The 144,179-nt window shown below is 42.6% G+C and overlaps 2 protein-coding genes across 4 annotated transcripts in view; both read left to right on the top strand.

The window, feature by feature from the left end:
* The window catches only part of LOC149446179 (uncharacterized), a 20,212-nt gene extending 10,661 nt beyond the window's left edge, over nt 1-9,551 (top strand). Inside the window, exon 4 of the mRNA XM_089652800.1 lies at nt 3,872-9,551. Within this exon, the coding sequence (XP_089508926.1) occupies nt 3,872-4,137 (266 nt within the window). The 3' untranslated portion in view covers nt 4,138-9,551. The remainder of the gene's footprint in view (nt 1-3,871) is intronic.
* A 54,696-nt stretch (nt 9,552-64,247) lies between these two features.
* Nucleotides 64,248-129,824, top strand: LOC149446178 (zinc finger translocation-associated protein-like). Of its 3 annotated transcripts, none has more exons than XM_089652798.1 (6): nt 64,248-64,884; nt 104,797-105,246; nt 105,786-107,117; nt 107,228-107,776; nt 123,030-123,161; nt 128,416-129,824. In XM_089652798.1, exons 1-6 carry the CDS (start codon nt 64,707-64,709, stop codon nt 128,850-128,852), a joined length of 3,078 nt encoding a protein of 1,025 aa, XP_089508924.1. In that variant the 5' UTR covers nt 64,248-64,706; the 3' UTR covers nt 128,853-129,824. The 3 variants fall into 3 exon arrangements, with proteins under 3 accessions (XP_089508924.1, XP_089508923.1, XP_089508925.1); XM_089652797.1 differs by having other exon boundaries at nt 123,030-123,455; XM_089652799.1 differs by lacking the exon at nt 104,797-105,246 and having other exon boundaries at nt 64,249-64,884; nt 123,030-123,455.
* Nucleotides 129,825-144,179: the final 14,355 nt, after the last annotated feature.

The raw sequence follows: 144,179 nt of genomic DNA, 5'->3' as shown, positions 1-144,179 counted from the left end.
AATCAGCTTCCAGGTTTTATTGCCAAAGCTTCATTGAACAAGCTGAAGTTAGAAGGTGATTGGCTACCATGCACAGCTGCACCAGATTCTGAGTTCTCTAGTTTTAGTAAATCTACCCCTGTTTCTGCTTATTCTTTATATACTATTTAAAGGGATACATGGGGCTGCCATAGCTGACCTCCTCATAAAAATGCTTGTTGACTGGCTGATATAAGTTAAAGTGTTACTAATCCCAGGACCCTGCATTCACTATATCTGATCTCCCACAGTACACACAGCACGGAAATGCAATTATTTTAGTAAATATAAACTGCTAAATACCTTTTCTCATCAGCAATATATAGCAGTCTTGTGAGTTCTATCAGTGGCCAGCTGAGCACTTGTTAATCTTATAGGAGGAGTTTTCATTCTCCTACCACTATCCTATGAGGCTGCAGGACCCCTGTCCCTCTGTCTGGACAGTGCTGATTGGCACTGTGCTAATCACATCCACCCTCACAAAGAAAAAAAAACTCCCTAGCAATACCAACTAAACTGAGCATGTGCAGAGTGACTCCTAGAGCTCTGTACCATCAGCAGATGGATTGGGGACAGTAGAGGAAGGGGAGGGTCAAGGAAGGCAGGATCAAACAGCCTTTTTACACAGTGCAGAGCATCAACCCTTTAGGTTAAACAATTAGTATAACAAGCATGTTTTACTGTATATACAGACTGATTTTACTGTGGTGGGTTTAGTAACACGTGAATGCTCCCTGAGTCACTTGCAGTATCTAAAACAAGTTTGTAGATTAGGAAAGTCAGAGCAAAAGTCGGAAGTCCTTATCTGCATACTTGTTCTGAATTAGTAGCTCATGTTATGGAAGCCTAAGAGCCAGGAAACTAGAATTTCCAGAATAGGAAGTATCAGAAAAGCTTTCCTTTTAAATGCAGCCTTTGCCCAGACAGCCTTTGCTCTTTGAACATACATCTTTGCTTCATCCATCTCAAGCAATCGCTTTATAGTCTTGATGTTTCGGTATTGTAATGAGGTTGCAGTTGATGAAGGGAAGGTTGCAGTTGCAGTGCCTCTAAAGTCCGCAATTGGCCTTTTTCATTTTTCTTTGGTTCATTTGATCAATTATTATGGGACGTGGCACATAGGAGCCTGTTATTTGCCCTTACAGTTTGGCACTCTGTGTTGGGTATCTTTCTCTGTCACTTCTCTTTTGAACAGCCTTTTTGCCTTTTTTAAATTAACTCCAATACATTAGTCTTCTCACCCAGCATTTTTTCTCACCCATTATTTGTTTCTTGCTATAGGACAGGGGTCTCCAAACTTTCTAAACAAAGAGCCAATTTACTGTCCTTTAGACTTTTGTATGGCCGGACTGTGGCCAGTGGGAGTAGAAAAGGTCCTGATGTCAGTGGGAAAAAATAATGCCCTATTGTTTGTGTCAGTAGGAGGAATTGTGCACCATCATTGGTGTTATTGGGAGGAATTGTGCCCCATCATTGGTGTTATTGGGAGGAATTGTGCCCCATCATTGGTGTTATTGGGAGGAATTGTGGCCCATCATTGGCATTATTGAGAGGAATTGTGCTCCATCATTGGTGTTATTGGGAGGAATTGTGCCCCATCATTGGTGTTATTGGGAGGAATTGTGCCCCATCACTGGAGTCATTGGAAGGCATAATTCCCCTCCTCCTTCAAGAGGAGGGGAATTATGCCCGATTGTTGGTATCAGTGTATAAAATAGTGCCCCACGGGCCAGATAAAGGCAAGCAAAGGGCCGCATCTGGCCCCCGGGCCATGGTTTGGAGACCATTGCTATAGGAAAACAGATAATTGGAATCCCAGTACCTGACACTTATATAAAAACTTTCTTCCTGTACTTCCCTTTCCACTCCATTGTGAGTGAAAGAATAGATGTATCACAGAAAAGAAGATGCTTAATTTTAAACAGATTTATTTTATTTAGCCAGCACAAGTACAATGCTTAGCAGAATCACTACAGCATACTGTCATAATACTATGGCACATCAGCAATTATTTCATTGTACATAAAGAAATGTATGTGTATTCCAGAGTAATACTAAATATCCTCCAATGATCAGACTTGGGCTGACACGCATCCCCCTGCACAGCCATTGACTGGGAAAACTAGTGTACTGCTGTTTTCCCTCCCCCAGCTCTTTATGCAGCTGGGATCAGAGGGTATGTGATCACTTATATGAAAGGGAAAAAAGGTTTTTATAATGTTTTTATATGTATAAATATATATTTTGCCTTTAAAGTGGTTGTAAAGGCTCAAGGTTTTTTTTTACGTTCATGCATTCTATGCATGAAGGCAAAAAAATCTTCTGTATGCAGCATCACTCCCAGCTCCCCCCTTATACTCACCTAAGCCCCCTCTTGATTCAGCGATGTGCACTGAAGTTTCAGCTATCCCGAGACTACTTCTTCTCATTGGCTGAGACAGAAGTGAGAGTCATTGGCTCAACTGCTGTCAATTACAGCCAATGAGTCAAAGAGAAGAGAGAGGGGGCAGGGCCGAGTCGCAGCTCCATGTGTGAATGGGCACATGGAGCAGCAGGTGCCTCCATAGCAAGCTGCTGACAGTGGGGGCACCTGACAGGAGGGAGGGGCAAGGAGAGCCTGCGGGGGACCCGAGAAGAGGAGGATCCAGGCTGCTCTGTGCAAAACCACTGCACACAGCAGGTAAGCATAGACATCTTTGTTATTTTTCTTAAAGAAAAATAAGTCTTTAGAATCACTTCTCCTGGATATGCTATTGTATTCTGACAGCAGGGATTGTCAGAAAACACTGATCAGCCCTGTAGCCATCGGCTGCATGCACTGATCAAGTGAAATTTTCCAGTAGTCCCAGTCGAGAGAAGTCTATCATTTTGTCGACTTCTCTGGAGCCGGAACAGCCATAGATGGATCGAACGTCTTCTGGTTCCTGTTGAACCAGAAAATGTTCAATCCATTGATGGCCAGCTTTACACTAAAGCTTTTTATGCTTTTATTTTTTCCTTAAATCGTAAAGTGTTACTAAACTCATGACTGTAAAATCAGTCTGTAAATGCAGTAAAGCATGCATGTTATACTCACTGTGGAACCTAAGGGGTTAATCCTCCACACTGCATAAAAAGGCTGTTTGATCTTGTCTTGTCTGATCCTCCCCTTCTTCTACTGTCACCAATCCATCTGCTGATAGAACAGAGCCTTGGCTGCAAGTTACACATGCTCAGTTTGGTGTGTATTGCTAGAGAGTTTTTTTTTCTTGGGAGAGTGCATGTGATCGGCACAGGGCCAATCAGAGCTCCCTCCAGACAGAGGGTCAGGGGTTATGCAGCCTCATAGAACAATCAGGGGAGAATGAAAACTCCTCCTACAAGCTTTAGCCAGTGCTCTGCTGGACACTGATAGAAGTCACAAAACTGCTCTAACTGCTGATGAGAAAAGGTATTTAGAAGTTTAAATTTACTTAAATAATTGCATTTCCATGTTCTGTGTACTGTGGGAGACCAGATATAGTGAATGCAGGGTCTGGGGTTTAGTAACATTTTACCTGTAGGCAAACAACCAAATACACCATTAAAATGAATTTATGGATGCTGTTTCATCTGCAAAAGAATTTGTCCGTATGTCTGTCTGTCCAGTCCTAAGGTTTACATATCTGTTGCACATAACTCAGCCAATCTGTTGACCTGAATTTTCATTGCTGCAGGTTAAACAACATAGCTAGCCTATGACTGGCCAGTATAGGAGCAGCGACAGACTAATGAGGTCATCTCTCTGCTCTTTCTTCCTTTCCTGTCAGTATTTTCAGCACATGAAGATATATTCTGTAGATGTTTTTCAATCATCTCTTGTTATCTCTTGTAGAAGAGGCTCAGCAGGAAGGCAAAGGAGTGCTGATCCACTGCCAGGCTGGGGTCTCTCGATCTGCAACTGTGGTCATCGCCTACTTAATGAAGCACACTCTGATGACTGTGGGAGATGCATACAAGTTTGTGAAGGGGAAGCGCCCAATCATATCTCCTAACCTAAATTTTATGGGGCAGCTTTTGGAGTTTGAATCTGATCTGAATGCTGGAATTACCCCAAGAATTCTGGTCCCCAGGCTACGTGGTGTTGAGAGCGATGTGTGATGAACAGAAAAGAAGAAAAGAGAGACTTTTGTATGGAATGGGGGAAAGGATGGAGAGAAAAAAAAAAATGAGCCATGATTAAACAAGAAGCAAAATCTACAAAAAGCAACATATCATTGACAGCCTGCAGCCCAATTAGAAAAGCAGAGTCAGTTCCCAGTGGACGCACAGTCTCTGTGTCTGCAGAAAATCCAGCTTCACACCCCAGCAGTCTATCAGCCCGTTCACAGTAAAATCCTACAGCAGCAGTCTGAAGTCCCAGAGGAGCCTCACAATCTCACATCTCAATTCCCACAGACTTGGTATTATCGGAAGAATATGTGTGCCGACAACATGATCACATAATGTGATTCGGATGCAAATTTATATGTCACAGTTTTCTAATTGCTTTTGCAAAAAATGACACATCCTGCAGTTTTAGGTTTCAGAGATTTCAATGCTTTATAATAATAATTTTTGTTCTTTTTTTTTTTGTTCAGCAAGGAACTTGGGTGACCTGTGAAAAGCGCTGAACATCATTTGTCTAGTTGGCCACAAATGCCCCAGAGGACTGCGATATTACATATCGTGCAAGAGTGGCATTTTGGGCTTTGGCTGTAGTGGAGATTACCTGGATGCCCTCAGATTACTTTAGGTTAACTAAGGTATGTTTCAGTGTTTACTCACTGGCCATAGCCATACTTAACCTAGTTTGGATGTCTGCATTTCCACTCCAGATTACTACTGCCTACTTCTAATCTAGCCAGATCATTTAGTCATTGCCAGGCCACATCTGCCCTTGCACACAGGTAGCGGCTAACGTTCCTGCTCTGTCCTGCGGTAACATGACCTAGATATGTGCAACACATTCGAAAATTAAATGCTGATATGCATACACACTGCTGAATGGAAACTGCTGGTTTCCCTTACTTAAAGCAGAGTTCCACCTGAAAAAAATAAATAAAAGTCAGCAGCTACAAAAACTGTAGCTGCTGACTTTTAAAATACAGCCACTTACTTGTCTCTTGGTCCAGTGGTTTCCTCATCACTGCTGGTTTCACCGGCCGTCTTCTCTCCCTGACGCTGGCATCTTCAGTGTGGGCACCTGGCTGTGACAGCTTGCGGCTTCACAGCTGGGTGCCCACTGCGCATGTGCGAGATGTGCTGCGCTTTGTGAATGGACCTGTAGTTTTCTGGGACCTGTCACGTGTCCCAGAAGACTACAGGGAGGGAGGGGAGGAGGACAACTTCCATTTCCAATCGCCTAGGCGATCGCAGCAGAAGTGGGAGCGGGTACCTGTCAAATTCGGGCACCCGCTTTCCCCCCCCCCCATTCCCCAAAGGTGCCAATCCTTAATGGGGATTGGTCTTCTGAGACCTGTCACCTGTTCCAGAAGACTACAGGGAGGGGGGAGGACAACTTCCGCTTCCGATCGCCTAGGCGACCACAGCGGAAGTGGGAGCGGGTAGCTGTCAAATTCGGGCATCCGCTCCCCCCCCCCCATTCCCCAAAGGTACCAATCCTTAATGGGGAGCAGGGGACAAAGGCTTAAAGTGGAACTTCCCCTTTTGGGTGGAGCTCCACTTTAAGAAGCCAGCACCTGCACCCGAAGCTGATTGAAGAATTGGTTCGGGTGATAATTCACCTTCATGTCCAGCACAGGCAAAATTATGCACTGGAGACATATATGTATATTTTTATACATGTCCAGCAATGAAAACCTGAAAGCTTGTGTGTCTTGTCAACCAGCAATGGGGTAGATTTACTAGAATTGGAGAGTGCAAAATCTGGTGCAGTTGCACATGGTAGCCAATCAGCTTCTAACTTCAGCTTGTTCCAGTAAAGCGGAACTTCACCCAAAAGGGGAAGTTCTGCTTGTTTGTATCCTCCCCCCTCCACTGCCACCTTTGGCACTTTTTGGCACTTTTTGGGGGGTTTTGACATGTACCCACTTCTGAGTCAGATCACTGTAATGATCTGAGCCAGAAGTTCTACCGCCCTATTTTTCCCATCGCAGCCTGCTGGGACACATCACAGGTCCTAAAAGACTGTGGGACAATTCAAAAAGTGACTGCCGAGAAACTTCACTGTCTGTTTCCCTTACTAAACCCCTGGTTCACATCTGTGTGGGTGGTGCTGCTGCGGTACCCGTACAAATACCTGCAGCCGCACCACCCACATAGAGGAGTGCAGGATCCACAGGTGGGTACCATTAATTCTGATGGCTCGCCACCCGCACTGGAAATCACAACCATACTGGGAACCTCAGTTCCCGTGCGGACTATGATTTCCCTGGTAGTGCAGGGACTTCTTCCCTGCATGTCCCGGGGCACAGGAGTCCATTCAAATGAATGGGCTCTCTTGCCAGCGCAAATCGCAGCCCACACGACTGCACAAATGTTATCCAGGGCATATGGTGCTGGCACCTGCACCTGAAGCTAATTGAAGAAGGACAGGTAAGAGTCCTTATATTAAAAGTCAGCAGCTACAGTGTTCGTTTGTAGCTGCTGACTTTTATTTTTTTTTTGGGGGTCGGAGCCTGGAGCACCGCTTTAAGCTTTGGCAAAAAAAAACCTGGAAGCTGATTGGTTGCTATGCAGAGCTGCACCAGATTTTGCACTTTTGCTATTTTAGTACATCAACCTCATTATTCCAGAATGCACTAACTGCCCATGTGAGCAGTAAATGCTTATGATGGCAGTCTAAATGGGCAGTATCAACTGAATGGACGACTGTGCTGATTTAGGGCTGATTTGTTCTGAAAGCTGATCTCAGATAGATTAAAAAGCCATAGGTATCATTTATAAAAACTGGAGAGTGCAAAATCAGCTTTCAGGTTTTATTACCAAAGCTTCATTGAACAAGCTGAAGTTAGAAGCTGATTTGCTACCAGTAACAGCTGCACCAGATTTTGAGTGCACCAGTTTTAGTAAATCTTTCCCACGGATATTATTTACTAAAACTTGGAGAGTGCAAAATCTGGTGCAGCTCTGCATAGTAACCAATCAGCTTCCAGGTTTTATTGCCAACGCTTAATTGCAAAAGGTGAATTTAGAAGCTGATTAGCTTACCATCCACAGATGCATTGGATGCTGAGTGCATCAGTTTTAATAAATCTTCCCCATAGGTTTTATCTACTAAAACTGGTGAGTGCAAAATCTGGTGCAGCTCAGCATAGAAACCAATCAGCTTCCAGTTTTTATTGCCGAAGCCTAATCGAACAAGCTGAAGCTAGAAGCTGATTGGCTACCATGGACAGCTACACCAGATTCTGAGTGCTCCTGTTTTTTCTAGTAAACCCTCCCCATGCGTTGTAGCTGTATATTCTTTAAAGAGGTAACAAACCCAAAACCAAAAATGTAATATATTGTCGTTTATCAAACATTAGATGTGGTGGCTGCATTTGTTTTCTTTTAGGCTTTTTTCTTTCTGTTTTCAGCGGGTGATCTGGCCAGCAACACACTGCCTGTATGAGGCTCCGTTACCAACAATGCATTTTTTGGTGCTTTTTTACAGACACGCAGTACAATCCATTTATCATGGTTTCATATGGAATATGTTCACAGCTATGCTTTTTTGAGCTGCTACATTTTTGGAACGGGTCACAGAGTTTTTTAAAAGCAAAAAGCAGCATTTTTGCTACAAAAAAGTTAAATGGAGAAGCTGCTGAAATGCATGGTAGTGCGTTTTTGCTGCATTTTGCATTTTTATTCTACCCAGCAACAAAAACAATTCCACTTTATAAAAAAAAAAAATAGCTGAACAAAACTCAAAACGTGGTAAAAACACATCAAAAACATGGAAAAAAAAGGTGTGAAGAAAAATGCAAAACAAACTGCAAAAAGCACTGGAGAAAGCATCAAACGCAAAATGCATAAATGTGAACCAAGCCTTAGAGTGCCTACACTCTATGATGAAGGAACAAATGGGCACCTTTGGACAGCAATATTGTTAATCTGGGGGAGGGGAGTGTTAGATGGACTAGCAGATTTAGATACACTAAACAAATTGAAGCCAAACTCCAACTAACACTTTTTAAGCAGTTGCAGCAATGGTTTTGTTCCTTTTGGGATAAAGGATTTGCATAAAAGAATAAAAGCTGACCATTATAAGCACCCCTGTCAGAGTTAAATGTGGCTGATGCATCTGCAGGGCAGTTTGTTCTGTAGAAAAACAACAGACTTACTGGCTGGATCACCAGGTGAAAGTAAAAGAAAGAAAATCCAAAAAATAAAACAAACGCAGCCATCACAGCTATGAACTGGTAAGCTGCAATATAATAAATATTCACTTTTGGGTTTACTACCTCTTTAAGTACATAATTAAATGTATTTTACATATCACTAGTATAAGTACCCGAATCTGCCTTGATATCAGCCTCTGTCTTCCCCTGCACAGCAAACTAGGAGAGGGAGGAGTAGAACTTAGAGCCAATAAAGTACTATGCATGCACATGTGTTGAGAGGGAACATGGTACAAATAAAGAGAGAGCAGATTTAATGACTTACCTGCACCTACTTTTTAAATAGGTTGTAAAAAGGAAAGTGACACCACTGTGAAATTGGTGTCAGCCTCCTGACTTTGCTATTTGTTAGCGGTGTATGAATTACAAACATGCCTAGACAGAATGAAGAAATTCGCTTTACATATTTGCATTTTTAACTGTGTATTTAGCGGTTTGTTTGGAGTCCAGCTTTAAAGGGGATCGGTGGAGACTTTGCATACCGTTTGACTAAATATATATATACTAATAATATGCAAAGGCTGCATACTAATTCACATCGTTTTTTATGCCTTTTGCATTTTCTTCATCAAACTGTTACATCACATAAAACTTCATTAAACAAGTACAACAGAGGTTTACATGGAACCAGAAGAGATTACACAACATTAATCTGCAGGATGACAGAGGTAATCCCTTTTTAACCACGCTGCATGGAGCGATAAATGGGAAGAAGAACAATAAAGTATACCAGGGTTTTTTACTTGCAAAAAGAAAAAAGAAAAAAAAAATGGACATCGAACAATATTTTTTTAAAACATTTTGCAACATAATAATCATGTGCAATAAGGACATGACAGACTTGTGTTTATCTTTCTTTTTTTTTTTTTTTTATATTCCATTGTAAAACTAATTAGAAATTTGCCAGAAACGTAGCAACCTTTGCCCATTCCTGTCCAAAACCAGGGGTGTTTTCAATGCCAACGTCTGCCCAAACACCCGTTTTGTGTGTCTTAAATCTTCCTTGCTGGAGACTGAATTACCTCGGGCGTTAAATCCCCTAATTACACTGTGAAACTGGGCATCCTCCAAAGACGGAGGAGGTAGCAATCCCTATGTTTTCCTCATTGCTCCCTAAATTTTATCTGGGGAACATATGGTCTTTATTTATTAATCTGAGCTATTTATTAAAATAAAGTCTTTTTACAAAAAGTGCTTTGTAACGTGTTTATGTCATGATAATTGCCCATATGGAAGAAAAATATATTTGAAATATATTTTAAAAATATTCCTCCCAGATATATTGCCATATATTTGAAATACTACAATTTTGGGCATATTCAATATATTTCAAAATATATTTCAATAAATATATATATATATATATATATATATATATATACTGCATGTTGAAATGCGTTTTTATTACAAAATGTATGAAAAATATTTTTAAAAATACATTTCAAATATACTGTATGTCTTTAAAAATACAATTCTACATTTTTGGAATGCATTTACAAATATATGTAAAAATATATGTTAAAATGACTTTTTTAGATGTAAAAAAAAATCTGAAGAATATATTTAAAAAATATATATATTTTTAAAAATATATATTTTTAAAATATTTTTTAAAAACTAATGGCACAGTTTTATACCTGTTGAGAATTTACAGCCCTGCAGTATAATGTTTAGAGCGGTGTCCTTCTGTATGCCAGGTCAGTAACCTATGTATGATAGTATCTTGGGAACATTGTCTGCATGGCAATAGAGTTATGACAGGGCTCTGCATGTGAAGGAAAGTAGGAAGGTTGATTGTTAAACATAGGAAATTGAATGAAAAGTACTTTTAGTAAATTATTATAAAAAGCAGATTGTCAGTAAAAGCTCATTCATACTTGCAGCTGGGGAGGGAGGGTGGGGCGTAAAAATAGGCACTTCAATATAACTGAAGAACTGGAGAAAGTGCAGAGAAGGGCAACCAAACTGATAAGAGGCATGGAGGAGCTCAGCTATGAGGAAAGATTAGAGGAACTGAATTTATTCTCTCTTGAGAAGAGGAGATTAAGGGGGGATATGATTTCCATGTATAAATACATCAGTGGTTCATATAGTGAACTCAGGGTAGAGCTATTCACCGTGAGGTCATCACAGAGGACAAGGGGGCACTCTTTACGTCTGGAGGAAAAGAAAATTAATTTCCAACGCGAAAAGGTTTCTTCACAGTAAGAGCCGTTTATGTCCGTTCCAGGTCTTTTTGCGGAAGAAAAATAGGGTTTTCTTCCGTTCAAAAAAACGGATGTTAAAGGATGTGGACATTAACGGATGTAAAAAGATGTTCATCCGTTTACTCCCGCAAGTCCATAGAAATACATGGGAGTCCGTTTTTCATCCGTAAATGGACAGATGAAAAACAGACATACGGAACAACCTTGTGAAAGGGGCCTTAATATGTAACTATGTAACTATAACCCCCCGGTTCACATCTATGCGGGCTGCGTTTTGCACAGGCACGAGAGCACATTCATTTGAATGGACTCCCGTGCCCGTGACACGCAGGGAAAGAAGCCCCTGCACTTCTTTGGAAAACGCAGCCCGCACGGGAACCTCAGTTCTCAGTACGGTTGCATTTTCCAGTGCGGGCGGCGTGCCATTAGAACTAATGGCACTCGCCAGCGGGTTTGCATTTCTCTGTGTGGGTGGTGCGGCTGCACAGATTTTCGTGCGGATCCACAGCAGCATCACCCAGACAGATGTGAACCTAGGGTAACAGTTTATTCTGATGAATGTGGCAGGTAATACATGTAATAATAGTATTCACAATATAAATTTCATTTTTGATGAATTTATATTTTTTGTATCTGTTTACACATAGAACGTGCTGTCCAGCAAAGGCGTATGCTTAACAAGGAGATTCAGTGACACTTTAGGGAGTCAGAAGGGGACACACTAATAGAAATATAGAAATCGTGTGGAAATGGTCCTTCAAAAAACAGTAGTCCATGGTACAATTCATGAATCAAAGTCTGAATACAAGTCCATAAGAGCTGTAGACCAGATAGCTGCCAGCTGTTAGAGATGAAGCTCCTCTGTGGAAAGGTATATAAATGGAGACACAGCAGCGATTATCTGAGTGTAGTATTAAAATGAACAGTTTAATAAATGTAGTGAAAACAACTCAAGAAATATGTAAAGGGTCACATGTCACATAATGTAGGCTCCTCCAAGCTCAACCTGCTCTGGGTCTCGTGTATGGCACTGTGGCCATCGTTACCCGTGGACCACTCAGTGACCGGTCCCCACCTTTCCACTTCTGATGATGTCTTCGGATCCCTCAGCGTCCTTGGAGCCCTGGACATCACCAGTGTGGCCGAGTGGACCGCAGGTAACAATATCCACAGTGCCATACACGAGACCCGGAGCAGATTGAGCTTGGAGGAGCCTACATTATGTGACATGCGAGCCTTTACATATTTCTTGTGAGTTGTTTTCACCATATTTATTAAACCGTTCATTTTAATACTACACTCAGATAAGCGTTGCCATGTCTCCATTTATATATTTTTAGGTGTACAAGAAGAAAACACATGAATTATGGAAGAAACTCTATTACATAATATAAATTGATTGATTTTACATTTATGGACTTAGTATGGACGCTTTATTCATTCTATTATGTCACTTTTCATTTTTTTGTAGCCATTATATAGCAGCTCTACATCACTTATTTATTTTTTATTTGCTCTATTATTGTGGGAACACAATTTGATGTTAGCAGCAGCCACATTTATTACAATTTTTATTTTATTTTCTGCTTGCGTGTTTTTCTTCTTTTTTTTTTTTTCTCTCTCATTATTGAGGTAGCACAAGGGTTTCACTCCTATATTCAACTAGGTGTATGCCTGACTGCGTGAACTATTGCAGCAACAGTTTTTTTTTAAGCTTTAAACCAAGGGAAAAGTACTTGATTAGAAACTTGTGGTGCATTATTGTGCAGTAAAATGCATGGTTTTACCACCCATTTCTGCCATCTCTTTTAAAGAGGAAAAGCAGGACACCACAATTCAAATGACGTGCTGCTGGACATTACAAACAGGATAAAAATCCAAGGTTTCATGCATCAGGGTGCACTGCAAGCCCATTCAACATGAAAAGGCTGCCTTAACTCAGTGCAATGTACTGCAGGGTAGTATGAAGGGTCTCTAAAAGGTGAACATTGTTAACACCCATGCCAAAGGAACAATTTGGCCCAAGTCATGTCGTTGTTTTTGTGAACTGCTTGGCTGGCATGCACGTGTGATAAAAATACAAATAAAGGCAAATGAGAACAGCAAATGTACAACTATACAGTACAATATATTTTATCAATAACTAATAACTGTCCTTTATTGGCAAGAATGTGCTGACGATCCCGTTTTGAACCCAGGCTCCAGGCTGGGCATTAGCCCATTAAATCATACTTACAGGAGTATATTGATAATAAATGAGAGCAACAAATCCACAAAACTGAAAGCGGAATTTCAGCCATTTTTGTGTTTAGTAAAAGTCAGCAGCTACAAAAACTGTAGCTGCTGACTTTTAATAAACACACACTTACCTGTCTCAGAGTGCAGCGATGTTCTCACCCGTGCAGTCCCTTCTCACCTTCTGTTCTTCACGGTGCCAGCATCTCAGCTGTGGGCACCAGGCTGTGACAGCTTGCAGCTTCACTGCCTGGTACCCACTGCGCATGCACGAGTCGTGCTGCACATCCTGATTGGTCCGGCAGTCTTCTGGGACCTGTGAAAGTTCCCAGGAGACTGTGGGAGGGAGGAGGGGGTCAAACTTCCACCTCACTTCACCACAGCGAACTGAGCTGGAAGTGGGAGAAGGTACCTGTCAAAAATAGGTATCCGCTCCCCCCCAAAAGGTGCCAAATATGGCAGTGGAGGGGGGTGAGCAGGCAAATAAGCGGAGCTTCCACTTTTGAGTGGAACTCCACTTTAATTATGCCGTCCTACTAATGGTTAGCCGACAGCTAGCTATAACAAAACTGACAGAAGCAGCCTTGTGTTTCATTCCAAACTGAATTTACTTCTGTGAATAGCAAAATTTCAATGCAATCACATAAAATGAAATTACAATATGTTTTACACCCTGTTCCAAATTATTATGCAAATTCTATTTAAGTGTCACAAAGATTAAATATTTTGTTTTTCAGTTTAACTCATGGATGGCATTGTGTGTCAGGGTTCTTTTGATCACTGAACACAATCTCGGACACCTGTGATAATTAGATTGGCAGGTGAGCCCAATTTAAGGAAAAACTACTAAAGGAGGGTGTTCCAAATTATTAAGCAGAGCACTATTTTCAAGCAATATGGGGAAGAAAAAGGATCTCTCTGCTGCTGAAAAGAGTGAAATAGTTCAACGCCTTGGACGAGGTATGAAAACATTAGATATTTCACGAAAACGTAAGCGCGATCATCGCACTATTAAGAGATTTGTGGCTGATTCAGAGCACAGACGGGTTCGTGCAGATAAAGGCACATTGAGGAAGATTCCTGCCAGATCCATGCATCAGATAAAGAGAGCAGCTGCTAAAATACCATTACATAGCAGCAAACAGATATTTGAAGCTGCTGGTGCCTCTGAAGTCCCACGGACATCAAGGTGTAGAGTCCTCCAGAGTCTTGCAACTGTGCATAAACCTTCTATTCGGCCACCACTAACCAATGCTCACAAGCAGAAATGGCTGCATTGGGCAGAAAAATACATGAAGACTAATTTTCAAACAGTCCTGTTCACTGATGAGTGCCGTGCAACCCTGGATGGTCCAGATGGATGGAGTAGTGGATGGTTGGTGGATGGCTACCCTGTTCCAACAAGGCTGCGACGTCAGTAAGGCGGTGGTGGAGTCATGTTTTGGGCCGGAATCATGGGAACAGAGCTGGTCGGCCCCTTTAGGGTCCCTGAAGGTGTAAAGATGACCTCTGCAAAGTATGTGGAGTTTGTGACTGACCACTTTCTTCCCTGGTACAGAAGGAAAAACTATGCTTTTCGTAATAAAATCATCTTCATGCATGACAATGCACCATCTCATGCTGCAAAGAATACCTCTGCATCAATGGCTGCTATGGGGATAAAAGGAGAGAAAGTCATGGTGTGGCCTCCATCCTTCCCTGACCTCAATCGTATTGAGAACCTTTGGAGCATCCTCAAGCAAAAGATCTATGAGGGTGGGAGGCAGTTTACATCCAAACAGCAGCTCTGGGAGGCTATTCTGACATCTTACAAACAAATTCAAGCAGAAACTGTCCAAAAACTCAGAAGTTCAATGGATGCAAGACTTGTGAAGCTGCTATCAAATAAGTGGTCCTATGTTAAAATGTAACGTGACCTGTTAAAATGTTTAAAAAGTTAAAATGTTGTTATAAGTTTGATTGAAATAGCTTTTGATTTCAGTAAATATGCTGCAAACACAACAAATGACAATTTTCAGTTCTTCACAACCTATATAGTGTTTTGAAACTTTCTGTGCGTAATAATTTGGAACAGTGCATTGGAAGTGTTTTATGTTTAAAAAAAATACTGTTATCATTAGGAGGTTTGTTCAATAAAATTTGAATTGTACTCTTAATAGTTGATAACATGAGAATTATGCTGACTGTTATTTACCGTATTTGCCGGCGTATAAGACGACTGGGCGTATAAGACGACCCCCTACTTTTCCTGTTAAAATATAGGGTTTGAGCTATACTCGCCGTATAAGACTACCCCTCTTCCAACGCACACCAAATAAAAATGAAAAAACATCAGATTTGATTTCAATATGGTATGGTATTTCAGTATGGTATTTTAATGATGGGGCACTATTCCTCCCACTGATACCAATGATGGGGCGCTATTCCTCCCACTGATACCAATGATGGTGCCCCATCATTAGTGTCAGTGTGTGAGGAATAGTGTCCCATCATTAGTGTCAGTGGGAGGAATAGTGCCCGATCATTGGTGTCAGTGGGAAGAATCGTGCCCCATCATTGGTGTCAGTGGGAGGAATAGTGCCCCATCATTGGTGTCAGTGGGAGGAATAGTGCCCCATCATTGATATCAGTGGGAGGAATAGTGCCTTATCATTGGTATCAGTGGGAGGAATAGTGCCCCATCATTGGTATCAGTGGGAGGAATAGTGCCCCATCATTGGTGTCAGTGGGAAGAATAGTGCCCCATCATTGGTGTCAGTGGGAGGAATAGCGCCCCATCATTGGTATCAGTGGAAGGAATAGTGCCCCATCATTGGTGTCAGTGGGGAGAATAGTGCCCCATCATTAGTATCAGTGGGGAGAAAAGTGCCCCATCATTGGTGTCAGTGGGGGAGGAATAGTGCCCCATGGTTGGTGTCAGTGGGGAGGAGGAATAGTGCCCCATCATTGGTATCAGTGGGGAGAATAGTGCCCCATCATTGGTATCAGTGGGGAGAAAAGTGCCCCATCGTTGGTGTCAGTGGGGAGGAGGAATAGTGCCCCATCGTTGGTGTCAGTGGGGGAGGAACAGTGCCCCATCGTTGGTGTCAGTGGGGGAGGAACAGTGCCCCATCATTGGTGTCAGTGTGGAGGAGGAATAGTGCCCCATCGTTAGTGTCAGTGGGGGAGAGGAGCGGCGGCTCCTTCTTTCAGTTCGGCCGCTTGATTTTCGCGGGGCCGTTCGGCTCCACCTCCTCGCCGGTGATTGGTCGCCTGTGTGCCTTTCCAGTGCTGGCGCCCAATCACCGGTGAGGAGGCGGAGTCGAGCAGGCGGCGGGACCATCGAGCTGCCGAACTGAAAGAAGGAGCAGCCGCGCTTCCTGGACCGGATCGTCGTTGGACCGGGACCGGAGCCAGGTAAGGTACAGCAGCCCCTCTGCCCACCCCTGTACTTGGTGTCCGTTGGAGGAGGAGGGGGGGTGGCGACCGTATACCGGCTCGCCGTATACCGGCGTATAAGACGACCCCCGACTTTTCAAAAGATTTTCACGGGTTGAAAAGTCGTCTTATACGCCGGCAAATACGGTACATCAATTATTGAGGTAAATGAGAAAAATATCATTTGCATAATAATTTGGAACAGATTGTAGACAACATGTCTATTACAAATGCATACAAATAACATATTTCTTGCAAACAGCTACCTACAAATCACCATGAAAACATTTAAAAGCTATCTGGCTATATGTGTGACTTTAATAAACACGATGAGATAACTTACAGGCATATGTGTATCAAAGGGAGAATGGAGGACCTCAGTGGTGTTCTTCAGGAAGTTAAATGGCTTTGCAGTGGCAGATAGGTAATCTTTATTTTAACAAACAGATACACTTCCTTTATTAATAAGGGTGCAGTTGCAGTGAATGCCCAATTGATGGCTCCCTACTCAAAACAATGATGATATACACTATACAGAACATAAATCTTAAGTAGAAGTATGGCCAAAACCTTTTTGGCCATACTTCTATTGTGGGTCACACTGCTTTCAGCTCTGAGTGGACTGAGAATTTAGAGCTGGCAGCAGGCAGCTGCCGCATCACTCTGATGCTGCAGAAGGGCGATGGGTATGTGTTTACCTGTTTGTTTTTTTTTACATTTCCGCACTTCCCTTTTAAAACAGAATTAAACTCTGTAAATCAAGATGAACTATTTTTAGTCCTTATGCCTCAAGCCGTAGTAACTAATTAGGAAAGTATATTATATTTACCTGTTTTACATATTTTTTTTTAATTTCTTTAGTTGCTTTCTAGTTTGTGGTCTAGGCTAAAATGATGTCATACATCCCAGAAGTCTTTATGGACATTTTTTTTTCTGGAGTAGGGGAGGAGGTGTTTCCTCCGCTAAACACACCTTCCTGCCTGTGTGACTGAGATAAGGGCAGATGGATTCTATGAAGTAAATACTATATAAATCATATTCCCTTACTTAAAATGGCAGTAGCTAGATATACTATGGGAGTGTTTTTCAAAGCGATTTGCCAACAAAATAAAGCATTAAGACATTGATAAATGGGCGAGTTTGCTTTGAATATGAACAATTAATTAAATAGCATTTCTTTTGGGATATACCCAGATGCCCACCTGTCCTGGCCAGCAGCTTGATAAAACTATCAACCTAAAACAGTTGTTCCAGCACTCTCTCCATCCCAGTGTTCCAGGGAGAACCAGGGACTGACAGTGTGTCAGGAGTGGGCTGTGTATCCCTGTGCCCAGTCTCCTCCTTCAGCCATCCATTGTGTACAGTCGAAAAGGGATAGCTGCATGTGCACCACCTTACAGATGGGTCCCAATGATAGCTGGCTACTACTCTTAAAGAAGTAGTAAACCGCATAAAAAATAAAAATCCCCTGCAAGGTAAAGACATAATGTACTAGCATGCATTGCATATATTATGAAGGACTTACTTTGAAATGAAACCCTCCAGTGGTGCGCTCTCAGGGCTCCCCAGGGCTTCCATATTTACCCGGTCTTCCTTTCGGGTTCACAAGCTCTAGACAGCTGACTGGCCGAGCCGTGATGATGTCACTGTGCATGTGCACGAGAGTCCTGAGCCACGGCACAGTGCTCTGAAGGAATGGCATGGGCCGAATATCAAAAAGGGCTAATGTCTCCTAAACAGTTCACATTTAGGAGATATTAATTTTAGGTAAAATTATTAAAGAAGAGTTTACTACCACTTTAAATGGGCTCCAGGTACTTTATAGCCATCTACAGGGATACTCCTTTACAGGAACGCATACACCCACCCACTAAAAGGGCTGTATGCACAGAGTGCACTCAAGGACACTTTTAGTGGTAACATCATTTATATCAGTTACAGTTTGGTTAGCCTGGTTGCAGTATAGTTCATTGCCAATATTATAGGCCAATGTGCACCTTATTTAGTTCAGTATCTTTAAACATGTTCTGTTGTCGCTAATACATTGAGTATATCTTGCCTTGCCATAATACATCTGTTTTAACTACCATTCAGTTGCTTGTGGCCTTTTTTCTGTGTACTATTATACAGTGGCAGCATACTAACGCTTAAAGCGATACTTCAAGCGGAGCTCCACCCAAAAGGGGAAGTTCCGCTTTAAGGACTGCTCCCTTGCTCCCCATTAAGCATTAGCACCTTTGGGGGGCGGGGGGGAGTGGGTACCCAAGTTTGACAGGTACCCGCTCCCATCTCCGGTCCGATCGCCTAGGCAATTGGAAGCGGAAGGTGTCCTCCCTCCCTATTGTCTTTTGGGACACGTGAGAGGTCCCAGAAGACTACAGGACCATTTATGAAGCGCAGCGCTACTCACGCATGCGCAGTGGGTACCTGGCTGTGAAGCCACAAGCTATCACAGCCGGGTGCGCACACTGAAGATGACGGTCTCCTGGAATCCAGGACGGCCGGTGAAACAGGCTGCGGGGGACACACCACTGGACCAAGGGACAGGTAAGTGGATGTTTTTTAAAAGTCAGCAGCTACAGTTTTTGTAGCTGCTGACTTTTATTTTTGAGAGGGTGAGTGGAACTCCGCTTTAAGGTTTGTTTTTTTCTTTTAAAAACAACAAACATGTCATACGTACCTGCTCAGTGTAGTGATATTGCATAGAGCAGCCCCAATAATCTTCTTCTTGGGTCTCCCACCAGCACTTCTGACTCCTCCCCCTTGAGAAGGCCCCCATAGCAAACGGCTTGCTATGGGGCACAATCTTAGGCTGGCCATAGAGTAAACAGTTTTTGTGTCCAACATTATGAAGATTTGACAAACCTACTGTACACAATCATTTTATGAACGTTATGACTGAGCACCATAGTGTAAAATGTGTTAAAGGATAACTAAATTCAAGAACAAAAATGCAATATATTGCAGCTTAGTCCTTACAAGTGATGGCTGCATTCATTTTCTCATTTCTCAAGCTAAGAACATTTTTGGCACATAAAGAAAATACTGTTGATCTTGGGATAAATGCCCTGTCCTTGTCATTTCTTTTGAGCTTCAGTGAAAAATATCTTCCTTCTTGGCTACCTTCTGAAAACACCAATCGCTCTGTCTGTCATGTAAAGAAATGAAGACATATATAATCCATATCAGGAGAGCAGAGCCTAGGGTGACAACCACAGCTCAGCTTCTTCCATAGATTAGTGGAGGAGTGACGTAACCACCCGAGGACAGGAAGTATGATGCTTGCAGGATTACCAGGTGAAAATAAAGCAAAATAAGGTTGAAAAAAAAAGAAAACAAATGCAGCCAACACACCAGGGACCAGTAAGCTGCACTATATTATGTTTTTGCTATGGGGTTTAGGTACACTTTAACCACTTGCCCTCCTGAGGATTTGGCCCCCTTAATGACCAGGCCTCTTTTTGCTACTCGGCGCTGCACTAATTCAACTGATAATTGTGCGGGCATGTAATGCTGCATCCAAATGAAATTTACGTCATTTTTTTCACACAAATAGAGCTTTCTTACAGTGGTATTTGATCACCTGTGCACTTTTTATTTTTCACGCTATAAACAAAAAAAGACCAAACATTTTGAAGAAAAACGATATTTTTTACTTTCAGCTAAAAAAAAAATATAGTAAACTCAAAGTTGGTTATAAATTTAGGCCAAAATGTATTCTGCTACATGTTTTTGGTAAAACAAAATCCCAATAAGTGTATATTGATTGCTTTGTGTGGCAGGTATAACGTCTACAAACTATGGTATAGATACTGCAATTTACACCATTTTTTTTGCTATATAGTGGTGCGCTAGTTTAATGGACAATTGCATGGTCATGCAATACGGTACATAAATGAAATTTACATCCTTTTTTTCCCACAAATTGAGCTTTCTTTCGGTGGTATTTGATCGCCTGTGCGTTTTTTATTTTTTGCGCTATAAAAAAAAAAGTCTGACAATTTTGAGGAAAAAAACAATATTTTGGACTGTTTGCTATAAAACATGTCCAGTAAAAAAAATGTAAAAAGCAAATTTAGTCATAAATTTCTGTCAAAATGCATTCTGCGACATGTCTTTGCTAAAAAAAACCCAATACGTGTAAATTAATTGGTTTACATGAAAGTTATAGCGTTTACAAATGTCGGGAAAGATACTGGGATTTTTAAATTTTTTTTATACTAATAATGGCGGCGATCAGCGACTTATGGCGGCGATCAGTGATTTATGGCGGTGATCAGCGACTTATGGCGGGACTGCGGGACTGCGGCGGACATTCTGACACTGGGGGGGAACTGACTTAGGGTCACTGACATCCCCAGTGACACCAATACAGTGATCAGTGCAAAAAAAAACACTGACACTGTACTAATGGCACTGGGGAGGAAGGGGTTAACTTTATTATGCAGTGAAAGGGTTAACTGTGTGAGGGGAGTATTTTACTAGGGGGCGGGGGTGTGTACTGCACAGGGAAACAGATAAACTCTTCTCTCCCGATCAGCCTGTCAGGAGCTGTCAGGGAACTGACAGAGAGCAGAGCTACTGCAGCCCTGCTCTCTGTCAGTGATTGCCGCTAATCTCTGGGACACAGCTGGTAACGAATGACTATGACCCGGCGACTGACATCTGCGGCCGTGATTGGCGGGACAGGTAGGGCAGTGGTGTGCCTCGCGAGCGCCCCCTACCTGTTTTGAAAACACACGTTTTAAAACGTAGTTTTGCCCAGCTGTGCCGCCCTGCCAACGTATTCTACAGTGGTTGGGCGGCATGTGGTTAAAGAGGAATTCCTGGTATGGATATTTTATACATAGTTAGAATGGTCTAGCATGAACCAATATAACTATGCATATAACCTACCTGGCCAATGCCCCTGAAGGCTGAAAATCGCTCAGACACTGCTACTCCAGTGATTTCCACTAGCTTCCAGGTCCCTTGCTGAGCAGTTGGCCTGAATGAATGCAAAGCACTCTCTGCCAGGACCAAATGGAAAAACTTAGAGGTGACGTCACACTCTCTATCTCTTCCAATTAGAGAATTCTTTGCATTCATTCAGCAAATGCAAAGTATTCTCTGATTGGTGCCTATGCCTAGCAGCTGACCTCCTGTGTTTAGAATGCATCAGCCAGCCACTCAGCACAGAACCCAGAAGCAAGTGGAGATCGCTGGAGCAACGGTGTCTACAGTCAGTGATCTCCAACTTCCAGAGGCATCGGCCTGATATTTATTATTTATTATTATTATAGGTACTTGTATAGTGCCATCAATTTATGTAGCACTTTACATATATATTGTACATTCACATCAGTCCTTAACCCTCAAGGAACATATAAGGTTTCTAACTCAAATTCATACATACATATACTAGGGCCAATTTAGATAGGAGCCAATGAACCTACCAGCATGTCTTTGGAGTGTGGGAGAAAACCAGAGTAAACCCATGCAGGCACAGGGAGAACATGCAAACTCCAGGCAGGTGGTGCTGTGGTTGAGATTCAAACCAACGACCCTAGTACTGCCAGGCGGAAATGCTAACCATTTAGCCACTGTGCTGCCCATTGGTATGGTATATACATACTGTATATATACATACTGTAGTTGTACATTGGTACAAGCTGGACCAATGTAACTAAAGAGTGAACACCAGTTGGCTGCCATATAAATTCCTCTGGTGGGAGTGACCTGTCTACTTGGGGGGGGGGGGGGTTAATCAATCAGCACCGAAGTAAATGTGGCTCAAACACATCAGGCAAGGCCCAAGGAACCAATGACAAACCATCTAGGTATTAATATCATATTAATTGAGAGGACAACGTGCTCCACAATCACCAGCTATAGATAAAAGCAAGAAGAAGTAGCCAAGTTGGGCTCAAGAGCTGTGCCTGCACCCTAGGTGGGAAGTAGTTAATTAAACGTAGGCTTTAGAGATGTATTGGTTCAATGAATGTTGTCAAACTCATCTACCTAGAAGGGGTTCAGATGGAATAACACTGATGCTCTATAATATTTAAGAATTAGGATAACGACACTTGGACAATGTAGGCCACATTTTTATATCAACTGTGTGGATTGAGCAAATCTATATTCTAGTCTCATATTCCCCTTTTATGGGTCACTATAAACTTGCAATCATTTTTCTGCATTTACATATTTTTCTTCTCCTTGTCACTAATTCTACAGTGAGTATGATCTCAGAACGCAATATTGTTTCCAGTTTTTCCGGACAGCACATTACTCTATAAATCAACTGGCTACAAAGAAAAAAATGATTGTGCAATAATTTAATAAATGGCATGAAGAAAATATGGGCAACAGCTTAAGGTTACGTCATACATAAAATGTGTCCCTGTGCTGTATTATGTAAGTAATGAAGAAACTATGTCTTAATATTTTTTGTTTTCAGGGAGATTAAATGTAATCCCTTGTACCCTTCAAACTGGAGCAGGTTCGTATAAGGACAGATACAACTATGCTACATCCTGCTGTTGCAACAGTGTTTGTAATTACCTTCAAATAAATAACTCTGTTACTAAGTATATGGTAAAAGGCTTGCTTCACAAGAATTGAAAATCATATTTTTTATTTCAAGTATTTTTTTTTTTCTTTTAAAAAAAAATGTATTGCGAAGCATTTTTTACATTACAGCCAGAATTACAAAACAGTAAAGTGAGCTGTATGCTACATGTACAATAATTACTTCCAGCATTTTTAATAAAATGTCACTAAACCCACTACAGTAAAATCAGTCTGTATATGCAGTAAAGCACGCTTGTTATACTCACTGTGGAACTTAAGGGGTTAATCCTCTGCATTCTGTAATAATGCTGTTTGATCCTGACTTCTCTGATCCTCCGCTTCTTTTGAGTGTCCCCCTCTTATCTCCTGATTAGACATATCGTGTGGAGTCACTCTGCACATGCTCAATTTGGTGTGTATTGCTAGAGAGGCTAGAGAGGCACAGGGCCAATCAGCTCTGTCCAAATAGAGGTCAGGGGTTCTGCATCCTCCTCACAAGACTGCTCTGACTGCTGATGAAAAAAAGGTATTTAGCAGTTTATATTTACTGACATAATTGCATTTCCATGTTCTGTGTACTGTGGGAGACCGGATATAGTGAATGCAGGGTCCTGGGTTTAGCAACACTTTAATGAAACTCTGTGCGGGGGGAGGACAAGGATAATCAAGTGCATATATAAGGTGGGGGGTGGGGGGGGGGCTTATCTAGCAGAGTTGGGAGCATATCTTTACAGATCCATCTCATTTACTGAAAGGTTTGTTATAACCCCTGTCCCTGCAATCCTAGATAGCTTGCTGCAACAGTTTTGCACACACTAAGAGCCAGTTCACGCTATAAAAACGCACTCTGGATACAGTCCGGATGCATTTTTGTTTACAGTTCCCACCCCATGCAGTTCCGGTGTAGTTTTGATGCAGTTTGCCATGTTCCAGTATGGCTCTGTGCAGAAAAAATGCAGCATGTTCTACTTTTTTTTCTGCACCGGAAACTGACTGGAACTGACTACACTGGTGTGAACTAGGGCCATTGGAATACATGGAAAACACTGTGCATGCATTTTTTATGCAGAAAAAAAGTGCACGGAACTGCATCTAGTGTGAACTAGCCCTAATGCACCTTTTGGGGGACAGGGATTACTTGGTTTTGACAGGTACCCGCTCCCACTTCACAGGTCCTAGGAGACTGCCGGGCCAATCAGGAGGCATGGCGCGACTCACGCATGCGCAGTACCAGGCTGTGAAGCCGCAAGCAGACAGTAGAGATGCCGGCACCTTTGAGGACAGAAGGAGAGAAGGGACGGCATGGGTGAGTACATCACTGGACCCAGGGACAGGTAAGTCTGTGTTTATTAAAAGTCAGCAGCTACAGTTTTTGTAGTTGCTGACTTTTAAAAAACACAAAAAGTTGCTTTAAACTGTAACTCTAGCTAGTTCAGGTTCAAAGTTATTTTTTTTGTTGTATCTTTACAACCCAATTTCAAGTCCCTGGGAAATCTGGAAGACGTGACCAGTAAGTGGTCTCTGAAGACAAGTCTGATACAGGGGCGGACTGACCATTTGGAAACTCAGGCACTGCTCGAGAGCTCGGGGTCAGTAGGGGGCCCCATGAGATGCCCCTGGTACCTTTTTCATAGGATTTTTTGAGTTTGGGCAAGGACACAGGGGCCCCATGATCCCCTATTGCCCGGGGGCCCCATGAGCTGTCAGTCGGCCCCTGGTCTGATAACACATTATAAGACTTCACATAGACATAAGACAGTCCTTATAAGTCTTGTTGCTGATTCCTCAGAATGTTCTATAAATAGTAAGAAACTCTCTTTTAAAAGTTAGTTTAAAAATATGATACCCTGACATTTCATATTCCAGATATTTGCCTGTTGTACCTGGAACTTGTGTTAAGAAGTATCCTGTTCTCTTTGTATTGTTTCCTTTGAGTGAAGTTTCTGGTGTTCCTGCCAGTCCCACTGGTTTCCTGTTTCAAACTGAGAACGCTAGGACATAAGATAATATCTATTGTATCTCAGCGTAGTCATTTTTCTGACTTTGCTGGGAGAACAGCCTACCTGTCCTCTAGTGATCAGACTTGTGCTACCACACCCACCTGCACATCTATTCACTGGGTTGATCAGTGTCCTGCTGTTTCTCCAACCCCACCTCTCCAAGCCCCTTTTGCAGCTGAGAACAGAGATGATGTGATCCCTTGGGTTATAAAAAAAGAAGAAAAAAATGTTCTCTATAATTTTTTTTATATTTTTGCGTTGTCTTTCTTTTTTATTTTAAACTAAATGGACTGGGTAAGGGTTCACATATACTTTAATATGTTTATTAAAGTATAACTTCACCTTTTGAAAAAAATATAAATGCACTTTTTTTTCACCGTTAAAAAAATGTGCATTTATTATTTTTTTCTAAGGAGCTTGCAAAGCATTGCACATGCAATCAGAAGATGCAACCCAAGGTTTCTGTAGGCTCTCAGCATAGCTGTCTACTGCAAACTCATATGGGCAGGTAGCTACCTGGGAGCGGAAAGATCAATTAACTATACCGTAAGAGGACTCACCAGTGCCCTAGTAATTCATTGAGAACTACAAGGTCTAAGCTGCAATGGCTGACAGTACTTGTAGGCATTCATTCACAGGAAACTGTGAAGGAATCATGCGGCTGTATGGGTAGAGCCCTGCACAGCCACATTATTTTCAAATTGTGACATCTGGTGCAGGGAGTGGATCCCCTGCCCAGTGTCATAGGAAGGGGAGATCAGGGTGGTAGAGGCAGCAGATCCTGGAACATGTTACATGTTCCACCCTAAAAACTAGTGGAATATGTAGCATGTTCCCAAGGTAAACTTATCCTTTAAGCCAAAAATGTGTTTTTTTAAATTTTTTAATAGGATGGGGAAAGATTAGAATTGCTGTCAAGTTTTACTGTTTTATAGGGCTCCATTAAAGAGATTTAACTTTGAAAAAATTAGGTAACTCCCTTTAAGGCCTCGTTCACACAACCAGCCAGGGAGTGGTAAAAGTAGGTGGTTGATCCACATTTTTACCATCCCCTACAAACGGTCACGGTCAGGTGTGTATACATTGGTGTGTACACATTGCTGGAGAAATTTTAATTCTACAGCAGAGTTTGATTCCTGTCAAAGTCTCCCATGTAAGTGAACAGGGCCAAGCCACGCCACTCCATGCCACGTGAACTTTTAGCTCGTAGTTGCAGTTTATTCCCACAATGCAAAATTGCCATTCTGCCAGCAGATATTAGGAGAGGGTACTGGGACACCCCATCTTAGAAGATCACTGGGAGAAACCTTTTTTTGATCTTCAAATTGAGTATAGCCATTCTAACACTAGAAATAAATTCTAAATACTAACTACATGCTATAGATGCCCCACCATGTTGCACAGTTTCCATTGATATTTGACCATTGTTGGAGATGTGAGAGGGAGGGTGGCACTATGCTCCATGCCTGGTGGTCCTGTCCTCTTATCAGATCCTTTTGGAGATCTATCTTTCAATTATGCCACCAAATCACAGGAATTGCTTGACCGGACACCCCAGTCGTTGCTTTACTATTCAACATATTTGGTCAGAAAGGGCCTTCTCCCATTGCTCCTATCTGCTGATTGAGCTTTGATTCCTAAGCATTGGAATGTGACCACAACTCCTAGCATAGAGGAATGGGTTGATGGACTCAACCATAACATGTGGATGGAGGAACTAACATCAAGCCTACAAAAGTGTTAGTCGAAGTTTATGGATGTCTGGTACACTTGGATCCAGGAGCGGACTGACAAATCATAGGGCCCCCAGGCAATAGGGGATCATGGGGCCCCTGTGTCCTTGCCCAAACTCAAAAAGCCTATTGAAAAGGTACCAGGGGCATCTCATGGGGCCCCCTACTGACCTCGGGCCCTCGGGCAGTGCCCGAGTTTCCAAATGGTCAGTCCGCCCCTGCTTGGATCAACTTCTACAGTGCAGCCAAACTTCAGTCCTTCCGATGAACTTTAAACAGTGATTTATAGCTAATTAAGGAAACCAGTGGACAGGCTCCAGACCAGGTACCTTCCCTCCTCTACTCTCATTATCTTCTTTCATTTTCTCTTCCCCTCTCAATGTCTACTTTTTCTTCCTTAAGCCAGCCATATGCGGATCGCAATTTAGCAAATTCAGCAGGGACCAACTGAACTTTGATCCATTTATATGCAGGGTGGTTGTGCCTGCAAACCTCCTTTCACCACCCTATGAAAAGCAATCCACCACTGAGGTGGGGTGGGACAGTAAACACTACTGCTAATATGAAACTGGATACTAACATTTATAGGTAAAGTTGATCCAGGGAATATCCGATTGCCTCTCGGGGGATCAGGAAGGAATTTTTTCCCAGCGGGAGCAATCTGGATCATGCTTTACTGGGTTATTTTGGCTTCCTCCGGATCAACTGTGGGTGTAGGATTATTCCATTTTTGTTTTTTTTATGGTTGAACTGGATGGACTTTTTTATTTTTTTCAAGTAGACTAACTATGTAATAACTATGTAATGAAAAGGGCCCTACAGACCCCTGGATAGCAGCAAAAACCTTACAAAGGTCCTAACCCTCCCCAGTCCATCCAAAACTAGAAAAAAATAATTGTTGATTTACATATACTGTACTTTAATTAGCAAAATAAATAAATAAATAAATAAAAATGCATCAATGCCAGATAATACCTAAAGTATGCTTTTGGATAAAGGTATAACATATGATTATCTTAAATAAATAAAAAGGACATTAAAAAATATATTTTGGTCAATAGGAAACAAAATTCTTGCTCTGTAGATTAGTTTTCTGGTGATGTTTGTTGACGAATGATCATTCATACCAATGGTCTCTGTCAACATCACCTGTTTCTTCATTCAGCTATCTTATCTCTCTCTAAAGAATAGTTATTTTTTTTCCGTCTCTTGTCAGTTTAGTTATTCTTGGTTTATGCCTTATATTATAAATGTAGATTATGGGTGTTGAACTAGAAAGGCAGTATATAATTCTGCATACAGAATAGGCAATTGATAACTTACAGTGACCCTATAAAGTGGCTGCACTAAATTAAAAAAGGATTTTAGATTATGATACTGGAGGTAATTAAGACCTTTTATTATTATTATTATTATTATACAGGATTTATATAGCACCAACAGTTTGCTCAGCGCTTTACAATATAACGGGAGACAATACAACAACAATACAGTTCAATACAAGAGGGAAAGGAGGCCCTGCTCCTTGGAGCTTACAATCTAGGAGGGAGGGGCTAGTGGTACAAAAGGTAGTAACTGTGGGGGATGGACTGGTTGGAAGAGTAGAAGACTCCAGTATTAGCTGAGGGCAGGATAGGCTTCCCCTGAAGAGATAGGTTTTCAGAGATCACCTAAAAGTGAGCAGAGTAGGCGATAGTCTGATAAATTGGGGTAGAGAGTTCCAGAGGATGGGGGAAGCTCTGGAGAATTCCTGGAGGCGAGCATGGGAGGAGGAGACAAGGGAGCTAGAGATTAGGAGGTCTTGCGAGGAGCAGAGAGTACAAGACCTAATATAACATGGTGTACAGAGACAGGCAGAATGCCTATCTCTGAATGATGTTAAGCAGAATGGCATGTTCGCCACCCCACTGCTACCCCCTCCCCTCCCCACTTGTCATTGGTTGTCAAGAATGCTGTCTGCTTCACATCTGACAGGCTTTTAGCAACCAGCGACACTGAAAGTGGGCAAAGACTGATGGGGGAGCTGAGGGAATAGTTTGCCATCACGTCTGCTCTCCCCTTCTGATTGATTGCAGGCAGTGGGCGGAATCTATAGCCAATAGCACGTTGTCTATTGCCTATAGAATATGCCCACTACCCGCTGTAAATTACAACTGGAGCAGAACTGATGGGAAACTAGTGTTCCCCACCCTATGGACACTCTGGTCTCAGTGCGCCTCCATATGCAGAGCTTGCCCCAAATCCATGTACCTGTTTCCAGCAGCTACATGCATCTGACACCTGTACCAACATTTGTCGTGCAGAGGCATGATGGAATTCTTAAATTGGAACTAAACCCACCTATCCTTTTCAGCCATGGAAGCAGCCATCTTAGCCTTTGTTTGATCTGCAACTGCCTTGGTATTGCACGCATGATCAGTTATGATACTAACAATTTGATGGTTTGACAGTTTGGTTGAGATCACAAGCTAATATGACAGTTAGCTTTCCTGGAGTACTGGGAATGTAACAGTTTTTTTAACCTGTAAAATCGATGGGTTTAGTTCCGCTTTAAGTTCTTAAGAATGCTTTATGAAGTCTTCTCTATATGTTTTAGGCCTAGAGGTTTGTTTTTGAGGGATCATTTATACTGACATGTAACCTAGTTCATTTACTTTCAAAACAAAGGTGTTGGTTGAAGGATGAGAACTGGATCACATTATGTAAGAGATAGGAATAAGATAACGGGGTCGATTCCCTTTTCTTGTTAGCCTTAATGATGATACTTCGGTAAAGAACAGACAAACACAATGACGTTTCTGATGTCCACAAAGGTCAGGAAAAACATAAAATGGTACACAACAGTCAAAACTGATAATGACGCCTTGAAATGCAGGCCATAGCTTCCCTGCTCAAGATTTTAGTTGTATCTAGTTATGACTATAGGTCACTGGCAGGGGCGGACTGACCCTTTGGAAACTCGGGCACTGCCCGAGGGCCCGGGGTCAGTAGGGGGCCCCATGAAATGCCCCTGGTACCTGTTTCATAGGCTTTTTTGAGTTTGGGCCAGGACACAGGGGCCCCATGATCCCCTATTGCCCGGGGGCCCCATGAGTTGTCAGTCCGCCCCTGGTCACTGGTCCACTATACTTTATTTTGTGAGTAATCTAGGACCTGATTGCAATGCAGGAGAACTTTATTGACTCATCAGAAGTTGGACCTTCAAGATACAGGTGTATTTATATTAGAATCACTTGAAACTCCTTGATTAAACATACAGTAGGTGATTTCTATATACAGTACTGTAACCAATTGCTAAAAAGTGATATTATGGAAAAGAACTGTCTGTACCAGTGATGATTAGGTGTGTCATACTCAAGGGGGTGTTTACTTATGCACTAAATTAGTTTTCACTTTGCAATTAAAGAGTCTAGTGCTGTTGATCAGTGTAAAACCGTCAACCATAGTAGTGACAGCATCATATTATAGGTAAAGAAAAAAAGAAAGAAAACTACAGATAAATCCTATAAAAAATCCAGATGCAAGAAACCTGGCCCTTGAGAGAAGCTTTGTCCTCCAATAAGACCACAATCCATTCCATAAAATAAAAACTGCATAGTAATGGCTTAAAAACAACAGTGTTATGCCTTGAAATGGCCAAGTCACAGCCCGGATCTCAATAGAGAATTTCTGGATGGGTTTGAAGAAGGCCATTCATTCATGATCAGGGGCGGACTGACAACTCATGGGGCCCCCGGGCAATAGGGGATCATGGGGCCCCTGTGTCCTTGCCCAGACTCAAAAAAGCCTATGAAAAAGGTACCAGGGGCATCTCATGGGGCCCCCTACTGACCCCGGGCCCTCGGGAAGTGCCTGAGTTTCCAAATGGTCAGTCCGCCCCTGTTCATGATCCCCATTTAACCTGACGGAGCTCAAACAGTTTTGCAGAGGAATAGAGAAGAGTTGCAGTGTCCACATATGCAAACTGGAGAGAGATGGCCATACATTATACAATTTTCTCATTCAATTTCCTTTAGATTTACCTTCAACTGTATAGTTCAAGGGCTTGTCAGATTGCATACAAATTGAAAGTGTTTATGTTGGACCTCATATTATATGGTTTTAGTAAATCTAAAAACAAAATTACAAGAAAATTGTATAATGTATGACCAGTGTAACTCCACAGATTTAAGGCTGAAATTGCTGCCAAAGGTGAATCCAAAAAATACTGATTAAAATGGGGGTGTACACTTATGCAGCTAGTTATTTGGTAATGTACAGCGCTGAGCGAACTATTGGCGCTTTATAAATACTGTATAATAATAATAATAATAATAATTTGGGGAATTTTTATTTTACTGAATTTAAAACATTGTACAGAGATCTGTTTTCACTTTGACATTAAAGAAAAGCTTCAGTCTGAGCAAAACTAAAAGTCAACAGCTACAAATACTATAGCTGTTGACTTTTAATAAAAGGACACTTACATGTCCAGGGAGCCACAAAGAATCCCAGCTGGGTTCCCACAGTAAACATGCCAGAACCGGGGACCCAAAGACTGGTAAAGAACTGAATTGGTTGAGCACAATGCTCAGCTCACTGTGCTCAACCAATTCAGTTCTTCACCAGTCTTTGGGTCCCCGGTTCTGGCATGTTTACTGTGGGAACCCAGCTGGGATTTCTTGTGGCTTCAAAGCTGGATTCCCACTGAACATGTGTGAGCTGCGCATTGTGAATGGTTCCTCAGCCTTCTGAGACCTATAACATGTTCTAGAAGGTTGTGGACAGGGGCGGACTGACCATTTGGAAACTCGGGCACTGCCCGAGGGCCCAGGGTCAGTAGAGGACCCCATGAGATGCCCCTGGTACCTTTTTCATAGGCTTTTTGAGTTTTGGCAAGGACACAGGGGCCCCATGATCCCCTATTGCCCGGGGGCCCCATGAGTTGTCAGTCCGCCCCTGGTTGTGGACATGGAGTAGGGGGGAGAAGAACTTTTGGTGGAGTTGCTGTGCAAATCCTACCGAAAGAAGGAGAGAGTACTTGTCAAAACTCGGTACCTGCTCCCCCCCCAAAAAAAGGTGCCAAAAGTAGAAGAGGAGGGGGGGAAGGGTATAAAGCAAACAACCAGACAGGATGAACTGGATTGACTTGTGTCTCCATTCAACCTCACCAACTATGTAGCAATGTAATTAAGGGCTCATTCGCACTGTCGCTCAGCCCCGTACAAAGTGACAACACCTCTTTTTACATTTCTGTTCTAGCAATGAGCTACGTGCAGACAGCCCATATCAGTGTTTAGACTTACCCGCAAAGTCAAGTGGCAAGTATTCAGGGACAGGTGCACAGGCTCTGTGTTGCAGTCCATGCACCCATCCTTGCGTAGCTGGAAAACTCGGCTATGTGGGTGAGTCTCAACAGCCAATGCATGTCTGTTCAAAAGGTAAGTAAACAGAGGGATCTTCATGCTGTACGGGGCTGAGTGCTCATGTGAATGACTCCTTAAGGCTGGCCATACACTATACAATTTTCTTACAATTTTCTGTCCAATTTCCTTTAGATTTACCTTCAACTCTGTAGTGTAAGGGCCTGCCTGATTGCATACAAGTGAAAATGTTGTTCAGGTTTGACCTCCTATTATATGGTTTGTGGTAAATCTAAAGCAAAATTCTCAAGAAAATTGTATAATGTATGGCCAGCCTAATAGTATATTTCTGTAGATCAGTGTAAAAAAAATAATAAAACAAACTTATTGTGATTCAATGGGGTTGATTTACTAAAACTGGAGAGTGCACAATCTGGTGCAGTTGTATATGGTAGCCTATCAGCTTCTAAATTCAGCTTGTTCAATTAGGCTTTGACAAAAAAACCCGGAAACTTGATTAGTTTCTATGTAGAGTTGCACCAGATTTTACACTCGCCAGTTTTAGTAAATCAGCCCCATACAATTTTGTCGTCACTGTAACCACAAAAATCAGATGATGTTCACTGAGTGCCTTTGTCAACTTAAAGTGGTTGTAAAGGCTCAAGGTTTTTTACCGTCATACATTCTATACGCCCCCCTCAATACTTACCTGAGCCCCATCATGATCCAGCAATGTGCACAAGAGCTTCAGGTCTCTGGGGACTCTGGCTCCTCATTGGCTGAGACAGCAGCGGGAATCACAGCCAGTAAGCCAATGAGGAGAGAGAGATGGAGGGGCCGAGCCGTGGCTCAGTGTGAATGGACACGCAGAGCAGCGGCTCAAGAGTCAGCCTGCTTAGGTGCTCCCATAGCAAGCTGCTTGCTCTGGAGGCACTTGACAGGAGGGAGGGGCCAGGAGCACCCGAGAAGAGGCCTGCTGCACATAGCTCATACGTATGACATATTTGTAATCTTTTTTTTTTTAATTGCCTCCAAACTCAATCAGGACACATCCAAAGTCTCGAGTGTTACCTTGGACCACTCTGCAGCCAAGTTACCAAACATTTTCTATATTTTGTGTATCAACAATTTGGGGGACTGTTTAATGTTACCAAATCCCCATATGTTTGAAGGAACAACTTCACTAGTGTGCCATATTGCACATCAAGTACCTGCATACGTGATAATGAACAGTGCATTTTGTAGAATACTAGTAAGAAAATATATTCATGTTGAAACTAAAAAAAATGATAATGATAGATAGCCCAAGAAAGAGGGTGCCCAGCACCCTTTCAAGCCCAAATTCTGTCAAAATTAAAAAAAATAAAAGTCAGCAGCTACAAAACATGTAGCTGCTGACTTTTAAAAAACAGACACTTACCTGTCCCTCGATCCTGTGGTGTGCTCACATTGGCCGAATTAGCTGGCATCTTCAGTGTGGGCACTCAGCCGTGACAGCTTGCGGCTTCACAGCCGGGTGCCCAATGCGCATGAGCGAGTAGTGCTGTGCTTTGTGAATGGTCCCGTAGTCTGCTGGAACTTGTCACGTATCTCAGAAGACTACAAGGAGAGGGAGGGAGGACAATTTCCGCTTCCAATTGCCTAGGCGATCGCAGTGGAAGTGGGTACCTGTCAAATTTGGGTACCCGCTCTCCAAAGGTGACAATCCTTAAAGCGCAGCTCCACCCAAAAGGGGAAGTTACGCTTTAAGGACTGCTCCCCCGCTCCCCATTAAGGATTGGCACCTTTGGGGGGTGCGGGTACCCATTCCCACTTCCGGCGATCAGAAACGGAAGGTGTCTTTCCTCCCTCCGTCCCTGTAGTCTTTTGGGACACGTGACAGGTCCTAGAAGACTACAGGACCATTCATGAAGCACAGCGCTACTCGTGCATGCGCAGTGGGTACCCGGCTGTGAAGCCGCGAGCTGTCACAGCCGGGTGCCCACATTAAAGTGCCGACCTCCTGGAATACAGGACGGCCGGTGAATTGGGCTGCGGAGGACACACCGCGGGACCGAGGGACAGGTAAGTGGCTGTTTTTTAAAAGTCAGCAGCTACAGTTTTTGTAGCTGCTGGCTTTTATTTTTTGACAGGGTCAGTGGAACTCCGCTGTATAAAGCCATTTATAGCTCTGCCCCAAATTACATCAACGATCTTGTCTCTAAATATCACCCAAACCGTACTCTCCGCTCCTCGCAAGACCTCCTGCTCTCTAGCTCCCTTGTCTTCTTCTCCCATGCTCGTCTCCAAGACTTCTCCAGAGCTTCCCCCATCCTCTGGAACTCTCTACCGCAATTTATCAGACTATCGCCTACTCTGCTCACTTTTAGGCGATCTCTGAAAACCTATCTCTTCAGGGAAGCCTATCCTGCCCTCAGCTAATAATGGAATCTTCTACTCTTCCAACCAGTCCATCCCCCACAGTTACTATCTTTTGTACCACTAGCCCAGGGGTGGGCAAACTTTTTGACTTGAGGGCCGCAATGGGTTCATATATTGGACCCGGGGGCTGGACCAAGAGTAGATGAATGATGTGTATGTGTCATCCATGGTAAGTATAGTAATATTCCCCCATAGTAAGCATAGTAATTAATCCCCCATATAGTAATTCATCCCCCATAGTAATTCATCCCCCATATAGTAATTCATCCCCCATAGTAATTCATCCCCCATATAGTAATTCATCCCCCATATAGTAATTCATCCCCCATAGAGTAATTCATCCCCCATATAGTAATTCATCCCCCATAGTAATTCATCCCCCATATAGTAATTCATCCCCCATAGTAAATCATCCCTCATATAGTAATTCATCCCCCATAGTAATTCATTACCCATATAGTAATTCATCCCCCATATAGTAATTCATCCCCCCTATAGTAATTCATCCCCCATAGTAATTCATCCCCCATATAGTAATTCATCCCCCCTATAGTAATTCCCCCCATAGTAATTCATGCCCCATATAGTAATTCATCCCCCATAGTAATTCATCCCCCATATAGTAATTCATCCCCCATATAGTAATTCATCCCCCCTATAGTAATTCATCCCCCATAGTAATTCATCCCCCATATAGTAATTCATCCCCCATATAGTAATTCATCCCCTATAGTAATTCATCCCCCATATAGTAATTCATCCCCCATAGTAATTCATTCCCCATATAGTAATTCATCCCCCATATAGTAATTCATCCCCCATAGTAATTCATCCCCCATAGTAATTCATCCCCCATATAGTAATTCATCCCCCATAGTAATTCATCCCCCATATAGTAATTCATCCCCCATAGTAATTAATCCCCCATATAGTAATTAATCCCCCATAGTAATTAATCCCCCATAGTAATTCATCCCCCATATAGTAATTCATCCCCCATAGTAATTCATCCCCCCTATAGTAATTCATCCCCCATAGTAATTCATCCCCCATATAGTAATTCATCCCCCATATTAATTCATCCCCCATATTAAGTCCCCAAGTCCCCCCTGTGTCAATTCACTTACCTTTGCTCCGCGCGTTCCTCTTGCCGTGTTCCCGCGCCGTTCCGGTGTAGCATGAAAATCTGTCTCCTACGAGGATCTGCCCCCCTCGACGCATCTGCGCATGTGCCAGTTTCAGGCATTAGCAGCCGATCGGCGATCTCCGGCACATGCGCAGATACGTCGAGGGGGACAGATCCTCATAGGAGACAGATTTTCATGCTACACCGGTCTTCAGGGCGGACTGTGAGAGGAGCCTAGCGGGAGCCTAGCTCCGCGGGCCGGATTAAAAGGTCCGCCGGGCCGTATACGGCCCGCGGGCCGTAGTTTGCCCATTGCTGCACTAGCCCCTCCCTCCTAGATTGTAAGCTCCAAGGAGCAGGGCCCTCCTATCCCTCTTGTATTGAACTGTATTGTTGCTGTATTGTCTCCCGTTATATTGTAAAGCGCTGAGCAAACTGTTGGCGCTATATAAATCCTGTATAATAATAATATTAAGCAGGAAGCAGGGGATGGAATTTTAAAGTGGAACTTCCCCCTTTGGGTGGAGCTCCGCTTTAACTTGGTTTGCTACCTAGTAGGTCATTGACCTTGGATAAGCAAGCAGTCAATGAGGTTTAAAAATTCTGTCTTATTTGTTGCACTTGGGTGACTTACTAGCTAGTCAAGCCAGGTTAAGGATGACAACCTTGGAGCCTGCACCTATCAGCAAATGCAGCTGCCACATTTCTGTACTCACAGGTCAGAAATATAGACTGCATGACCTCACCCTTGCCCAGACCTCTCATCACAGTTCTTCTAAAATGAAGTATGTGTCAGTATTCACTCTTTATCTAGGTAAGATTCGTGATTTGTCAATATTTGTCATTGTCTGTCAATCGATTTAAATGTGGTGATCTCACAAATTATACATATACCTGGGTGAGATCACCGGACAGAACAAAGTGTTTCCTATCAACATGAGCTTGATGGCAGATTTTGTATCTCAGACTTCAATGACTACAGGCAAAAGGAAATATTCAATAATAAATAAGCTATAAGAATAGCCTATCTGTGACAGCATTTTGCTATCGGATGTGCTGTGTGGCAGACAAACTAACGATCCACATCCAATTTCAGACTACTCTGCTTCCAACACAAATACATCTATTTATGTTCTATTTATAGTCAGGACTATGTTCGTCATTACAGATTGATGAATGTAGCACTGAGTCAAAAGAAGACCCACACCAATTCAACAGTGGCGGTCAATAACCCAGCTGGCGAACTGAGGGTGCTGCAGTTTGAAATCTTTAATAAAAACAATGGATATACGAGCGCTGGGTAACATAGAGCAAATATATAAAATCAGCCGCCAGCAGAAAAAGGAGGAAATACCTGAATCCTCTAATGGAATGTACAATAATCAATAAAATGCAGCGCTTGATATTGCAGATAAAAATGACATAAATAAATGGATAAGTAAAAGTCTTAAAGAGTGCAACGTGACAATCGTGGTTCTTTAGGTGGCTGTTAAATTATCGTGACTTCCGTGGTTCCTGAGAAGTGAGTATACAATGCACTAACCAGATAGCACAAAGTTTTGTGCGTTGGAGTAAATAAGACCTACTCCAAAGGTACTCTGGGAACCGGAACAGGTGAAGTCGTCAGGTGGGGTTGAGTCACCAGATGTCATCAGACCAGCGCAGATTTCCTCATTCCAGTATAATGTGTGATCATCACATTGGATACATCATGCAGTATAGATTTCAGCCACCGGGGGGATCATGTACTTTAGTGTAAGTCTCCTGATCGCTCAGTGCGCACAAGCTACCTTTGAAATCTTTGTACAGGCACTTTTAGCATTCACATTTAGGGCTCTATCACATGGGAGGAAAAAATGCTGTGTGTATGGTTATGTACCACTATAGTAATCAATGAGCCCATACACACAGCTGCACCTATCTGCAAAAATGTGCACTGTATAGAAAAAGTTTATTGCAGCACACTGTACAGAATTGCATGGCACAAGACTGAATGAAATATACTTTTGTACACTTCAAATAAAGTTTATACAAAAATAAAAAAGGGAGCTGTGTGTGATGCGCTGAATTGCACACCACACTTCCCCTTACCACAGTCAGGAATCGACAGCTTCTAGAGAGGTAAAGAGAGTTGTGAACCCACAACAAGCTTTGCTCTAAGAACGCAGCAAAGCTTTTTCTTTCTAGTGCTCAATTTAATTTGCTTGACAGAGAAAATCTTATAGTGTGTGCAAATTCGCCAACCATATTGCCCCTGTTGTTCTTACCTGGGTCACAACGCTTGATGAAAACTGATCTCCATCCTATTACTTGACCCTTTAAAGTCACTCATTCCACTTTAAGCATTAAGGAGAGGGAATCTGTGCTGACCTTTGTTCCAAGATTCCCATGAAGCATTGCAAGTTTCCTTTGAGTAAAGAATGGTGGCAACGTTGTGCATGCCTTTCGAAAGTGCAGCTTCTGAGACAGCGCATGTGCAATTCACACACTAGACACACAGCTTTGTCTGCCTTCCAATCATAGTCTACCAAGTATTTCTGTCACCATTGGTCTTGGAAATAATTAATTTGTCTTTGTTTTTAGCTTGGAGTTTTTTTTTTTTGGGGGGGTATGTTATTCACATTACTCTGAATAGTTTTGATGGGTATTCAATTCCCTCTTCTCATTATTATCTGCTACATGATGTACAGTGAAATTCTTAGTCTGACTGCATAACCTACTGTCATTAATTGTGTTCTTTATTTCCTGGACGTGTGATCAGTTCTCCAGTTTCTAGTGTGCATTTTGCTGCATACTCACAGAGACTGATGTCATTTTATTCTGGTCATTCTGTAAAGTTGGCATTTAACGCTTCTCTGTACATTTTGCCTGCAGCTTCTGTAATTTGTGCAGCCCTGTAAAAAATATAGACTTAATAATGAAGCAGCCCTATCACCATACAGTATAACCAACACTTAACACAGATAAAACATCTCTGAATTGCCTTTGACTACCATTTGGGACACATTTCTATAGTCTCAAATGGTGGACAGGATGATAAGAGCTGAAAGACTGACTTGCTCCTTTTAAATGAATTACAGAAGCATGTTGAGGAAACAAATAGCCTGATTTACAAAGGGATAGATTGACTAAAACTGGAGCAGTCAGAATCTGATGGTAGTTAATCAGCTTCTAACTTCAGCTTGTTCAATTAAGCTTTGACATAAAAACTGGAAGCTAATTGGTTTCTATGCAGAGATGCACCAGATTTTTCACTCTCCAGTTGTAGTAAATCAACCCCTATGTGTTCGTTAAAAAAAAAGTCTGAGTTGTTCAAACCTTCAAATCAAATTCCGAAGTGGGGAATAACTACACAGGACCCCATGGTAAAATATTGATTGGTCCCCCCACCATGATTGTGGCCCTTTAGGGACCTCTCTCTGTGGCATCCAGCCTATTTTGCACACCTGATATTAGTCTCAGTTGAGTTCCTCCATGCTTCCTTGCCGCTGGGACACAGGACCAAGATATTATAGCAGGGCATTGCACCCAAGGATTGGACAACAGTAGCTTAGTGAAACTGGAACCATTTATTGAATAGAAATACAGGTTTTACACACGTCAGAATTAGGGGCAGTCCCCACATGAACAATAAAAACAAATAGTACACACTGAGATAAACATTCCACACTGACTAGGTAATGGTTTCAAGTTAACACAAGACTAATCCCATCATGTTGGAACCTCCAGGAGGACTAGCCAACAGACAGAAACATTGAGTGACTCAATTAGCTAAATTGAAATGGGACAAAGACACAACGGTAACACATCACACCTTAATAAACAGATTGCAACAAGAGACTTCAGTGTCACATTGTTTTGAGTTAAATATATTAACATCTGCTTAGAGTCTCTGAGCCTAAGAGGGGGAGGTTGAAGCAGTCAATGCTGGTTTGAGCACAGAGACCCCAAATCTGTATCCTGGTCTTCCAGTTATCAGAGTCTGAGTGTTTTGGGGAGACATGGACTTGAATCTAAAGTAAAACTTCTCCAAAGGTCCCCCAAGGCACACATCTCCCAAAGAATAGAGCCCCCTTGGATGCCAGGGCCCATGGTCAGTAGCCAAGAGGCTAGCATGCAGTCTCCTCGAAAAGACCCTGTCCCGGTCGGGTCTGTTACATCACCTTTTACAAAAAAAATAATAAATGCACATCTTTTTACAGGTAAAAAATGTTAATGTATTATTGTTTTACTCTGCAGCCTGTAAGACATTGCACCCATGGTCAGCATTGTGGGTGCAATGCCAGGATCCTGCAGACTCTCAGGGCAGCTGTCTGCCTGTACATGCAGACATTTGCTGAATGGCAGGAAGAACCTTTGTGCACCTGGCCCCATTTATTTCCACAGGTGTTCACATGCTTTGGGCAATATATTTGCATAAGTTAAAGCAGACATCACAGCTAAGATTTTAAATTTTATGGGAAATGATTTTCCCTTACACAACAGAATTACTGTCCCCAAATATTGTATGACTATGCTTTTTAAGCTACAACCTCTTAGAGTTTGTTGTCTGTATGTTGACAGGTTCACAATTTTCTTTTGAAGGCAGTGCTGTGACATACAAGGTTCTTGGACAAGACAATGCTGAGAGTCTACAAGAAAAGAAGTGGATTGAAATTAGCAAAGTGTCTGTGCCAATTAGAAGGATATTTGCCTTGTTTGAGCTCTGTGATCAGTCTCTGAAAGTGATCACTCTGTTGTATATGGGGCAGCCTTTCTCTGAAATAGTCCACAATATGAACCTGGAGCCAAGTAGTGTTCATCACATCTTACACGTGTGGTGTACTGAGAAAAATGGCTAGCATGCCACAAATCAGGCCAGAGTAAAATGAAGGGTAAAGTAAGAACATAGGACAGACAGGTACCAACCTTATTGAAGTGGAGGTTTTTGGAGGCAGTTGGCAAAAACACTACCTTGCAGTGCATGGTATGTAACAATGGACTAAACTCTGCCAAGATGAACAATATTGTCTGTCACATCAGCAACTGGCACCCTTAATTGGCTGAATTGCCTCACCATGTGAGATGTGTGATACATCAAGCCTGGAAGAGAAGACAAGGTTTGTTTTAAAAAAACAAAAAAACAAACATGTCTTCTTCTTGGCTCCCCTGTGGGTGCTCCTAGTGCCTCCCCCTTGACCAGTGCCTCCAATAGCAAGTCACTTGCTATGTGGGCACTCGTCCATGCTCGCTTCCGAGCCCAGCTCTATGCGTCCATAAGACACATGGAGCACCGGCTCTATCCCATCCACAGCAGTGGGATCCAATGGAAACACAGGGATTTGGGGCCTTGTGGATCAACTTCTTAAATTTTAGGGTTTTTCGCCTTAGTCCTTTTTTTTTTTAATTTAAATATTTGATTGTTTTCAAATCACCATATTAAATGTACAAAAGCTAATAAAACAGACAGTATACATTACACATTTCTGTAATAACACTCCCCAGAAATAACCTTAATCTCGGTGACCTTTTACCCCTCCCCTTACCTATTCCCCCTCCCCCCCACCCTTTGATTATGCATTTTTAACTTCATTCTAGAAATCCTGAACCTTAGCTATTACTGGTATTATACTGTACTATATTTATCCCCTTCCCCTTCTTTTCCTTATTTCACATATTCTAGGTATACCTCTGGATTTTTAAACTGTACCCACTTTTCCCAACTTGTACGAAATACCTCCATTTTATCTTCCTCCATATGGTAAAGTTCCTCCATTCTATATATCTTCTCCACTCTACCCAATCCTTTATTTTAGGTGCCTGTTGTTTCTTCCAAAACTTGGGTATCAGTCCGTTCGCTACATTTAAATAATACAATAAACCAGTTTTTTTATATTTTTTAACCGAAAACTCGGTACCAAAAAGGAGGCAAGTCTCAGGGTCCTTAGGAATATTTACCTCTGTTATTTTCTGAATTATATTCACTATGCCCTCTCAGTATTCTTGAATTTTGTGACACTCCCATCATAAGTGTATCATTGTACCTCTCTCTCCACATCTCCGCCAACATGAAGGTGAATTGTCTCCACTTATTCTATGCGCTACATTCGGTGTAATATACCATCTTACTAAACACTTATAATTCATTTCCGTTTCCTTCATATTTACATTCCTGTGAATTAAACTATATATTTAACTGTTCTTGCATGGCAAGACCACTTACTGTTATCGCACATATATATTCTTATTATTATAGCCAAATTTACCACCCTAACTCCTCCCACAGTTTTTACACTACATAGACAGTAATATACCGTAACGTACGGATTGTTCCCGATTGGTGTGCCATTACTTTGTAAAACCCTTTCGCCGAATGGGTCACAAAATATCGGCATTTTTGTGGTGAAATTGGTCCCATAGGAATGAATGGCGGAATGTTCAAAACTAGAGTGGGAGCTGACAAAAGACTACTGGTGGAGGCAAGAATACTTCCCACAATTTCCCCAGAAATTGTAGCTTTTCTAGTTTCTTTTGTTTTCCCTCATCAATTATTACTTCTAAATCCCTTTCCCACTTCTCTATAAACAGTGGCCTTGTAGCCGTGAATAAACCTGTAAGAATTTTATATATTTTAGTGATCCCGTGCTTCCCATCTCCTCTTATATCTAATAAGTGCTCAAAGGGATTCCAATCCTCTCTTTTTCTTAATGGCACTGGGAGACTACCTACAAAATGTTTTAGTTGACCATACCGCCATTCATCCATTCTCGCAAATATATCCCTCCTACTTTCCAGTTCACTAAGTGGACACAACTCTTCTCCCACCATTATATATTCATTATTCCTGATGGTAGCCAAAAGAGATTCCAAAGACAGTACATATAACAATGGGGACAAAGGGCATCCCTGTCTTGTTCTATTCTGCATCCCAATGTACTTGGATAATTCCCCATTTACCATTATTGCTGCCGAGGGTTGGCTATATAAATTCCTAATCCATTCTCTCATTCTAGGTCCCATGCCTATTACTTCTAAGGTGTCTAACATATAACCCCAATTTAATCTATCAAATGCTTTTTCAGCATCAATCGCAAGTGCCAACACCGGAGTTCTTACTTTCCTACTTTTTTATATAAGGAACAAAAGATCTTAAACCGTTGTCTCTGCCCTCTCTCCCTGGAACAAACCCCACTTGATCTATATGAATCAAACTCGGCATTATGTCCTTCAATCTACTTGCCAGTACTTTTAAATATAGTTTAGTATCTATATTTAATAAGGAAATTGGTCTATAGCTTGAGCAGTGAGTATTATCTTTACCTTCCTTTTGTATGAGAACCACATGAGCTTACAGGGATTCCCTCCTAATCTCCATCTCTCCTCCCAGAGCATTCATATATATTCTCAGCTTAGGTAATAGAATCTCTTCATATTTTTTATAATATCTCACTGTATACCCATTGGGTCCTGGACTTTTCCCGGCTACTGTACTTTTTAATGCAAGATGTATTTCTTCCTGCGTTATAGCAGTTTCTAGGGATTCTAATTGTTCTTTATTTCATATCGGTAATCCTGCCTTTTTTAAATATGCCAGTCTTCTCTCTTTATCTCTGACTTCATCTTCTCCTATGGTACCATGAGCCTTAATATTATATAACTTATTGTAATATTCTTTAAACACTTTTACTATATGTTTGGTTGAATGAACCAATTCTCCTTATTAGCTCTTATATTCTCAATATAATTTCTAGATTTTGTTTTCCTCTGAGCCCTCATTAAATACTTTCCTGGTCTATCCCCCCATCTATATCTCTCACTTATCATTTTATTAAACACGCTCCTCTTCTCTTCTTCCAAAATGTTATTTAATTCTTCTCTTTTATATATTATCTTCTGCATGACCTCTTTTGTTACTCTATTTTTATGTGTCTGCTCTAATTCAGAGTTTCCTTAGGAGTGTATTTACTTTTTCTCTTCTTTCCCTCTTCTTTTTTGCTCCTATCGCTATTAAAATACCTCTAATATAGACCTTATGTGCCTCCCACACCGTAGCTACTGACACTTCCTCAGAGTCATTTTCTTCGAAGAATCGCCCTAGTCCTTGGTACTACATGGACTACACTTTATTATGGACTTTTTTTTTATATTTCTCTTTTTTTGGCACATTTTATTTTCTTTGGTGGCAGTTTTTATGTATATATTTTTTTATTTACATATTTATATACCTATATATTTATATATTGATTTAATTTTAATTATTTTTTATTTTTTAAGGGTATATATAGTTTGAGAGTGCTGTTTATGGTATTTCCATTTATTTATACATAATTCCAGCCATGGCTGGATGACTGGGTGTCAGCAAAGCAACAGTTGTAGAAGCAATGGTCCTCAGCGATTGCTATGGGTAACAGCGAGGCACAGAATGCACCCCCCACTGAACATTGCTGTAAAAAGAGTGTAACTAGGCTCAACTGATGCAGAGCAGCTGAGTATTTGTAATCCACTGGGTTGTAGGCAATTTCATTTGCTCCAGGCAATGACAAGCACAAACACGTGGAAGACGCTGACTATAGCAGGCAGGAACATTGTCATTAGAACGTAGGCCTCAGCCTCAGATAGTTGACTAGTTGCCTCAGGTTCGTCCTTATGCCACAACCCTCCCCGGTTGCTGCAGGCAACGATGAGTGGTATAGAAACAGAGCACACTTCATTGTAATTTGCAGGTATTTGCAAAATATAGACTTTTGTAAAAGCCACCAGTGGAGCAGCGAAAAGACTTATAGGCATTGAAGAGCCGCCCTGGTTGCTTCGGGCAACAGCATGTAGCCAGCATACAGTATACATAGTTTCTTATAGGAGCCACCTGTTAAGCAGCAAAAGGAAATATGTAAATTGATGAGCTGCTTCAGTTGCTCTGGGCAACGGCATCCAGGACAGTAATGGAGATGGACACCATATGGTTGTTAGCAGACACATACAGTGCATAGTCTTTGGTAAAGGCCACCTGTAAAGCAGCGTAAAGACTTTTAAATAGGCCCAGCATGGTTGCTAATAGCGACAGCAATCACAATTACAGCGGCACAGCTTTCCCGCCAATTCTCTGACACCTTTCTTCTACTGTAGTGCTCTTTTGGCTCGTTGGTTGCCGGTTGCTAGGTGCAATGGCCATACAGATTGCTATAGAAGATGCTGGAATAGCGAGCCCCCACTTGTAACACTACCCCCTTAGGAGTTGCTGAAGTTTTGGGTATCCCTATAGTCCTGCACAGCCAGGCCACAAGCATTTTCACATCCATATACATCCAGGAGTCAGTAACCAGTCCTTTGATGTTTTATTAGGGGATTTTAGAACTTGGATGGGGTAAGGGGTGTACAAGATTCCCAAAAGAACTGAAGAACTGAGGACAACTTCCTGAACTTTGTACAAATGGAGAGCTAGCCAGCATCTTCTGTAGTACCACCCCAGACCCCAGATGCTCCTCTATCTGGCTACCTGGAGGAATACCTGAGCAGAGGATCCAGTGCCTGTCAAGAAATAGGTCAGTCCCGTGTGGTGGCTAATTTGGTTTCCCACCAGTGTGCTCCTTCCCCTATTTTACCCAAGTGGTGCAGGTCTTTCTCCTGTGGTCCTTCTCCTTCCCTGAATCACAGGTGGTCCTCTCTCAGGGTTCGGTGAAGTCCCAAGTTTTCCTCCTTCCAAGGTCCTCTGCCTGTAGGTGAGACCTTCTCCATCTGGGCCCCCTCACAGGCTCATGCCTTTCAGCCTCACATCCTTCTCTCCTCTCCTGCTCCCACACTTCAACTATCCTGCAGCTGAGCAGGCTCAGTTACTCTTAAAAGGTTGTCCTAGCCCCTTGCCAACCCTCCTGTTGAGGATTGGCCAGGGTCCTCTAAGAGAACAGACAAATCACTCCTCAAATCCACTGATTCTAGACCTTTCTAGAAAAGTTCTAGAACAAGGGGAAATTCCAGGGGGCTGGACTGCAGAGCCTCTCAGCTGTGCCCCAAATTTGACCCTGCTAGCTATCACATCCAGGATGTTACTCAGCCCTCCTAGCTAGTAGCTGAACTAGAGCTCCCCCTAGCTAACTATAAGGGTGCTGTACTTCTAAATGAAATGTAGTAACTGACTGATTGCCATGCATAGTTGCCCCAGACTCTGCCTGCTCCCATCTTAGTGCTCTTTCACAGTGGCGGCAATGCTGAGCAGTAGTATAGCAGTGACTGGCAGGCATTCAGGTGGCTGTTTCCTAATGCCTATTTTTTCTTTTTATTTGTCAAACAGCAATTTTACATTGCAGGACTGGGCTGCAACTGTAAGCCAAGTGTTTGATTGGTGCCGCCTGTCAAACTCTGCAGCCCTGTCAGGCTGTAATGTTAATATTCAAGTGGACGTCCCTGGAGGAGGGGGGTAAAACTGTGGCCCAGCCATATGTTTTTACAGTCATAGTCGCCTGTGTAAAAGAGCCCTTGGTAAATTCCCCCCCCCCCCATGGTTTGATGAGATTGGTGTGGAAGAATGAGATTAGTCTGTACAGACCCCTGACCTGAACTTTATTCAACACTGTGATGTGATTCTGATTAACTAGAACATAGACTTCAAAACCTGGAAAGTGTTGTTATATATACTGTATATTTGTTAGGGATGCAACGATACCGATACCAGTATCGGTGCTGATACTGAGTATTTTTTAAAAAACTTGTACTCGTGAAAATGCTCCCGATACCTGATATTTTGCGGTGTGATTTGCGTTCGATTGCATTTTGCGATTTGCATAGATCCCATGCTGAGCAGAGAGCGGGCGTGTAGGGATGTACGCCTGATGGCGGATGCTCCATATTCTTATCTGTAGGAGAGGAGAGAAAGCCGCGGGGATTTCAAATCTCTCCTCTCCTTGCAGGGATGAAAGTCATGGCTAGATGGGATTTGATTGGTCAGCCCCATCACATGGACGGAATCAAAATCCGTCTAGACTGTACCAGGAGAGGAGAGAAAGAGGCGGGGATTTCAAATCCCCAGACCTGTGAAGCAACTTTCTCTTCTCTCCTTGCAGGGATGACAGTACAAGCTAGGCAGCTTCTGATTGGTCAGCACCATCCATGTGAAGATGCTGACCAATCAAAAGCTCTCTAGCCTGAACTGTCATCGCTGCAAGGAGAGAAGAAAAAGTTTTGACTTCTCTGATCCTCCCCTTCTTCCAGTGTCTCCCTCTTATCTCCTGATAAGACATATGTGTGGAGACACTCAGCACATGCTCAGTTTGGTGTGTATTGCTAGAGAGGTTGTTTTTCTTTCCTTGGGAGAGTGCATGTGACTTCACTGATCCTCCCCTTCTTCCAGTGCCTCCCTCTTATCTCCTGATAAGACATGTGTGGAGACACTCAGCACATGCTCAGTTTGGTGTGTATTGCTAGAGAGGTTTTCTTTTTTCCCTTGGGAGAGTGCATGTGATCAGCACAAGGCCAATCAGCACTGTCCAGGCAGAGGTGAAGGCTTCTGCATCCTCCTAAAGCAGAAAGAAAACTCCTCCCACAAGCTGTATTCAGTGCTCTTCTGATCACTGTTAGAAGTCACAAGATTGCTCTAACTGCTGATGAGACAATTGTGTAGATAGAATCACTCAGTTTATATTGAAAGTGGACTCTCCATACATGACTACAATTTCTCCTATATGAAAATGTTTCTATCGATATCTATCGGTTTCCCAGCCATACACTTAATCACCATGTGTGTGTGTTCACCATATCATATGCCCACCTAGTCAGAGGATTCTAGTGATCATAATAAAGAAATTATTTGCATCTACTATTGATGTTTTTTGATTACTCTGCATTGGATTTAAAATACCGTTCTATTTTGCAGTTTACTCTAGTCAACTGCTAACTTTTTCCAATCAGCACTGTCCAGGCAGAGGTGAAGGGTTCTGCATCCTAGAGCAGAAAGCTTTATCCAGTGCTCTGCTGAACACTGATAGAAGTCACAAGACTGCTCTAACTGCTGATGAGAAAAGGTATGTAGCAGTTTATATTTACTAAAATAACTGCATTTCCATGTTCTGTGTACTGTGGGAGACCAGATATAGTGAATTCAGGGTCCTGGGTTTAGTAACACTTTAATTAAAAACAGTTCAGTGCTACTCTATATATAAATAGGATGTAAAAACGAAACCAAACAACATAAAAATATGTGCATTAACAAACAGTGCAATTCTGTATATTTTTGTATAGTCTATTAAAAAAATGTTTCACATCAAACACAGTTGCTTTGTGTTTCTTATCTAGGTGTGTTTCTTATCTAGGTTTATCTCTTCCCAGTATACCGCATTGCACACCAGTGTTATAGTGTGAACGGGGCACATAGAAAACAAATGTTTTCCATGTGCCCTATTGGTGACCTGCTTATATTTCCTGCAAAAAAAATGTGGGTCAAGGCAGAGACTGTGAACAAGCCCTTAGATTTTGAACACCTTTAGTTTGGTGCAATAAGGAATGTATTTAGCTGATTTAGGCCCCTTGCACACAGGTGTCATAATTTACTGATGTTTACTAAGGAACTTGTGAAGCCCATGTGCAAGGGGACAAAAACGGTATAGAAAGACCTGAGTAGTGTTCAGTGTAGACAAGTAAATGTGAGTAAGTGTATAGACACATACAATTGTTCTTCATTGCCAGTATTATACTCATTTATACTCGCAGAAACTAGTAAACCTATGAGTAAATTACTGCACTCAGATGAAAAATATTCTATTTTTGTTTTACTGCTCTGTACTCAACTCTGTATTACTGATCTTTACTCGGCTGTGTGTATTATCCCATAGACAACAATGCATCTCATTTCAAATCAGTAAATAACTCGTTTTTTACTCCCATGTGCAATTGGCCTTAAACTGAAAGTTCAGTTGGGCTTTAAAATACTCCTGGTAGTCTGGACAGTAATTCTGTTATCAACATCTTTTAACAAACAAATCTGTCCAACAACAATTATTAGGCTCCATGTACACGGGACGTTTGGAAAACACTTCTGAACGATGGAAACTGACTGCTGGAAAACTTGGTTAAAAAACGTCTGTTTAGCCACGTTTGCATATCGCTTTTATGCGCATTTATGAGTGTTTGCGTTTACAAGCGTTTTTTAAAGATAACCTCAGGAGACCTTCCAAAATGCCCAGAATGCACTGAAAAACAGTAAAAAATTAACTATTTCAGACATGTTGACAGAAATAGAGAGCAGAAGCAGAGAGAGCAGTATTTATTGAGATTAGCTGTCTTTTTTTTTTTGTGGTGTTTGGATGTGTTCCAGCTCATTTCTGTGCAGAAATTATTGCAGCGGTGTCTAATATATTTTCTTTCATGCAAAACCTCAAAGTATGGTGTGCCAGGTACATTTCAGTATCGGGAAAACTCTTTGCATGCATTTTTCATGATGAAAAAAGGCTCTGGACAGCATCTGGAAATGGAAGAGTATTTCTTAGACTATAGAGATGATTGGCACCATTCCAGTCTCCAATCAGCTCTATGGTCAGCTGGCAGAAACACCGGCTGCTTGTAGAAGCCACTAGGATTGCTTTTAAATGAAAGCCGATCACCGGCTGAAAAAAACGATACCAGGATGATGCCTGCAGTTGCAGGCATCATCTTGGTATAACCACTCAAAATCCAGTGATGTACCAGTACGTCGCTGGTCCTTGTGTATATAAAATGTTCTTTTTTTTATGCAGCCTGTTGGCTGAATGAAACAAGAAAAGAAATCTCTGCCAGAAAAAGTGTGTGGTATGCCGACCATTAGAATATACCGCCCTGTATCCACCCACTTCTAATGGTGGGCACACATGGAATATGCCAAAAAATATTATAAAATATATATGCCGAAGCATAGGGGCCATCCACCCACTGGCTACCTCAGGCCCCCATGTTTCAGCATATATGCTCTTTTTTTAACTGCGGATGAAAAATCTCATCCAACAGCACTGCACACACCTACTTGTGTATATTCTGTTGCTGTCAGAATAAACAAGTTGGTGCTGCAGGTGAATGACATCTCATTTCTCAAGCAGGCTTTTTCCCCCTAAGACGGGTATTTACAAGCCATTGGGGGAAGCCTCGACGATTAGGTCACACAGTGACACATGCGCCAATTCCAAGATTGTACACATGTCTAAATAGTAACAAGCTTGAATAAAAATTGTCCACATATAAGTGGTACCCCATATGGAAAAAGGATGACAACAAGTCCCAAACTATCTTGCCACTGCTCCCAACGTAGTCTTGGCATCTGGGGGGCTCCACGTGACTATCTTTTCCCTCATAAATCCAAAACTTATATGTATAGCCTGTTGCCCTCTCACAGGTCTTATACATCTTGCCCCATATCTGGCACGTTGGCTGGGGAGAAATTGTTTGAATGCAAGGCGGCCAGAAAAATTAACGAGGGACTCATCAACGCAGATGTTTTTCTGGGGAGTATAGACATCTGCAAATTTTTGGTTACGGTGCAATTTTCCACATTTTGTCATGTTACAACCAAAAACGTAAATGTATTTTATTGGGATTTTATGTGATAGACCAAGACAAGGTGGAACATAATTGTGAAGTGGAAGGTCAATGATAAATGGTTTTCAAAATTTTTTACAAATAAATATCTGAAAAGTGTAGTGTGCATTTGTTCAGCCTCTCTGTGTCAATACTTTGTAGAACCACCTTTTTCTGCAATTACAACTTCAAGTCTTTTTGGGGATGTCTCTACCAGCTTTGCACATCTAGAAAGTGACATTGTTGCCCTTTCTTCTTTGTAAAATAGCTCAAGCTCTGTCAGATTGGATGGAGAGTGTCTGTGAACAGCAAATTTCAAGTCTTGCCACAGATTCTCAATTAGATTTCGGTCTGAACAATGACTGGGCCATTCTAACACATGAAAATGCATTGATCTCAACCATTCCATTGTAGTTCTGGCTGTATGTTTGGGGTCATTGTTCTGCAGGAAAGTGAACCTCCGCCCCAATCTATAGTCTTTTGCAGACTCTAACAGGTTCTCTTCTAAGATTGCCTAATATTTGGCTCCATCCATCTTCCTATCAACTCTGACCAGCTTCCCTGTCCCTGCTGAAGAAAAGCATACCCACAGCGTGATGCTGCCACCACCACGTTACACGGTGGGGATGGTGTGTTCTGGGTGATGTGCAGTGTCAGTTTTCTGCCACACATAGCGTTTTGATTTTGTGCCAAATAGTTCCATTTTGGTCTCATCTGACCAGAGCACCTTCTTCCACATATTTGCTGCATCCCCTACATGGCTTCTAGCAAACTGCAAACGGAATTTCTTATGGCTTTCTTTCAACAATGGCTCTCTTCCATAAAGGCCAGATTTGTGGAATGCATGACTAATAGTTGTTCTGTGGACAGATTCACCCACGTGAGCTGTGGATCTCTGCAGCTCCTCCAGAGTTACCATGGGCCTCTTGGCTGCTTCTCTGACTAATGCTCTCCTTGCCCAGTCTGTCAGTTTAGGTGGATGGCCATATCTTGGTAGGGATCAGTTGTGCCATACTCTTTCCATTTTTGGATGATGGATTGAACAGTGCTCCGTGAGATGTTCAAAGCTTGGGATATTTTTATATAACCTAACCCTGCTTTAAACGTCTCCACAACTTTATCCCTGACCTCTCTGGTGTGTCCCTTGGCCTTCATGATGCTGTTTGTTCACAGAACAGCTGTATTTATATACTGTATTTATATTGAGATTAAATTACACACAGGTGGACTCTTTACTAATAAGGTGACTTATGAAGGCAATTGGTTGCACTAGATATTAGTTAGGGGTATCAGAGTAAAGGGTGCTGAATGCAAATGCACTCCACACTTTTCAAATGTTGAAATCCATTTATCATTTTCCTTCCACTTCACAAATATGTGCCACTTGGTGTTGGTCTATCACATAAAATCCCTATCAAATACATTTACGTTTTTGGTTGTAACATGACAACTGTAGGTTCATTTAACATATTTTAGAGGGTAATATTTCTGAGCTCTGTTACAGTTATTATTTATGTCAGCTTTTTTTTTTTGCTGTGGTCTGTGGTCTATTGGAGGAATTTCCCTTCACTTCTTGACCATGAGACATAACTAGAATTGAGAGACAATCTCTCTAAAATGAGTGGAAATCTTCTCCTTAAGCGGAGCTCAACCCATCAATTTAACGGTTTCAAATGCTAACTGTCACATTTGCTTGTGCTCTCAACCAAACCATCATACCATCAAATGGCTGGTGTCATAACTGATCACATGTGCAGCACCACCATGGCAGCTGGAGATCAAATAGAGGCTGATATGGCACCTTCCTTGGCTGAAAAGGGTAGGAAGGTTTAATTCCGCTTTAAGCTGGCTATATACTAGTAGATTTTCAAACAAACATTTGTGTGAACATTGTGTGAAAATTCTCAGTACATTCAATGATTTGATGAATGTTTTTTGAAAGCACTTCAAATTTACTTGGCTTCTAACATTCATTTTAGGAGTGAATGGATTTTCCCAAAAGAAAACCACATTCACTGTTAGACATTTGTTCATTTGAGAAATAGTTTCCATCCTTCTCCTTCATATTTTCTTGTCACTATGCTAGAAAGTAAATGTCGATTTGACCCTTCTAATGAATAAAAATTGAAAACAAACTTTCTTAAAACAAAAATATTTGAATGAAATTGTACTAGGGCATGGCCACATTTAGACAACTGATACTGGAAAAGGAAAGTAGTCCCAACTGGAAGATTTCTCAACACCTCTTGTTCTGGTGACAACCATAAAACGTTGATTTACTGTCCCAAATAGAATGAACCATCACAGAAGGTACAGAGCAATAAAAACCGGACAGAACTTCTAACAAAAGCTAGAAAAAAAAACATTTTAGCTTTAGCTATACTTGAATGCTATACAGTTGCAAGAAAAAGTATGTGAACGCCTTGGGATTATGTGGAGTTTTGCATGAATTGGGCATAAAATGTGCTCTGAACGTCATCTAAGTCACAACAATAGAAGAACACAGTCTGCTGAATTAGATGTTGCCATGGTTTAATTGCACATAACATGTAAACATTCACAGTGCAGGGAGGAAAAAGTATGTGAGGCCCTAGCTTAATGACTTCTCCCAGAGCTAATTGGAGCCAGGAGTGAGCCAACCTTGACTCCAATCAGTGTGATGATATTGGATGTGTTGCTAACAGCTGTCCTGCCCTTAAAAAACACACACATGTTTTGGGTTTACTGGTTTCAAGAAGCACTGTCTGATGTGAACCCTGCCTCGCAGAAAAGAGCTCTCAGAAGACCTACGATCAAGAATTGTTGACTTGTATGAAGCTGGAAAGGGTTACAAAAGTATCTCCAAAAGCCTTGATGTTCATGTGTCCACGGTAAGACAGACTGTCTACAAATGGAGAAAGTTTAGCACTGTTGCTACTCTCCCTAGGCGTGGTCGTCCTGTAAAAATGACTGCAAGAGCACAGCGCAGAATGCTGCATGACGTAAAGAAGAATCCCAGAGTGTCAGCTAAAGACCTACAGAAATCTCTGGCACATGCTAACATTTTTGTTGACACATCTACAATAAGGAAAACATTAAAGAAGAATGGGGTACATGGGAGGACACCACGGAGGAAGCCATTGCTGTCCAAAAAGAATTTTGCAGCACGTTTGAAGTTTGCAAAAGAGCACCTGGATGTTCCACAGCACTACTGGCAAAATATACTGTGGACAGATGAAACCAAGATTGAGTTGTTTGGGAAGAACACACAACACTATGTGTGGAGAAAAAAATGCACAGCACACCAACATCAAAACCACATCCCCACTGTAAAACATGGCGGAGGGAGCATCATGGTTTGGGGCTGCTTTGCTGCCTCAGGGCCTGGATGGATTGTTGTCATTGATGGGAAAATGAATTCCAGAGTTTATCAAGACATTTTGTAGGAAAACGTACGACCATCTGTCCGCCAACTGAAGCTCCGCAGAGGATGGGTGATGCAACAGGACAATGACCCAAAGCAAACAAGTAATTCAACAAAACAATGGCTGCAACAGCACAGAATACGCCTTCTGGAGTGGCCCAGTCAGAGTCCTGACCTCAATCCGATTGAAATGCTGTGGCATGACCTTAACCACTTGACCTCCAGAGGATTTACCCCCCTTAATGACCAGGCCTCTTTTTGCTACTCGGCGCTGCACTAATTCAACTGATAATTGCGCGGTCATGCAATGCTGCACCCAAACGAAATTTACGTCCCTTTTTTCACACAAATAGAGTTTTCTTTCATTGGTATTTGATCACCTGTGCGCTTTTTATTTTTCACGCTATAAACAAAATAAGGCAAAAAATTTTGAAGAAAAACAATATTTTTTACTTTCAGCTATAAAAAATATGAAGTACACTCAAAGTTGGTTATAAATTTAGGCCAAAATGTATTCTGCTACATGTTTTTGGTAAAAAAATCCCACTAAGTGTATATTGATTGCTTTGTGTGAAAGTTATAGCGTCTACAAACTAAGGTATAGATACTGCAATTTACGCCATTTGTTTGCTATACAGCGCTGCGCTAGTTTAACGGACAATTGTGCGGTCATGCAATACGGTACATAAATTAAATTTACATCCTTTTTTTCCCACAAATTGAGCTTTCTTTCGGTGGTATTTGATCGCCTGTGCGGTTTTTATTTTTTGCGCTATAAAAAAAAAGGCTGACAATTTTGAGGAAAAAAAACAATATTTTGGACTTTTTGCTATAAAACATGTCCAGTAAAAAAAAAATTTAAAAATCAAATTTAGTCATAAATTTCTGCCAAAATGCATTCTGCGACATGTCTTTGCTAAAAAAAAAAACCCAATACGTGTAAATTAATTGGTTTACGTGAAAGTTATAGCGTTTACAAATGGCGGGAAAGATACTGGGATTTTTAGTTTTCTTTTATAATAATAATGGCGGCGATCAGCGACTTATGGCGGCGATCAGTGACTTATGGCGGCGATCAGCGACTTATGGTGGGACTGCGGGACTGCTGTGGACATTCTGACATTGGGGGGTACTGACTTGGGGTCACTGACATCCCCAGTGACACCAATACAGTGATCAGTGCAAAAAAAAAAACACTGACACTGTACTAATGGCACTGGGGAAGAAGGGGTTAACTTTATTTTTCAGGGAAGGGTTATCTGTGTGAGGGGAGTGTTTTACTAGGGGGCGGGGGTGTGTACTGCACAGGACACTGCTGATCGGGAGAGAGAAACTCTTCTGTCCCATTCAGCTTGTCCTGGAGCTGTCAGGGAAGTGACAGAAAGCACAGCTACTGCAGCTGTGCTCTCTGTCACTGGTTGCCGGGAGATAGCCGGTAAGGACCGGCTGTGACCCGGCGACTGACATCCGTGGCTGTGATCGGCGGGACAGGTAGGGCGGCTGCGCGCCTCACACGCGCCCCCTACCTGTTTACAAAACACACGTTTTAAAACATGGTTTTGCCTGCCCATGCCGCCCTGCCAACGTATTTATACATGGGCTGGGCGGCAAGTGGTTAAGAGAGCGATTCACACCAGACATCCCAAGAATATTGCTACACTGAAACAGTTTTGTGAAGAGGAGTGGTCCAAAATCACTCCAGATCTTTGTGCAGGTCTGATCTGCAACTACAGGAAACATTTGGTTGAGGTTATTGCTGCCAAAGGAGGGTCAATCAGTTATTAGGTCCAAAGGTTCACATACTTTTTCCTCCCTGCACTGTGAATGTTTACAAGTTATGTGCAATTAAACCATGGCAAAATCTAATGTTTGTGTAGTATTATGCTCAGCAGACTGTGTTCTTCTATTGTTGTGACTTAGATGACGTTCAGAGCACATTTTATGCCCAATTCATGCAAAACTCCACGTAATCCCAAGGGGTTCACATACTTTTTCTTGCAACTGTAACCTGAACCCTTTGGACCAAGTACTGTACATGGATGTATTTGCAGGCGTATAGGCATACATCATAAAATGAGCCTGTATTTGAGGCACCAGGGAGCCCCTGCTGTTGCGTAACTCTGTCCTCAGGAATTATTACAAAACATGCTGTACGCAGTTATACATCTGTACATGCAAGTATTGTTGTTTACAGCAGTATACCAGGTACGGGGTATTTTGTAATCCATTTCTATAGACAGAATATGGCAACAGCGTCACAAATACAGGGATATTTCATACTATACGCCCACACTGCTGCAAATATATCCATGCGCATGAGCCCTAAAACGCTATCCATAATTTAACATTATCCTTTTCTGCCGAGCATACACACTGAAGAAGGAAAGTCTTTTTATGTTGAACTGCCTATGTATGTACCTGTGTTTGTGCTGTGAGAACTCTCAGCACAGAGATCGAGCTGTCACCGTCAGCTCCAGATTGTGTACTAAAGATTAGGGGATGGGAGGATCGGCTCTCAATCACAAGTTCACTGTGATAGCCTGTGACTGCTATGTGAATGCTATCACAGTGATCATTTAACCTGGGTTCACATATATGTGGTGCGATATATTACATGTGATTCGCACAGGAACCGCACCAGATTCCTGTGCAAATCGATTTGTGTGCAATGTGATTGGAATCATACATTTTGTATGGCTCTAATCGCACCGCACTCACACCAACAGGTGCAAGACCCTTTTTTGGGTATTCACACCTATGTGATCCGATTCTGCACATCGCACCGCGTTTTCAGATCACTTTCGGGGTGTTGTTAACTTAACATACACACCCACAGCGGTTCACATGAACGGGGAAGCTGATGTGATACGGAATTTGCACAGAAAACGCTGCAAATTCCGCACCGCATCAGAGTGAACCAGGGATAACTGTACAGCTCACCTCTGTACTCTTTATTCTCCTAAATGGAATAAAATATACATTGTATCTTTTTCTTTTTGCTAGAGAAGAGAATGGAAACAAAAAGGTCTGTGAAGAACCTAAAATAAACCAAACTAGGTCAAGGGTCTCGGTCAGTATGTGTTAGGTAGGATTTAAAGTTTCTTTTCTTTTTTTTTAAGCATCAGTTACACTGGGTTCACACTTGTGCGGTGAAGTATATTGCATGTGATTCGTGCAGGAACTGCACCGCATTCCTGTACAAATCATATGCAAATTCTGTGTGGTGCGATTTGAGCCATACACTTTGTATGGCTCAAATCACACCGCATCCGCACCAAAGAGGTGCAGGACCCTTTTTTTGGTCCGCACTAGAATCAGATAATGGGTATTCACATCCATGCAATCAGATTCTGCACATCGCACATTTTGCGGACAGATTTCGGGGTGTTGTTAACTTAACATACATACCAGCAGCCAGTGGTGCATTAAGTTTTGTACTGCCCTAGGCAACACAAAAATTGCCCCCCCCCCTGCAGAAAGAGCCTGACATTGACAAAGAGCACCCCTGCCCTCCACCTCAGCCTTCCACTACCACTGCTCCCCACACCATCCCCCATGGCGAGAGAGAGAAAGACACTCACCTTCACAGCTCCGGACATCCCCAGGAATAAGAGTCGGGCTGTGCATACACTGTCATGAAACCCACAGCATCTCTCAGAACCCACCAGGTCCGCATGCCCCGTGTGTCCCTTCTTCCAAGGGGCAGTGCTGCCCCCCCTGAACAATGACACCCTATTAGTTAGGGGTATCAGAGTAAAGAATGCTGAATACAAATGCACTCCACACTTTTCAAATGTTGAAATCCGTTTATCATTTTCCTTCCACTTCACAATTATGTGCCACTTGGTGTTGGTCTATCACATAAAATCCCTATAAAATACATTTATGATTTTGGTTGTAACATGACAAAATGAGGAAAATTCCACGGATTATGAATATTTTTTCCAGGCACTGTAGGTTCATTTAACAAATCTTCTTTTAGAGGGTAATATTTCTGAGCTCTGTTACAGTTATTATTTATGTCAGCTTTATTTTTTTGCTATCTGTGGTCTATTGGGGGAATTTCCATTCACTTCTTGACCATGAGACATAACTAGAATTGAGAGACAATCTCTCTAAAATGAGTGGAAATCTTCTCCTTAAGCGAAGCTCAACCCATCAAATTCTGCACCGCATCAGAGTGAACCAGGGATGCCACGTGGTGCATTTAGGTTTCGTGCTGCCCTAGGCAACACAAAAATTGCCCCCCCCTGCAGAAAGAGCCTGACATTGACAAAGAGCACCCTTGCCCTCCACCCCAGCCTTCCACTACCACTGCTCCCCACACCATCCCCCATGGCGAGAGAGAGAAAGACACTCACCTTCACAGCTCCGGACATCCCCAGGAATAAGAGTCGGGCTGTGCATACACTGTCATGAAACCCACAGCATCTCTCGGAACCCACCAGGACCGCATGCCACGTGTGTCCCTTCTTCCAAGGGGCAGTGCTGCCACCCCCTGAACAATGACACCCTAGGCAAATGCCTTGTTTGCCTTGTGGTAAATACACACCTGCCTGCAGCGGTTTGCATGAACGGGGTGCGATTGTGATGTGGTGAGGAATTCACACAGAAAACGCTGTGAATTCCGCACTGTTACTGTTATCAATGTTATCACAGTCTGAATGTAGAAAAAGAAAACCTGACATGTGTTAGCCACTTTCTTCTTCCAAAATTTTAATGCTAGAAACAGGGGCAGACAGACAACTCATGGGGCCCCCAGGCAATAGGGGATCATGGGGCCCCTGTGTCCTTGCCCAAACTCAAAAAAGCCTATGAAAAAGGTACCAGGGGCATCTCATGGGGCCCCCTACTGACCCTGGGCCCTCGAGCAGTGCCCGAGTTTCCAAATGGTCAGTCCGCCCCTGGCTAGAAATGAGTTAGCAATTCTGACTTGTGTAAGGCTACGTTCACATCTATGCATTCCCCGCAAGCTGCATTTGTGTGGTCACATCAGCCCATTTATTCACTTGAATGGGCTGCTATACGCAGAGAAACGTTCCTTGCACCTTTTCAAAACCGCATGGTGCTAAAGCACCATGCGGTTTCCTGCACCCAAAAACACTGAGGGAACTCAATAAGCCTTATGTGCCACTTTTCTGGCATTAATTCCTCGTTAATATGATTGTGATGCAGTGTGGAATTCACACAGAAACCACAGCGAATTCCGCACCGCATCAGTGTGAACCCAGGTTTAGTGTCCGTGCACTTTACATAGGAAAGAAAAAGAAAAATGTGCACTAATGTTTTGGGGCCCTAGTACAGGTACAAACAACACATATTTTACATATACAACTGGATACGAACATTTATAGGTAAAGTTGATCCAGGGAATATCCGATTGCCTCTCGGGGTATCAGGAAGGATTTTTTTCCCCTGCAAGAGCAAATTGGCTCATGCTTTGCTGTTTTTTTTGCCTTCCTCTGGATCAACTGTGGGTATAGGATCATAACTTTTTTTTTAATGGTTGAAATGGATGGACTTTTGTCTTTTTTCAGCCAGACTATCTATGTAACTATGTAACTACATCTACACTCAGTCTAAGTAACTATGTACATGTATATGGTATTACTGTGATTGTCAGGAGTAGGGGAATTTATTTTGGGCTGTTCTTTGTTAGTGGGTTATGGTAATGGCAAGAAATAAATATACATCGAAATATCAAAAACTCGTTATTTTTTTTTTTACTATTTTGGATTCAATTTTCTTTTGATAATAAAAAAAGACTCATGATATATCCATAGACATTTACCACCAAATGAAAACACAATTTTCATTGAAAAAAACATAGCATAATCTACCTAGATACACTAAGTAGTTGAAAAGATATGTACAGTTCTAGGGTCCATGAACGCTGGCTTAAAAAAATGCCAGTGCTCTAAGCAGAAAAAAACGCTAATTTTGAGCATTTGTGTCCTAGTGTTTAGGAGTGTTTAGCAACGTTTAGTGTTTTTTTTTTCTGCCAGAAAACTGCTCTCAGAATGCAAACCAGAGGGATTTTTTCTGCCTCTAAACGCTGAGCTTAACCTCCATGGCGGTATCATTATTTCAAATTTTTGGTGCTGAAAGCGGTACCATTATTAGGCGTGGAAATTTGGCGTTTTATATTGTAGGCCTGTAATTTTTAGGAATAACTCACTGAAATTTGTCCGAACAAGAGTCTAGTAAACATCCCGGGTATGATAAAACTTGAAACACGAAATCATAAATTATAATTTAATAAATAATCATAAAAAATAATAATATAATATTAATACATTTAATTCAATAATATAATCAAACCAAAAACACTGAAATTTGAAATATAGCGCCAAGTTCGCACATCACTGAGCAAAGTCGCAGAATCGTTTTCAGTGTCTGATGACGAATTTCCCCACAAATAATTATCACTCAATTCTGCAAGTACTGTAGTTCTAATTTACTATCTCTGTTCTCTAGCTGGTCTAAAACCGCTTTTGACCTAAAGGGACGCTATTTGGGTGCCATGGACATTTCTCAGTTTCCAGGTAGAAAGAACAGTAAAAATTAAGGAATTGTACAGAATAAAGCACTCGGGACAAAATGTATGTGAAATGGTTTACTACAGTAATGTTTTACTATGTGATTTTAGTGATTTTTGTGAATGTCACTTTTTGTCATTTTCAAATTTCCCGCCGTACGTCCCCCGTATGTCCCGACGCTCGCAGAGGACGGAACCCAGATGACAGATGCCGGCATCCGCCGGATTACATTGCCAGGGACACTGCAGGAGGGACATCGCGGGAGCGCAGGACAAGGTAAGTGACCGAGGGATCACGGAGCAGCGCCGCATGGTAAGCCCGAGTGTAGCTCGGGGTTACCGCTTGTGGTACTGAAACTTTACCCCGAGCTACACTCGGGAATACCACCAGGGAGGCTACAATACGCCTCTAAATGACCTAAAGTGCATGGACATGTAGGGGAAGATTTAATAAAACTGGTGCACTCAGAATCAGCTGTGCATGGTAGCCAATCAGCTTCTAATTTCAGCTTTGTAAATAAAACCTGAAAGCTGATTGGTTTCTATGCAGAGTTGCACCAGATTTTGCACTCTCCATCTTTAGTAAATAACACCCATAGGATTAGTTGCTTATACAGGCAAAACGCTAAACTCCTTTAGGAGAAGCGTTTTTTTTTTTTAAGCCAGTGTGCATGGACCCTTACTAGGGTTGGTTTACACTTATGCGGGTTCAGGAAGGCATGTAGATTGCATGCGTTCCCACACCAGCATGCACCCACAGGCAAAACATGCTGCCTAGTTGAATGTTGATGTGTATAATTCCATTCTAGTGGCTAGAATATGCATTTGTTCTATACATTAGAATGAAAATACGTGAATAAGCTAGCATTTATGTGCGTATATGTGTAAATTGTAAAATGTGGTAATTTACTAAGCTTCTGTTATGAATGGACACAAAGAGTGATCAGTACTGATCACTCCTTGTGTTCTTTCTGGAAAGGAAGGGGCTGGTAAATGTGACATATTTATCTGACACTTCCCCCACTTTCCCTCTTGAAGGATCCAATTGTGTGCTTGCAGCTAGCAGTGGAAAGAAAAGGAGGGAAGCCAGCAGCAATGTTGGAGTGGGGGCACACAGGGGGGCCTGGGCAACAGAGGGAAACGAGTGGTGCACATGGAGGGTGCACCGGGGGAGGGGGGGTGCCTTCCGCCGCTTTCTCAGGATCTCCAATCCCACCGGGAGACCAGAGTGAACAGCCGGCAGGTCTGCTGGCTGGCTTACCAGCCGAACAAAACTGAGATCGACTTTGATCTGCTCTCTCTTATAGTAAAACAGAAGCGATGAGCTGACATCACTTCCGGTTTACATGGAACTAAATGGCGCCATTTAAAAAAAATAAAAACATTCAAAAACACTGATGTTGGTGTTCTGAATGCTTTAAGTGCAGAGGAGGAATTTGGGGCCCCAGATTCCTCCATAAAGAGTACCTGTCACATGTCTATTGCTGTCACAAGGGATGTTTACATTCCTTGTGACAGCAATAAAAGTGATAAAAAAAAGTTAAACTGACAGCATTAAAAAAAAAAGATTAAAGTGTTACTAAACCCAGGACCCTGCATTCACTATATCTGGTCTCCCTGGACCATGCATTCACTCTATCTGGTCTCCCAGGATCCTGCATTCACTATATTTGGTCTCCCAGGACCCTGCATTCACTATACCTGGTCTCCCCGGACCCTGCATTCACTATATCTGGTCTCCCCGGACCCTGCATTCACTATATCTGGTCTCCCCGGACCATGCATTCACTCTATCTGGTCTCCCAGGACCCTGCATTCACTTTATCTGGTCTCCCAGGACCCTGCATTCACTATATTTGGTCTCCCAGGACCCTGCATTCACTATATCTGGTCTCCCCGGACCCTGCATTCACTCTATCTGGTCTCCCCGGACCCTGCATTCACTATATCTGGTCTCCCCGGACCCTGCATTCACTCTATCTGGTCTCCCCGGACCCTGCATTCACTATATCTGGACTCCCTGGACCCTGCATTCACTATAGCTGGTCTCCCTGGACCATGCATTCACTCTATCTGGTCTCCCAGGACCCTGCATTCACTATATCTGGTCTCCCCGGACCCTGCATTCACTATATCTGGTCTCCCCGGACCCTGCATTCACTCTATCTGGTCTCCCCGGACCCTGCATTCACTCTATCTGGTCTCCCAGGACCCTGCCTTCACTATATCTGGTCTCCCCGGACCCTGCATTCACTATATCTGGTCTCCCCGAACCCTGCATTCACTATATCTGGACTCCCCAGACCCTGCATTCACTATAGCTGGTCTCCCCGGACCATGCATTCACTCTATCTGGTCTCCCAGGACCCTGCATTCACTATATCTGGTCTCCCCGGACCCTGCATTCACTATATCTGGTCTCCACAGACCCTGCATTCACTCTATCTGGTCTCCCCGGACCCTGCATTCACTATATCTGGTCTCCCAGGACCCTGCCTTCACTATATCTGGTCTCCCAGGACCCTGCATTCACTATATCTGGTCTCCCCGGACCCTGCATTCACTCTATCTGGTCTCCCCGGACCCTGCATTCACTCTATCTGGTCTCCCCGGACCCTGCATTCACTATATCTGGTCTCCCCGGACCCTGCATTCACCATATCTGGTCTCCCTGGACCCTGCATTCACTATATCTGGTCTTCCCGGACCCTGCATGCACAATATCTGGTCTCCCCGGACCCTGCATTCACAATATCTGGTCTCCCCGGACCCTGCATTCACCATATCTGGTCTCCCCGGACCCTGCATTCACTATATCTGGTCTACCACAGTACACACAACATGGAAATGCAATTATTTTAGTAAATATAAACTGCTAAATACCTTTCCTCATCAGCAGTTAGAACAGTCGTGTGACTTCTATCAGTGTTTAGCAGAGCACTGGTTAAAGCTCGTAGGAGTTTTCTTTCTGCTCTAGGAGGATGCAGAACCCCTGACCTCTGTCTGGACAGTGCTGTTTGGCCCTGTGCTGATCACATGCACTCTCCAAAAAAAAAAGAAAAAAGTTTAGCAAAACACAATAAACTGAGCATAAGCAGAAGGGCTACGGGTTCAGTCTGTCCTATCAATGTGGACATTTCAACAAGAGGAGGTGCAGAGAAGACAGGATCAAACAGCCTTTTTCCACAATGCAGCGATTTAACCCCTTACATTCCACAGTGAGTATAACAAGCATGCTTTACTGCAAATACAGACTGATTTTACTGTTGTGGATTTAGTAACACTTCCAAAGGCAAGCCTGGTGCCACTTGGCTAATAAAGGTCTAATATAGTAAACTTTCACTTTACACCTTAAATTGGTTGTAAACCTCTGAAATGAAAAGTGAACAAAGTATATTCCTCTATAACTTGTACTTGCCTCCTTCCAAAACATCTAGTGTGGTTCCTATCTGACCTCTCCTCCCTCTTCTATCTACATGAGTCACTTCTGACAGTATAACTGGACACCAAGCAATCCCTGAAGATGGCCCTCCACTCGGGTCTCAGATTACACTCAGCTTTCCTCTATGTGCTTTGCAAGTGTGTGAGGTCAGATCTCTGCTCCCTGCCTTTTGGAGCCTTTGATCTGTGTGTTTTGGAAGGCTGTAGAGGGGAGAGAGCTGTAGAAAAGCAGGTACACCTTGTGTAAGAGGATGCATTTCATCTCTGTGTATCACATGAGATTAGGCATTTCAGTGGGTATATATAAGGTATTAAAGTAAACCTTTCATCTCTAAAGCAAGGATATACATGGACTGCAAAATGAACCAGTCGACTTTCTGTCCGTGAATACTGCTGTCCGTGGGTTTATGCCGCAACCTGCGCATGCGTGCAATCCTGGAAGCAGGTAGGTGTCCAGGGACGTACGGCTTTACACATGCGCGGGTTTACGCAAGTAGTGGACTACACCCATGTGCAGCCATTCATTGCTATATGCATGGAACTAATCCACAGATTACAAAACAAAAAGACCTCCATGTGCACCAGCCTGTGAGAATTCATCCCCATTTTATTCAAATATTAGTCTGCTGTAACTTTGGATGTTACTTGGAATCAATGTATTTGATAACATGTATTTATGTAGTGTTTCTTGCAACATTGTAAAAAGCCATGAAGCAGAGTCCCTCAACGTGCACATAAGTGGTTAATTCGGGGGCCTCTTCCCCTCCCATGGGCCCCGTTGCCATAGTGACAGGCCAAGGGCACCATGATCCGGCTGCATTCGCTTCTCTGCATGAGTGACGTCAGTAAACGCGCCCAGTGGGAGGGCAGAGCGGATCTCCGTAGCTCATTGGACACCTCAGTGGTTGTACTACAATACTTTAGCAATGTGTAGTGTGATTCAGGAGCCATTAGCGCCCAGCACGGGTGGTAGGCGGGAAGCTCCGAGTACAGCCTGGGTTGGACAAGCTGCTGCGTACATGAACTCAGCATAGAACAACTCGCGGCCGCCCTGTCCCCGCCCGAGCTGCCACACGTCTCCTCCCCCTGTCCCGTGCGGCGCCCTGAGGAAAGGTGGGAGGAGACACGCCCCACAATGAGGAGCTATACCCTCCCCCCATTCACGTGCGGCGCCGAAAACCTCCACAAACCCCCTTCAAGTGACGTCACCCACCCAATCCTTCCCAGTGCGCAGGGCTCTAGCTCCGCCCGCCACAGCGTCGTTGTCCCCGCCCTCCAGTCCTGTGCGGCGCTCGGCGGTAGGTGACACCGTCCTTTCCTTAGTGCCAAGTGAAGGCCCCGCCCTCCCGTGCGGTGCTGTAGACAGCGTGTGTTAAGGGCCCGCCGCGTCTGCACCCGCGCACTTTCCTGCAGAGGGAGGGGAATGAAGCGGACGAAGGAGGACAGCAAGTCGGGAGACATGGAGCGCGCTGCGCAGAGCGAGGAAGATGCGGAGCTGACTCTAGGGACCGACACCACCTTGGGAACAGAGTCTCCATCGAGGAGCGGGAGCCTAGACCAGGATAGTCCGATGATGATAGGGAAGGAGGAGGCCGCAGGGGGTGAGTGGCGGAGCTTTTTGGGAAAGGGTGCCTCGTGGCGGTGTATAGACGTAACTACAAGGCTCGCGCTCTAGCGGCGCCCGCTGGCTGTGTCCGGTATTGCAGGCTGTGTGGTGGATCGTAAAATGCAGAATGCTTGCCACTGCGGGAGGAAGTGCGCCGCCTCCGTCACTGCCAGCGTCTCACCACATGGAGCGCTGTAGCGTGGTGGGACTACAAGTCATACGCTGACTGCAGGACATGCGTTTCCTCAGCGGAACCAAAGCCAGGCTCTGCTTCCGTTCTGTTTACTCCCGTCCGTCAAGGATCGTGTCTGTTATGGGGCCAGCACTCTGATCTGGATAGCCTGCCCATTGCATCCTATTGGCAATTTGTTTTTGTCATTCTTTGCATGCTCCTGACTTTGTCATGAATGACAGCATTATATCTGAGAAGGGCCACACTTTTATCCCAATGTAACAAACATCCAAGTATTGCCATACATCAGATGAGGCAAAAATCAACCAAGCTGTACAAAATGTATTCTTAGTAACCACTTGTCCTCCAGAGGATTTACCCCCCTTCCTGACCAGGCCATTTCTTGCGTTACGACAGCGGTTCTCAACCTGGGGGTCGAACGACGCTTCCACAGGGGTCGCCTAAGACCATCGGAAAACACATATTTCTGATGGTCTTAGGAACCGAGACACCGCTCCTCGCCGCCGCCACCGCCGTCTCCAGGTGTGGGCGGGATGACATGCCGCCCCTGTCATCTGGACACAACTCGAGATCAATCCTCGCCTGTGATTGGCCGCCAGCACTGTAGCTCAGGAGAGGCACACAGGCGGCCAATCACCGGCAAGGAGGTGGAGCTTGGAGAGGAGGAGCCGAGCGGCACCGCGAAGATCGAGCGAGTGAAGAGGAGGAGAGCGGCCGGAGAAGGAAGACATCTGACAGGTAAGTGTCGGTACCATGGGAGAGGGAGGGAGCGAGCGAGCCCAGACTGGAGCAGGGGTCTGCAAGGTAAGTATCATTGGTGTCAGTGGGAATAGTGCCCCATCATTGGTGTCACTAATACCAATGATGGGGCACTATTCCTCCCACTGACACCAACGATGGGACACTATTCCTCCCACTGACACCAACGATGGGGCACTATTCCTCCCACTGACACCAACGATGGGAGACTATTCCTCCCACTGACACCAATGATGGGGCACTATTCCTCCCACTGACACCAACGATGGGGCACTATTCCTCCCCCAAATGACACCAAGGATGGGGCACGATTCCTCCCCCCACTGACACCAAGGATGGGGCACGATTCCTCCCCCCACTGACACCAAGGATGGGGCACGATTCCTCCCCCCACTGACACCAAGGATGGGGCACGATTCCTCCCCCCACTGACACCAAGGATGGGGCACGATTCCTCCCCCCACTGACACCAAGGATGGGGCACGATTCCTCCCCCCACTGACACCAAGGATGGGGCACGATTCCTCCCCCCACTGACACCAAGGATGGGGCACGATTCCTCCCCCCACTGACACCAAGGATGGGGCACGATTCCTCCCCCCACTGACACCAAGGATGGGGCACGATTCCTCCCCCCACTGACACCAAGGATGGGGCACGATTCCTCCCCCCACTGACACCAAGGATGGGGCACGATTCCTCCCCCCACTGACACCAAGGATGGGGCACGATTCCTCCCCCCACTGACACCAAGGATGGGGCACGATTCCTCCCCCCACTGACACCAAGGATGGGGCACGATTCCTCCCCCCACTGACACCAAGGATGGGGCACGATTCCTCCCCCCACTGACACCAAGGATGGGGCACGATTCCTCCCCCCACTGACACCAAGGATGGGGCACGATTCCTCCCCCCACTGACACCAAGGATGGGGCACGATTCCTCCCCCCACTGACACCAAGGATGGGGCACGATTCCTCCCCCCACTGACACCAAGGATGGGGCACGATTCCTCCCCCCACTGACACCAAGGATGGGGCACGATTCCTCCCCCCACTGACACCAAGGATGGGGCACGATTCCTCCCCCCACTGACACCAAGGATGGGGCACGATTCCTCCCCCCACTGACACCAAGGATGGGGCACGATTCCTCCCCCCACTGACACCAAGGATGGGGCACGATTCCTCCCCCCACTGACACCAAGGATGGGGCACGATTCCTCCCCCCACTGACACCAAGGATGGGGCACGATTCCTCCCCCCACTGACACCAAGGATGGGGCACGATTCCTCCCCCCACTGACACCAAGGATGGGGCACGATTCCTCCCCCCACTGACACCAAGGATGGGGCACGATTCCTCCCCCCACTGACACCAAGGATGGGGCACGATTCCTCCCCCCACTGACACCAAGGATGGGGCACGATTCCTCCCCCCACTGACACCAAGGATGGGGCACGATTCCTCCCCCCACTGACACCAAGGATGGGGCACGATTCCTCCCCCCACTGACACCAAGGATGGGGCACGATTCCTCCCCCCACTGACACCAAGGATGGGGCACGATTCCTCCCCCCACTGACACCAAGGATGGGGCACGATTCCTCCCCCCACTGACACCAAGGATGGGGCACGATTCCTCCCCCCACTGACACCAAGGATGGGGCACGATTCCTCCCCCCACTGACACCAAGGATGGGGCACGATTCCTCCCCCCACTGACACCAAGGATGGGGCACGATTCCTCCCCCCACTGACACCAAGGATGGGGCACGATTCCTCCCCCCACTGACACCAAGGACGGGGCACGATTCCTCCCCCCACTGACACCAAGGACGGGGCACGATTCCTCCCCCCACTGACACCAATGAAGGGGGCACTATTCCTCCCACTGACACCAATGACGGGGCACTATTCCTCCTACTGCAAAATTACAGTTATGAAGTAGCAACGAAAATAATTTTATGGTTGGGGGTCACCACAACATGAGGAACTGTATTAAGGGGTCGCGGCGCTAGAAAGGTTGAGAACCACTGCGTTACGACATTGTGTTGCTTTAACTGACAATTGCGCGGTCATGCAACGCTGCACCCAAATTTGTATGTCCTTTTTTCTGACAAAAAGCTTTCGGTGGTATTTGATCGCCTGTGCGTTTTTAATTTTTTGCGCTATAAACAAAAAAATACTGAAAATGTTGAAAAAAGCAATATTTTTTACTTTTTGCTATTAAACATGTCAAGTAAAAAAATCAAATGTCATCATCAATTTAGGCCAAAATGCATTCAGCGACATGTCTATGCTAAAAAACAAAAAAACAATACGTGTAAATTAATTGGTTTACATGCAATTATAGCATTTACAAATGGCGGTATAGATACTGGAATGTATTTTTTTTTTTTTTTGTTTACTAATGATGGCATTCAGCGACTTATAGCAGGACTGTGGTAGGCATTCTTACACTGGGGGGAACTGACGTGTCACTGACATCCCCAGTGACCCCATACAGTGATCAGTGCTAATAAAAAGCACTGACACTGTAGTAATGGTACTGGGCAGGAAGGGGTTAACGTGGGGTGATCAAAGGGTTAACTGTGTGCTGTTTCGCTATGTTGGCTGTGTGTGTGCTTCACTGTAATCACACTGGTTTGTATGGCTCTGCTATGCAGTGTGCAGGAGCTGACGGGAGAGATCTGTGTTGTTTATACACATATCTCTCCCCCATTGGAGATACTCGGCAATCACCGGGTGCCAGCGAGTAATCACCGACCGGGACCCGGTGATTGACAGCCGAGGCCGCAAATGGCGGCGTGGGTAGGGCGCACGCGCCCCCTATCAGGATCTGCAAAATCACATGTGTATATATACGTGATTTTGCGCACCCGTACCGCCCTGTAGCAGTAAAACAAGCATGTCGTATTTGCTCTGTGCAATAGTTTTGCACAGAGCAGCCCTGTTTTTTTTTTTAAGGGGTGAGCTGCACCCGGAAGGTTTTTTACCTTAATGCATAGAATGCATTAAAGCAGAGCTGTACTCACCTCGGCTCCAGCGATGCACTCCCTGCTGCTAACATCTTTGGGTGGCCAGCTACTGGGTCTCGATTGCTGGCTGCTGTTATTGGCCAGGTGGGGATGACATCACTCCCGCACATGCTCAGAAGTTAAGTCAGATTTGACATTGCTGAATTTGTACATTGAGCTGTACAGGCAGAGAGGAAGATCCCCGACTCTCATTCACATCTCTGGACTGAGATGGGTCTCAGGTAAGTATAAAAAAGGAGATGTACATAGAAGGTATTTTACTATAATGCATTAACCAGTTGCCTGCCACCCCATAGTAGATGTACTACTACAGGGCAGATTCGCTGTCAAAATCATGTAAATATACATTATTTTGTATTTCTAGGTAGGGGTGTGCGCACCATTACTAGTATTAAATAAATAAAAATTCCAGTATATATACCACCATTTGTAGACGCTAGAACTTTCATGTAAACCAATTAATATACACTTGTTGGGATTTTTTTTAGCAAAGACATGCAGCAGAATACATTTTGGTCTCAATTTATGAAACAATTTTTTTTTCTTATTGGATATGTTTTATAGCATAAAGTCAAAAATATAGTTTTTTTTTTTTTTCAAAATTGTCAGTATTTTTTTGTTTATAGTGCAAAAAATAAAAACCGCAGAGGTGATCAAATACCACCTAAAGAAAGCTCTATTTGTGGGAAAATAATGACATAAATTTAATTTATGTACAGCGGTGCATGACCATGTAATAGTCAAAGTAATGCAGCGCTGTATTGCAAAAAATGGCCTAGTCAGGAAGGGGGGAAATCTTCTGGAGGGAAAGCAGTTAAGGATAAAAAAAGACCTTCTGCCTTTCTAACCACTCACTGATTGCTGTATGTATATATACGTCCTGTCGGCCATGATCTTACTGTCATTCTTTACAGCCATTCAGCTGTTTAGTAGAGGTTATCTCTATAGCCACTTGATTACTTTTGAGAAGGACTGCCGCTGGCTTCAATGGTTTCTGGCTCTTCCAGTAGTTCGGTGAGCCTGAGTTCACGATAAACAGCACGCAACAGTGGACACAGAGGAGATGGAGGAACATCCTTTCCCCTCCATCTCCTCTGTGATGAATGAAGCTGGAAGAGATAATGATTTACTTTCAGCTTCAGAGCTGTCATTCCCTGGCTGGTATATCCAGGGAAGCAGCTAATCAAGCACATCCTATGCTTGATTAGCTGCTTTGGAAGGCAGGGGGGACATTGGGTGTCCAATAGACCCCTGATGTCTCCATAAAGAGAACCTGTCACTTGTCAAAGCTATCACATTGGGACTTGTTATCCTCTTTGTGATAGAAATAAAGTTAAATTAAAAAAAAATTTTAAAGTGTAAAAAAATAAAAAATAATTCAACAAATGTAAAAGCACTCCCATCCTCTGTGAATACATGTATATGCAAATGCAGGCATAGGTCCAGCAAGCATATGTAAACGGAAGTTGCAACCTCATGTGAGTTCTCGCCACAAACATAATAGCAAGAGCAATAATTCCAGGACCATCATTCACGATTAACTATACACTGATAATCTTTTTAGATACTGTAGGTTGTTGCTATTTCCCAGGTGCACGCAATTTTTTTGCCTTGATATGTTTGGTATCTATTTACTCAATGAAACCCAGCTTTTATATTCTGCCAAATAATTGGGCAATATGTTGTGTTGGTGTGCAGTCAAATTCTTATTCGTGTATTTTAAAAAAACAAAATGATTTAGTCCCATTTTAAAGACTACATTTACTGGTTAAAAGTTGTAATGGATCTGCACCGATCCTGAAAGCATCAACAACGTATACAGGACTGCTTCATTCAAGAAAGATGGCTACTAGCTAATCACCAATTAACTGGCCTGTAATATTTACAGTCATATACAGAGAGTAACAGCCTCAGAGGCACTCCCTGGGGACTAGCAGGTAGCTCTTTCGGCACTTGATATTTTGTTAATAGCTGATATGGTGATGGCTGCACCCAACATCCTACCTCCATTGTAGCTGGGAAATACATTGCTAAACACGATTAAGCTCTTGCATTCTATCCAGTATAGAGATTTGGGGCCTTCCTTCTATAAGTAATTCTGGAAGATATCTGCCAGCGGCTTTCTAACGCCTAATATACCTGCTGCATTTTATATCCATCACAAGGAGTTTTTCTAGATGCTCCTGCCCCTTGTCTTGTCTTCTGGTCCCAATGTTCGCACCAGGAGTAGCTTTGCTCAGTCACTGCAGCCATGAGTCAAGTTTGTGAAAATTTTTCATTTTTAGTTATTGCTGTTTTCTCATTCTGTCCTAAAGAAGAAGCTTATGAAACGTGTTGATAAGGAGAATACCTGGCCACAAGGCCATTTGTTACCATCTGTATATCACAGAGATAACAAGATGTGGATGCTCTTAGGACCAGTGCTGATCCATTGCAGCTCTTAGGGCTCATGTACACTGCAGCTGCTAAACTGACGTTCAGGAGCTGTTCAGCGTTTTTTTCAGCAGCCCCTGAACGCTCCCTAATGTTTTCCTATGTGTCCATGTACACATAGTCGTTTACAGTCCTTCGCAGGCAGTTGAGTTTACAGTAGTTTTTTCGGAAGGCACCAAACTTGCGTTCAGGAGTAGATTTTACCAGCGTTTCAAACGCCAAATGCTTGTAAACACATGTAAACGCGGTTAACTGCGTTTATAAGCATTTGCATTTAGAAGTGGTTGTAACTGTTCTATATCCAGATGCTGTCCAGAGTCTTTTTTCATCATCAGAAATGCATGCAAAGCATTTTCTATGTATTCAAATGGACCCAGTACACCAGCGCAGTCAGTTCCAGGTTTTGCGTGAAGAAAAAATGGCAAAACGTGCTGCATTATGCTCATGATGGGATCCATAGTGAATACAACCAGAAAAGACAGGTCATCTCAACACATACTGCTCTCTCTGCTTCTGCTCTCTCTATTTCTCTCCAAATGTCTGAAATAGTTAATTATTTCTATTTTTCAGTGCATTCTGGGCATTTGGGAAGGTCTCCTGAGGTTATCTTTTAAAAACGCTTCTAAACACAAACGCGCATAAACACGGTATGCAAACGTGGTTAAACTGACATTTTTTAACCTACGTTTTCCAGCAGTTAGTTTCCATCATTCAGAAGAGTTTCCCATGTATATGAGCCCTTAATCAGTATGTGTAAATGACAAATTCTTGTTAAAGATTTTAAGCATTTGTGTGGTTTCTTCTGCACCAGTACAGTCCGACTATAGAAAACATTTTTTTTCCATTATGTAATTATGGATGGGGTACTGGAGTGATCTTTATAACTTGTAGTGTCTTTTCCTGAAAAGTTGCATTTTATAGATGGCTGCGCAAATAAGCTGTGACATAATAAATTGTGAACACCACCATTTTATTCTCCAGGACCTCTGCTTTCAAAAATTCCTAATGTTCGGGGGTTCTAAGTAATTTTCTAGCAAGAAATGCTGTTTTTAACATGCGTGTGAAAATTAAAAAAAAAAAAAATTGCCGTGGCCAGCAGGTGGTTAAATACTGCATGCAGGTAGGCTTTCTATTGCACTGCAAGCGCAGCTCTGTTTACATTCCAGCAAGGTGCCTGTTTGCCGGGATTACCAAATTCCTGCGCATGCAGCCTGGCATCCAGATAAAGCCAAGTAGAAGATGCCGGGGAGGGGCATTAGACTGGTAATGGAAGGGTAAGTATCGGAACTTTAGCTCTGCTTTAATCCAGCACTCTCCTGCAAAAAGCAAAAAAGAACCAAATTGTACTCTTCTGTCCAGCAGCCTGTGCCTCCTGCCTCCCCTCCATTCCAGCACTGCTGCCTGCAATAATGTCTTTTCCATTCAATACTTCAGGAGTGTCTGATACCTGTGTCTCCTGAGTGTACTGTGTGTCCTTCCTCTAACTCCTATCACTGCTGACTCCTGTAGCCATGTATGGGGTTGCAGGAAGGAACTATGGGAAGTTCCACTGAAGGCACCAAAGAAAGCAGCAGCACTGAAACAGAGGGACCACCAGAGAGGTGGGTAAACAGCCCTTGATGTCTCATTAAAGAGAACTTGTCACCAAGAAAAGCATCACATACTTTGTCTCCTATTTGATGAAAAAAGTTTCTTGGAAAAAAAGTTAAGCCTAAGTACTGTAAATCTCACCCCACATACATGTTCGTGTGAACATTAACACACGTGTCAGAGGCACCTACACATGAAACATTGACTGCGCTGCACGTGTTACACATTGTTGCACACAGTGAAGTGAGAATTCTAGGCCTATTCATGAATTATTCCCTAAACCGATGACCTGTAGGGGCTGTGGAAGCATCTCTTATGGAATATTTAGGTTAGCAAAGTTTGTTGCTGTTTCGCAGGCACATATAATTTTAAGGCTTTACATGTTGGGGATCTTTTTACTCAGCGCAATTATAATTTTTTTTATATTTGACCATATTGGTAATATATCAGGATTGTGTGCTTTAAAATTAACTTAGATTTTTACTGACGTTTTAATGTCACATTTAGATGTGATATTGTTTTTAGGGTTTTAAGTAATCACCAGGCCTAAAGTGATTTTTTTTTTTTTTAAACTTAAATACTAAAATAATACTACTTTAAAGGAGAACTCCTTTCTGGGCATGTTTTGCATTACACCCATATATTTAGGGTATAACATAATGTATGGTGTGGTCAGAGTCTGCAGCCTCCCAATTTCAAACCAACACCTCATTCTATGCATTAAGGTAAAAAACCTTATGTGTCAGACTCTCCTTTCTCTCCCGTTATACCTTCTTGAGTTCGATGCCGATCCAGAGCTGTGCACGAGAGCAGGGGCTCTCCCAGCTCTGTCCCTCCTTTCTACGCCGATTGATAGCAGCTCAGTCAAATCTAGTGATAAGGGAGTGGGGGGCGGGGAGCAAGCCTGCATAAATGTCCACATGGAAAGCTGCTTTCCATAGGGGCACTGGGTTGAGGGGAGAAGCCAGAAGCATCGGGGAGACCCAAAAAGAGGAGCATGGGGCTGCCCCCACTGATAGCTGAAATGTAAACAAAGAAAAAAAAAAGCTGGCAAAAACAAAAAAAAGCAGGCAATTACCAGTTGCTAAGGAGCTGTGCCACCGCATCCTTAACAACTAGTGACTCATTCAGCTGTCAGCAGGGTGCTGACAGCTAAAGTGTAAACAGTAGAAATATCCTGGTAATTGGAGCTGTCAAAAAAAAAAAAAAAAAAGCCTGACCATGTTCATCAACAACATTGCCCAGTGCTAAAAAGAAAGATATAAAGAAACATTGTTTCATTTTGTATCTCTCTGGGTAATCTACAGATCAAAGAGATACACTTCAGATGAAGTCAGTTAACCTGTCAAGTAAAAACCTATTTTTTTTTAAATTAAATGTTCCTTTTATTAATCCTAATTTTCGCTAATCAGCCCTAATTAACTCTTTATTCTCCTTTTCCATTTAATATTTTCCTGCTGATTTTTTTTTTTGTAATGTTATATTTTATAAACAGGACAAATTACAAAATAAAACGTGCTCTTTTTATGTGCTTTAACACTTTTTTATTTTTAGCATAAACAACAAAAAAGAGAGCGGCAGACCGCCCTAGGGTAACACAGATTTATTATTAAAATGTTATTTAAAAATTCCATCCAATGCACTCGCATGAAGTACTGAAGTCATTGGGCACAGCAGAGTGTCATTAACCAACTCTCCTCTCCTCCGTCGTCCAGCTTAAGATATCTAGCTCTTGTAGTGGCTGTGTGTAGTGACAGCATCCTCACAGGGCCAGGAGCAGGGACGGACTGACAACTCATGGGACCCCTGGGCAACGGGATCATGGGGCCCCTGTGTCCTTGCCCAAACTCAAAGCCTATGAAAAAGGTACTAGGGGCATCTCATGGGGCCCCCTACTGACCCCGGGCCCTCGGGCAGTGCCTGAGTTTCCAAATGGTCAGTCCGCCCCTGGCCAGGAGTACTGAGGATGCCTACCAGAGCTAGATAACACTGGACGATCTAGGAGAGAATTGGTTAATGACACTCTGATGTGCCCGATGACTTCAGTGCTTCATGTGAGTGCATTGGATGGAATTTTTTAATAACTTTTTAATAAAAGACACTAGGGTGGGTCTGCTTTTCTGTTTTGTGTTGTTTATGCTAGAAGTGTCATTCACACAAGCTGTAGTTAGGCTTCCATGAATGGCAAAATGTGCATATTCAAGTTCTCTCGATGACCGTTCCCTCTAGCTGTATTACCCCCTTGGTGCCGACATCTCACAAACATGCGGCCTCGCAGAAGTGGGCTTTTTTCTGTGGGGCCACATAATTGTGTACCTGTCTGCGCTGGGAGCGTGCCGCACAGCACGCTCCCAGCACAAAGACCAGGGTGTCACTGAGAGCCCGGGTCCCATTCTAACTATCAGGACCCGGGACTCCCGATTCCGGTTCACATGATCATTGCGATAGTCACTGATTGGCTATCACAGTAATCAGTCACTGTGAAGCCCGCCCCCTTAGATTTTTTTTTTTCTCTCTGAATGGAGAATAAAAACAATTGTTTGTAACAAAAAAAGATAAATATTAAAAAATAAAATTAAAGAAAAAATACCTAGATCAAGGTTTGATCTAGTTCAGTGCCAGGGTTAGTGTTTTGGTCAGGGTCAAAGGTCAGTATTTTTTTTTTTTTTTTAAATTGGTGTCAGTGTGTTTTAAGTAAAAAAAAAACAAATTGTGCACTATTGTTTCTGGGCTTCAATCGTCCAGAGCTGGAAAATTTGTTTTGGGTTGTTGTTTGGTGGTAGGTTATTGTAGTAACAAGAAACACACAGCTAAATTTAAAAAAAATGATTTATTTTTACTATGTTGGGAGATAACCATTACCATTTACCACCAAATGAAAGCTCAATTTGTCCTGAAAAAAACGAGGTATAATTCACCTAGATGCAGGGGCGGACTGACCTTTCGAAAACTCGGGCACTGCTCGTGGGCCCGGGGTCAGTAGGGGACCCCATGAAATGCCCCTGGTACGCTTTTTTTTTTTTTTTTTCTTTATAGGCTTTTTTGGGTGTGCTTTGAGTGTGGGCAAGGGCACAGGGGCCCCATGATTCCCTATTGCCCGGGGGCCCCATGAGTTGTCAGTCCGCCGTACCTAGATGTACCACGTTGTTGTGATGATATGTACGGTTTTACTAACACATGTCAAAGTTGTAAAATTTTACTTAGGCTTTAAGATTTGTTTAACCTTGAGGCGTGAAGGGGTTAATCTGTGCTGCACTAGAAGATAGTGGGTGGGGAAGTTGGCAAAATGGAAGATTTCTTCTAAAACAGAACCAGCACATACTAAATGCAATTTACATCCCTTGTACTGATTTTTCTGTTTGCATTTTTAGTTAAGCCTAGGCATTAAGACGTGTGTGTGTGTGTGTGTGTGTGTGTGTGTGTGTGTGTGTGTGTGTGTGTGTGTGTGTATTACACATACATACGCATGCTGACGGGTTAAGACAAGTGCCTAGGCCTTTAGGCTTGTGATCAGCCCTAAGGTAGACTGATTAAGAATTTGCTACTAGAAAATTGTACAGTTTTTTCCCTAATTTCATTCATAGCTTGCAAGTTAATAACATTTTGTTAATATTTGAGCATAGGTCCAGTTTAGCTGTAATGGGTGTCAAGCTTTATTTGTGTTTGGCCACCTTAAAGCGACCCACCAAACTGTAAAATTTACATTCCATAAAGGTCACTTTAATAAATGCGCATGCCCATTTTTACAAAAATTTTGTACTTGGAATATTTACCATTTAGATCTACAATATGCTGTCATTCATGTCTATTGAGCTTTGTTTCCCTTGAACACAGTCTCACTTAATGGGTACTGTGAATCAATAAAATGCAAACCTACCTGTTGTTTACTTAATTGGCGGTTTGAGAGGAGACGGCTGCAATGTGAAGTGAGCATAGGATATTGTCAAAGGTTATGTGAACCCTCTGTGTTACCAGCAGATTGTGTCAGTGCCCGGAGACATAGATTCTAAAGAGTAGATGGTATTCTCCAGGCATATTTCTAGGTTACAGTGCTTCGGTTTTCCCATTGAGGACAGCTGACATAAATATGGCTAACTAAGAAAGGTAATCAAGTGAACAAGAACGCTGAGTCCATTAAACAGGTTGCAGTCAAGGTTAGGTGTTTGTAGGCAAGGTCATAGGACAGGCAAAGGTCAAGGCAGGCGGCAGACAAATGAAGCAAGGGAGCAGATCATGTTTATAAGAAGACTCACAAAACATGTTTGAAGGATAAGTTCACCTTTTGATTAAAAAAAAACCAGACAAAACACATTTTTTTTGCAGGTAAAAAAAATGTGCATTTATTTTTTGCTGCAGGAACCTGTAAAGCATTGCACCAGTGATCAGCAGATTGCTGGTGTCATGCAGGTCTCCTGCCGATCTGTCAGTATATCTGCTTGCCTGTAGGGATGTACAAGCAACAGATATACTGACAGGAAGAATCGATGAACTACCACGGCGCTCCACAGCACCGTGGTAGTTCATTGAGAACTACAAGCCAACAGGCGCTAAGGCTGTCATGACTTGTATTTTCTCATTCACAGAGGAGTGATGCAGGTGGAGCCCTGTACGACTAAATTTTTAAAAAATATTTGACTGCTAGTGAGGAGGGAGAAGATCCCCCTCTTGCTGTCAAAGCAGGGGATCGCCGCTGTCATAGCATGTTACATGTTATACCCTGAATATGGGTGTAACATGTTATGAAAGGTGAACTTATCCTTTAAATCAGAATAGAGGAGGGCCAGGACTCTCTTGTAAGTGATTAGATTGGCACAAAGCAAAATGATGTGGGAATGTTTATAGCTACTCATTGTGAAGATGTTGGATGTTTCCATAGAGGACTAGCTCCAGAAGGCAGAACAAGAGAAATATGGAAACTTTCTTTAAGAAGATAATGGCGATCACAAATTAAGTCCAATACTCTTGGAGGAGGTATTCCAGAGGAGTGTGACCATAGCGGGAGATATTACTGCAGCTAAATGGATTGAGCTGGTGAATCTTATATGGGAAAATATTGCACTATAAAAACAGGAAGTGTGAATTTTGCTCAAAATGGTGATATAAAAGCTACAGTATATATGCTTGCTCATATCAGAAAATATATGGATGAAATTGGTGCATTTCCGTAGATGTTTGAAATTTGCAAAAATCTTTGGGGTTTATTTACTAAAACTGGAGAGTGCAAAATTAGGCTCACTTCTGCAAATAAACCAATCTGCTTCTAACCTCAGCTTGTTCAGTTAAGCTTTGGCAATAAAACCTGGAAACTGATTGGTTTCTAGTGGTGCACCAAAATGAAAATCCTGGTGCCGAAAATGAAAATTCAAAATGCACTTGGCCGAAAACCAAAACTGAAATGTTCACTTTTTAAAAATGAATATATATTTTTTGGAAAAAAAATATACTTTGATTAAAAAAATATATCCCCCAATTTATTTGTAAAATATGAAAGAGGATGTTATGGCGAGTAAATAGATACCCAACATGTCATGCTTTAAAATTGTGCACACTCGTGGAATGGCGTGAAACTGCGAAGCTTAAAAATCTCCATGGATGATGCTTTAAAAATTTCTACAGGTTATCAGTGTAAAGTTACAGAGGAGGTTTAGTGCGAGAATTATTGCTCTTGCTCCGATGTTCGTGGCGATACCTCACATGTGTAGGTTGAACACCATTTACATATGTGGGCATGGCCTACGTATGCGTTCACCACTATGTGCGAGCACGGGTGGATGGGGGCACGTTAAACTTTTTTAAAAAAATGTATTTAATGTTTTTGGTTTTTTTTTGCACTGTTCCTTTAAAAAAAAAATGTAATCACTTTTATACTTATCACAAGAAATGCATGCATCCCTTGTGATATAAATAGTGATAGGTCCTCTTTATGGAGAGATATGGGGTCAATAAGACCCCATATCTCTCCTCTGCAATGTAAAGCATTGGATCAAAAAAAGCATTGATCTAGTGCTTTAAAGAAAAAAAAAAAAGGGCCGGAACAGGAAGTGACATCGCTGCGGACCTCCAAGGGCATAGAGATGTGTGGCGGCCATCTTTCCTTCACTCATCTCTATGCCCAGCGCCGGGATCGATTTAGTTTCTCAGGTAAGGCTGAACTAGTGAGTGGCGGCAGCAAGTGGGCAGCGAGGGTTGGGGTTTTTTCGGTACCTGTATCAGTGCTTTTTTTTTTTTTCCATTACGGCCGAAAGGGGTGTTTTCAGCTGAAATGTTTCAGCTACCGAAATTTCGATGCATCCCTATTGGTTTCTATGCAGAAGTGAGCCTGATTTTGCACTCTCCAGCTTTGGTAAATAAACCCCACTGTGTATTTGCGGAAAAAAAAAAAGAGACCTAAATAGTTCAGCACCATGAATTATGCAGACATTGCATATTTCAGGGACATTTGCCTATACATCTAAACAAGGGAGATGCACACAAGTGATAGTGATAAAGCTTACCTATAGGTGAAATGAATATCTCCTAAACGTGCACTGTTTAGGAGATATTCCAGTGAGCAGGAGCCGGTGATGTCACTGACTATGTTCTCTGAAGGGACAGCATGCTCATGCCGTCCCTTCACCCCCCATTCACATATATGCGGCCATGCAGGCCGCGTTTTGCACGGGCACGAGAGCCCGTTCATTTGAATGGACTCCCGTGACACGCAGAGAAGTCCCTGCACTTCTTTTGAAAACGCAGTCCACGCGGGAACCTCGGTTCCCAGTACGATTGCATTTTCCAGTGCGGCACCCGCCCGTGGGTCCGCATTTCTCTGTGTGGGTGATGCGGCTGCACGGATTTTCGTGCGGATCTGCAGCGGAACCACCCGCACAGATGTGAACCTAGGGTCAGAGCTGTGTGCTGCAGCCATGACCCTCATGCACGGGAGTGACCTCATCGTGGCTCGGCCATTTAAATGGCGGGAGCCTGCAAACCCAGAAGGAAGACTGGATGAAGATGGAAGCCCTGTCAGCAATGATAGCGTGCCGCTGGAGGGCTTATTTTTTTAGGGAAGTCTCTTTATAAACATGCTAATATGCGATGCATACTAACACATTATGTTACCTTGCAGGGAGATTTTTTTTTTTTCCATGTGGAAAGATTTCTACTACTCTAATTTATTTTCTAGAAACCAGATCAAGATATCAAGTGATCATTTCTAGAATTGAACCTACTAAGGGGTCACCTGTTGGTCCATCATCTTTGAGTGCAGATGTGTGCGAAAGGATGACTATATCGTGCTCATTTTAATTTTTGAATTGCCTATATGTTATCTAAACTCTTGTACATTATTTAGGAAGAGTATGTGACTTGTGGGAATCAAGGGCCATTGCTTTGTATTTTGTTCACTTTTTATAAGAACAAGGATAAAATATATTGTTTTGTTCCGGAGTTGAAGTATGTATAGCATGCAAGTACTTTCTGTGTACTTTGGGCAACAGATGTTGAGAATCAGCCTGGCTGTTCACTCTTGTAGTCATTGTTGCTTTGTTGTTTATATCCTGTTTTAGTGAAACTGAGCCTAATACATTTTGCTTGACTTTCATCTGTGCATCTGCTCAGCATGTTATAATAGTCCGCTCCTGGTCACAGCATACTATGAGACTAACAACTCATGGGGCTCCGGGCAATAGGGGATCATGGGGCCCCTGTGTCCTTGCCCAAACTCAAAAAAGCCTATGAAAAAGGTACCAGGGGCATCTCATGGGGCCCCCTACTGACCCCATTCCCTTGGGCAGTGCCTGTTTCCAAATGGTCAGTCCGCCCCTGGCTGTGACACAGTGCCTTCAAGTACATTTACAAAACTTCTAAACTTTTGTGGTAAAGTGTAATTGGAGGCTCAATCTTGGAGCTGCAGTGTGCATCTTGGATTCAGAGTACATGAAAAAAATTGGAGTTTAGCTCAATCTGTCATGAAAGAAAAATGGTTGTTGCCATTGCTACTCTCCTTCTGAAAATACTAGGTGTGTGCTTTTATGCTGACCCCTTAACTTCTACAAATTCTGAGTTACTGACCTGATATAAAAAAAAAATGTGCAGATCAGAAAAAACAATGTATTGTTGCAGCACAATGATTCAAGTTATACGTGGCATGCAGAAAACTAGCATTATAAGGAGAGGTCAGTAGTTGAAGCCTACAGGCATCTTTTTAAGGAATATCTAATCTCCAAAGAAAAGGTTCAATATATTGCAGCTTACCTGTCCTTGGGTGATGTGGCTGCATTAGTTTCCTTTTTTTTTTCCAGGCCTTTTCCACTTTACATGGTAATTCTGCGAATAACACGCTTCCTGTGCCTAGGTGGTTACATTCAATCCTCTCCTGTATCTCCCAGCCATAGTTGCCTTCCAACATGTCTGACTTTGTTCATCTGTGTTACATAGCAGGTGATGGTATTTGTGAAGGAAAAAGTGAAACTGGTATTGGCGCACTCAGAAAGGGCTGAAATGGTATTTGGAGAACAATATGAAAGTTAGAAAAGTCCTGGCATAAATAAAACTATTTATTGTTATTTAAATAAAATTTTTTATTTATAGTAGTCCTCAGGGTGGATAAAAATCAATGATTTAAAAAAAAAAAAAAAAAATGGATTTTTTAAAAACTTTTAAATTGGATTTTTTTTTTATTTTAATGAAATGCTTTTGCAGTAAAAATCTATCAATAGATAGTTTTCTATTTAAGATACATTAATAATTTAGTTTATTCAGCATGAAGTGAAGCTTAGTTGTGTAGCATGAGGCGGTATTTAAATTTTTGGTAAACTCATTCAATGAATCCAAGCTCTGCAAGCTGAGATAACATGCACTGCACTGATGCATTCACACAATTTCACAGTAACCATGAGAAAAAACATGAAATAAAAGAATTTGAGTAGTTCTCCAGCCTATTAACCTAAAATCGGTTCTGATATCACTGTTTTACTAACCTGACAGCTTATTATTCTAAAAAGGATACCTTAATATGGTTTGCAAATATTAAAGATTCTAACTACCAGCAAGAATGAGTCTGATTCCTTACATTTAAAGAGCACCTGTCATTTTAGATCCATCATTGCAGCGCCTGTTTAAACGGGCATCCACTCACCTGCTGCTACCACGTCCTTCACCTTATTATATCACTGCTACATCACCAGCCGTCCCATTAAAGTGAATGGGACGGTCGGTGAGTCAACAGCGGGTCAGAAGAGGAGCCACTGCAGGACAGAGATGACAGTTGCTCTTTAAAAATTATGATTTAAATCAAGCCTTTTCACTAGTGATTTACATCAAATCCACCCTGGTAGTCCTTATAAGTTGCGTTACTAGTAAGCTGCCAGCCAGTAGAGAGCTACAGAGAACCCTGTGGGGAGACCAAGGGGGGAAAAAAAAGGGCAGCGCCTTCTAAGTGCAGCAGTTAAAATCTTTTAATAAACGAATAATACAGGCAACTCACAAAGGCAGGGTAGAGGAGTGCTTGTCATGGAAATGTTATAAAGGTAAATAAAAACACAAATAATAATACATTAGAAATACCTGCTCCTAGTGTCTCAGAACTCGCAGGAAATGCTGGGAGCCACCAGCATCGCCGCCTGACACCAGATCCATAACGCGGCACAGTGACCCACATCTCACTACAAAGCGGATGCCGTTTACATGACATGACAAGCGCTCCTCTACTATGCCTTTGTGATTTGCCTGTATTATACATTTATTAAAAGATTTTAGCTGCTGCACTGAGATGGTATTGGTAGTTTACACAAGAAAGATAGCATTGTTTTTCCTTCTCGTTCATCTAACAGTAAATGACAAAGACACTGCATTTCTGGCAAGATCAACAAATATTTTTTTGTACTTGCTGAAAAATGTTCTTGGCCTTTAAAAATTGAAAACTAATTCAGCCACAATACCTGAGGAATGGTAAGCTACAATGTATTGCATTTTTGTCATTGGGTTTCTTTATCCTTTAAAGTTAAACAAAACCATTGATTTAATCATTTCCCAAAACAGTTGTGTTTGAAGGAATGCTATGAATAACTGTCACAGTTGCTTGTGTTCTCAGATGAAATGTCAAGCCATCAAATGGCTGGTGTCATAATTGATCACATGTACAGCACCATGGCAACTGCAGATCAAACAGAGGCTAAGTTGGCAGCTTTATATATTTGGCTGTAAAGGATAAGAGTTCTACTTTACAGTAATAACAGGCAGCCCATGGTGCCATGTGTCAGAAGCCGTACTACTAATTAAAAAAAACGCGTATCACATAATTGTGTCAATGTTATTTATTTTTCACTAAAGCTTAAAATCCTTATTTTATGAATAAACAGCTAATTTAATATGGGTTAAACGTGTGACAAGGGCTACTCCTTAATTGTACAGTATGGAATAGAGCCTTGTTAATCATGAGTGAGTTATATAATATTACCTTCAGGTGACTGGACACTGGAGAAAAGGAAAACTGCAGGGACACCCCCCATATTATCCCTCCCACTCACAGCTATACTCGTGTTTTTTTTTGTTAGTATCTTTAGGTGATGAACCTCTTCTCTACTGAGAGACCTACCTTCTTTCTTTGGAAGTTTTTCTCTATCTCTCTCTCTGATGATGATATTCCACATGATGGTTCTATCAAGTTTCAAGCCACTGTAGTGCCTAATGCAGTTTCTAGATTAGCTGACTCCTTGGCAGAGCCTTGGGGGACTGTACCCAGACCCTGACAAACGAAGATGCAGGTTCTGCTGTGGGTGCTTCCCTTGAAAGGCTTTAAATGCTGTTACCCAGGGTGCACTTTATCTTAATCGTACAGTTTTGGACATCGGAAACCTATTCATACACCATGGGTTACATGTGTGTACCTTCAGGTGATTTGACACTGGCAGGCTTTTGAGGACATGCCTCACTAGAGGCACCTTCTATATAACCCTACTCCACTCTGATTCTAGATTGATGCAACCTTGGTAAAACCTTGGGAGCCATTCCCCAGACCTCCATGGATGGCCTGTAATGCTTGTTTCGGCACTTGATGCTGTATCGGTGCTCACCTTGGCACTACGTTGAATCAGCTACAAGGTGCTCTACAGGTCTAGGGTCATGGTCCATCGCTAGAAAACGTAGTCTCTGAAGAGCACTTTGGTGTATGCCCACTGTGAAGGGTGTAGCCTAGACTTTATATACCAGCGTGGTGGACAGGTAGCAGAGAGTCACCCTGTATCTTTGACCTGTACTGTAAAACAATGGGACTATGTCTGCAATGCATTCACTTCACAGTGCACAGTGTGGTGTTAGACTGGTATGTCTGTTGGAGGAGAAAGCAGGACTCCTTGAGATCTCACCACAAATTGTATTGATCTGGTTTGTGAAATGATTGACAATCTCCTGGGCAGTAAGTAAGTTTGTAGGTGGAGGTAGTGAGGTGTGAAGTAGAGAGTTAAGGGTAGAGTTGACAAGGATTGGATGGGAGGGTTTTGAGGGAAAGTGGTGTAGTAAGTTTGTTTAGCAGAATGGAGGCAGATGTATTTGAGAATGGGAATATTTGTAGAGGTTGAAGTCTTGCAGTGATTTGGTTTTACACCACGCTCGCTCAGACGGCTGTGTCTCTTGAGAGTTTTAGTGCCATCTGTTTGCCAGGGTTGTAGCAGGTGAGGCCTGATTCTGCGTCTTTTTGCCAGGAGGAGAGTAAGTTGTTGTAGACAGAAGTAGCCGGGTCTAGGCAGAACAGGGGTGTGACTGTTATAAAGTCAATCAGTAACAGTGAAGTGAAGAAGGAAAGGGTTAAGGTGGCGAAGGTTTCTACATGTAACTGTTTGCTGCTTGGAGGCATAGGAGGCTGGAGGCAGGGAGCGTGTAAAACTGATAAGGTTGTGCTTGGAGAGAGAATAAGGGGCATTAGAGAGGTCGCAGGGAGTTCAGGGGTGAGAGAATACAAGGTTGAGGGTGTTGCCATAGGAGTGATTGGCGGTTTGTGCCCCTTGCATTAGATTAAAAGAGGAGGTTAGGTTAAGACCGCTGAGGTGTTAACATTGACTGGAATGTTAAAGTCACTGAGGATGATGATGGGTATCTCAGAGGACAGAAAGTAGGGTAGCCATGCAGAGACGTCATTGAGAAAGTGTGACACTGGTCCAGGAGTCTAATAAATGACTGCAATTCCCAGACAAAGTAGAGAAAAAAGATGAATATAGTGCACTTCAAAAGGAAGAACCTGGAAGGTGCTTCCTGGAGCCAGGCTTCAGTAACAGCTCATGGATGCAGGGGCATTGAAATCAGAGGGTGAGGGTTGCGGCTGCTGCCAGAAGAGGGAGACTGCTAGTTCTGGGGGTCAGAGTTAGATGGTGGAGGGCCAGGGTTTGGGGTGATATCTCCAAAAATTGGGAGTAGTTGGAGGGTGAGAGAGGCAAGGTGGGAGTGTGATTTATAGAAGGGCAAATGTCCTGGTGATTTGTAAGTGGTAACATTATGTGGACTCAGAAGGAGCAGGAGATAATACGTGCAGTAATATTGAGCGGGCAGAAGTGAGGGTGATATGTATAAGCTGTTGAGTGGAGAGGAGGGATAAAAAAAAAATATAGTTTGAGGAAAGAGGGCATTATTGCAAAAAGGAAGGTTACTGAGAGCATGTTGGAGGGGGAAGAGAAGGGAAAAGCAGGCTGAGGGATAAAAGATTAATGTATTTGAAGTGGAGCATGAATGTTTGTACTTCCCTTTTATTAATGTGCCTTATTTAAAGTTCTCTGTCAAAAGTGCCAAACACTTTGATGCAGGAAATTATGTTTTATGCAAAAATGGCCATACCTACCTCATACTCTTTCCTGTTTCCTTCACACTACACTGCGTATGCAAAAACGTGGGCTATTCCTGTGGTTGGTTCTGCCTTCTGTTTTAAACAAACACCCCACTGTACCTATTGAAGGCTCTCTTTGCTCTCACAGGCTCCTAAAGGCTCTCTTTGCTATCAACAAGACCCTATATTTTAGGATCTTGCTGTTGCATAACAACTACAGCAATTGCTTTCTGTTCTGATTTGTAGCGTGGAAACCCTAGAACATGTCACTGTGTAGGTTTCAGCTTCAAAGCCTAAGCGCAGCCCTTCCTTTTGGCACAAGTCTGGGCCCACAAAAGCCACAAAACCTTCCCCAGATCTTTCTTCACAGTGAAGGTTCCAAAACTTTGCCCCCACACTGCTTACCTCTTTTAAATCAATGAAAGACTGCCCAAAGACAGGTAAATGTGCAAAAGACCCTGAACCACCTCTTGTACCAGGGACTTATGCCAGTACCTAAACAAGACAGTTTCAAAGGTGTCTACTCAAATCTGTCCACATTGCCAAAGCCAAACAGAGATATTTGCTTTATTTTGGACCTAAACTCTCCCAACATATTCCTAAAAATTCCTAAATTCTGCATTAGATCTGCAAGGTCCGTAATTGCCTCTCTGAGACAGTGGACATAACTGGCATTAGTGGATGCCCACAATGCCTATTTGTATGCTTCCATTTACCCTGTTCATTACCCTGAATATTTTTGTTTGGTACTGGACACAACTCAATCAAAAGAAAATTATTTCTTTTAAGAGCTCCTGCTTGAGAGCTGAGATTCAAGAGAAATACCACAGGGAGATTCTCTGTAGTACTAGACCTAATGGTCACCTTCTTCGAGGCAGTGTCTTTGCCCAATTTCATTCAGGAACTCTCTGACAACACATTTTGTTGGTATGGAAAAAGCAGGCTCTTTCAAGCAAGAACTTTCTTATCTTGGTGGATCACCACTCCAGCCCTAACAGTGGGGTAGTCCTTCCTCCCCTACCACTGGAAAGTCCTCAGAACAAACACAGTTCTATCAAGCTGGAAAAAAGTGTTCCAACCCTTGACAGTTCAAAGAATATAGTAAAGCGAGGAATGCAAGCTCCCCATCAACATCATGGAGCTCAGAGCAGTCAGATTGTCCATATAGCAGTGAACTCCCCCTTCTAAAGGGACACCCAATCTGGATGCAGTCACAGTGCCACCACAGTGGCATACATCTACCAACAAAGGGGCACAAGGAGCCTGGCTGCATTGAAGGAAGCAAACCAGATTCTCTTATGGACAGAAGCTCACTGTCCAGCAGATTCTGCAGTTCAAATCTGACAACTGGCAGGTGGATTATCTCTGCTGCCACCACTTGGACCAAGGGGAAAGGTCTCTTCATCCAGATGTGTTTAGTCTGATATGCCAAAGATTGGGAATTCTGGACGTGGATATATAATTGCACCAAACTGGCCCAGAACAATCTGGTACAAAGACATACTCCTATTTCTAGCTGACAATCCCTGGCCCCTCCCCAACAGGCCAGATCTGCTATTTCAAGTTCCTAAGACTCCCATTATTAAAGGATAGAGGCATTTCTAAGTCTGTAAATATTACCTTGCTGAAATGGCACTTCCAAGAAGATCTAATATTTATACCTGGAAATCTTATTTTGCCTGGTTTTAAGCGGTCAGTTCAGTCCCAGATACAGTGCTCAGCATAAATGAATACACTCTTTTGAAAAGTAATATTTTAACCAACATCTCAATGAACACAAGAACAATTTCCAAAATTTTGACAACTGAGTTTTATAGAACATTTGTTTAGCTCATTACATGAAAGTAAGGTTAATAATATAACTGAGATTACAAAATCGTCGGTTTTATCCAAATTAGTTGATGCAAAAATGAATACACCCCACAACAAAAACTACTACATCCAGTATTTTGTATGACCTTCATGATTTCAAGTCTTCTAGGCGTGGAAAGAACAAGTTGGCGACATATTGAAACCTCTATCTTTTTCCGTTCTTCAGGAACGTCATCTTGTAGAGTCGGGATGCTGGATGGAGAGTGATGCTCAGCTTGTCTCCTCAGAACATACTTTGCCACTGAATCACTTTCACCCCATTCCTCTTCAGAAATGCAAGAGTGGCCTTAGATGTGTGTTTTGGATCATTCTCATGTCATTCTCATGTTGGAGAAGTGCACGACTACCAAGGGCAAGGAGTGATGGTAGCATTTTCTTTCAATATATAGCAGTACATCTGTGAATTCATGATAGCATCAATGAAATGCAACTCCCCGACACCAGCAGCACTCTTGCAGCCGCACAGAAGGACACTGCCACCACCTTTTTTTGTACTCCTCAGTTTTGCGATGCCATACAGTTTTGAAGCCATCAGTTCCAAAAACATTTATCTTGGTTTCATCACTCCAGAGTACAGAGTCCTAGTAGTCGTCTTCTTTTTCAGTATAGGCCCTGGCAAAATCTAGACGGGCTTTTCTGTGCATGGTATTTAGGTGAGGCTTCCATCGTAGACAGCACCCGTGCATGCCATTCCTCTGATGTATACGCCATATTGTGTCACGGGAAACAATCACCCCAGTTTAGCTTTCTTTAGCTAACTGCAGTGAACTTGCATGACGATTTTCTTCAACCCTTCTCATCAGAAGACGCTCCTGTTGGACGGCCTGGACATCTGTCAGATGGTTGCACTTCCATCTTTGTTAAATTTTTATATCACTTTTGCTACAGTATTCTGACACTGAAGTAAAGCTTTGCTGATCTTCTTGTAGCCTTCACCTTTCTTGTGTAAAGAAATTATTTTCTTTCTCAGGCCTTGTGACATTTCACTTCCATGTGGTGCCATTGCTGACAGCATGAAATGCGAAGGGGTTTTCTTTAATAAGTAACGCCCTTTTATATCACCTTTCTGCTGGACACCTGTTTAATGAATAATTACACACGTCTGTAGTTGAATTCCTGTTAATTAGGATTTTGTTGACTAAAATGTAGCTTTGCTCCTAAGACTTTCATTGGGGTGTATTAATTTTTGCAACATGGTCTTGAATGAATTTGTTAGGAAAAATACTTTTTTGTGTGTGTGCAAATGAACAAATCTTGTTTATAATCAATGGCTCGCATTTGTGGGAGTATTTTGTAGTATAGTGTCCCATAGAAAATGCTGATTCTGAAAGGAAAGTTAAGGTTTTCTGACAAATCTGTTGGGGTGTGCTCATTTTATGCAAAGCACTGTATATTACTATGTGCCTCACAGAGTAATATACTGTATATGGGTCTGAATTGACTGCATGCCACACTCCCTTGTTTAAAAAAAACAAAACAAAAACCAAACCTTTATGGAAGGTGTTTATTAAATACTACTAGTGGTAAGACCCTCTAAGGTGTATATATTCAGGTGTCTCAATTGGGCAAGCACCTAGAAAATCTCCTCCTTTGCCTCTACCAAGGAGGTAGGAGTGGACAGGGAGGTAAAACGGGACTTTAAATGTGCCACCAGGTTTTGATGGACTACCTCAATCTCAGGGTAACTACCTTTTTTGAATTTATACTGCATTTCAAATTGTTCGTTGTTGTATTCTGTATCACTTTTACATCTGCAACAAAGAACTCCTGTTTCATAAAAAAAAATGTGCTGTCAGAGAGAAAATACAATCAATATAAAAATATAAAACATAGGTCTTTATTAACAAAGTTAAAAATACAATAAAATACATATTTGGGGCCATGTGCAGATATCATCAAACATATAACAAATGGCGTAAAATGGATCGACGCATTTCACAAACAAGTCACTTTCTCAGGATCCACACCTCTTGATGGTATATTTGTTGTTTATCAAGTGGTAGCAATAACAACACCTAAAAATAAACCTAGCTCAGATATAGAAAAGAACATGATAGGCACTCCCCCCATAGGTCAAATATCCAAACATGTCTCCAAGGTTTTTGTGTTGATCAAAAAAGATAGTATGTCATCGCTCCCATGAAAGATGCCACAATCAGTCACTGATATTGTTCAGGGATAGCACCAGTAGGCCCAGCCGGGGCGCCATATTGGAAAGGAGGTTTTTTGCCCAGGAGGGTGTTGCACCATGTGAATGAACAGAACTTCTTTATGCTTCTGGTGCTATTAAAAACCTTGGAGACTTGTCAGACACACATTTACATTTAGCCCCTTGTTCCATAATACGAAAGGATCTATGCTGTATATTTAAAGTTATGACCCAACTATCTGCATGACAGAAATTGAGAATGCAGAAATTGAGATTTTTCAGACCAAGTATTGTTATTCCAGTGTTCCGTTGAGAAGTTCTTGTGATCCCGTGTCCACTTTAACCTACTTTTCTGTTCTTAACTGCTTGGCATGGAACCAGCTGCATGTTCTGCAGCTGTAGTTTTTCTTCTTCAAGGACCACCTTCTGCCAGCCTTAACAAATCAGCCTATTCTCCTCTGTCCTCTTTCAAAGTCTAACAATATGGTTCTTGCTCTCAGAACTGCTGCTCATTGGATGGTTTTTGCTGTTTTTTTTACATCACTCTCTGTAAACTAGGGACTGCTGTTTGTGGAAATCCTAGGGGATGCTTCCGAGATGCTCACACCACCACATATAGCATCTACAATCATGCCAAGGTTAAAGTCATTTAGAGCTCAGATTTTCCCTATTTTAATGTTGATTTGAGCAACAACTGAATCTCTTGACCATGTTGACATGCTTATTTAGTTAATCTGAGCCACATAACACTGTTTGCATTAACAAGTAGCAAGAACCCTAAAAAAGTGGTCCCTGAGTGTAGTAAGGAAGGCTTTTTAATAATTCCATTTATGATGTACCATATTTTCACAGCATATGAGAATAAGTAGAGTTAGTACATGAGTGCTGCAGATTAAAAAAAGAAATGTTTGTGCTTTCTATTTGCCTGCATAGATGGAATTTGCCCTATGAGCTGTGAGGAGAAATACATTTCTAATGTTCATTTTGCTAGATAGATGCCACCCTGCTTAGGCTCTTTTCACACAGGTTGGACTCTGTTATGATCAGTAGGGGATCTGTCTGCTGATTGCCTACTGAGCAGAGCAGGCGGATGATGGGTCCATGTCTCCTCAGTTTATGCAGAGCAGACACGGAAAGAGCACGTGTAAACTAACTTCACTGTCCGTTTACACCATTCTGATTTTTTTTTTTTTTTGTAAGCGGACCGTATCAGATTGGAGGTAGGCTGGTGTAAACAAAGTCTGTTTACACCTGCCAGTCAATAGAGAAGAATGGAGGGTTCAATCAGGTCCGCCTGAAAAACTGATAGGCAGACCTGTTCAGACCCTTGGTATGAAAGGGGCTTTACAGTTTTTGTTTTGAGTAGGGTAGATTTGTAGAATAGAGCCAGTGTAGTGGGGTGCTGAAAGTAGTTGTGGTGCATGCTGCACCTGTTTAGAAAAACAGCCAGTGTTTAAAACCTGTTCCAGTGTGAAGGGGGTCTTATTTTTATTGTACAGTATAGGACACAGGAGTTTAGCCTTATGGGTTATATGCCGCTACCTTCAGGTGACTGGACACTTGCAAAAGCTTTTCTGGGAATAGCCACCCCTCCTCCCGTGAACTCATATACCCTCGCCAAATCTGTGAAGCTCCAATTTTTTGCTAGAGTCCTTTTTAGGTGACGGAGTTGTTCTCTTCTCAGAGAAGAATTTTTTTTTTCTACTTTTCACTAGTTTTCCTTGTCTTCGACAAATACTTCTATCAAGATTTGACTGTTTATCACCTTTTGGCTCACTAGCAGTTTCTGGATTGCTTATCCTCCATTGTACATCTTGGGAGTCGTACACTGACCCCATAACACTGGGAATTGCTTGTAAATCTTGCTCCAAGCATTGGATCCTGCATTCGTCACTCACTTTGCTATGTGGTACAGGTGGGTTAGTCACAGGGTGCTATACAAATTCAGGGCTGCAGTCTATGCCTACAGACCCTAAGGACCCCTTAGTGTGTGTGTCTACCATGACAGGCAAAGCCTAGACCCTAAGGCCCTGTTCACATCTGGGCATTTGTGATTTGAGGCTCCTGCTCTTTTTTGAGCAACCAGCTTCGTGCAATGCGGTTTGCTACAATTGCAGCACGTACTCCAAAAGATAAACAAACGTAACGAGCGCTCCAGTCTTCATACAACCAAGGAGATGCCGAAATGCCAACTGAAGAGGTGCAGCCCTTCTAAGATCGGGAAATCTGAGCACTAGTGGAAAAGAACAGACAAGGGCGCACTCTCATTGTGCATTACCGTGGTAGAACACGTATTTAATGAATAAAAAGAGGATATATACTCACAAACCAATGTGATTAAAAGCAGTATAAGTGGTCCACAAAGACAGTCACAATACATTTGTGTCTAATGATGCAAATAATCTGACGTGTTTCGGGAGCTGAACCCCCTTCCTCCTAGCTAGAAAGACCAGTGACATGGACAAAGTAAGACAGGGTTACCTTTTATGTACCAGGTCCTGGCTACATAATTCTTGTTGGATTATTTCCTGTACACAAGCCTTTTGGAGGGCACAGGTTATGGGATATTCTACCCCGATTCTACCCTGTGTTTTCACCCTGATTATTATCATTTTGTTTACTCAGCCCTGAAGGTATCCTGTTTTTTAACCACTTGCTGATCGCCCCATAGCAGATGTAATGCTACAGGGTAGCCGCACTGTGCAAAATTATTTATTTATATATATATATATATATATATATATATATTTTATGGTAATATTCTGAGGGGATTAAGCTCACACTGGCGGCATATGAAATCAAGGTCAGTCTTTATTTTTCAAATAATAACAAACAGCTTTTATGCCAGCAAAAAGAAATAAAACTGTCCCAGCAGCGGGATAATAGTCTTTCACACAAATATAGTCTTTGTGGCTTACCGCCATCCACAGAGTAAGTCATTCTACAGCACTGTCACCCCAGGGCTGTGTGTGCGTCCTCCTCTGAGGGTCAAACACAGCTCTTAGCCACTCCAGCAAAAATGGCTCAGTAGTTTAGGAGCAGACACTGTTTCTCAGCCATGTGTCTTCCTACACACAGCTCACACAGCCCCCCTGCTAGGTGAGGGCTATGCCCTTAACATACCTCTCCTCCCAGATGAGGCCATTAACCCTTCATCTTCCGGGGTGAGAGGTTAGAGACTCATCCCTCCCATTAACTCTTAAAGTCTCCAGACTCCAGGGACCCACAACAAACTAAAAAACACAGGAGAAACTGCTAACCAATTTCCTCTCTTGATGGCATTCCCCTGCAGTCTTTTAAAAGGAACAAAAATAACGCCCCTCGATGACTCATCCTTGGCACCTTCTAATAAATATATATACACACACACACACTATCTCACAGTAGTGAGTACACCCCTCACATTTTTGTAACTATTTTACTATATCTTTTCATGTGACAACACTAAAGAAATTACACTTTGCTACAATGTATAGTGAGTGTACAGCTTGTATAAAAGTGTAAATTTTCAGTCCCCTCAAAATAACAACACACAGCCATTAACCTCCCTAACGGTATTCCCGAGTGTAGCTCGGGGTAAAATGTCTGTACCAAAAGCGGTAACCCTGAGCTACACTCGGGCTTACCATGCGGCGCTGCATAGGGAGTCCCTGCAGCACTTACCTTGTCCTTTGCTCCCGCGATGTGTCCCCTGCAGTGTCCCCGGCCATCTCCTCCGGCCGATGCAGGCATCCGGCTTCTGTGTTCCAGTCCCTGTGACGCCGGGACGTACGGGCGCCGGCGGTGGCGGGAAATTTGAAAATTTAAAAAAAATTTCATTTTTTTCAAAACACATTTTTCATAGTAAAACATTGCTGTTTGCTAGTGCTTTGTCCTGTGCCCTGCCTGTGTTTTGTCTGTTCTTTCTGCCTGGAAACTGAGAAATGTCCATGGCGTCCAAAAAGTGTCCCTTTAGGTCAAAAGCGGGTTTAGATCAGCTAGAGAACAGCGAAATCAGATAGTAAATCAGAACCACTTACAGAATTGAGTGATAATGATTCGTGGGGAAATTTGTCATCAGACACTGAAAACGATTTTGCGACTTTGCTCAGTGATGTGCGAACTTGGCGCTATATTTAAAATTTCAGTGTTTTCGGTTTGATTATATTATTGAATTAAATGTATTATTATTATATTATTAGTTTTTATGATTTATTAAATTATAATTTATGATTTTGTGTTTCAAATTTTATCATACCCGGGATGTTTAATAGACTCTTGTTCAGACAGTTTTCAGTGAGTTATTCCTAAAAATTACAGCCTACAATAAAAAAACGACTTATTTCCATGCAAAATAATGGTACCGCTTTCAGCACCAAAAATCTGAAATAATCATACCGCTAGGGAGGTTAATGTCTAAACCGCTGGCAACAAAAGTGAGTACACCCCTAAGTGAAAATTTGGCTCAAAGTGTCAATACTTTGTGTGGTCACCATTATTTTCCAGCACTGTCTTAACCCTCTTGGGCATGGAGTTCACAGGAGCTTCACAGGTTGCCACTGGAGTCCTCTTCCACTCCTCCATGATGACATGGATGTTAAAATCCTTGCGCTCTTCCACCTTACATTTGAGGATGCCCCACAGATGCTCAATAGGGTTTAGGTCTAGAGACATGCTTGGCCAGTCCATCACCTTTACCCTCAGCTTCTTTAGCAAGACAGTGGTCATCTTGGAGGTGTGTTTGGGGTCGTTATCATGTTGGAATACTGCCTTGCGGCCCAGTCTCTGAAGGGAGGGAATCATACTCTGCTTCAGTATGTCACAGTACATGTTGGCATTCATGGTTCCCTCAATGAACTGTAGCTCCCCAGTGCCGGCAGCACTCATGCAGACCATGACACTCCCACCACCATGCTTGACTGTATTCAAGATACACTTGCCTTTGTACTCCTCATCTGGTTGCTGCCACACACACTTGACACCATCTGAACCAAATAAGTTTATCTTGGTCTCATCAGACCACAGGACATGGTTCCAGTAATCCATGTTCTTAGTCTGCTTGTCTTCAGCAAACTGTTTGCGGCCTTTCTTGTGCATCATCTTTAGGAGAGGCTTCCTTCTGGGACGACAGCCATGCAGACCAATTTGATGCTGTGTGTGGCGTATGGTCTGAGCATTGACAGGCTGACCCCCCACCCCTTCGGTCAACCATATCAAGGCCTGTCCTGAATGGAACCTGCCCTGTTAAGCCACTGTATAATCTTGGCCACCATACGGCAGCTCAGTTTCATGGTCTTGGCAATCTTCTTATAGCCTAGGCCATCTTCATGTAGAGCAGTGGTTCTCAACCTTTCTAATGCCGCGACCCCTTAATACAGTTCCTCATGTTGTGGTGACCCCCAACCATAAAATTATTTTCGTTGCTACTTCATAACTGCAATTTTGCAGTGGGAGGAGTAGTGCCACGTCATTGGTGTCAGTGGGAGGAATAGTGTCCCATCATTGGTGTCAATGGGAGGAATAGTGCCCCATCATTGGTGTCAGTGGTAGGAATAGTGCCCCATCATTGGTATCAGTGGTAGGAATAGTGCCCCATCATTGGTGTCAGTGGGAGGAATAGTGCCCCCATCATTGGTGTCAGTGGGAGGAATAGTGCCCCATCATTGGTGTCAGTGGGAGGAATAGTGCCCCATCATTGGTATCAGGGGGAGCAATAGTGCCTTAACATTGGTGTCAGTGGGAGGAATAGTGCCCCATCATTGGTATCAGTGGGAGGAATAGTGCCCCATCATTGGTATCAGTGGGAGGAATAGTGCCCCATCATTGGTATCAGTGGGAGGAATCGTGCCCCAACATTGGTGTCAGTGGGAGGAATAGTGCCCCATCATTGGTATCAGTGGGAGGAATTAGTGCCCCATCATTGGTATCAGTGGGAGGAATAGTGCCCCATCATTGGTATCAGTGGGAGGAATAGTGCCCCCATCATTGGTATCAGTGGGAGGAATAGTGCCCCCATCATTGGTGTCAGTGGGAGGAATAGTGCCCCCATCATTGGTGTCAGTGGGAGGAATAGTGCCCCCATCATTGGTGTCAGTGGGGGGAGGAATAGTGCCCCATCGTTGGTGTCAGTGGGGGGAGGAATAGTGCCCCATCGTTGGTGTCAGTGGGGGGAGGAATAGTGCCCCATCGTTGGTGTCAGTGGGGGGAGGAATAGTGCCCCATTGTTGGTGTCAGTGGGGGGAGGAATAGTGCCCCATCGTTGGTGTCAGTGGGGGGAGGAATAGTGCCCCATCGTTGGTGTCAGTGGGGGGAGGAATAGTGCCCCATCGTTGGTGTCAGTGGGGGGAGGAATAGTGCCCCATCGTTGGTGTCAGTGGGGGGAGGAATAGTGCCCCATCGTTGGTGTCAGTGGGGGGAGGAATAGTGCCCCATCGTTGGTGTCAGTGGGGGGAGGAATAGTGCCCCATTGTTGGTGTCAGTGGGGGGAGGAATAGTGCCCCATCGTTGGTGTCAGTGGGAGGAATAGTGCCCCATCGTTGGTGTCAGTGGGAGGAATAGTGCCCCATCGTTAGTGTCAGTGGGGGGGGGGAATAGTGCCCCATCGTTGGTGTCAGTGGGGGGAGGAATAGTGCCCCATCGTTGGTGTCAGTGGGGGGAGGAATAGTGCCCCATCGTTGGTGTCAGTGGGGGGAGGAATAGTGCCCCATCGTTGGTGTCAGTGGGGGGAGGAATAGTGCCCCATCGTTGGTGTCAGTGGGGGGAGGAATAGTGCCCCATCGTTGGTGTCAGTGGGAGGAGGAATAGTGCCCCATCATTGGTATCAGTGGGGGGAGGAATAGTGCCCCATCGTTGGTGTCAGTGGGGGGAGGAATAGTGCCCCATCGTTGGTGTCAGTGGGAGGAATAGTGCCCCATCATTGGTATTAGTGACACCAATGATTGGGCACTATTCCTCCCACTGACACCAATGATACTTACCTTGCTGACCCCTGCTCCAGCCTGGGCTCGCTCGCTCCCTCCCTCTCCCATGGTACAGACACTTACCGGTCAGATGTCTTCCTTCTCCGGCCGCTCTCCTCCTCTTCACTCGCTCGACCTTCGCGGTGCCGCTCGGCTCCTCCTTTCCAAGCTCCACCTCCTCGCCGGTGATTGGTCGCCTGTGTGCCTCTCCTGAGCTACAGTTCCGGCAGCCAATCACCGACGAAGGATTGATCCCGGGGGTGTGTCCAGATGACAGGGACGGCATGTCATCCCGCCCACGCCTGGAGACAGATCAAGGAGCGGTGTCTCGGTTCCTAAGGCCATCGGAAATATGTGTTTTCCGATGGTCTTAGGCGACCCCTAGGAAAGTGTCGTTCGACCCCCAGGTTGAGAACCGCTGATGTAGAGCAACAATTCTTTTTTCAGATCCTCATTGCCATGAGGTGCCATGTTGAACTTCCAGTGACCAGTATGAGAAAGTGAGAGCAATAACACCAAACTGAACACGCCTGCTCCCCATTCACACCTGAGACCTTGTAACATTAATACGTCACATGACGCTGGGGAGGGAAAATGGCTAATTGGGCGCAATTTGGACATTTTCACTTAGGGGTGTACTCACTTTTCTTGCCAGCGGTTTAGACATTAATGGCTGTGTTGAGTTATTTTGAGGGGACAGCAAATTTACACTGTTATACAAGCTGTACACTCACTACTTTACATTGTAACAAAGTGTATATATATATAAATAAAACACAGATCTCTCCCCTGTCAGCGAAGATGTGCTGCTTTCTAACTCTCTGCAAAGCAGAGAGATAAAAAGCAGCACACCCTCTAGTAAAACACTTCACCGTAATCACAAATCAGTTCACGATTAACCCTTTGATCGCCCCAGATGTTTACCCCTTCCTGCCCATTGTCATTAGTACTGTCAGTGCTTTTCATTAGCTCTGGTCATTGTATTCGTGTCACTGGGGATGTCAGTGGCAGTTAGTCAAGTTCCCACCCAGTGTCAGAATGCCCATCCAGCTATAAGTCGCTGATTGCCACCATTACTAGTATAAAAAAGTAAATTAAAAAAATTCCAGTATGTATACCTCCATTTGTAGACACTATATCGTTCATGTAAACCAAATAACGTACACCTATTTGGAATTTTTTTTTTTTAGCAAAGACATATAACCGAATACATTTTGGCCTAAGTTTATAAATGTTATTTTTTAAATTTTTTATTGGATATGTTTTATAGCAGAAAGTCCAAAATATTGTTGTTTTTTTTTAACTGACTGTCTTTTTTTTGTTTTATAGTGCAAAAAATAAAAACTGTGATCAAATGCCACCTAAAGAAAATAAATGTATTTTATATACGACATTGCATGACCACGCAATTGTCAAAGTAATGCAGCTCCATATTGCTAAAAATGGCCTGGGGTAAATCTTCTGGAGGGCAAGTGGTTAAAATGTTTACACAATTACAAATTAGCGGTCTTTTCTTCCACCTCACTGCCTGAAGTTCCTCTCTGGCTAATGGTATAGTGCTCATAAGACTCCTGACTGTGTACTTCCGACAACCATTTCTAGCAACAGTGTAAGCCGATTGCTGTCTCAGATGTTGCCTGATATGCCAGAGACACAGCCACAGGAACATGGTTCGCATCGGTGCTATTGCAATTCCTTCATACTGGACATATTGAAACCCCTTAGTCTACAACCATTCTAGAAGTACCCTGCAAGGGAGGTTCCTCACTTCACAATGACACTGAGGAACAAGAGCACATGATACAAATAGCAGGAATTCCCCAGCAGGCCCTGAAAAATTTCAAAACCTTTCAGACTGGTAACAGTTCCTGTATTCCAGAGAAAGATCTTACAGTGAGACTGCTCCATTCCCCTAATTTGAGCTCCCTCACAGATGCACAGCATGTGGCCTGTCCACTCCAGAGGCTATCACCACTTCTGGAATTGCTGGATGCTAACAGCAGTAAACACTGTTGTGCGTCTCTGCCCCCGATTATCTTCAGTTGCTACATCCTGAACTGCCTACTGGACTTCACATTTCAGAAAGTAAGGGGGACATTTAGTTTTTAGCAGGTGAGTTGGATTATTTTTCACAGCCAAAATTTATTGAACTAGCTTGACACATTCTGGCTACTGTAGACTCTTGGTTGAAGCAGTGGGTTCTAGTCTCTGCTTAGCTCCATCTAGTGCTGTCCATCCCCCACGTACTCTTTTGAGAATGAAAAAGGAGACCATTCCTGGAAAGCCTTTCCCTTACTTGGATCAAGCTGAATGAGCCCTATATAATGAGTGGCCCAACTCAGAGTGGCTATTTTGTGATACTTTTGATGTACCCCTTTGTTGTACCCCATGGAAGTGCAGTTAAACTATAACTAAAGGCAAAACTTTTTTTTAGTTTTAGAGTGGAGATGGATTAGAACTAGGGATGCACTGAAATTTCGGTGGCCGAAAACACCCCTATCGGTCGTTGGCCGATATGAAAATAAGCACCGATGCAGTTGCCGAAATAACCCCGTCACTGTCCCTCGCCGCTGCTCGGTAGTTATCAGCCTTACCTGAGAAACCACCAAATGATCCCAGCACTGGGCATAGAGATAAGTGAAGGAAAGATGGCCTCCACTTATCTCTATGCTCTTGGAAGACCAGAGCGACATCACTTCCGGTTCCACGCCTTGTAAATAAGACTTTTTTTTTTTTTTTTTTAAGCATTAGATCAATGCTTTTTTTTTTTTTTTATGTAATGCTTTACCTTGTAGAGCAGAGATGTGGTGTCTTATTGACCCCATATCTCTCCATTAAGAGGACCTGTCACTAATTATTTCTATCACAAGGGATGCATGCATTCCTTGTGATAGGAATAAAAGTGATTAACATTTTTTAAAGGGACAGTGTAAAACAAAAAAAAAGTAAATAAATTAGCAAAAAATTTTAGAGTGCCCCCGTAGTGGTGAACACATACGTAGGCCACGCTCACATATGCAAACGGTGTTCAAACCACACGTGTGAGGTATCACCACAAACGTCAGATTTGTCAAATCATTTTAGCACTAGATGTCCTCTGTAACTTTACACTGGTAACCTTTACAAAATTTTTAAAGCATCACCCATGGAGATTTTTAAGTACAATAGTTTGACACCATTCCACAAGCGTGCGCAATTTTAAAGCATGACATGTTGAGTATCTATTTACTCAGCGTAACATCATCTGTCATATTTTACAAAAAAACTGGGGTATAAATTGTGGGGTTTTTTTTAATCATTAAAGTATTTTTTTTTTCCCCAAAAAAATTGCATTTGAAAAATTATATTAATTTTTAAAAACTGTCCATCTCGGTTTTGGTTTTTCGCCAAGTGCATCCTGAATTTTCGGTTTCGGCACCAGAATTTTAATTTTGTTGCACCACTAATTAGAACACCTGTTAGCTTTTTATTGCTGTTTGTGTCCCATTTAGGGAGATTAACCCTCTCTATTTGTCCTGTTTACCATTATCATCAAACTGAAAGTAAGAGAAATTCTAAATATTGCGTTGTCCCCTGGAAAGTAAGAGGGGAAATTTTCACTAGTTCTGGTGACCTGGGAGTCACCACGGAATTCACTTAATTTGCAGAGATTTTCTAACTTCCTGTTTTTGGCTATGAAACAGAAAGTGAAGGTAAATCTCCACAATGGTACAGAAGTAGCAAAAAATAAACTGACGGTTTTACCCTCCCTCTATCCAAAATGAAAAAAAAAAAAGTTATGTCTCTAGTTCTACTTTCAATAGAAGACTGTTCCTACTGTGGATTCAGTGATACACACTAAATATTTACATTTCCTGTTTCCATTGATGGTATTCTCGCCTTCCTTTTATGGATTCATTTGATAGGTGTTTGGTAACTCATTTGGAGTCCCCCTTTTGCCTTGGCAGAACCAACCTTTCAACTGGCTCTTGCCACCTTGTTAGTTGCCCAGTCCAAAGCAAAACCGGTCTGGAGAAATCTATGGGTGAACATTTTTCTTATTTCATAGATGATCTTAACCTTGCTGCAAGATTACAACTCTTGACATCAGCTCTGCTCTTCTGTGTGGTCGCCAAGGAGAATGTAATCTGTCAAGTGTTCTGAATGGCCTTACATTTTGTGCATGTGTGCAGACTAGTCGGCAGAATACCTTTTTGATTCCTTGTGCACATGCCTTTTGGAAGTATCCTTGAAGAATACATTAAGGTTGCTGCTGAGGGAAGGGGGCTCCTACCATGCAGATAAGATGTGTTCATCCTTCAGGGAGGCATCAATACTGAGGGTCCTTCCCATCATGGCAGACCTCTCACACCTCACAGCTGAGCCCACCAGATCTGTTCAGAAACTGTCTTCACTATAAGATGGCCCTACTCCTTAAAAAAGAGAAGGGGAAAAAAAAAGTTTGGTCAACATCAGCTGAGTGACCTCTGCCTGGTCTTCTATAGGCATACCACTAAATCTTGCATATGGGAGCTCTTCTAAATGTAATAGTAAGCGTAATGTGAAAAAATACACGTTTTTGAATTTTAATGCACAAAAAGAAAATATAATACCCAATTGTTTGGTGAAATTTAAAAGATGTTACACCGAGTAAATAGATACCAAACATGTTAAAATTGTGCATGCCTGTGCAAGGGCAACAAAGAGTGTAAATGTTATTATCCATAGGTGACACTTTAAAAGCCTTTACAGTTTTTACTTTAGATTTACACAAGAGGTCCAGTGCTAGAATTACTGCCCTCGAGTTGACGTTCGCGGTGATGCCTCTTGTGTGGGACGATCACTGTGTGCGCGCATATGGAACCAATGTGTGCGTTCACCTATTTATTTATTTTACACTTGCTTTAATTTTTTTTTTTAGTCACTCTTACTGTTATCACAGGGAATATAAATATCCCTTGTGATAGCAGAAGACAGTGACAGGTGATCTTTATGAAGAGATCAGGGGTCTGTTAGACCCCAGATTTCTCCTCTGTCCTTAAAAGCATCTGATCAAACCAATATCTATGTGATCAGATGCCTTCCTAATATAAACATGGTGCTGATTACATCCGGGGAAACCAGAAGTGATGAATGTTAGTTGCTTCTGGTTTCCTATACCATAATGATGATCAGAGCCATTCTGGTCTCTGATTACTTCTATGGTCAACAGGCAGTAGTGTCAGCTGGTCACTCAGATATCCCAGTGAGATGGGTTGGGGGAGAGAGGGGAGTCCCCTTTGCACTACTTGTGAAAGCAATCCAGCAGCTAATTAGCCGCAAGGATTGCTTTTATATATAAGCCACTCCAGGTCACTGGCAGTATCCTCCTCTCTACACATGAAGGCTAGGTCCATTGCATGGATCCCCTTTTCTACACTGGCCTTCAATTCTCAGACTCCGCTCTGAGTCTTGATATGTCTGCCCTCTATCATACAAATGTCAAAGATCACTGAGCCACCTGCTTTACTAGCTGAGCAGTCTTCTGATCTTGAATTCTTAGGCTCCATGCACACTGGGCTTTTTAATAACGCTGGTAGCGTTAGCTGTGCAAGGTCACGTTAAAAATGTGAGGTTTTGTTTTTTTTGTTTGTTAGCATCTTTGCTTTAGCATTTAGCCACATTTGCATTTTTTTAGCATTTTTTACCCTCCAATTTTTTTTACTCAAAAAAAGTCAAACACTGGTTTGCCATGTTTTGATGCGTTTTACCGTGTTTTTTAGCGTTAGAACATTTTTACAGCTAAAAGCTCCTCTAGAAACCCACTAGTTCTGTTTATTTTTCCAGCCAAACAACGCCTCTGCCAAAAACCGCTTATTACAGCCTATGTGTGTATGGATGGACACATAGGATAACATGCTGGGGAGTTCACTGGCTGTAGAAAAAAAAAAAAGTCAAAAACAGCAGCTGTAAAAACGTCCTGTGCATGAGGACTAAGAATTGACCTTGACAGCGGTCAGCTTCAATGCCGAATTAATGCTAGAAAATGATATATTGTCCCTATCCTCAGTTCTTCCTTTTATGTGCTTGTCTCCTTCAATATGTGGTCTATAGATACCTCAGCTTTTGTCTCTGCATCTCACCAATCATATTCAGCTGCTGTATAGACTCTTTTAGAGATCTCCCAGCATCTGTAATCCCTTAATTAGTTCATTAGTTAGACACATTCCAACCTCTAGGTTGGGTGCCCTCCATTTCCATGCAGATTCCCCCTCCACATACTCTAATCTATTGTGGTAGGTAGTTTTCCCCTTGTGTGATAGGGAACCCTGTTCTACAAATTGTTTGCGTTCCTCATCCAGCAACTTCTTCCATTGGACACTTAGCACTTGCTGTCTGACAGGTTTTGGTAAGACTTCGTATATTCTCTTCATAATACTGCCACTGCATTTCTTGTGTGCTCAACTTTGCAAAAAGTTGTTCTTTGTTGCTGTTTTGACTATGTGCTAACCTAGAGGCCTCCTTCAGGTGCTCTTGCACACGCACAGCCCCCTCCCCTCTTGTTTTAGAGTGATTACTCCCATACAAGGCCTTTTTTAAGAACGGAATCTTTACCTTTCCATTACCCATTACAGCAGCAGTTCTGCTTTGGCTCCCCCTGTGCTCTACCTGGGGCCTCCCTCCTTTCCTCAAGTTGCATAGTAACAAAGAAGCTAGTCCTGGAAGCTAGTCCTTCTTTTTCTTCGGGATTTTTTTGTCCCCTTCTGTGGGAATGTCATTCTCCTTCCCTCTGTCTTGATTTGAGGACAAGTCAAACTCTTACTATATGTCTTATGGATAGGGTCAGGACTGTCATGTATGGCTACCTGCCATTTATCGCCTTTCAGACTGACCCCTTTTCTGTGTCTCTCAGGGCAATTCCTCTAGGTTAAATTGCTTTTTTTTGCAGGCTCCTGCCCTCCGGAAATGAGTCTTTCTTACCTGCATCCATGCCCCTTGGAGGTTGGGGTTCTTGGGTTCTTTACAGCACCTGGCATCAGTTCTTTTCAGGGGTTGCAGGGCCACTGCCTGTTTGGTTCATGTTAAGGTGCTTATGTTGTTGCCTGTGTGTTTTGGTCCATTGACCCTTCTTCTTTCTGTGGGCCTGTTGCTGACATTTTGGCTGTTTTTATTACCCACCTCTTGATTTATTTTTGGGGATGTCCCATGGTATAAGAATCAACACCTGTGTCCTGTACTGTAGGAATAAGAAAATTAAGAATTTTTTGATGTACCTGTAAATTTCATTTCTTGCAATACAGGACAGAGGTCCCTCCCCTGTCATTTCTACTGATTGGTAAAAAACTGAAGCCTCACGTTGTGGGCAGGGTTATATGGGTACACTGGGGGTGTTTCCCAGCAAAGCCTTTCCCAGTGTCTAAACATCTGAAGGTAGTGGCATATAACACAAGGTCTAAGAATTAACGTCTGTATGCTGTACTCCAAGATAGGAATTTTGAAGTACTTGTAAATTCCAAATGTATCTATGTTTAGGAAAGATTACAAATTTTGATAATATCAGCTGCAGTCAGCATCACATTCACTCATCATATACAGTATGAAATGCATGCAAGCTTATCAAAAACACTGCAAAACCTTTAAAAAACTTGTAAAGCCATAATTTTCATAGCTTCAGACATCTGACAGAGATGCCAAAAGTTGTATAGTCCTAGCTGAGTAAAACTTTTTTTTTTTTTCCCTATATTTTACAGAATGACCATCAACATCTGCAAGTTGCTTTTTTTTAGTTGTCTTTTAAATGTACAAACTTTTCATTTATTTTATATTTAGTACACCAACTGATTTTTTATTTTTTGTGGCCCCTCTGAATAAAGGAGCAGTGTCATTGTTCATCGGATTCTGGCTAGTGATGCGTTAACGGGCCAGAAAAAGCCTAAATTGTAAGGAACAATTGTCAGGTATTGGAATTTGTATTCCAACAACCACCAGTAACATTGTTGTATAACATGGTGTTAGCGGGCAGGAAACTTGCCAAACTCCATTCAAAACTAAATTTTGAATTTGGGGTGTTGTTCCTTTTTACCAAAATTCATTCATTTATTTTAAGCATTGCTGAGACATAGCTTTAGCTTTTGTTTGCCCTGTTATTTTAACCCCTTATTCTTTCACTTTATTATAGATTCAAGCTCAATAGATGTCTTGTATCCAGATCCATCAGATTCATATACCGGTGGGCTTTTCCCAGGTTCCGGCTCTTTTGACTGGAGTTCCCCAGATAGTAGTGGAGAGGGGAGAAACCATGAAGGAGGGCAAGAGAACAGCGTGGAGCGGTCTTCCCGGCCAGGGAACAGTCGCATTCCTGGAAAAGACCACCGGCGTTACTATCACAGTCACTGGAGGCTTGAGTATTTGATGGACTTCAATGCACGTTCTCATAGCATGATCTGTATGGTTTGTGGCAGTTCCCTGGCCACCTTGAAACTCAGCACCATCAAACGTCACATTCAGCAGAAACACCCCTATTCCCTCACTTGGACTCCCTGTGAAAAGGAGGTCATCATTGGTGGCTGGGATGCCCATCTATGTGTTGATGCTCAGACCCTTACAGGAGGCGAAGAGCAGGGGGCAGGTAAATTTTGGTCTACAAATATCAAGTCTGGCAGTGGTCAATACTTTTTCATTGACAATATTCAAAAGTACAAGCCTAGTATACCTGGAAGCCAAATCCAGGGAACCTTTATTAAATGGTGTGAGGGCCCTTGGCCCAGATGCACACAGATGGTAAGCAAGGTGTTTACTTTGCTTCCATTACTCCTGCAATTTAAAAGCGACTATGAGGTTCAACAGGCAATCAAAGCAACAGTCCGTTCACCTGCACAGAGAGCGCTTGCACGCACACACTCGGCAGAACAGTAGGGCCATGTCAGTACATTCAAGTGAGATTTTGAGTTCAGTATGAAAAGAGCTTAAAGCTCTTGTGTTTACTAGGCCTTTTGTGTTGTCATTATGTGTAAGCATTTGTGTATTTTGTCATGTAAAGAATTCCTTTCAACCATTAACTGTCTCATATTTTGTTCATTTTTAGACTGTTTCCATCGGCGTCTCTATATATAATTATATACATCCTCATTGGTGTATATCTTAACTCTTTCCTTTCTCTTTCTACAGATGGTATTGAAGTTAAACCTGGTCCAAAAAAGAAGCGTCGTCTTCCTCTGGTAGCAAAAGGATCATGGCGTCCTCTGTTAGGATCTGAGATTGAGCTGCCTCCACCTCCGGACAGAAGCCAAATAGAACAGTATATGAATGAGTCTTTTAAACAGTGGTTACGATTAGAGTTTTTGATGGATTATGATTGTCAAGGGGACAAGCTGTACTGTATGATGTGTGCAACAGCTTTACCAAGTCTCAGTATTCATGATATTAAAAATCATATTTTAGACAATCATCCCACATCCATTTATTTCAACTCCCCACAGAAAGGTCTTATTATAGATTCATGGATAAATCGTAAGGAAGGTCCAGAAGAGATTGTAGATGTTGAGGATGAAATGGATGAAGATGAGGAAGAAGATGCAGAGGTTGATCTGACAAAAAATGATTTTGATGAAGAGGATTATTTGGTAGAGAAAACCATTACAGATCCAGGACTGCAAAAAAATGTGGGTAAAGAAAATATTAATGGAGAAACCAAGGAAAAGGGAGAGCAAAAAAATGTTGAGACTTTGGAAAAAGATGGTCCCAAGCTTAGCAAAGTTCAACAGTTAGAGGACAGAAATGTGAACCCACTGGAGGAAGAAAAGACTGGAAAAGAAAAACCCTCACAGGTAGAAGAAAGGAATATTGGGGAGGCAAAGCTTCAAGATAAGGACTTCAAATCTAAAGTGGTGAAGAAGTTGGAGGAGCAAGAAAAGGTTATAGAGGCACAGCTTCTGGAGAAAGAGAAACAGAACAGTAATGAGCCACAACTGTTGGAAGAGGAGAAACTTAAAGCCAGAGAAACAAATCTCTTGGAGGAGGGGGAGAGGAAGACTAAAGAGACACAGCTGCTAGAAGAAGAGAAGCTTAAAGAGGCACAGCAGAAGGAAGAAACACCATTGCTGGGCAATGAGGAATTAAAAACTAAAAAACTGCAAACACTTGAGGAAGAACAATGTAAACCTATAGAGGCACAGTTGGAAGAAGAAAGAGTAAAGGTGTCTAACCATATGGAACTAGTGAAAGCAAAAGCGGTCCAAACACAGTCAGGTGAAAACCTGTGTGTGCCAGAAAACGTGAAAATAGAGAACCAGGAGACCGAACCAATCGTGAAGCTTAAAGGACAAGTTCTTGCTTCAGCTCTGGAGACCACAGTTGGGAATATCAAAAATGAGCAGGAGAAACATAATAGTCCAAAGCTGATAGAAGAAGGGAAGAAACTCTCAGTAATTCCAGAGAAACGTATCATTCAGGTGCAACAAGCGCCAGCTGTGTTGGGAATTGGAGTTCCCCTGTTAAAAAGTGAGTGACATCCATCTTAGTCAAACTAAAGCGATTTGATAAGCATTAGTATTATATTTGATTTACTGTGTGTTCATTCATATGCTTTCCTGTTTGTTTTCCCTTTACAGTGGAAACTCCAGCACCTATTATTATCACACGGGTCTCCGTTCTACCAGAGCATACAGTGATTACACCTCCAAAACCAAAGCCTTCTACCTCCACTTCTGACGCCTCAAAAAACTATCGGGTTATTGCTCCCAAAGTTATTGCAGGTCCAGAAGAACTCCAAACACAAAAACCATCATCCTCTGGTAGCACTGAGTCTTCTCCTTGGCCTGCAGGGGTTGACCCTGCCATTTGGGAGGTTAGTTTATGGCAAGATAATAGTGGTAATACCATTAACAGTTTCCAGTGCAATGCTTATCAGATGCGTTGGCGCTCAGATTACTTGATGGACTACAATGGATTGCGAGGAAGTGTGGTCTGCATGTACTGTTGCTCCTCACTAACCGTACTGAAAGATAGTAGCATAAAAAGACATATTGTACAGAAGCACCCTCATACATCCAACTTTTCTGCTGAGCAAAAGGCAGCTGTCATTCTTGACTGGGAAAATAAGCTAGCTGAAGTAAAGAAACTGATGGCAAAGCATAACATGGAAGGAATTGTTCTAGGAGGTAAGAGGAACATTGGTAATATATTTTGTTTTTGTGGATGCACATAGAAAGAATGAATTTGTTGAAAAAATGTTTTAAAACTTGTAGATGTATTTTTTTTCCTCTAATAAGGAAGATCTTTGTGCCAAACTTTTGGGTGGCGGGTTTCATTATACTGTCAGCCATAGTGAACTTTTAAAAGTGAATGTCCTGCATAATAGCAGACACCAGAAGGCGAGTTAATAGTTTGCTTCTCAAAAAGATTGCCTTCGCCAACCTCAGGACTAAACCTTACCCATTGTCCATTAAGATCTCTTATCTTTGCCACTGAGCCACCTTTATTGAATACAGAGGTAGCAGCTGCTTGGATTTAGTCATTCAAAAATATGCACAGATGAATATTTTATGGCCTATAAATGTAATAGCAGGCATGCCCTGTTTTCTGTTCATAGACAGACTATTTAAACATGTAAAAGTGTCCGACAGGTTTGTTGAAAATCTGATCTTTAGATCCTGATTCATGAGATTCTTGATAGTCACTGCAACAATTAACCCCAGCTCACACTCCCCTAACAAGTGTGGGGACGTTTGCTGTGTACCTTTCAATCTTACTGTTGCGTGGAATCTTTTTACCCTGTAAATACAGGGTTTAACCTGTCATTAGAGTCCTCCTTAGCTCCATCGGTTAAAGCTGTGTCCCTTTCCCTATCGACTGGGGGCTCAAATACAGTTACACCAGACTTTGTGGCCACATTCATCCAGTATCTAGTTGGTTCTGATCACAGAGGTTCAAAGCGTGCTCACACTCCTTTCCTTACAGTGGCTGTTGCTAATCTGCTGACAGCCGTAGAGCCTTAGAAGCAGCAAGGCCAACGGTCACAGCAACAATTTCTAACTCCAGGTCACCTCATTCTCTCCCTCATGAGACCATATATGAGGAATCAGTCTTCTGCTGTTGACCCATATTTAAATGAGAGCTCTTACTGATGCAGTATGTTCTACTCTGCTTTTGAAGGGTCAGCCCTCTATCTGCAGTCTTGTATCTTTACGAGCACCTACAACTGCAAAGACCTTCACATTAGAACTGCTCTTTAAGGTATTCTTCTATGTAGATTGAAGGCACTAGGGGTGTGTACATTTTTGAAAAAACTATTTGTCCATGGACTAAATCGGGGCCCCAATCTATTTGTCCCTCATGACAATCTACTTGTCCAGATAAAAAAAAAAAAGTTTAACCAAACTGTATTTAAATCGAAGGTGATTTTAGGAATGTCAGGGGCTTTTAAAAACAAGAGGCTTTATGGCAACTTAAACGTGTAATAATATTTTTAACATTGTGCTATTCATCTCCTCCTCCAGCCACGCACCCAGGGACTAGCAGGGAGGAGAGAGACCTTGCAGTGTAATGAGCACCGATTGGCTGCTCGACAGGAAAGGGTGGCTCAAGGCTTATACTTTGTGTTTCTATGTTTTATAAAAAGATCTTAATTTGTTTAGAAACACGGATCACTTTTTTTTTGAAAGGAAAGGTTTTCTCCCAATATGCTGCCACGTAGGCTGCTTTCTATTAAGGCCTGTGGAAAAACAGCCAGACAAGACGTGACATACACCATGCCCTGTTGGCTGAGTGAGGACAGAAGAGCCTCCTGAACCGGCATAAGATGTGGCTGTTGAAGAAGGCCCACAAGTGATCTGTGATCGGTAGTGTGGAATATACTTAGAGGTTGAAGGGGTAGTTAGCCCCAGCGTAAATACAATTATTTTTATCCTTTAAGTAGCTCTTAACCACTTGCCCTCCGCCCTATAGCAGAAGTACTGTGCTGCTATTGGCGGCTAGAGATGTCAATCACCCGGGCCCGGTCGGCGATTCCCGATCGGTGGGCAAAGCTGACAGGAGAGACCTGTGTGTAAACACAGGTCTCGATCCTGTCAGCTTGGACATGCTGTTTTGTATCTCTCTGCACAGCAGAGAGATACAAAACAGTATGTCTCCCTAGTAAAACACAAACCCTTCTTGCCCAGTGTCATTAGTACTGTCAGTGCTATTTCTTAGCACTGATCACTGTATTCGTGTCACTGGGGATGTCAGTGACAGTCAGTTCCCACCTAGTGTCAGAATGCCTGCCGCAGTCCCACTAGAAGTCGCTGATTGCTGCCATTACCAGCATAAAAAAAAATTAAATTCCAGTATATATACTGCCATTTCTAGACGCTATAACTTTCATGTAAACCAATTATTTACGCATATTGGGATTTTTTTTTAGCAAAGACATGTAGCAGAATACATTGTGGCCTAAGTTTATGAAGAAATTAGCTTTTTAAAAAAATTTTTTATTGGATATGTTTTATCGTCATCTCTTCTCTACTTTTAACTCTCGACTTTCTCCACCTCCACCCAGTACCTCACTCACTGCTCACGAGATTGTAAATCAAAAACAAGATTGACGCAATTCATAGGGGCATCGCCACTGCACCGACATCCATCCCACTTAGCATACCTTATGCTAAACCTCCCTCAACACTTTCCTCTTTTAACCTTGCTACTACCGAAGAGGTCATTAAGGTTTTCTCAAAAGTCCGTCTCACCACCTGCCCCCTGGATCCTGTCCCCTCACAACTACTACGGTCACCTTCTTCTTCCATCCTATGCTCCCTCACTCACATCTTCAATCTTTCCCTCTCTACTGGTGCCTTCCCCTCCCCTCTAAAGCATGCGCACATCACTCCCATACTTAAAAAGTCCTCCCTGGACCCCACCAACCTGAACAACTTAAGAATACATGATATATATATATATGCAGATGAACAGTAAGAGGCTTAGTGCAGAGACCAAATGATGTAAAACTATGCTAGATATCCTGAAGACAAAGCAAAGTGTATATGGTGTCAATGGTGCCAAAGTCAATCTATCCGTTGGTATAGCAAAATAAGAGAAATCCGTGACATTTGTGGTATAGAGAAGGAATGTTGATTGCACTAACCAGATAGCGCAATTGATTGCGCGTTGGAGTAAACAAGACCTACTCCTGGTCACTGGATCCGAGGCACTGCAACATGAATGGTCATCAGGTCAGCAACCTCCAGGTACTCTGTGTCATCTCCAGGTATTCCGTCATCAGCCACCGGAGGGATGTTACATGCTCTTATATCAGGAATCACCTCCCGTCATCAGCCACTAGGGGTATGTTGCACACTCTCGTGTCAGGAATCACATTGGGGGGCTCGTAGAATAAACAAGCCCAGGAGAGAGGTATCCAATAGTGTAGATATTTTATTTCAAAAGGTGCAATATAAAAACAAGTATTCAACTTATATAAATTTCCAAGATGGCCGCCGGTCAAACATAGGGACTATGTGGGGGGCACCTCTCTAACGCGTTTCGTGTAAATACACTTTGTCAAATCTTGGCCATCTTGGAAATTTATGTAAGTTGAATACTTGTTTTTATATTGCACCTTTTGAAATAAAATACTGCACTATTGGATACCTCTCTCCTGGGCTTGTTTATTCTACGAGCCCCCCAAGGTGATTCCTGATATAAGAGAGCGTGTAACATCCCTCTGGTGGCCGATGACGGAATACCTGGAGATGACACAGAGTATCTGGAGGTTGCTGACCTGATGACCATTCCTGTTGCAGTGTCTTGGATCCAGTGACCAGGAGTAGGTCTTGTTTACTCCAACGAGCAATCAATTGCGCTATCTGGTTAGTGCAATCATCATTCATTCTCTATACCACAAATGTCATGGATTTCTCTTATCATTTTGCTATACCAACAGATAGATTGACTTTGGCACCATTGTCACCATATACACTTTGCTTTGTCTTTCAGGATATGTAGCATAGTTTTACATCATTCGGTCTCCGCACTAAGCTTCTTATTGTTCATCTGAATATGTATATCATGTATACTGTATTTTATAATTTATTATCCTGCTTTTAGCGCTGCACATTTTATGTTTAAGCATTTTATAAGGAGGTCTTTTGAGGTTTTGCCTTTTATGCCAGCAGCTTCTAACCGTTCATCACTATTTTTTATGCAGCGCTCATTTTACCCATTGTATATGAACAACTTAAGACCCATCTCCCTGCTGCTATTTACCTCTAAACTCTTAGAATGCTTAGTCTACAATCGCCTGAGCTCCCACCTCACCGACAACAACCTTCTTGACCCTTTACAGTCTGGTTTTTCGCTCACTACACTCCACTGAAACTGCCCTACTAAAACTCACTAATGATCTACTAACAGCTAAAACCATGGCCACTACTCCGTACTCTTACTACTTGACCTCTCTGCGGCTTTTGATACGGTTGACCATCCCCTCCTCCTCAAAATCTCCACTCTCTTGGCCTCAGAAACTCTGTTCTCTCCTGGTTCTCCTCCTACCTATCGCAGCGCTCCTTCAGCATTTCCTATAACGCTGCCTCCTCCTCTTCACTCCCTCTTTCTGTAGGGGTCCCTCAAGGTTCTGTCCTTGGACCCCTTCTCTTCTCCATCTACACCTCCTCCCTTGGTCACTTGATAAACTCTCACGGCTTTAAGTACCATCTCTATGCTGATGACACACAAATCTATCTTTCTACCCCTCACCTCACCCCTTCAGTCTCCTCTTGCATTACTAACCTACTAAGCGACATATCAGCATGGATGCAATAAAGTAATATAAATAGCGCCATGGAAAAAAATAAACGAATTGGCCACAAAAACCTAACCTATAAATATAGGGTGCATAAATTATGAAAAAAACAGGTTGCGCTAATAAAAATATACAAATAAATATATCTCAATATCATAAATAAATCATATAAAGTCTAAACAAAAGTCCAAAGTGATATAATGCGTGATGATTAACCACTTGCCCCCCTGAGGGTTTACACCCCCCCCCCCCCTCCTGACCAGGCCTCTTTTTGCTACTCGGCGCTGCACTAATTCAACTGATAATTGTGCGGTCATGCAATGCTGCACCCAAACGAAATTAACGTCCTTTTTTTCACACAAATAGAGCTTTCTTTTGGTGGTATTTGATCACCTGTGCGCTTTTTATTTTTCACGCTATAAACAAAAAAAGACCAAAAATGTTTAAGAAAAACATTATTTTTTACTTTCAGCTATAAAAAAGATATAGTAAACTCAAAGTTAGTTATAAATTTAGGCCAAAATGTATTCTGCTACATGTTTTTGGTAAAATAAAATCCCAATAAGTGTATATTGATTGCTTCGTGTGAAAGTTATAATGTCTACAAACTATGGTATAGATACTGCAATTTACGCCATATTTTTGCTATACAGCGCTGCGCTAGTTTAACGGACAATTGTGTGGTCATGCAATGCGGTACATAAATGAAATTTACATCCTTTTTTTCCACACAAATAGAGCTTCTTTTTGGTGGTATTTGATCACCTGTGCACTTTTTATTTTTGGCGCTATAACCAGAAAAACTTTTGAAGAAAAAAAATTTTTTTTTGAAAAAAACAATATTTTCTCATTTCGGTCATAAAAAATATCCAAAAAAACTAAAATTTCGTCATAAATTTAGGCCAAAATGTTTTCTGCTACATGTTTTTGGTTAAAAAAATCCCAATAAGTGTATATTGATTGCTTTGTGTGAAAGTTATAGCATCTACAAACTATGGTATAGATAAGGGAATTTACACAGCTTTTACTTTCTGACTGCCCATCACATTTCTTGAGATGCTAAAATACCAGGACAGTACAAACACCCTCAAATTACCCCTTTTCAGAAAGTAGACACCCTAAGCTATCTGCTGAGAGGCATATTGAGTCCATGGAAGATTTTTTTTTTTTTTTTTATGTTCACAAGTTTCTGGAAAATGACAAAAACATTTTTTGCTTTTTTATACGAAGTTGTCATTTTAAATTATTTATTTCTCGCACAAGCCATGGGTATATGTAGAATTACACCCCAAAATACATTCTGCTACTTCTACCGAGTATGGGGATACCACGTGTGTGAGACTTTTTGGGAGCCTAGCCACATACAGGAGCCTGAAATCCAATGACCACTTTGAAAGCCTGAAGGTGCGTAACTTCCTCATTACAGTTCCTCACTACCTATCACAGTTTCGGAGGCCCTGACATGCCAGGATAGCACCAAACCCCCCCAAATGACCCCTTTCTGGAAAGTAGACACCCCAAGGAATTTAAAAAGATGCATGGTGAGTATTTTGCAGATCTCATTTTTTCTCACAAGGTTTTGAAATATAAAAAAGAATAGAAAAAATGTTTTTTTTTCCTTCATTTTCCAAAAACTTGTGGCAACAAATAAGATCTGCAAAATACTTACCGTGCTTTTTATCAAATTCCTTGGGGTGTCTACTTTTTCAAAAAGGGGTAATTTGGGGGGGGTTTGGTGCTATCCTGGCATATCAGGGCCTCCGAAACTGTGATAGGTAGTCTGGAAGTGTAATGAGGAAATAAAGCCCTTTAAAAGCCTGAAGGTGCTTATTGGATTTTGTACTGTACTTGGCTAAACTGCCAAAACGTCTCTCACGTGTGGTACCCCCATACTCAGGAGAAGTAGCAGAATGTATTTTGGGGAGTAATTCCACATATACCAATGGCATGTCTGAGCAGTAAATCATTTTAAGTGACAATTTTGTGTAAAAAAAAAAACAAAAAATTTTTTTTTTTGGCATTTTCCAAAAACTTGGGGTAAAAAAATAAATTCTATTGATTCAACGTGCCTTTCAGCAAATAGTTTGGGGTGTGTACTTTCCAAAAAGAGGTCGTTTTGGGGGGTGGGGGCGTTTTATGCCCAGCATTAGAAGTTTATGCCACACATCACTCACTCTTCTAACCACCTGAAGATCAAGCCTTTTCTGACACTTTTTGTTCACATGAAAAAAATCAGTATTTTTTGCTAGGAAATTAATTTAAACCCCCAAACATTATATATTTTTTTAAAGCAGTTACCCTAGTGAATAAAATGGTGGGTACTACAATTTTTTATGGCACATAGTACTCGTGCAGCGATTTTTCAAAAGCAATTTTTAAAAAAAAAATACACTTTGTTTACTTTGAATGCAGAAAAACACAATATATTGGCCAATTATTTGGTAAAATATAAAAGATGATGGTATGCCAAGTAAATAGATACCAAACATGACATGCTTTAAAACTGCGCATGCCCCATGCAATGGTGACAAACTGAAAACATTTTTAATATTCATATGCAACGCTTTAAAAGCCTTTAAAAGCTACCATTTTAGATTTACAGAAGAGGTCTAATATTAGAATTACTGCCCTTGATCTGATGTTCACGGCAATACCTCACATGCATGGTGCAACTGCTGTTTACATACCGGCACAGGGTCAAGGCTTGTGCACAGAGGTGTGCGCGCATGGGAGGGGCGTTTTTTTTTTTTTTTAATTATTTTTACATTGTACCTTTTTACATTATTTTTTTTAATCACTTTTAATGCTATAACAGGGAATGCAAATATCCCCTATAACTTCAATGGGCATTGTCATATATTCTTTTTTGAGAAATCTGCGGTCTATCAGACTCTGGATATCTCCTCTGCCCTTACATTATCTAATCAAACCAAAATCGGTGTGATCAGATGCTTTCCCAATTTACAAATGGCGCTGTTTATATCCTGTGAAACTGAAGTGATGAAATGCTTGTAGCTTCCGAATTCTAAGACTATAGAGATGATTGGCACCACTCTGGTCTCCAATCAGCTCTATGGTCAGCTGGCACAAACACCAGTTGCATTCTCAGGTTCCCCCGATAGCACAAGTCTGCCCGAGAAGGCCATGGAAGGCAGGGGGGGCATTATCTCCCGCTGCTTGTAAAAGCAATCCTGCAGCTAATTAGCCACTAGGATTGCTTTTACATGAAAGCCGATTGCCGGCTGAAAAAAATGATACCAGGATGATGCCTGCAGCTGTAGGCATCATCCTGGTATAACCATTCAAAGTCCAGTGATGTACCAGTACATCACTGGTCCTTGTTGGGTATATATACTATGTTCTTTTTTTTTTTTTGTATGCAGCCTGTGGGCTGAATGAAAAAATGAGAAGAAATCTCTGCCAGAAAAAATGTGTGGTATGCCCACCATTAGAATATACCACCCTGCATCCACCCACTTCTAATGCTGGGCACACATTAGGTCACACTTTGCCACAAGCGCCAGTTCCAAGATTGAACAAATGTCTAAATAGTGGCACGCTTGAATAAAAATTGTCCACATATAAGTGGTACCCCATATGGAAAAAAAGATGACACCAAGTCCCAAACTATCTTGCCACTGCTCCCCATGTAGCCTGGGCATCCAGGGGGCTCCACGTGACTATCTTTGCTCTCGTAAATCCAAAACTTATAAGTATAGCCTGTTGTCCTCTCACAGGTCTTCTACATCTTGACCCCATATCTGGCACGCTTGCAGGGGAGAAATTGTTTGAATGCAAGGCAGCTAGAAAAATGAATCAGGGACTCATCAACACAGATGTTTTGCTGGGGAGTATAGACGTCTGCAAATTTTTGGTTAAGGTGATTTGCGAGGGGCTGAATTTTGTGGAGCCGGTCAAATTCAGGGTTACCCCGAGGATGACAGAGCGTGTTGTTGAAATGCATAAAACACATTATACTCTCATATCTATGCCTGGCCATGGCAGCAGAGAACACGGCATATGATGAATCGGGTCTGCGGACCAAAACAACCGCAATTCATTTCTTTTAGTAATGCCCATGTTGAGGGTTAGGTCTAAAAAAAAAAATTTAAATTCGAAAACCGTAATGAGTTTCCATGCGACTGGTCTGGCAAGGTTTGAATTTTGGTTGGCGGCGATAAATTGTGCATATAAATTTGATCCACAATCAACGCATACAGATATTCAGTAAAAAACAGCTACAAAAATCAAGGAGGAATGTGAAAGACCAAGATGTACTACACCGCTGGTGCTCGCCAGTTCACCAAAAGGTAGAGTGGCACTAGTACTGGCACTCTGCTGCATATGAGAGTCATCAAAATTTACCAGCAAGTGCTAACAGAGATCAGGCCTGATTCTGCGAACACTGCGGTTTTGTGTGCAATGTATCAAGTGACAGTGACCTACTGACACTGCACTTGCTGGGGGAGAAGGGGGGGGGGTAAGCGTAAGGGCTAAACGCAGGTGCCGGGGCTGATCCGGCTAACGCTGCGTTTTTGGGGACGCTATACTAATGTGAATGCTGGTATAGTGCTGATCTGATCAAAGCTATTGACCCGTTCAGACACTATACTAGCAATGAAGGCTTATTGTACATGAGCGTGCTCCTGGCAATCAAGGGGTTAAATGTGATGACTGGTGCACTGACGGGCAATCTGACGCTATCTGGGAGGGGCGTGAAAACCACGGGAGTGCAAATCACATATATATATATTTAAATGTGATTTTGCGCACCCATGCCGCCCTGTAGCAAAATTTCTGCTATAGGGCAGTCAGGAAGCGGTTACAGAAGCGGTTTGTGTTACGTTGCTGCGTTACTTTAACTGACAATTGTGCGGTCATGCAACAATGCACCCAAATTAAATTTACATCCTTTTTTTCCCACAAATTGAGCTTTCTTTCGGTGGTATTTGATTGCCTGTGCGGTTTGTATTTTTTGCGCTATAAAAAAAAAAGGCTGACCATTTTGAGAAAAAAAAAACCAATATATTTGACTTTTTGCTATAAAACATGTCCAGTAAAAAAATGTAAAAATCAAATTTAGTCATAAATTTCTGCCAAAATGTATTCTGCGACATGTCTTTGCTAAAAAAAAAACCCAATACGTGTAAATTAATTGGCTTACGTGAAAGTTATAGCGTCTACAAATGGCGGGAAAGATACTGGTATTTTTTTTGTATTATACTAATAATGGCGGTGATCAGCAATTTATGACAGTGATCAGCGACTTATGGCGGGACTGCGGCGGACATTTTGACACTGGGGGGAAACAGACTTGGGGTCACTGACATCCCCAGTGACACCAATACAGTGATCAGTGCAAAAACAAAAAAACACTGACACTGTACTAATGGCACTGGGGAGGAAGGGGTTAACCTTTTTAGTAAATGAAAGGGTTAACTGTGTGAGGGGAGTGTTTTACTAGGGGGCAGGGGTGTGTATTTCACAGGAACACGCTGATCCAGCGTGCTCTGAACTGTCAAATAGCAGAGCTGCAGTGTAAACACTGCATCTGTGCTATCTGTGCTATCTGTCAGTGATTACCGGTAATCGCCGGCACCCGGTGGCCAATGACCCGCCGGGATCCGGTGATGGACTCCTGCTGTCGCGATCTGTTTTGCAGAGCGCCGTTAAAAGACGGCGCTGTGCGCACAGGTGCCGCCCTGCCGCAGTAAAAACACTGCGGTGGGTCGGCAAGCGGTTAAAGGAGTGTTCAACAAATATCACCAAAGTGAATCCGCCACCAAATAGATTGAATGAACTCACCAGAGCAATAAGCTCATCATATTATAAATCAGCATACAGCGCTTTCTGCTCTGGGAGCAATGATCTGCAAACTGATGAGGCAACACTAGGAACTTGATATCTGGTCTCCAGGGAGCAATACTCTGCAGGGAATGTATACCATATGGATCCACTTCAAAAATCAGCCACCGAATCTTTAGGATGATCAGACCTCCACTCAAGATATAATAAAAGGAATAAAGACTCATGGTGCAGTACTTAATAAAACCTCCAATTTAATAAAACATATTACACTTACAAGAAAAAGTGTCTAAGCCTACACCAGCACAAACAGCGTGATGATGTTCACAAACACGGACCCGGCCTGGCTGCGAATGCGGCGTACCAGCGACTTGGGAACGTCCTGTCGTCACATTTAAAGGCTCTGTCCTAGGCGTTTCGTCACCGACGTCCTCACGACGCCCGTGCCCCCTTCCCTAACTTCTCCATCAAGATCAATAACACAATGATCATTCCCCCCAGGGTACTAGGTATAATCCTAGACTCCCATCTGTCCTTCCACCACCCAAATCCAATCACTGTCCAAATCTTGTAGACTTCACCTCCGCAACATCTCCAAGATACGCCCGTTCCTAACCTCGGAAACCACTAAGCAAGTTATTCACTCCCTTGTTATATCTCGCCTTGACTATTGTAACTCCCTCCTCATTGGCCTTCCGAATCGCAGGCTATCCCCTCTACAGTCTATCATGAATGCTGCTGCCAGACTTATCCACCTTACTAACCATTCTGTATCTGCCATCCCTCTCTGCCAATCCCTCCACTGGCTTCCCATTGCCCAACGGATAAAATTCAAAACATTAACAATAACGTATAAAGCCATTTATAACTCTGCCCCAAATTACATCAACGATCTTGTCTCTAAATATCACCCAAACCGTACTCTCCGCTCCTCGCAAGACCTCCTGCTCTCTAGCTCCCTTGTCTCCTCCTATGCTCGTCTCCAGGACTTCTCCAGAGCTTCCCCCATCCTCTGGAACTCTCTACCCCAATTTATCAGACTATCACCTACTCTGATCACTTTTAGGCGATCTCTGAAAACCTCTCTCTTCAGGGAAGCCTATCCTGCCCTCAGCTAATAATGGAATCTTCTACTCTTCCAACCAGTCCATCCCCCACAGTTACTACCTCTTGCACTATTAGCCCCTCCCTCCTAGATTGTAGGCTCCAAAGAGCAGGGCCCTTCTTTCCCTCCTGTATTGAGCTGTATTGTCTCCCGTTATATTGTAAAGCGCTGAGCAAACTGTTGGCGCTATATAAATCCTGTATATTATTAATAGCAAAAGTTTTTGTTTTTTTGTTTGTTTTTTTTTTCAAAATTGTCGGACTTTTTTGTTTATAGCACAAAAAATAAAAGCCACAGAGGTGATCAAATACCTCCAAAAGAAAGCTCTATTTGTGGGAAAAAAATTACATAAAGATAATTTATGTACAGTGTTGCATGACCGCACAGTTGTCGGTTAAGGTAACGCAGTGCCGTATCGCAAAAAATGGCCTAGTCAGGAAGGGGGGTAAATCCTCTGGAGGGCAATGTTTTGCTGCATTGAGGCCGATTGATTATGTAGGGAGAAGTAAAGATTGTGGACCGTAAGGCCTCATTCACACTTGCATGACTCACCAAAGTTTCTTTGCATTGTACATTGACAATGTATGTGCTTCACTGGATACAAGGCATATTTGAATTGGATGTGAAGCAAAAGAGAAAATTGCAAATTCTTTCAAAACAGCTATGTTAACCACTTCCCGCCCAGCCTATAGTAATTTGACGGCTGGGCGAGCCTCTCGTCCCTTCGGTAGGGCGTCGTATGACGTCCTTCCCGGATCGTGTATTTTGCGTGCCCGCAGGGCCGCACTGTGGTGAGATCTGTCACCGGCTGTGTACCTCAGACACAGCCGATCTGTGGCCCTGTTGCCAGTATCATTTGACCTGCTGTGACCAATCACAGTAGGCCACATGACAGTTGTATACAATGGATGGCTTCCTTTCATGCCATCCTTTTTATACAAGTGTGTCTTGCTGTGAATGGTCACAGTGATCACATGCACAGGCTGGGCCAATCACAGCCCATCTGTGTCATGTGATTAGCCGTGGCCAATCACAGCTAATCACAACAAAAAAACCTGAATTAATCGATTTCATTCAGTTAAATGCCTGTTTTATAGCAAATAAAATCTTTGCTATAAGCAATCAAATTGTGTAAAAAAAGAAAACAACAAAACAAAACTGATCACTTCCCCAAAGTAGTACAATGTTACTATGGTAACATTATACTACTTTGGGCATAGTGTAATAGGAAGAAAAATCTTAAAAAAAGAAAGTAATCAAACATACCGTATTTGCCGGCGTATAAGACGACTGGGCGTATAAGACGACCCCCCTACTTTTCCTGCTAAAATTTAGTGTTTGAGCTATACTCGCCGTATAAGACTACCCCTCTTCCAATGCACACCAGTGGCAGGAATAGTGCCCCATCATTGGTATCAGTGGCAGGAATAGTGCCCCATCATTGGTATCAGTGGCAGGAATAGTGCCCCATCATTGGTATCAGTGGCAGGAATAGTGCCCCATCATTGGTATCAGTGGCAGGAATAGTGCCCCATCATTGGTATCAGTGGCAGGAATAGTGCCCCATCATTGGTATCAGTGGCAGGAATAGTGCCCCATCATTGGTATCAGTGGCAGGAATAGTGCCCCATCATTGGTATCAGTGGCAGGAATAGTGCCCCATCATTGGTATCAGTGGCAGGAATAGTGCCCCATCATTGGTATCAGTGGCAGGAATAGTGCCCCATCATTGGTATCAGTGGCAGGAATAGTGCCCCATCATTGGTATCAGTGGCAGGAATAGTGCCCCATCATTGGTATCAGTGGCAGGAATAGTGCCCCATCATTGGTATCAGTGGCAGGAATAGTGCCCCATCATTGGTATCAGTGGCAGGAATAGTGCCCCATCATTGGTATCAGTGGCAGGAATAGTGCCCCATCATTGGTGTCAGTGGGAGGAATAGTGCCCCATCATTAGTATCAGTGGGGGGAATAGTGCCCCATCATTGGTATCAGTGGCGGGAATAGTGCCCCATCATTAGTATCAGTGGGGGGAATAGTGCCCCATCATTGGTGTCAGTGGGAGGAATGGTGTCCCAACATTGGTGTCAGTGGGAGGAATGGTGTCCCATCATTGGTGTCAGTGGGGGGTGGAATAGTGCCCCATCATTGGTGTCAGTGGGGGGGGGGGGAATAGTGCCCCATCGTTGATGTCCGTGGGGGGGAGGAATAGTGCCCCATCGTTGGTGTCAGTGGGAGGAATAGTGCCCCATCGTTGGTGTCAGTGGGAGGAATAGTGCCCCATCGTTGGTGTCAGTGGGAGGAATAGTGCCCCATCATTGGTATCAGTGACACCAATGATGGGCACTATTCCTCCCACTGACACTTGCTGACCCTGTTCTCGTATGGTGCTGCTGCAGCCAGCATATGTGGTTGCAGCAGCACCTCTACACTGACCACTTACCTGCTGGTCCTGCACTCGATTTTCGCGGGGCCGCTCGGCTCCACCCCCTCGCCGGTGATTGGCCGCCTGTGTGCCTTTCCTGAGCTACAGTTCTGGCGGCCAATCACTGGTGAGGAGGCGGAGCCGAGCAGCCGCACGAACATCCAGTGGCCGAACTGAAGGTTCCTGGACCGGATCGTCGTGGGACCGGAACCAGGTAAGAAACAGCCGCTGCCCACCCCTGTACTTAGTGTCCCTTCCATTGGGGGAAGGGGGGGGGGGCGGCGGCGGCAACGCGCCGCCCCCCTAAAAAGTGTCAGTATGCCGTATACCGGCGTATAAGACGACCCCCGACTTTTGAGAAGATTTTCAAGGGGTAAAAAGTCGTCTTATACGCCGGCAAATACGGTAAATGAAAAAAAAAATTCACTTTTTTTTTTTTTTTTTTACCAAACTGTCACCTGTCAGTGTCTCTGATCACCGATGATGCTGTACTGCACTGGTGACAGTATGTAAAAATGTATTTGTGAAAAATGTTTTTCTTCATTTCTTCATTTTCCAAAAAATTATGACAAAACAAATTACATCTAAAAACTCGCCATGCCTCTTATGAAATACGTCGGACTGTCTACTTTGCAAAAAGGGGTCCTTTGGGGGACATCTGTACTGTTCTGACATTTTTGGGCCTCAAAAAATTAGATTGGCTGTCAGTACTTCAGGATTGATCAATTTTCAGATATATCCCATAGTTTGTGAACTCTATAACTTTCCTACAGACTAAATAATGAATACTGATTTGGGTTATATTCACCAAAGAAATGTAGCATGAATACATCTTGGCCTAAATTTATGAAAAACAATTATTTATTTGCAAACTTTTATAACAGAAACAAAGAAAAATGTGTTTTTTTCCCCAATATTTTTGGTCTTTTTTTGTTAATTTAGCAAAAAATAAAAACCCCAGTGGTGATTAAATACCACAAAAAGAAAACTAGTTGTGTGAACAAAATTATAAAAATGTAGTTCGAGTACAGTGTTGCATTGTGATTCAAAGTGTGAGAGCGCTGAAACCTGAAAATTGGCCTGGGCAGGAAGGGGGTACAAGTGCCTGGTATTGAAATGGTTAAATAACTAATGATTTGCATTCCACTTTTGTCTTCTACAGGGCACACAAACTTAATTTTTCTCCATGTTTTAAAATGTTCCGTCACATTGAGCATTCATTTTGTGAAATAATTTGAAGATCTTCTACACCTAATTCCCACATGACTCAATTTTCTTTGTCTGTATCCCTCATCATTGTAGATTATGGAGTGACTCCTTCAAAAGTATCTGAATGTGATGCTGTGGAGGATGAGGAGCAGGAGCCTAGCTGGGCTGGAGCGTTGTCAGAAGGGAAAGGTGCTTCTTGGGAATTTGCCTTTGGGAGAGTGCAAGGTAATGTTCCGCAGGACCCACGCAAGTACCAACATGACCGTTGGAAACTAGAGTTCCTAATGGATTACACCCCAAGTAAGGATGGCTTGATCTGTATGGTATGTGGAGTGACCTTAATAAACCCAAAAATCAGCACTGTGAAGATGCACATCCAGCAGAAACATCCAGATACCATTTACTTGAGTGATCAAGAGAAGGCAGTAGTGATTGAAGAGTGGGAGCAAAGACTGAGTTCTGGCAGGATAGGATCAGGTCAACAAACTGGAGATGATGAAATCTGTATAGAAATAAAAGGTAAGGAGAGAGATCGTGTGTGTGTGGAGGTACATTATCATTTACTGTCAAATTCCAGTCAACATCCCATAGCCTAAGGGTAATTTATTATATTTATGCAAGATTGCACATTGCTTTTTTTTATAAAGCCTCTATGTGTTTTGTGGCTTTTCCAGAAGATTTCCCAGCTGCAGTGCAGGACATACCTTGGTTTTAGCTCCTTTGGCTGCCCAGTCCAAAGATCATAGACATTCTACACCATTTTTTTAGTATGTCATTATGGCATAAGGAGCAGAGAATTTGACTGCACAGAACAATGGACATTCTCACTTAGGGGTGTACTCACTTTTGTTGCCAGCAGTTTAGACATTAATGGCGGTGCGTTGAGTTATTTTGAGGGGACAGCAAATTTACACTGTTATACAAGCTGTATGCACTACTATCCATTGAAGCAAAGTGACACTTCCTCAGTGTTGTCACATGAAAGGATAGAATCAAATTTTTACAAAAATATGAGGGGTGTACTCACTTCTGTGAGTTACTGTGTGTGTATATAAATAAAAAATTTAAAGGGACACTTTGAAAACACATCAGATCTCAATGGGCAAAAATATAATCCTGGATTGCTATACTGATATGGACTGGGTAATGTGTTAGGAACATATCCCCCATCGTTTGATGGAAATGAAAATTATCATCCTACAGAGGACTGAATTCAAAGACACCTTGAAAAAAGTGAAAAAAATGATGCAGCAGGCTAGTCTATTTTTGCTGAAATTTCATTGCAGCAACTTAAAATGGTACTATGTAGTTTGTATGGCCCCCATGTGCTTGTATACATGCCTGACAACGTCGGGGCATGCTGCCAATGAGACGACGGAGGGTGTCCTGGGGTATTTCCTTCCAGATGAGCTCCTGGACAGTCTGACGTGCAATCTTGCAGCGTCAGATGGACCAGAACATGATATCCCAGAGGTGTTCTATTGGATTTAGGTCAGGCGAGTGTGGGGCCATTCAATGGTATCAATTCTGTCATCCTCCAGGAACTGCCTGCATATTCTCACCACATGCACCAGGAGGAACCCAGGACCCACTGCACCAGTGTAGGGTCTGACAGTGGGTCCAAGGATTTAATCCCAATACCTAATGGCAGTCAGGGTGCCAATGTCTAGCCTGTAGAGGTCTGTCTGTCCCTCCATGGATATGCCTCCCCAGACCATCACTGACTCACCACCAAAACGGTCATGCTGAACCATGTTACAGACAGCATAACATTCTCCATGGCTTCTTCAGACCCTTTCACGTCTGTCACGTGCTCAGGGTGAACCTGCTCTCATCTGTGAAAAGCACAGGGCACCAGTGGTGGACCTGCCAATTCTGGTGTTCAATGACAAATGCCAATTGAGCTCTATGGTGCCGGGCAGTGAGCACAGGGCCCACTATAGGACGTCGGGCCCTCAGGCCACCCTCATGAAATTTGTTTCTGATTGCTTGGTCAGAGACATTCACACCAGTGGCCTGTTGGAGGTCATTTTGTAGGGCTCTGGCAGTGCTCATCCTGTTCCTCCTTGCACAAAGGAGCAGATATTGGTTCTGCTGATGGGTTAAGGACTAGCTCTCCTAGAGTAACTTCCTGTCTCCTGGAATCTCCTCCATGCTTTTGAGAATGTGCTGGGAGACACAGCAAATCTTCTAGCAATGGCATGTATTGATGTGCCATCCTGGAGGTGTTGGACTGCCTGTGCAACCTCTGTAGGGTCCAGGTATCGCCTCATGCTACCAGTAGTGACACTGACCCTAGCCAAATGCAAAACTAGTGAAAAACCGTCAGAAAAGATGAGTAGGAAAAAAAATGTCAAACCATTCCTGTTTTGGGGGTCATCTCATTGTTGCTCATCGAGTGCACCTGTTGTTAATTTCATTAACACCAAAGCAGCAGAAACTGATTAACAACCAAACACGTCTATTGGATTGCCAGATAGAGAAGCGTGATTCTTCACTCCAGAGAACATGCCTCCACTGCTCTAGAGTCCAGTGGCAGCGTGCTTTACACCACTGCATCTGACGCTTTGCATTGCATTTAGTAATGTAAGGCTTGGATGCAGCTGCTCGGCCATGGAAACCCATTCCATGAAGCTCTCTACGCACTGTTGTGCTTCAGCATATGCTGACCCCGCTCTGTCATTTTACGTGGCCTTCCACTTTGTGGCTGAGTTGCTGTTGCTCCCAGTTGCTTCCACTTTGTTATAATACCACTAACAGCTGACCGTGGAATATTTAGTAACAAGGAAATTTCACAGATGGACTTATTGCACAGGTGGCAGCCTATCACCGTGTCCACGCTTGGATTCACTGAGCTCCTGAGAGCAACCTATTCTTTCACAAATGTTTGTAGAATCAGTCTGCATACCTAGGTGCTTGATTTTATACATTTGTGGCCATGGAGGTGATTGGAACACCTGAATCCATTAATTTGGAGGGCTGGCCCAATACTTTTGGCAATATAGTGTGTGTGTGTATTAGTGGTGCACCGAAATGAAAAATCTTAAAATGCACTTGGCCGAAATGTGCACTTTTTAAAAATTCATATATATTTTTTGGAAAAAAATACACTGATTAAAAAAAGAAAACAAAAACACTATATATACGCCAATTTTTTTGTAAAATATGAAAGAGGATGTTACGGCGAGTAAATAGATACCCAACATGTCAAGATTTAAAATTGCGCACGCATGTGGAATGGCGTCAGACTGCGGTAATTAAAAAAAACTCCACGGGTGATGTTTTAAACATTTCTACAGGTTAGCAATGTAACGTTACAGAAGAGGTCTAGTGCTAGAATTATTACTCTTGCTCTGATTTTTGTGGCGATACCTCACGTGTGGTTTGAACACCGTTTACATATGTGGGTATGGCCTATGTATGCATTCACCAGTACATGCGAGCACGGGGGCACTTTTAAACTGTTTTAAAAAAAAAATATTTCATTTTTTTTTTTCTTTGCACTGTCCCTTAAAAAAAATGTAATCACTTTTATTCTTATCACAAGAAACGAATGCATCCTTTTGATAGAAATAATTAGTGACAGGTCCTCTTTATGGAGAGATATGGGGTCAATAAGACCCCACATCTCTCCTCTACAATGTAAAGCATTAGATCAAAAAAGCATTGTTCTAGTGCTTTTAAATATAAAAAAAACATTTTTTTTTTGCATAAGTATTGCAGCCACAGTCAGTGGATCGTGGGTGCAGTGCTCTGGCTCCATGAAAACGAATCCCGCAGCCACTGTTTTTTGTACTGAGGTATGAACTTTCGGTTTCAGGGCTGGAGGAAGTTTAAGTGGAGGACAAGTTTGGTGATGCCCACTGAGAACTACAGTCTCTGCCGCGATGCTGCTCATTATCCTGTGCTTTTAGGAGTATTTGGGGGAGAGCATGCAGAGTATTAGTGTTACATTTAGAAATATTTGATTGGCACAATGTGGGAATGGGTGGCCTAAATTTCAGGGTCAGAAAATAGAACCAAAAACATTTCAAACACTTCAGCAGCAAAGACATGCTGGTAGGTTAATTGGTTCCTGTCTAAATTGTCCCTAGTATGTGTATGTATGAATGTGAGTTAGGGACCTTAGATTGTACACCCCTTGAGGGTTGGGGACTGATGTGAATGTACAATATATATGTAAAGTGCTGCATAAATTGACAGCGCTATATAAATACCTGTAATACAAATAAATAAGTTTGATAATTATCAACCCCAAGAAGAAAGGGGTCAAAGTCTATGGCAGGCTGACATACACTGTGGCTGGATGGGGCTGAGTACTGTAAATCCTCTTTAGTGCTGTATGTGTTCAGCAGGTATTCTGTTCTCCAAGCATACTTCCCTGAACACATAGGGCTCTAAACATGGGTACCACTCTGTACAGCATTCAGCCCTGTCCAGTCACAGCATTGTTATACAGGATTTATATAGCGCCAACAGTTTGCTCAGCGCTTTACAATATAACGGGAGACACTACAGCAACAGTACAGTTCAATACAAGAGGGTTAGGAGGGCCTGCTCCAATCATTATTTGAACTGGACTTTTGACAGGCTGCAGGCAGCAGGGCTGGACCCTACACCCGTGCCTTCCAGATGCACTATGCTGGCTATGCTAACTGGGTGGAAAAAGTGGGCACAGGAAGGCTCTCTTGATGAGAAGCTGTGACAGCCCTTTAGTTGTATTACCCCCTACTATACTGGAAGATTAAGGCAGTGTGGGGCAGGACGCAGAAGAATTATTACTAATAGCAGAGGAATCAACACAGGGACACATCCTACTGACTGTAAGTTACGTCCCTTGTGCTGATTTTTCTGTTTTTGATTTTGGCTACTCTTAGGCTTTAAGTAGTTTGGCAAAAGACAATTGGACAGGTCTGACACAATTCAGTGAACAAAAATTGCTTTGCATTATCAACCCATAACAGCATTTAGGAGGTGAGTACATTTCTGACACAGCAACAGATGTTGTTCTATACTTAGGGGGAAAATGTGCATGTATTGCCGAAATGTTATGCAGTTTTTGTTTTGTTTCGCCCTGACATAAACTTTGTGTTTCTTGCTAACATAAGACTCACCTGCTTGCTCAACGGTAGACATCATCCAGTGTCCATACTTAACCATCCCTGATTCTGTCGGCCACTGTGATCACGACCTTTCCCTTTCTCCAACACAGCAAGTGGCTGTCCAGGCATCGATCACTGCATTGTGGGAGGACGGGATTACTGTTATTTTCAGCAAGTCTCCAGCAGTGACCAACAGACAGGAACAATGGGTATAGGCATCAGATAGTACCTTCTGTACAGCAAGGGGTGGGTTTTATTTTAGAATAATTGTGCTTTAATTATTCTGCTAGGAATTTTGTGAAGGGATAGTTTTCATATGCCATGCTCATATATCCAACTTTTGCCTATTCTGTTTTTTTTTTTTTTTTTTAACACAGAAGATTCAACAACCTCTGAAACACATGGGGCCAGTGCGGCAACTTGCACACCACGTACTGATATAATTCTTCCAACCATCTCCAAGCCTTCTAAGCCTACTGCTTCTCTACCTCCACCATGTAATAGTGCCAAGCGGAGCTACCAGGTTCGTTGGCGCACTGAGTTTATGATGGACTATGACTGTCGTCGACAGGGCCTTATCTGCATGGTGTGTGGTGGTACACTGGCCACTCTGAAAGTCAGCACCATTAAGCGCCACATTGTCCAGGTGCACCCTTACTCTGTAGACTTCACACCTGAAGAACGTCAAAGGATTTTGGAGGCCTACAGTGAAATGGCCCTACATTACATCCATTCAGAAGAGTGTTTCAAAGCCCAACCCCAGGAGGAAGCAAAAGGTCGTAAAAGAAAAGCAGCTGCATTGGAGGATGCATGAGGACCCGTTTAAAATTATACTTAAGAGAACTGTCTATATCCTGTGGCCTAACCTGTGTACAGTATTTCTACGGCTGTGGCGCATTGCACATTCAGACAGTCTCTGTTCACCCTATTCATTCCCATGTTGAAACTGGCAGAGGATTGAATTCCCTCCTCTTACACTGAGACTGTGTTGCACCCTTCCTAAAAGTCTAACAGTGCATTGCTTAATCAGTTGTGTCTTGGCCACCGTTTTTGGACATACTGTAACTATGCACCCCTGTTTCATCTTTGTGACCTGTCATTGCTACATCTACCAAGAAGACTTTCAAATTTGTGTTTTTGTCTTCTGAGAAAACAAGGGAGCAATTGCAATCATTTTATAACCCTTAATTTAAACCATACTGCTTAATTTCCCCCAAACTATTATAATTGTTTATTACAAATGTTACTTTGAGTAGCCTTTGATAACTTATTTCAGGCTTTCTGTTAAACAGAACAAATACTTTTTGCTTATTGGCTCAAGAAAATCTATGATGCAAGTTACATTTCAGAAAAAAAGATGCATACAGTTTTCATTTTTAGTTTTTTCATTTTCCTCACTCATACATGTAATTTTTTGTTCTAGACCAGGGAATGTCACCCCTGTGGAAGACTTGAGCATCACAGTTGATGCCTGGTGCTTAGCTGAAACTATCCTTTGTCAAGCGGAAAAGAGAGCTAGTGTATAAAGCACATGAATTTCACATGGTTGGGAAAAGGATTTGTAGCAAGTCTGTTTCTTTGCTCATACACCTGTTCAAGCTTTCCCCAGTAAACCTGCATTTCGTAGACTGGATTTCATACCAAAAATTTTGGTAGCCTACTTGGGGACCTTTTTTAGTTTACTTTTCTGATTACATTATTTGGTTGAGACAAATGAAAACTGTACTCAATAAATGAAATGAAGCAAGGTATTGTATTCTGTAAATAAATATTGTATTCTTGTAAAGGTCTCTACAACAGCTCACAATATTTGTGTACTGTGGGACAAACCAACAGGCCCCGGAGTCATGCAGTTTCTTTTATTTATTTCTAAGATAATTAGCAAATCAGTGGGCACAAAAGAGGTTACACAGTCATGCTAAATGAACCTTTAACCTCCCTAGCAGTATGATTATTTCATATTTTTGGTGCTGAAAGCGGTACAATTATTTTGCATGGAAATATGTAATTTTTTTTATTGTAGGCTGTAATTTTTAGGAATAACTCACTGAAATCTGTCTGAACAAGATTCTAAATCATACATTTAATTCAATAATATAATCAAACCAAAAACACTGAAATTTGAAATATAGCGCCAAGTTCGCACATCACTGAGCAAAGTCGCAAAATCGTTTTCAGTGTCTGAGGACGAATTTCTCCACGAATCATTATCACTCAATTCTGCAAGTAGTTCTAATTTTCTATCGCTGTTCTCTAGCTGGTCTAAAACCGCTTTTGACCTAAAGGGACACTTTTTGGACGCCATGGACTTTTCTAAGTTTCCAGGCAGAAAGAAAAATCAAAATGCAGACGGGACAGGACAAAGCACTCGGGACAAAATGTGTGTGAAATAGCAATGTTTTACCATGTAAAATCATTTTGAAAAAAATGACATTTTTTTAAAATGTTCAAATTTCCCGCCGCCGGCGGCGCCCGTACGTCCCGACGTCACAGGGACCGGAACACAGGAGGCGGATGCCGGCATCAGCCGGAGGAGATGGCCGGGGACGCTGCAGGGGACACATCGCGGGAGCGAAGGACAAGGTAAGCTCTGCAGGGACTCCCTATACAGCGCTGCATGGTAAGCCCGAGTGTAGCTCGGGGTTACTGCTTTTGGTACTGACCTTTTACCCCGAGCTACACTCGGGAATACCGTTAGGGAGGTTAAGTTACTACGTCATACTAAAAGCTAAATGAACCTTTAAGTTAATACAAGTCAATTTGGCTGTCTTGTGGGGCACCAGAGGACCTGAAAATCAGGGCTAATATAAAGCAAACCGCTTCCTTGTTCGGCTGTACACATCCTCCTCCACCATGCACTTTACTTTTGGCTCCTTAATGTGAAGGGGAGTCCCATAAACCAGTAATAAGTTGCAAAAGGTAGCAGTAAACAACCTGCAAGCATGAATTCTGATTACACCGAGGTTAGGCTTTACCTTGTTGAAATATAAAATGGCTAACTGTGTTCATGAATGTTATGTGAACAGGATCTACCAAAATAAATATAAACATAACTTGTTTCCTTGAACAACTAGTTAGGGTACATGTACACTGCAGCTGATAAACTCACGTTTAGGAGCTGTTCAGCGTTTTTTTCAGCAGCCCCTGAAATCTCACTTATGTTTTCCTATGTGTCCATGTACACTATGTAATTTACAGGCAGTTGAGTTTACAGTTGTTCAGGAGTAGATTTTATTAGCGTTTCAAATGCAAAACGCTTGTAAACATGTCTAAATGCGGCTAACTGCATTTCTAGGCGTTTGAAATTTTTTTTTTTTTGTTTTTTAACTGTTCCATTTCCAGATGCTGTCCAGAGCCTTTTTTTCATCATGAAAAATGCATGCCAAGCATTTTCCCGGTACTCAAATGGACCTGGTACACCATACCTTGAGGTTTTGCATGAAAAAAAAATATGTTAGACACTGCTGCAATAATTTCTGCACAGAAATGAGCTGGAACACATCCAAACACCACAAAAAAAAGACCGTTAATCTTAACACATACTGCTCTCTCTGCTTCTTCCTATTTCTCTCAAAATGTCTGAAATGGTTAATTTTTTACTGTTTTTCAGTGCATTCTGGGCATCTTGGAAGGTCTCCTGAGGTTATCTTTAACCATTTCAATACCGGGCAATTTTACACCTTCCTGCCCAGGCCAGTTTTCACGTTTCAGCGCTCTCACACTTTGAATGACAAGTGCGCGGTCATACAACACTGTACCCAAACTAAAATTTTATCATTTTCTTCACACAACTAGAGCTTTTTTTTGGTGGTATTTAATCACCGCTGGGGTTTTTATTTTTTGCTAAATTAACAAAAAAAGACCAAAAATTTTGAAAAAAAAAACACATTTTCTTTGTTTCTGTTATAATCGTTTACAAATAAATAATTGTTCTTCATAAATTTAGGCCGAGATGTATTCTGCTACATGTCTTTGGTGAAAATAACCCAAATTAGGATGTATTTTTTAGTTTGTAGGAAAGTTATAGAGTTCACAAACTATGGTATAGATCTGAATATTGATCAATCCTGAAGTACTGACAGCCAATCTAATTTCTTGAGGTCCAAGAATGTCAGAATAGTACAGATATCCCCAAATGACCCCTTTTTGCAGAGTAGACAGTCCGACGTACTTCATAAGAGGCATGGTGAGTTTTTTGAAGTTGTATTTTTTGTCATCATTTTTCGGAAAATTAAAAAAATTATTTTCACTATTTTTTTTTTTTTTACATACTGTCACCAGTGCAGTACAGCATCATCATATAACTGGCATGGCGGTGAACAGGGACACTGACTGGTGACAGTATGAAAAAAATATATATATATATTTTTTTAATTTTTTTTATTTTTTTATTATATTTAATTTTTTATTACCTTTTTTTTAATTTTTTTTAAGATTTTTTTTCATATTTTACTATGACCAAAGTAGTACAATGTTACCATAGTAACATTGTACTACTTTGTGTAAAAAGAAAAAAAAAAAAAATACTGATCACTTCCCCAATTTGCTTATAGCAAAGAATTACTTTGCTATAAGCAAGCATTTACCTGAATGAAATCTATTCATTCAGCTTTTTTTTTTTTTTTTTTTTTTTTTTTTTTTTTTGTGCTTAGCTGTGATTTGGTCACAGCTAATCACATGACATGTGCATGTGATTAGCTGTGACCATTCACAGCTAGGCACTAGTATACATTGGATGGCATCATGAATGAAGCCATCCATTGTATACAACTGTCATGTGACCTGCTGTGATTGGTCATAGCAGGTCACATGGTACCAGCAACGGGAGCCGGTACTCGGATCTGTCATCGGCCGTGTCCGAGGTGCACGACCGGTGACAGATCGCACTGCTGCGCCGCTCTGCATTAGCGCAAACGGCGCATGTGCGGGAGCACGCCAAATGGCGTGCACCCGGAGTGGAGAGACACTTCTGAAGCCGCCAAATGGCCATTGGCCGGGCGGCTAATGGTTAAAAAACGCTTAATGCAAACGCGCATAAACGCGGTATGCAAATGCGGATAAACAGACATTTTTTAACCTACGTTTTCCAGCAGTCAGTTTCCATCATTCAGAAGTGTCCCGTGTACATGGAGCCTTAGCATCAAACTGAAATCTTATAGTCCAGGTTTGGAGGTTTTGTTTTTTATACATTCTTTATTTTAAAGAAAGTGTACAATAACATAGTCAGGACAGCTAGGGCTCATGAACTCTTAGAATAAAAATAGATATCTGCAGTACATATACCAGAGAAATATGAAAGCTTATATGATGTATGTAGTTCAGGTTATGGATAAAGCAGTTAGGGAGGCATTATCATTGACAGAGAACCATAACTGCCAAATCTTGTATGAAGCCGGAAACAGTGGGGATACTTCTACTGTGGTTCTCAATAAACTTGTGTGGTAAGGAGAAATATGGGGCACATCCTAAACTAGGTTCACTGGGCTTGAGATGCAGTGGGTATAGAAAAGAATTGTTCCCTTTAAAATAACCAAATTCTGTTGCTTTGCAGCCTGAAATGAAGACACAGTTTTTGTTTTATCCAGCTGTATTTACCTATAGAATCCAATTGAAAGATATAACACCAACATGTCAGAAATTAAATCAAAAACAAAATCACTTCGAAAAAAAAAATCACCCTCCTTCTAAACGGGACTTGTAAAATCAATCATGTAGCCAATCACCTTCTCAATGGCACACAAAGCCATTTGACTTTCAACTGTGATCAGCTGTGGTCATTTTGATTAGCTCAGCATGAAAAGAACTTTTTATTGTAATTCATTTTTAATATTCAAAGCAAATTGCCAAATCCATCCATGTCTCCATGCTTTATTTTGTTAAGAAATCACTTTTCAAAACTCCCTCTAGTATTTCTGGCTGTGGCCATCTTGATTAAGGGCAGATGATTCATGTAGTATTTACTTCCTGAAATCCATCTGCCTTTAGCTCTGGCATGCAGGCAGGAGGGTGTGCTTAGCTGAGAAAACCCTCCTCCCCTCCTGAAGACTCCTGGGATATATGACATCATTTGCCTAGGCAAGAAACCAAGAAGTGACTGAAGAAATATAAAAAAAAAACAAAAAGTTTAAAACAAGTAAATATGAACTACTTTCCAATCTATTTACTAATGCCAGCAGCTTGAGGATTAAAAATAATGTTGTTTGAAACATTGAGTTCCACTTAAAGGTTTTTACAACTCAAATGAAGGAGAATTTTGAGATGATTTGCATGTAATTCAGCCTTCTCCTTCGAGTTGCAAAAGTCTTCAATGCCAGGTTTGATCAGTTAATTTTTCGATTGAATGCCACCTGAGATGCAAACCTCCTGTTGGAACTTCAATTGAATACCATTGTGTCCTATAGAGTCTTATTATTTATATCATAGGCGATTGATATCAGTCCAAAACAGATCTCTTGCAATTTCATCAGTTTTCCAGGACAGCTACATCAGAAATAATTGGTTCCACCTACTTCAGGAAACAAATACTCCTCCTGCCTCAGCTCTCCGTTCTATCTGTGTTTCTTACCACCAGCCCAGTGTAATGTTTGTTTTGTTTTACCAAATAGCCAGTGGGTCAGTGGTGCCCCTGTCTTAAAGGACCACTCCCCATTGTGACAGCTAGTGGGGGATCTTCTCCTCACTGCTGTCACAATATTTTAAAAAACGCAGCTGTGCGGCTTCTCTCCCCACCCAGCCACATCATTCTATCATGGTGTTTCTTCCGTGAATTCATGAACTACAAGTCCTGACAGCCTTTGCACCTGTTGGCTTGTAGTTCTCAACAAACTACCACTGCGCTGTGGTAGTTCATTGATTCTTCCTGTCAGTATATCTACTTGCTCGTACATCCCGTACAGGCACGCCGATATACTGACAGGTCTGCAGGAGACCTGCTTGGCACCAGCAATCTACTGATTGCTGGTGCAATACTTTACAAGCTCTGGCAACAAAAATAATAAATGCACATATTTTTACCTGCAAAAATATTTACATGTATTATTTTTTGTAAAAAAGGGAATTTATCCTTTTTAAGCCGGCCATAGAGTGCTTTGATAAAGTGTTCATACCCCTTGAAATTTTCCACATTTTGTCATGTTACAACCAACAGCGTAAATGTATTTTATTGGGATTTTATGTGATAGACCAACACAAAGTGGCACATAATTGTGAATTGGAAGGAAAATGATAAATGGTTTTCAAATTTTTTTACAAATATCTGCAAAGTGTGGTGTCCATTTGTATTCAGGCCCCCTGAGTCAATACTTTGTTAGAACCACCTTTCACAGCCATTACAGCTAAAAGTCTTTTTGTGGCTGTTTCTACCAGCTTTGCACATCTAGAGAGTGAAATTTTTGCCCATTCTTTGCAAAATAGCTCAAGCTCTGTCAGATTGGATGGAGAGCGTCTGAAGTAAGTTTCAAGTTCTGCCACATATTTTCAATTGGATTTAGGTCTGGACTTTGACTGGGCCATTCTAACACATGAATATGCTTTTATCTAAACCAGTGGTTCTCAACCTTTCTAGCGCCGCGACCCCTTAATACAGTTCCTCATGCTGTGGTGACCCCCAACCATAAAATTATTTTCGTTGCTACTTCATAACTGTAATTTTGCAGTAGGAGGAATAGTGCCACGTCATTGGTGTCATTGGGAGGAATAGTGCCCCATCATTGGTATCAGTGGGAGGAATAGTGCCCCGTCATTGGTGTCAGTGGGAGGAATAGTGCCCCCTTCATTGGTGTCAGTGGGAGGAATCGTGCCCCGTCATTGGTGTCAGTGGGAGGAATAGTGCCCCGTCATCGGTGTCAGTGGGAGGAATAGTGCTCCGTCATCGGTGTCAGTGGGAGGAGGAATAGTGCCCCGTCATCGGTGTCAGTGGGAGGAGGAATAGTGCCCCGTCATCGGTGTCAGTGGGAGGAGGAATAGTGCCCCGTCATCGGTGTCAGTGGGAGGAGGAATAGTGCCCCGTCATCGGTGTCAGTGGGAGGAATAGTGCCTCGTCATCGGTATCAGTGTGAGGAATAGTGCCCCGTCATCGGTGTCAGTGGGAGGAATAGTGCCCCGTCATCGGTGTCAGTGGGAGGAATAGTGCCCCGTCATCGGTGTCAGTGGGAGGAATAGTGCCCCTTCATCGGTGTCAGTGGGATGAATAGTGCCCCATCATCGGTGTCAGTGGGAGGAATAGTGCCCCATCATCGGTATCAGTGGGAGGAATAGTGCCCCATCATCGGTATCAGTGGGAGGAATAGTGCCCCATCATCGGTGTCAGTGGGAGGAGGAATAGTGCCCCATCATTGGTGTCAGTGGGGGGAGGAATAGTGCCCCATCATAGGTGTCAGTGGGGGGAATAGTGCCCCATCATTGGTGTCAGTGGGGGGAGGAATAGTGCCCCATCCTTGGTGTCATTTGGGGGAGGAATAGTGCCCCATCGTTGGTGTCAGTGGGAGGAATAGTGCCCCATCGTTGGTGTCAGTGGGAGGAATAGTGCCCCATCGTTGGTGTCAGTGGGAGGAATAGTGCCCCATCATTGGTATTAGTGACACCAATGATGGGGCACTATTCCCACTGACACCAATGATACTTACCTTGCAGACCCCTGCTCCAGCCTGGGCTCGCTCGCTCCCTCCCTCTCCCATGGTACCGACACTTACCTGTCAGATGTCTTCCTTCTCCGGCCGCTCTCCTCCTCTTCACTCGCTCGATCTTCGCGGTGCCGCTCGGCTCCTCCTCTCCAAGCTCCACCTCCTTGCTGGTGATTGGCCGCCTGTGTGCCTCTCCTGAGCTACAGTGCCGGCGGCCAATCACAGGCGAGGATTGATCTCGAGGTGTGTCCAGATGACAGGGGCGGCATGTCATCCCGCCCACACCTGGAGACGGCGGCGAGGAGCGGTGTCTCGGTTCCTAAGACCATCGGAAATATGTGTTTTCCGATGGTCTTAGGCGACCCCTGTGGAAGCGTCGTTCGACCCCCAGGTTGAGAACCGCTGATCTAAACCTTTCCATTGTCGCTCTGGCTGGATGTTTGGTCGTTGTCCTGCTGGAAGGTGAACTTCCGCCCCAGTTTCAAGTCTTTTGCAGACTCCTAACAGGTTTTCTTCTAATATTGCCCTGTATTTGGCTACATCCATCTTCCCATCAACTCTGACCAGCTTCCCTGTCCCTGCTGAAGAAAAGTATCTCCACAATATGATGCTGCCGCCACCATGTTTTTTAGTACGGATGGTGTGTTCAGTGTGATGTGCAGTGTTGGCTTTCTGATACACATAGCATTTTGCTTTTAGGCCAAAAAGTTAAATTTTGGTCTCATCTGACCAGAGCACCTTCTTCAACATGTTTGTTGTGCCACATGGCTTTTCGCAAACTGCAATGGGACTTATTGCTTTTTTTCAACAATGGCTTTCTTCTTGCCACTCTTCCATAAAGGTCAGATTTTTGGAGTGCACAACTAATAGTTGTCCTGTGGACAGATTCTCCCATCTGAGCTTTGGATCTCTACAGTTCCTCTAGAGTTACCATGGGACTTTTGACTGCTTCTCTAATTAATGCTCTCCTTGCCCAGTCTGTCAGTTTAGGTGGACAGCCATGTCTTGTTAGGTTTGCAGTTGTGCCATACTCTTTCTATTTTCAGTTGATGGATTGAGCAGTGCTCCGTGAGATGTTCAAAGCTTGAGATATTTTTTTTTATAGCCTAACCCTCCTTTAAACTTCTCCACAACTTTATCCCCCGACCTGACTAGTGTGTTCCTTGGCCTTCATGATGCTGCTTGTTTACTAACAAACCTCTGAGGGCTTCACAGAACAGCTGTATTTATACTGAGATTAAATTACCCACAGGTGGACTCTTATTTACTAATTAGGTGACTTTTGAAGGCAATTGGTTTCACTAGATTTTAGTTAGGGGTATCAGAGTAAAGGGGGCTGAATATAAATGCATGCCACATTTTTCAGATACTTATTTGTAAAAAAATGTTGAAAACCATTTATCATTTTCCTTCCATTTCACAATTATGTGCCACTTTGTGTTCGTCTACCACATAAAATTCCAATAAAATACATTTACAAAATCCTAACACTGACGTACAAAGCTGTCCACCATACTGCCCCGAACTACATCACTGACCTAATATCCAAGTACCGCCCAGCACGAACACTCCGCTCCTCACAAGACCTCCTTCTCTCTAGTTCCCTGGTCTCCTCCTCCCATGCCCGCCTCCAGGACTTCTCCAGGGTGTCACCCATCTTTTGGAACTCCCTGCCCCAACCCATCAGATTATCACCTACTCTCCTCTCCTTTAGGCGCACCCTGAAAACCCATCTCTTCAGGGAAGCCTACCCCACCCCCTGCTAACCTGCCGACCTCCTCCACTCTTCCTACCACTCCATCCCTCACAGCGATCTCCTCCTGTACCACTATCCCCTCCCTCCTAGCTTGTAAGCTCGAATGAGCAGGACCCTCAATCTCCATGTTTTGCATTGTATTGGTATTGTTCTGTCACATGTTCTGTCCCCCTTTGTAATGTACAGCGCTGAGTGAACTATTGGCGCCTTATAAATACTGTATAATAATAATTTACATATGGTTGTAACATGACAAAATTTCAAGGGGTATGAATACTTTTTCAAGACACTGTAGATGGTTTGAATCTTGATCAGCCGAGATTCGAACCATCTATGGGCAGGCTGATTGTATGCAGTTTGATTTTTGTGCAACCGGAGTACAACCAGACGGTTGGATTTCTCATGTGATGTATTACCAATGGCTATGGCAACTAGCAATATTCACTGTGTTCTCCCTGCAGGGATGGCTCTCTGCGTCAACACTGTGTTGATGGGGGAATCAGGCAATTTTCTTTCCTGCAACCTATGACATACCTTAGCATTTTCCTATTTTTTTTTTTTTTATGCAGGTCATCCCTTTGATGCCAGGTTCTTCTCCACCTTTGTATTTGGAGATGACATATGTGCCTTAAAAACTGTCATGCTTACCTCTTCATCCTGTGGCTGGCATTGTTGCAAAAGAGGGACTGCATTGAAGGTGCTTGTTCTACTGTCAGTGCTATTTGCCGAGGGGTGCAAAGGATTTTTCTTACTGAACACAGCATGTGCAGGCTGGGGGTAGTAGAGATCAGTATTTTCATCCTTTCCTACTGTCATAGAGGACAGAATGGGGAGTGTGCCACATCATTTCTGATAAGGTGGATAGCTCACTTACACGGACTCCAATAGGAAAGCGCACCGCCATCCAAGATTTACACACGGGCCAGCAGTACCTTTCCTAACATTCTCAGACTAAATCCAGACAGTAAAGTGGCAGAACAAATGCAGAAGCCACCAGTGGCTGGATCTCTGCTCCTCAAAGGGGTAAGTTGCTGTTCTTTACTGTACTGGTGGCTATAAGGGATGTTTATAGACCAAGGAGTTTGGGGATGCGCTATTCTTCCTAACAATGGTCACTTGCCCAGCTCCTGTTATTCCTTGTTCAGTTTTGCCAAGCTGTCTTGTTTTTGCTTTCAGGCACACAACAGACAAATCAGCACATGCATGGGAGGTGTCAGAGACCAATTACCCCAAAAAAGAAATGCAGCAATTGCAGGATCAAGCTGTCTTATTCTTCTCTTCCTCTTATCCCAAATGTTTTTATGAGACACATTCCAAAGCTGCTTCCTGATTTCCTTGGTTTTGAAATATTTTATGGTAACCACTTTTTAATCCTTTTATTTGGTATTTGCAGATGAAAACTTCTACCTCCAAGTCTGACCCTTCAACTCGCCAGTCTTTCTGCCAAGCAGATTTAATCCCTCAGCCCTTACTACTTGCAGAGAAAGGGTCTACTGCCAGGGACAAAAGGAAGAAATGGCGGAACCTACCCAAGCAGACGACAGGCCCACCAATTATTTATTTCTAGGAAATGATGTGCAAGAACCTCTATATGCCATAGAGCAGATGCCTGACTGCCCCCCCCCCCCAATTAGATTCATAATAATGGATGGCTGTTTCACAGGAGTAGAAGGTGGACAGACTTTCCAATTCACCAGAGTCTAAAAAGACCTCATAATGGTCTGGAGATGGAGAATATTAAAGCTAGGAAGTATTGATTCCCTTTTGCTATGGCAGAGCAAGATCCCTTTTTTTACGTGCTTCAAGTTGGACATATTTTTTGCAAATGTTTCTAAAATTTGGATATTTATGTTCTAGGCTTTGTTTATTATAGATCAGAAGGAAGTTGGAGGCCATCCTTAAAAGAGCCTGAGATGCAGGCATCTGCTTCATGGCACCATCTTTGCTTGCTATTTTTGAAGCCCACAAATTGAGTGTGTGGATTGATTGTATGGGTCAACACCTTAGTATAGGAGCCTTTGAGGAAGAGGTAGCTGTCTAGATCAGTTGAAAGGGGCAAGAAATTTCCTGAGAGGAAAAAAAATTCATGAATTTACTTTTTTTTTTTTAAATCCATGGGGTCAATCTCAATAGAAATCTAAAAACCAGGACTCCAAAAAATGGATTTTCACTAAAAACAAGCTTAAGGGGGGCCACCTCCGAAGCATGCAGAGTCTGTCCCAAAATACAACAAATGACAGAGATACCAAATTGCACAGCCATGGTAGATTGTCTTGGTTCTGTCACCAGTTGATTAGAATTTCAGCAAGCCCCTGCAAATGTTTTTCTGACCCAACTGCTAAAAGACCATTTAAAGGCAAACACACTTTTGAGTTGCATTCACTTTTTTTTAAAGAGCAGAAAGTAATTGTATGTATACTAACAAGGTAGTTTTTTAGGAGCTTTTATACGCAAGTATTCATTATCTGAAAAATTTGCAGGCTAAATTTAAAACTGAAATATCTAATCTACAAGAGTACCAAGATGAAGAGCATCTATTCGGCACAAAAGATACTCAAAAGGGATGCATATTTGGTTACCCTAGATTTGCAGTAAGCATACCTACACATTTCATCTGCAATATCCTAGGTTATCTTAGAATATTTACAAAAGTATTGACTGAGCCAATGTCACTTGCAAGGAATACAGGTGCTTCCTTATCTGGACAATTTCCTCCTATTTGTTCAGACTCTGGCTAGACCCTTGTAAGCTCTTCACAAGGTGCTGGAGATCTTACAGATCTTGGGGTGTAGTATAAACTTGGAAAGATTTGTTTGGAGTCAAGAATTCTTCTGGGTTAAATGACTGAGTCCAGATTCCAGAGGATTTTTCTGTCAGTCTACCCCGGAAGTCTTGGTTTAACCTGGTAGCTGAAGGTGAAAAAACTTTTCAGCCCTGAAAAAAGTCTAGGTCCATAAGAATTGCTTCAATTGACAGGAACTGGGATCCCATACTACCACTTAGGTTCATGGAGTTTGGGAAAATGCAATGAGAGTAGCTTCATCCAATCTATGGGCTACCTATAGGTTAATCTTTGCTGATTCTGCAAAATCTATTAAAGGGTTAAGAGGTCTTGATCTTTTCAGACAATGCTACCATAGATGTGTAACTCAAATCACCAGCAGGGCACTAGGGGAACAGAATATACTGAGGCTGCAGTTCACAGTAAGGAATCTCTACATACAGAGGCAGATTTTCTTACCAAACATACCCTTTTGGCAGGCAGAGTGGGGCTCACCCAGGTCATCATCCTTCAGTTAGTAAAAATAAAAAATGGGGTTTACCCAGTGTGGATCTTTTCATATCCAGGAATAACAGGAAAGTAAAAAAAAAATTATGTTCCTAATCGTACAGTATAGGGCAAAGGCTGGATATGAATGGACACTGGGCTATAGGCTACTTCTTTAAGGTGATGGAACACTGAAAACATTTCTGGAGATGCCCCCTGGGTGTACCCCTATAACTCTACCCTACTCTGTAAGACTCTTTAAGCATTACGACTGGGTTATATGCAGCTAGCTTCAGACAATTAGACACTGGCAAAAATAAAAGCTGCAGGGATATCCCCCTATACTACCCCCTCCCATGGCCAGTTAGCCTTACTTTTTTGCTAGTGTCCTTATGTGAGGGATCTCTTCTCCCTTTTGGAGAATTTTCTATGCCAACCTAATTCTTATGTACGTAGAATTCTTCAATACTCACTGCTTTCTACTTTAACAATTGCAAGGGCGGGCTGTATTATTGCTTTGGGCACTGGATCCTGTTTACTTACCCTAGCATGCATCCTAGGGTGAGCATGTGTATATGAACATAAATTATGCCACATATGGGATATGATCAGAAATGTCTGAAGGAGAGCCTTAATTCTATGGTCATAACTTGTGGTTAACTCTAAACTGATCATCTTGAAAAGCTTTTAAATCACCTGCAGCAAATTTTTGGTACCACGGTTTTTCACAAATTCCACAGGTGTGTGCAATTTTAAGACTTGACATGTTTGATATCTATTTACTTAAAGCAACCCAATCTTTTATATGTTATCCAACAAAAAGAGTATAATATTGTATTTGCATATTTTTTGTTCCTGAAAATATTATTATAGGTACTTATATAATGCTATCAATTTACGCAGCCCTTTACATACACACTATATTAGCAAAAGTATTGCAGCTATAATAGCTTCAACTCTTCTGGGAAGGCCGTCCACAAGGTTTAGGAGTGTATCTATGGGAAGGTTTGACCATTCTTCCAGAGGAGCATTTGTGAGGTCAGGCACTGATGTCGGATGAGAAGGCCTGGGTTGCAGTCTCCGCTCTAATTCATCCCAAAGGTGTTCTATTGGGTTGAGGTCAGAACGCTGTACAGGCCAGTCAAGTTCCTCCACCCCAAACTCACTCATCCATGTCTTTATGGACCTTGTTTTGTGCACTGGTGTGCAGTCATGTTGGAACAGGAAGGGGCCATCCCCAAACTGTTCCCACAAAGTTGGGAGCATTGAATTGTCCAAAATGTCTTGGTATGCTGACGCCTTGAGTGCCCTTCACTGGAACTAAGGGGCCAAACCCAATGCCTGAAAAACAACTCCACACCATAATTCCCCCTCCCCAAAACTTTACACTTGAGACAATGCAGTCAGGTAAGTACCATTATTCTGGCAACCGCCAGGCCCAGACATGTCCATTGGATTGCCAGACAGAAGCGTGATTTGTCATTACTGAAAACACGTCTCCACTGCTCTAGAGTCCAGTGGCGGTGTGCTTTACACCACTGCATCCGACGCTTTGCATTGCACTTGGTGTTGTAAGGCATGAATGCAGCTGCTCAGCCTTGGAAACCCATTCCATGAAGCTCTCTACGCACTGTTGTGCTAATCTGAAGGCAACATGCCGTTTGGAAGGCTTTAGCTATTGCCTTTGCAGACAGTTGGCGACTTCTTTGCACTGTGCGCTTTAGCATGCACTGCCCCGCTCTGTCATTTTATGTGGCTTACCACTTCGTGGTCAGGTTGCTATTATTCCCAGTTGCTTCCACGTTGTTATAATACCACTAACAGTTGACCGTGGAATATATAGTAGCAAGGAAATGTCACAGATGGACTTATTGCACAGGTGGCAACCTATCACGGTACCACACTTGACTTCACTGAACGCCTGCAAACGACCCATTCTTTCACAAATATTTGTAAAAGCAGTCTGCATGGCTAGATGCTTAATTTTTGTATACCTGTGGCCATGGAGATGATTGAAACACCTGAATGCAATGATTTGGAGGGGTGTCATAAAACTTTTGGCAATATAGTCAAAAGTCTACACACCCCTATTAAAATATCAGGTTTCTGTGATGTAAAAAAAAAATGAGAAAAATAATTTCAGAACTTTTTCCGCCTTTAGGCTAGGTTCACATATGTGCAGGTGGTGCGGCTGCAGATCTGCATGAAAATCCATGCAGCCGCATTACCTGCACAGAGGTGCCATTAGTTCTAATGGCACACCGCCCGCTCTGGAAAACTCGTCCGTACTGGAAACCGAGGTTTCTGTGCGGGCTGCGTTTTCAGAAGTGCAGGGACTTCTTCCCTGCTTGTCAAGGGGCACAGGAGTCCATTCAAATGAATGGGCTCTTGTGTTCGTGCAAAACACAGCCGCATATATATGAGCCAGGGGTTAATGTTACCTATAAACTGTACAACTAAATTGAAAAACAAACAAATCTTTTTTTGGGGGGAGTA

The sequence above is a fragment of the Staurois parvus genome, unplaced genomic scaffold, assembly GCF_062004578.1.
Source record: "Staurois parvus isolate SC_StPar_1 unplaced genomic scaffold, SC_StPar_1.0 ptg000694l, whole genome shotgun sequence".
In the NCBI taxonomy this organism is placed as follows: Eukaryota; Metazoa; Chordata; class Amphibia; order Anura; family Ranidae; genus Staurois; species Staurois parvus.
Note: the sequence above shows the minus strand (reverse complement) of the source record. Positions and strands in the feature narration are given on the sequence as shown.

Coding starts and splice junctions, on each gene's coding strand:
- LOC149446178 (XM_089652797.1), top strand. CDS start 64,707: ATGAAGCGGACGAAGGAGGACAGCAAGTCGGGAGACATGGAGCGCGCT. Junction 105,247..105,785: donor AGGCGAAGAGCAGGGGGCAG/GTAAATTTTGGT, acceptor CTCTTTCTACAG/ATGGTATTGAAGTTAAACCT. Junction 107,777..123,029: donor GGAAGGAATTGTTCTAGGAG/GTAAGAGGAACA, acceptor TCATCATTGTAG/ATTATGGAGTGACTCCTTCA.